Consider the following 144,179-nt stretch of genomic DNA (forward strand, 5'->3'; position numbering starts at 1 on the left):
AGCCTGCTGACCTCTTGCACCTCCAATTGGCTCATCAGTGTTTGTGTTTGCACCATTGATGCTGAATCCAGTCAGTGCCAGGATTTCCTTGAAGTAGACTTTCAGAGTCTCTTTTGCTTTGGAGCTGGCTACTTCCTCTGGGGACTGGTTCTCTTTTTGCAGTTCAGGCATTTCACTGTTCTCTCCAGTTACTGCTGTCGTCTCCTCAGACACTTCAGCTGTATCTGTGTTTTCTGATGAGAAAGAGAAAAAGAACTGATTGAAAGGTTGAGATCATTTTGAAATTGCCAATATGTACAATAAGAACTTAAATTTCAAATTCAACAAAGCCCAAGATGCTAACTACTACTTTATGTAATGGTTCATTGTGCAGGTCTTTTTTTTAGGTCAGCAAGATGAAGATGATGACGAGTGTAAGGGACACTTAAGTGTTTGCTTCTGAGTGAAATGCAAATTTTGAAAATGTGGCTTCATTATTGACCGATGCTCATGAGTGATAGAATCATTCTGTTACTATAGGGATTTTTCAAGAGTGAATTAAATCATTTACTGTACCTTTAGTTTTCTTAACAGAAGTAGCGTCCTCTTCCGACTAGATGGATGAAAATGATAATTACAGGTTTGCATCTCAAGTGTTTTAAGCTCTAATGAAAAATGCTGTGAAGAATAATTTTTAACATTGAGTGAAACACTTACAGGATCTCTGGCTCTTTTCCTGTTGCAGGCTGATTGATTATTCACAGGCGCTGTGAAGTCAAATATTGTTGGAACAGCATCTTCCTTTAAGACACAACTGGAGGCACTCTGGAAAACAAACAGCAGGAGATCACACACTTATGCTTAATTTACTAATTCACAAGTTTATACCATACCATATGATATTTGGATTAGGAAATCTAACATTAAATACTAAAATTAAATACACTAAATAAAATAGGCCTACTTAATAAGCATACAATCAAAATTAATGAAATGTTTTTGCTTTGAAAGGAACTGTGTGTATTTTATTATAAAAACATATTTATAGTCATATACTATTACAACAACATAATGAACAATTTGTGTTAATACAGTACATTGAGTTACGAGTCTAGCTTTGAATGTTCAGTCTTTGCTGACAGCGTATACGAGTGGAGCTGATGCAATTTGGGGATTTTTGCGGTTGTAGTTATTGATGACATTTTCATGGCATTGCGTAACAGTGATTCATAGCCGCCTGCCTTGTGTATGTACATAAGAAAAACTATAAGATTCAATGCATACATTGTTTTTGTGTGCCCAAAAAAACTGATTCTATTTAACTTGGCAGTTGTATAAGGGGCATCACAAGTGTGGTACTCATTACAAGAGTACAGTTTCGATTAGACTTTGGATTTTAAGGTGCAATTCAATGCGATTTTTGATTAATCAACTTTTTTAAGCATTGACCACTATGACAGTGGATACATTCAATTGCACCCTTATATAATAAGGGACAGTGAATATTATTCACAATACTTTAAATATGCCAGGGTACAACAGCTGTACAAGGTACAACAGCTGTAAAGCAATTCAAACATTTGTATAGTTTTAGGGGCAGTCTTTGGACATATATACAGTGCATTTAGAAAATGCAACTCTTTTTTTCCCTGCATTTTACGACATTCAGCCTCTTGCCTGTTTACTGCCAGCTTTGTGTGTTGTAAACAAACCACCAAGCAGACACTTCGCCAGGCTGGGGATTATTGGAGTATGTATGGTAGCATTTCCATGGCCATATAAACAGCGTAGTAGGAATATTGTCTTAATATTTTTTTCTAGTAAATGCATCATTATAACATTACTGTTATACTATCAAATCTCACAGGGAGTAAAAATTCTCATCCAAAAAGTGCAGCTGTGGTTTACCTATTAACTGTGCTGTGTCGTCATGTTATTTTTTTCATCAGCAATCCTGCTTTTGATTTATTGAAATTGAAAGCTTGTAACTGATATTTTTTTTATAATGAATATAAATTGTGACACCTCTAGTCATTATCCTTTAGTAATTGCTTAGTAACAATAAAACCAAGTGTTAGTGTCACAGAATGACAGTTCGTCTTATCATTATACCATCCAAATAAATACAGTGTAATGAACAACAGGATTGCTTCTTACCTGTTGAGAGATCACAGAGGGCTCAAAGTGCTTTGCACAAAGTCTGTACAGTTTATGCAACTGTTCAGGAGGTTCTGATGCCAAATCCTGGCGACGACAGTTGATCAACCATTGTTTGCAGCTGAAAAATACAGGCAGAAAAGACATAGCCTAAATTGTTGGTATAACTTTCAAAGACCTCATAATTATACAAGAACCCCATATTCAACTTAATCTTCTGTACTCTGAATGTATTCAATTATGATTTACACAGACATGAGCTCTCAGAGGATTGTGAATTAGTTTGGATTTCACACATCCACTGACACAATTCTACTTTGATTTGTTGCAAATATAACACAGCCAAGCCCCAGCACTGCTGATGATAAAATGAAAGAACAAAGTTGCAACTGACTGCTGACAAATGCCTCCTTCAACCATTTTACATAAGCTCTTTTGATTTATTCTAATTTTAATTATCTCTTCATGTCAGCCAACTTCATTGATGCATGCACTGAATAGTGAAAGATAGATTTTTCCCAAAGGAAAATTAGTTTTACTTGGCTTAATTTCACACACTATTGAGAGGATAGCCGTTAAAAAACGAGCACATAAAACAAAATGAGTAGAAGAAAAAAACAATAAAAACACAATATTGGATTTTTTTGAAGATATCGGATATGCCGATATTTTCCAACACTTTTTGATGATTTTGATACTGAGAAATTAGGCACGTTTTTTCCACCTAATTGCAGAGAACATCAAGTCTCCCCTGTAGTGGAATTGATATCATGCCTACTCTTATAGTAGTGGTTCATTAGCTATGTACATATTTTTTTAATATACACTTGTTTACTTATTTTACATGGCTTTTATTGTAATGTTGCACTAACTTACTGCTGTAACGCTGTAAGTTTCCCCGTTGTGGGACGAATAAAGGATAATCTTATCTCATTTATTTTCTTTCAAATAAAACTAACACTCATCAAGCTTTTTCAGGGAATCATCGGGCATTTAGGCATAATTAAAGCTTTGTTTTATCGACAGACATATACAAGGATGCATCCCTAAAAATCACACACTGGTTGCAGAAGTAGACATGATACATTTTAGGATTATGTATTTCTATTAGTCTTTCCAATGGCTTGAATGTTTTGTTTTAATGCCTACAGCTACATTAGTGTGATACAGTCAGCTAAAGTACAGCTGCCATTTAATTACAATATGTAAATTAATTCCACTGAACATAACCGTTTACTACAACCGGAATCCCAAACAGCGAAACAGCGGCAGTTAACAGGTAACAGGAAGAAGGGAGGCGCTAAACTGCTGTTTGTTTGTTTACGGGGACTTCAGCTCTGCTAAGTTTAAATCACATTGTTGTTCACAATGACTTGTACTGCAAAATTAATGCTTAATTCGGGTAGATGGGTAACTAGTGTGTATAATAACGCCAAACAGCGCTCTCAACGGGAGGTATTTAAACGTTACTGAGCTAACGTCCATTCTAACGTCCGTTCTAACGATACCACACTAACGGTAGGTGTCGTGTACCGATGGCGATGAAAATTAAAGCAAAAAAGTTACTCACTAAGTTTTTTCTTGGTTATTTAAATGACTGAAGACAAAAGATGAAGTTATAAGGCCACTATCACACGTCAGGGTTGGTCTTTGAGTCTAAATGAGAGAACGGATCTAATTTCACACGGACTTTTCTTTCTAGAGTAACGTTAGTCTGCGCCATTTTCCACAGAGTTGTGTCACTGTTAGCCAACATGATGTTAGGCTAACGCCAATGCTAACAGTGGATAGCTAACACATTCATTTTGCATGCTAAGTGGCTCATTTTTAACCCATTTCTCAATGAAATAAGCGCCCCTCTTACCGCTCCGGATCCAAAGGAAAGCTGAAAAGTGGAGTGGAGTTTTCGGGTTCCCCTCGCTGATAGTCACAGTTCTCTGCGGCGCAGCAGTCAGTCATTTTGAACTGCAATGTAGCTAGCTAGCTAGCTAGCAACTTAGCTAGCTTAGCTGGCGGTTGCAAGCTGGCAAGCCTACTGTGAGCAAACCTGCAAGAGAGTCTACAGAGTCATGCCTTAGGCAAAACCTGCAACTAACGCACTCTAGTTTCAACGTTATCGTCGCTTCTAATTGTGTTTCTGGCACTGAGAACCTACTAATTCCATGCTTCCAAAAGTTGATGTTCCGTGCTGAGCCAAGACTCGCCGAAAGCGTGTTATCCCATCAACCAGGAACTGGACTGTGCAGTACAACGTGTTGCCCAGCAGAGGGCAGAACTACACCGCCAGGCCGGACCAAAGAGTTTCATTGTCAAGATGATTCACATTCTCTTTTATTCTAACGGCACAAAGCAGGCATGTTCCGTAGAATGACAAAAAATCAGTCAACAAAGTCACAAGTGTGGAAGAATATTAAGGCCTGGCTTAAGGGGAAAAAATGAGAGGAAGAAGACTTAAAAATTGGACTTAAACATGCAGAAATAATCAAAAACACTTTATGTTTTTTACTGAAAGTTCAACTTTATTCGTGTTATTTATAATTAATTATTGAAATGCTGAATAATAAATGAAGACCCTTCCCAAAACGGGTATATCCAACCACGAATAATGTTATCTGTATGCATGTGTGTATGAATAATTTTTGGACAATGAAAAATCACTTAACCTGGAATAAATTACAGTTTATTTTTGAAATATTTCTAATGACTAATATACATTTAGGAATCCCGATCGGTATGCATCGGTTATAGCATACCTAATATTACACTAGCATGAAATAGCTTTTATAGTTCCATCATTATTTTAAACTACAGGACTTCTCTTGTTCTGACTTGATATTCTCTGATTTAGTTTTTTAGCTTCCTCGTTTCCACACTTTATAAAGCAGATTTAATTCATATCAAACTTGATATACACTACGTATAACTGACCTTTAAAATCCCGCTGCTCCTAAATCCTCAGTGCCAATTAGCACTTTCTTCTTGTGCAAGCCACAAAGTTAGCCTATAGATGCTACTCTGTGTCTTGGTAGAAAAGAACAATGAGTACTGTACTGGAACCTCCAGTGTAGTGAGGAATTAGAGTGTAATGACGGATGTGTTTTCGAAATAAAATGTACTTGTATAGAATATACAATATATAATAGAATACAGTGGTGACAGTCTTTTTGCTCCTGACATTTTCTTTTGGAGATAAAATGTCCTATAAAAACATGCACTATAAAAATAAGTTTGACTGTCTTAAATTAAAGTGAAAAGCAAACAGAACACGACCTTAAACATGATAAATAGCAACCATCTGGCTATTAATCATATTTGTACTTTTCCTGCCATGATTATTAAACGTGCACACAATACAATGTCAAAGTTCAAATTAGAATTTGAGTCATTTTTATTTATTTATTTTTAAGTAAGAACTATTCTTCCTGGGGTCAATACAAAAGAAAACAAGGCAAACATTTAAGATAACACAAGACAACCTTTAAAATCAGGAAAAAAAAGAAACAAAATAGAACACAATTATATTGTCACCACTAGAGTATATGGTTATTTTAGCTTCAGTTTATGTAAATGATTACCTAATTAATATTACGTTTTATTTACATTCGCATACAAAATGTCATATTTAGATTAAACTGATTTCTTTTTTAATAATTGTGTTTCTTATTCGTAATGTGATTGAAATGTAGTGGTATTTTATTTCACTTTAACAACGCCCTTGCATGAAAATAAACCAACTTTGCATATAGCTCCAGTCCTATGCCAAAAGTCCTGAATGGGCTTTGTAAAACTAATAGCTAATAGCTAACTCATGGTGGTGCTATTGCAACCGTCTAACATAAAAAATAAAAATTCATAATAAATCACTCATAACATTTTTATGTCCATTATTTTTTCTCAAAAACTGTAAAACTAATTGTCCTCCCACATTTTAAGCTCAACACCACCATCTCCAGACTGTCCTCCGCACAGATTGTGATTTATAAATATGGAGCCTACAGTGCATAAGTGCATCAGATGTGTGTTTTCATATGTCTTGTAAGCTACTGGATGCCTAAATTTCCCTCGGGATCAATAAAGTATCTATTTATCTCTCTCTCTCTCTCCTGGTGTCAAAGGTTGTAAGTTCGGTCCAGGGTGATGCAAACTGAATATCTTATTTAAGCACTGTGAAGCATGATATAGAGTCATTTGACTCAAAGGCTCAATGATAAATTTGGTCTTCACAGTCATGCTCAAAATGCCCTGCCCCAACTCGTTTCTGCTCAGCAGAGTTATGTTTATATTTGCATGTCCGTGAACTCCTGCTTCTTTTTTTATTTCCACTTTCATATATGGTAATTTTATGAGTTATTTATAAGTTGTTGTATGTGTGGTCTCTGTATAGAATACAATATGTTTATATGATACAACAAAATTCTGTTGCACTGCCTGAGTGGAGCTCAAGTACAATAGGATAAGCTTAATAAACTAGCTCTCTCACCTAGGGTGAGAGAGCAGCATGCTACGGCTTCCCAGGGAGCGCAATGCAAAACCCCCTGGGTATACAGAGTGGGCAAAAGGCTTACAATGGTACAATTTCATCTAGCAGACGCAAGACACAAGCAAGGATCAAGACAGGCTTCAGACTAGAAAGGACGAGGCTGGGGTGTTGGAGGCAAAGCATTGCCAGCAGCAGCAGCGGTGTGTGTGCAGCATTGTTGTAGCAGAGATGAGTGAGAGGAAGTTGCATTTTAAGGGACCACCTTGTTGTGAGAAGCTGCTGTGATTGGTGTGTTACTGATTAGAAACAATGATTCAATCAGCAGGCTGACAGCTGATTACAGCTGGGGAGTATGACTTTCGTGTCCTGTATGAACTAAAGCGAAGCTTCATTAAACAAAATGTCCGTTAAACATGTCCGCCTTCTTGTTCAGTTATCTGTCCACAAGATATGACACATTTTAATATGGCTTTATTATACAAAAGACAGATGATTCAAACAAATACAACTTTAAACTTTAACTTTAAAACATGTAGTCCACACAATTTTTACATGGTTTCAGATGATTTGATTGGTTCCTTTCGTCACAGCTCATTGAAAGGAAGGAAGCTCCCTTCTCACAGAAAAGGTAGATGAGAGCAATTTATGAGTCAAACATTTTCAATTGGAAGTCAACTCCCTAAATAAGACAGCAACAAGAAACTATTTCTTACTTATTTACAAGTGAATACGGTAGAGTAGGAGACACAACAGAGCATTTTTATATTGTCCACTGCAGGGAAAAGCGTAGGTAGTCCATGCACACGTTGTCCTAACACAACAGTGGAAGTTTTGAGTCTCAGAGAAGCATGGGCTCAGATGCTCACTGAGGTAACAATGGTAGGGTTGTTTCTAAACGTATTCTATACAATCTGACTTCATCTTGCATCTGCATTGGCTTCCCTTTTGAAACCAAGAGGCTACATCCACTTCTTTTACACAGTCTATGCCCGTGGTACATTTTTTTTATAGTGGCATCCCTACTAGATAGCTAAAAAAAAACAGAAGAAACATCACAGTCTGCCCATGAATCATTAAAAAAGCTGTGGATCATCTGTCCTGAGGCTTAACTGCCACATCACAACTGTCTAAGACACCTCCCCTTTCTCAGGGTATGTCTTCATGTAGAGCTCAACCACTGCATCAAGATCAAACCCAACATCATAGTTGATGTTCAAAAGAGCTAGACTTTTTGATTTGAATTTGTCAGGCGTGTTCTCCATGTACATGTGAAAGCGCTTGAACGCCACATTACCGCTGTCCTCCAGAGCCAAGGTAGGCAGGATGCCGATCAGTCTCAGCACAGCCAGCATGTTTGGGAAGAACTTCACATCAGCAAGCTGCAGAGCTTCATGGAGACTGGAGGGCAACGTCTCGCCTTTACCCTTTTTGCTCCATTTAACCCACCAACAGTGCAGCTCTGCAGAGAGGGTCCCTGCATTAGGGATGTCGTTTTTGAACACTTGCACACACTCTTCCTCGGGTTCAGTAGATTTGTGCTGCTCTATGACAGCAGGGACTAGAGACAGACACCTCAGAGCCTTCAGGTGGTCCTCACAGAAGAGGTCATTCAGCTCTTTGACGATGTGGTTCACCACTGGAACAGAAAGGTGCTCCTTGTAGTAACTGTCCGGGCGAACAGCTGCAGATTCCAACTGATGCTTTCTCAAGAATGAGCGAGGAACCTTAACTGGTATCTCCATTGCAGCAGCCAGGTTAACAGCCTCGTCGTTCCAGAACTCGTGATACACATCGATGTTGTCTGACACTTCTTTTAGGGAGTGCAGGACAGCTTTTACACTGGACGCAGCAAAGTGAGCGTCTGTTGCTTTCCCTTGCACATTGTTCCCAAATGCCCGAGTGAGTGCCAGAGTATTTTTCAGCACCATCAACGCCATGACAAACTCGAAATCAGCGAGTCCTTTTGAAATCTCCAAGGCGTCGTGTGTGACTTGATCACTCCACCTCATGTCCTCGTTGTCGTGCACGCTGTCCACACAGAGTAGCAATGCCTCTAGCATTTCCATGGCGACCTCAAATGCATCATTTCTTCCAGTCCACCTGGTTTTGCAGATCTCTTTCAGCTCCTTTGCTTTCTCCTCTTTGTCCGGGTAGAAAATGGCAATGGCGTGCTCCAACTCCAACTGCAGTAAAGGGGACTGACTGAAGAATGAGTCAATCTTCTTTAAGGTGGACATGACAAGCTGAACTCCTGACAAAGCCATACCATTTGCAAGAGACACATTCAATGCACAAGTAGATCTTAGTGTAAGCACCGCCATGGGATATTTCTCCATCAGTTTCGCAGCAAATTTTTGTTTTTTGCTCAAGTGTGCCCCAGAACAGGAGTGGGCTTGCCCTCTACACTGCTCCATATCCAATCCCCATTTGTCGGTCAATTCAGACACCAGTTTCTCTGCCAACACATCTCCGTCTCCTTCAAAGGACAAGAATCCAGCAAACCTCTCCTGCTGGCAGTTGGTCTGGTCCACATAACGGAGAAAGACTGGAAGGTACCATTCACCTGACATTTGTACCAGATCATCAGTAAGTAGAGAGAAAAAGGCGTTTTGTTTAACCTCCTCCACCAGCTTGCTGTGGATGTATTTCTCACACACCTCAATCAACTGATTCAGCTGAGCGGAGGAGCAGCACTCCTTACTCTCATCATACCTCTTCTTCAGGGCTTCATCACCACAATTCATGCGATATTCTAACAGTGCCTGAAAGTTGCTGGACCCAACACTTTCCTGTTTGTTATCACCTGGCCCTGTCGGAGGAATGCTCTGCTCTCCTAACAGCACAAGAACTTCAAATAATGACTTCAGATACTCTTTGTTTTCATCCTTCTCTGGGAGTGTCTGGTCATCTTCCTTAGCTGCCTCTGCTGGAGACTTTTTCATTTCTAGAAAAGGGAAACAAACAGTTGCAAGACCAAAATCAAATACAAAATAACTTATCTTTTTACAAATGTGGGCGTGGGAGTCATTTGTGTCAAATAATAAACATGCATGTTGATTTTTCTACTTACTTTTTCTCCCTTTACTCGCTGTTTCATCATCTTTGGTCTGCAAACATAAATAGTGAAGTTAAAATGTGATTACATGGAAACTAGGGCTGCATCTGACTTATTATTTTCATTGTTGGTTAATCTATAGATTATTTTCTTGATAAATAAATTAGTTGGTTGGTCCATAAAATGTGAAAAAATACAATCAGCGTTTCTCGAAAGCCCAAGATAAAATATCCACAACCTAAAGATTTTCAGTTTACTATCATAAAAGTGTAAGTAATCCAGAAAAAAATTACATATCAGTTTACTGAAATCAGAGAATTTGGACATGGAATTTGGAGAATTTACAACAATCAAGATTTAACTCACCGTCACGTTACTGCGTTTCCCCTGCCCGATTTTAGGTTGGCTTGGTACATCAAAGATGGTTGGTATGGCGTCATCCTTCAAAACTGCACTCTGAGCCTCCTGAAAACAAACACAAGCTGATAAAGTTAGCACTTATGATGAAACCTTCACTACCTACATATTCAGTAGGACCTGTACATAATACAGAATTAAATGCATAACTACTGATATAATACTGACTTAAAGATAGGCAGTAACATTAAAAGTCCAGGTAATAATATCCTCTGCTGCAATCAATCATTTGCATCTTGAATTACTTACTCTGTCAATCAAAGATGATTCAAAATGTTTTCCACAGAGTCTGTAGTATCTGTATAACTGGTCTGGAGATTTATCTGTGAGCTCTTCTCTTTGGCATTTTTCAACCCACTTCTTGGACCTGAAAGGAGAGGTTAACCAAAATTAGAACACATTCAAAATCTATAGAAAGTTTTTGCTTTGAGGATCAGTTTAAGTTCAGTGCTATATACATTCACCAACATATTCATTCCCAAAGTGAAGTCATGTATAACAATGCCTAAGAATCTAAAGTCCTTTACTCCATTTAACCAAACATGCTGCATTTTGTAACACCGGCTTTGTAAGATTATTTAAGCAACCTAAAAATGTTTTATAATTTTCCTGGTTTGTGATGTTTAGTAAACAGAAAGGGCACGTGAATCTGTCAAACTTTTGCGTATAGACAGTACACTTACATATTCATTATTTTTATGCCAAGTTTAAAGGGCGAAATACAGGTAGTAAATGTTGCTTAAGCAAAACTCGAACATTTTCTAAAATTAGACTTATTTTAGACTACATGTTTGAATGAGAAACAAACTGGTCAGATAAGCTTGAGAGCTAACTGTTAGCATTAGCCTCGGTTTTAGCATTAGTTACCTTTCTGGGTCTTGCGGGAACCTGAAGAGTGGCTGGGGGTCGGATTTGCCGGTAGTACAGTTCGGCACAGCGCAGTGATTCTGCATTATACGTTTTTACCATAAACCAGGTTTTTACGGTGAAATCCTTGGAGTATACGGTAGTCAACTATGCTGCTAACGCTGATTAGCTGTCAAGTCAGTCTTCAGAGCAAGACAACTTCCGATTTTTTCTTTCAAAATAAAAGGAAATATGTTAAGTGAATTAAAAATAATGCGTCTCCGTAAAACAACGCTGTCTCTCATAGTATGACATTTTATCATTCGGAGGCCATCTTTTTAGTATACTTGTTCCTTAAGGCCACAGACAAATCAATGCTGTTCTTTTTGTATTTGATTGTAATCTTTATTTTATTTTGAAGATAAATCATGCTTCTTTAAACTAAGTTACGAAGCTTGATGTATATAACAACGTGTACCAAATCGCGCTCTTCAGTTTTTTCCCACAATCCTCTGCAATATTTTCAAAAACCCATAGGTTGAAAACATACACAATATTGTTCGTTTATGTGAACCATAGATATACAGTCTTTTATGTGAACATGTTCGATGAAGATCAGAACATCAGAACATTATTATAACACGAGCATTTGCATATATTTTTCTTGTATAGATAGTACTCATTCAAAATGCAGCTTAAAGACTACATTTTTAAATGATGAAGACTAGTTTGTTTAAAATGTATCATTACCAAAAGCTAAAAAAAAATGTCTGGCCCATCTAGTTTCTGGTGTTGAAGTCTGGCCCAATTGATTTTGTAATTGAATAGCCCTGTCATAGAGTTTGTTTTTTCAGTTTTGACAGAGGCTGTTAGGGCTGTACAGTGACTGTACGGTGCTGCCATGCATTGGGCGTGTAGCAAGGACCGGTACTAATGGAATCTTGTTTGGGTTCAAACATTCAAACTGAAGTTACAAGGAGGGATGAAAACTTGTGGGCGCGAGTCTTTCTCAATTCTCGTTCTTGTTTGAGACACTCCGTTGGTTGGCCGTATAGTCTCGCGATACTTGCCTGACCAATAGCAGCCCAGGAGCGTAAAGTCAAATCGAATGATTTTTCCGCACAGAGGCAAACAGACGTGTGACTGTTTTGCTGAGAAGTTGTTGGAGGGGATTTCTCCTCGTACATAACACTACAAAGGAGGACATCAGGGTAAGTTAATATTTAATGTTTCTACACTTAAATATAGATATAGATACAATCGGGACACTAGAACAGCAATTGCTTTTATACAGCTAACGTCTAACAACGTCCAACTGTCGTTCGCTTTTATCCTTCATGCTAACTAAACATTAACGTTTACTTGGACTAATATGATTGTTTCATTGATTTTGACAAACATAACATGCCTAACCACGTCTAAAACGTTAGAGAAAAATACATTGGAAACTGCCAGCTAAGTTACGTGCAGTAAAATTATGATAAAAACCCTTTAATGTGTATGTTGAAACTATTTGTTTTACGTGCAGCTTATACCAAGTATAGCCTAATCCTAGTACGGATGATGTTAATGTATGACAAAGTTTAACTAAAACAGTCATGCTTATATGTATTATTGTGTTCGCCTTCCAGAAATCTCAATTGATTAACCTGGCTTCACCATGGACAGCGTCGCAGTTTCAAGAAGAAACCACACTAATAAGAAAGTAAGTTTTCGTTCATGAATATCATATAATATACTTCTCCTGTTATGTTGATCTGTTACCTAAGATATAATCACATTTTTAGCCCAAATTCCGCCTAACTAAGGGTCTTTGTGTTGTAATTGTATTAGGAAAACAAGGAAAATGCTCAACCAGCATTTGGAAGCAAGTCTGTTGTCAAAAGAGAAAAAACATCTGCTCCTCCCTTCCAACTGAAGAGCAACAAAAAAGAGGAAACCTTGGCAAAAAATGGTCCTCTTAAAGCCAAAGCCAAACAAGCCGACACGAGATCAGCATCAGGTGAGACTCTGAAAAAGACTGTGCAGAGTGCAAGTGTGAAAGGAGCTGCTGTTACTGATGTCAAACAACGTCAAACACACAGCCAGACCTTCCTCTCTGAACAAGCTGTCAAACACAGAAAGATGGTTGCAGAAGCTCCAAAGCCTCCAGCTGCTGTGAAATCATCAAAACCTGCTCCCGGTACGTACAAAGGCAAGATTGTCCAGTCAAAAATCGGATCAATCTGGAAGTCTGGTACCACCATGGGCGTGGCAGATACCAAACCATCAGCGCCCAAAACAGAGATCCAAAGGACTGGAAATGTTACAAAGAGCAGGTCTAAATCAGTTGCTGACCACCTGGGGAATGGGACACAAAAACCTGCACCTATAAGGTCCAAGTCAGTGTCAGAAAGACCTGCTCAGGTGTCAAAGCCCCCGGTCACCAGTCGCCCTCCTGCTGGATTCCGCTCTGCTCGCCCTCCTGCCAGAACCGTCCCAGCAACACTGACCAGTACCAGCGTCAGAAACACTAAAGTGGCTCCAACCAAAGGAAGTGGGAGTCAAATCTCAAAGCCGAAGGTTCCAGTGACAGACAGGAAGGTCAACAAACCTCCTGTCTCAAGCACCATCAGTCAGTACAGATTAAACACGGAGACTGCTGAGGAAAGAAGGTAACATTTTCTACATACAAACTTGATGCTCTATTCTTTAAAAAAGGAAAAAAAACATTCAAAACTGTTTCTGTGTCTCTTTTGTAGAGCCAAACTGGCCAACTGGCTTGCTTCCAAGGGTAAGACGTTCAAGAGACCCGCCATGACGACAGCAGGAGCCTCAAAAACTAAAGTCTCTGCAAAACCCGAAGCTGATCTCAAACCACAGTCTCGGTCTCATGTTGAGCCTCGGCTGGTTAAACAATGCATCTCTGAACCTGAACCCAGTCTGGAAGCAAAGAATCCAGACTCTGCTGCTGCTAACTGTGCAGAAACCCAGAGAGCAGAGCCGACAGCACAGATCCAAACTCCTGCAGTCGTGAACACGACTCTGGACCTGCTGGAAAACTCTGATGGAGATCTAACTGATGACCTGATGGGAAGAGTTGATGATGTAAGGAAACAGGCAGAGTCTCTGTTGCTGTTTAAGCTGAAAATATAACCTTCCACAGTGATAATGAATTTTCTGTTCTTTGTTTTTATTGTTACAGATTGTTGTGAACCTGTGTGATGCTTTGGAAGCCATGGCGACACCATCTAGATGCAGTGATGGTAAGTTTACATGTCTGTCCTGAGTAGAGTGGAATTTCAGTTAATCCACTTTTATTAAGTCAGTTCTTATAAATAATGTCTGATCTACTCTGGTCAGCTACATTTCTGCTCCTAGAGAGGTTTTTGTGATTACATGTTTATGGAGATTATACACGAACCAAAATAGCACAGTTTCATGTTGAGTGAAGCAACAATGAAATGATAATATACTGAGAACAGAGAGGCAAAACAAAATTACACAAATAATGTTTGCTGTGGTCCCTAACACACAAACACATTCACATCAGCATGCACGCACAAACAACTCTAAATAGCACAAACACAGGGAAATGCACGGTTCTATCGCATCCCTTTGACGGGCATCTTTTGAGGTGAAGGATTCGTTTAAAGTCAGATCTTTCAGCAGAGCACCGATCATTTAAACTAGTCTCACTAGCTGCATTCATTGGACAATTAAAGATAAAGAAATCATCCAGAAATGAGAGGGCCTTGTGTTTGATGGTAAGGGATGTGCTTCCAGCTCACCAAAGTCATCTTTGGAAGCATCTGTCAGGTCAGCTGCTACATGATCTTTTTAAACCTGGTGATATTGAGCTTCAACTGATCATTCAACAAACACTGTCCCATGTCTCTATACTCAATACGTGTTGCAGTTGTTGTTACTGTCGATGTACAAGTATGCTTTTTTTTTTTTTCACAAACACCGTCTTTTCTGTTTCCATCAGAAGTCACACAGGTGACCGATGTGTGCAGTGACTCTGAAAGCGAGGACAGCAAAGCAAAGGATGAATGTAAGGAAGAGGTTATGAAGAATGAGATGCCTGAGGATGTTGGCGAGCACCTGAAGGTTGAGCAAGTGAAGGATGAAGGAGAAGAAAGTGAAGAGGAAGTGGAGACCGATGATGTTGAGGAGGTAGTGAGTGATGACAGTGTGATGGAGGCCATACCACAGACAAAGGGTGCTTCAGTGGTGAAGTACAGTGTGAAGACCACGCCTTACCTGCAGAGGTGAGTCCACTTTCATTTCAATTAACAATTTTAACAGGAAACTCTGAATTAAATGGCCACAAAGTTTATTTTATTGTTGTTTAATAAAGTATTTTCACTTTTAAATCATTTTTAGTGTCAAGAAAACAATTGAAGGTGAAGTCAGCGCGAGCACATCCCGGAGGAAGAGTAACATCAAAGATCTGAAGTTTCTGACACCAGTCCGCCGTTCCTGCCGCATTGAGCGCGAATCGTCCCGTCTGCCGACGATGCTGGTGGATCACGATCCCTGCGTGTCGTCTCTGGCCGAGCTGGTGAAGCTGGACGACGATCCCAACGCCTACATCTACAGGAAAAACCCAGCACTTTTAGAAGAGCTGCCAGACCAGCCCAGACTGTGAGAAGCTCTGTGTGTATGTGCTGTTTAAAAGAATCCTTTATAAATGTATGGGCCTGGAGCTAATGGACACTTTATACTGTTACTTTTAAAGTGCTTTTACTAATCTGTGTATAAGCTAAGAATTTTAATTGTCCTTTTAAAGCGTTTTAACAAACATTATTCTTTTCTGTTCTGAAAGTACTATAAAGACTTTTCCACTAATAACACTATTGTTCATTCTAATATAAAGTTGACGTGTTCCTGGAAGCACAACAATAAAAGAATATTGCCTTATCTTAATTTTGTTATGCGTTTATACTGGATTTAACAAGGTTTTGAATGCATCTTTATACAGCTTACACAATGTACTCATTTACTCTCAGGGTTTTTAAGCAGTATGAAATTTAATTTAAAGTCATTTTCAGGTCTAGGCAAGTATAAAAAAAGGGGGTACGGATTTCCAGATGATTCCTTTTTTCCAAAATATAAAATTCAAAATTCAAAGCATTTTTATTGATCCTACAAGCTGTGTTTTTCATGACCCTTTGAGCAGGCTAAAATGTTTACCAAAAGAGTGAAGTACTTGCAAAAAACATTACATTAAAAAAAGAATATATACATTTTACAACCACTATTTTAATAGAAATTTAAGTGGAGAAAGGTATGGAATTTTAATAGAAAATTGTGTAGCACAGTGATTTATTAATGGAGGAAGTACTCCACTGATAACGTGAGTGAAGGTTAGCAGTACCACAGTGTAGTGACAAATGTATATGTTAACCAGTTTAATCATTATATAAACAGTTTAAGTTACTCTAATGTAGTATGCATACGTTCATGTTACATGCTAGTGATTTAGTGTCTAGTGAATTAGTTGTTTGTTTTGTTTCTTCCCATCCCAGAGATCCAGTCTCCAAACACCTGAGTAAGGTTTACTTGAGTAAATGTTATTAAGCATTGGCACAAAAACTCAAATGACTAGATATTAGGTTCTCATCATGCAGCATGAGTCATTATTGACAGCACTTTAATCTTGCAGCTGACATAAGGTGGTGCCAATAGTAATTATTTTATATAGGCCTAACTGTAGGGTACATCGTGAATATCTCCCAGGGTTCAACAAATTATCCATTGATTATATTTAGTATTATAAGCCTGCAAAATGACTTGAAACATTAATAAATGAATTAAAGACTAAAACAGTTGTATCAGAGGTGTAGTGGAGTCGAAGTATAAAGAAAAAGAAAATGGAAATACTCAAGTACCTTAAAATTGTTCTTTCATTTAGTACTTAAATGTACTTAGTTACTTTCTACCTCTGCATATGAGTAGCATGTTACCTTTTAAACAATTGTTTGCTCACCCAGATTTAACTGCTCTGTATACAATATATATATATTTGCCACATCAACTGTCTCCAACTTTTCTGTGCATTTAGTCTGCAGTTAAAAAAAAAAAAAAGGACAAAATTATTTGATCATATTTTCCCACTTTTATTGACCACATTGTAAAAATCCAAAGCGCTCTGAAATGAACACTGCTTTCTTTTGAACACTTCACAGCGGATTCACTTCCTGACATCAGACCGGACGTTTGACACCCACTCCCTCTGATCCCAGATGAGACGTTTCATTATAACAAAATAAAAAAATGAAAATCATCCACAAAAAAACCCAAAACAAAATCTCTTGGATGCAAATTTCTTCCCCCAAACAAAAGTATAAAAAGTACTCTTTTATCCCCCACTCATCTGCAGACCACAGGGGAAGGTGTTCAGTGCTGTGCGCTAAAAGGCTCTTTTCACTGCAATCTGAAGGTTTTATGTCCTCGAGAGACCCCGGTTGTCCAGATCTTTCACCTAAGAGATGACACACAATATTTAGTTAAAAAGTTGGTGAGCAGAAAAATCAACCTTCATTGTAAAAAAGAATACACCAACCTCGGACAGACTACTCTATCATGAGTCTGATTTTAATTGTATTCCAAGTAGATTTTTAACAGTAAATAGGTTCAAAATTTGGCCTATAAAAAATAATAAAAAAAATTCTATCACATTATTTCATTATTGTGTCTTGATTTGTTAAAATGACCTAAAATATTTAATTTACTCTAAAGAACGCTGAGAAAAATATCAAATTCTCCTTGAGAACCTGGAACCATTAAATGTCTGACATGTTTCCTAAACAATTAAGCAACAAACGGTCAGTCAACTCTTTCAGGTTATTGTTGCAGCCCTAATTTCAGTTTCAAATTTTGTAATTTAACCTCCTGTTTTCCAATTTCCCTCAAACTGTCTTTTCTACGAGGGCCAAAACAAAAGATATACTTAAATTAATAATCTCGAAGATTGCCATTTAAATAAATGTCTGTTAAGTCCCTGTCTATCGCTGAATGAGGTAACACAATGGCGATTGAGCCTATGGCCCACTGACGAAAGCCTTTGCATTTGCAGTATTACAGACTGGCTGTCTGTGGTGACTTCGCGGAATAAAATCTCAAGCGGCGCCCAGTTAGTGACGCGTTTTCCATCAGCCTGCAAAATGTATGTAGCGAAAACACTGATACGGCCCCTTTAAGTATCGAAATATGTTTTTGGATTCTGTGTCGATTCTGAAAAAACCATTAAAAAATTTTTTATCTAATAGTTTACATCCAAAGATTTCTTTTCCTGATTTGGGCAAAATGTTTATTCCTTTGCTTGACTGCCTGTAAACTTGTGCTATGATGTTACAGGGACTAAAAACAAATGCAGATCCTTCTGTTCTGATTGCAAACAAAACATAATTTTTATTTCAGATTTTATGTGGTGTGATATTATTATGACAGTTTCCCAAAAATTTCAATTGCAATGGTGTTGGAATATATTGAATCTTATTCCTTTCATCATGATACGCATCTTATGCCAGTTTGTTGCCAATAAACTGATTCTGATTTCCTACATTTCCATAAAGAAAATGTTTCAGAAGCTCTGATCTTGACCAGCAAAAGAACTAGGGGTTAGGGATAATTCTTACAGACTGACATGAGGAAGATTTGTCAGAAGACGATGTAAGAAAAAAGTGTTCACCTTGTATATCCTAACCAGCCAGTGCTCTGTCGTGTAGGCCTCCTCCAGCACGTCCAGTTCAAAGTCTTTGTTCCCGATCTCAGCATTCCTCACTCTGTCATAACCAGGAGGACGCTCTGCAAAGGACATCATTGAGATCATCAGAATGGTGGATAAAAACGTGAATTACTGATGCTTCTGAGTGAATTTAAATAAAGCCTAAAATTGCTTTAATAGTTTGGTCACAGTAGTTTCCAATGGCTGTTGTCTTGTCTATCTAAGAATCAAATAAAGATAACCATGAAAGTGAAGGAGCTGCATCATTAATCATCCTAAACAGTCAAATAACCAATATATCTGTGGTTGCAGGGTAACAGAGGGCCATGCATGATAATAAGCACATCCATGTTCTGTCGAGTTACTCACTGGCCTCTGTGTAGACCTGTCCGAAGCGGTAGTAGCACATCTTGTACATGAGGCAGTTGAGCAGGACTGGCGAGCCCTCGCGGTCCACTCTGAACTCTCCTGTGGGAGTGTAGTAGTCGTGCTCCTTGATGTGTTTGCCCGTGTCTGTGCTTCCACCGATACGGACCATCCACAGGAACTTGTTGATGTCTGTGTTGCAGGCAGAGGGATAAATCAGAAAGGAGGTGCTGGAAATAACTTCTTAGCTCATCTTATTAGTACATGCACTGAATGTGAGAGCAAGAGATTTCTGAAAGGAACGGCCCAGCGAGAGTCACTGGAGTGAAACACTACAGTTTTCCAGTCAAGGACATTGATCGCTGCAGGCAATGGCTCAAAGCGGTACAGAATCCGAAATACGACGAGAATATACCGGTGGATCATCGAAAAAAATCTTCCGGTCTGCAGTCTACAATTCAAACCTGACGATTTTGAATGAGACATGACATCGACAAGTTTTTCGTAGTCTGGTGGAGGTTTTCCAGAGCCCATTGGAGAAGCGCATAGCGTCCTCCAATCAAATCTAATTACTTTTGAATCAACTGGGCTCAGACTATTAAACCCAAGAAGATTAAATCCAACTCAACAAACTTCTATCGTGGGAATGTGTGTCTGTGGACATACATGTTTAAAGCCACAGTGATTTAATGACTGTCCCGACTTTGATCTAAGACACGTACCATCTGAGGAATATCCCGTCAGTCCTCCAAAGATGACCAGGACATAACTGACGTCCAGCTCCCTCATGATCTCGTAGGCCCGCTCTTCTGTGGACGCCATCGCCTGTAGAACAAACAACAGCTCAGTCAACACAGCAGCTCTTTATTAACATCATTACCTGAAGTGTACTCAGCTCACCTGTCCGACTCTGGAGATGTGCGTGTTGTTCCATGTGTTGTTGTCCACTAAAATGGTTCGATTCGCCATGGCCGTTATCTGATAACCATAATCCCACCACGACATGACTTTGGCATCCTGAAAACACAAAGTAAAACTCAAGTAAATAATTGAAAGCCCTCTAATCAGTGTCTAATAGCTAAAAATTCTAGTTAGAAACTCCATAATTATTAACTTCTTTTTTGAGGGTATGACTGACCTCTGGTGTGTTGTGGCGGAGCCAGTAGTACGCCTCTCTGAAGTCATCAAAGATGATTCGGCTGCCGTCTCCTCCGCGAGCTGACAGGACAATGGATGGTGAGGAGTAAGCTTCACTGGTCACCCAGGTAGAGTGGAAGGTGTATGTGATGAGGAAGAAGGCCATGACCAGGATCATCCCACTGGCAACCTGGTGGGAACATGCAACACAGGTCATCAGGTTTAGTCCATCTTTCCGCGGGACCCTCAATGTGCAGAGTCCAATATTTAAAACATTTTCTTCAGTAAAAGTACAGAAGTATTCAGAAGGTTCTTAACATTAACGACTAACAAACACAGCCTGTATAAAAAGATGGCCGACATGACAGCTCCCTGAAAGTGAAGCCAAACCCGCTCTATCGCCCCCTGCTGACTGGCTGCAGTATAGCTCATAAAGCCTGCCTCCTCCATGTTAACAGATGGGACATGAGTCAAACTATGAAATCAATATACAGCCAAACACATTTTTGTCAAACATGGTTTCTGTCATTATAGTTAGCTCTTATCGTGCTGATTAACATCCAGGTGTTCATTTTTCTGACGGTCCCTACCTCGTTCTTGATGGGGTAGGTGGAGTCCTGCTGCTTCTTGCTCTTCTTGTCCGGCCGGCTGACGTCCAAATTCTTCATGTACGTGGTCAACACCTGAGACACACCGATGCCTGACAGGATGCACATGACAGGAGCCAGAACCAACATCAGACGCACCTAAGGAGGCAGGAAACAGGAAGTTAACATCAATACATGAGAGCAAATACAATCTGTTAAATACAGCCTTTTCAATTTAATTCAGATATGTCTACAGCTAAGAACGGGCCGTACCATGACAGCTGAGAAGTACATGCTGGTGACTCCGTACATGATGATAAAGATCCTGGCGTCCGACAGGTTGTTGAAACAGTAATAAAGACCGACTGCAAGGAAAAAGCATGGTGGTGGTCAGTCAGAAAAGCAGGATGGAGTGATCATAAGGTATTGTAGTTTCTGCGGAGTGAACACTTGCCTGGGAACATGAAGACCAGCAGCTGCAGGTCAAAGTAATACGAGGACCAGGTGGTCGGCTGGTGCTCAGAGACAGAGGCGATGATGGGGATGTTGTTCTTGGCATAGGAGGGGTCCAGCAGGGAGTAGAAACGACCGGTCCACGGAGAGATCTTACCTGAGGGGAAATACCTTTCAGTCAGTCATGGTCCAAAGAAAAACACTTCGTCAAAAAAGGAAAGAAGAAGCTGAAAAACTGGTGCACATTAGGGGCAAAAGAAAATACTGATGTAAGCGCATTTTAATTCCTTTGCTAGGACTGCACAAAAAGTAGTGCCATGGTGTTGGATGTTACAGTGATAAAGACAGATTCAGACCCCAATGATATGATAATAAAAAAGTTAACTTTTAACTAAACTTCATGGAAATATTAGTGTGTCGTTCATACTTGGAAAGTTTTCCTAAATGTACACACGGACTGTTCTCAGTCAGAAAACGGCAAAGAAATATTCTACACGCCCAAAAAAAGGCAAAACGATGGTGGGGGCGGTGGGGGAGTTATGCAATCGGTGGGTGCCTGAACACCGTGGAACACCGACTACCATGGCAAGCCTAGTACAGCAGTCCAAATGTTTCCATTCAGCTGCGTTGGACGATGCAGAATGTAATACAAGCTCAGCTTTTCAGGCTTTCATGATGGTGTTGGTCAATGTGTTTGCTTGAAGATTCCAAATAAAAATGATTCAAGCAAAATGAACTGCCTGAAAACTTTATCTTAAGAGATAAAATACCTGTCAGCATGAGGACGGTGCCCACAGACAGCAGGATGAAGCCCACCAGGGAGATGACGCTCTTGAACAGCACCTCAAACTGCTGGGCGTTGAGTTTGCTGCGCAGGTAGTCCACGAAGGCATGAATCTGGCACAAGCCAAACATACCGAAGGCGGCCATGTGCTCTGAGGACTGCACCGGCTGGTTTATAAGAGAAGAGAGAGACAGTGAGTGAACCGTGTGCTTTAAAACTTTCCCCTGTCATTTGATGTTTGTGTCTTAGGATAAGATGATATTTTGATCTTTAAAATTCAGGAAGAGGTTTTTTTCTTTTCTCAAAACTTTGTCTGAAAATGTTCTGCAAGTCCTGTATCAGAGTAAAGAAAGAATGACTTTTCCAGCTCACCTGGAAGCCGACAAAGGAGATCTGCATGGAGAGGATGGTGCCCAGGCAGTAGACTGTGCAGTAAGCCACGTAGATGCGGTGAGAGAACCGACCTGTGAGCATCAGAACCAGGACGTGGAGGGGGATCAGGTTGATCAGGAACACGTAGCCACCCCAGGAGGAAACCTACAATCACACAAATACCTCATGAGGAATGCTGTAAACTCAACTAATTCAGTAAAACATGCAAAAGATTTCCAAATCTCCTCACCATGTAGAAGTAGGCCAGCGCGCATATGGACGCCCAGTACACTGACCCTGTTTTTACAGCCTTGATCCACATGTAATATGTCAGCAGCATGCAGAAGATGGCAATACCTGAGTAAAAGAGAAGCATCAAGGGAATTTATTAAGAATCATTGAGTGACTTTTTCTTTAAATAACAAGCTTATGCACATTCCGTGTTTATACCTTCATTATCATAGGAGCCAGCAACAGAACGAGAGATATAACCAGGAACCACAGCGATCATGGCAGCAGCCAGGAGCCCCGCACCGGCATCCTACAGAAAAAAATGACTAGTAAGAGGCAGAAGGATGTACACGTTCATATTTGTTGGCATAATATTAATAGAGGCCGATAAAAGCATGATCATTTAACAGGAAATAAAACTTTGTAGCGGGTATTTTGTTCAGAAAGGTTACTAAAGAGGATAATCTGTAGAATCTGTAGGCAGTGACGTGGATTTTTGAGACGGCAAGTGTTCTGGTTTGTACTACACTTGTAGTCCGAGTAATATTGACCAATCACGTATCAGCAGGCTTGCATGTATGCAGGAAACAGTCTGTGTGGAGAGCAAAAGCAGTAAAACGTAATGTCCCGGCTCCCATCAGCATCATCTGACGATGATTTAGCTTCCTATTAATCTCTATAAACAGACAACTGCAGCAAGTTCAGCTAACAATCTGTTCTAGATCTAAAATTCAACTTGAGATAAATTCCCCGCTCTCTGTCACGAAAGCCAGATTTCCATGTTGAAATTTCAGCAAACCTAAGACCCGTTAATTAAAGTCAATCACACGATAAACTGTTTCTCTTTCTGTAAACAATGCAGCACGCAGAAAAGGAAGTCCTGAATGGAAGTCAACTGGAAGAACCGCTGGCTACATGCCCAGGCAGTTCACCGGTGTCCCCAGAGGCTATATCATCGTCAGACTTTAGCCGATGGGATCCGAGATTGCTGAGAGGATTACACTCCACTTTCACTCAAAGATCTGTTTACACTTTACTTTGAAATCATTGTGTAATTTCCTCAGTGGCTCTGAACGGAACATTCTGAAGTTTGAGGAAATGTAAAGCAAATTTGAGATGTGGTTGATGACTTGACTCCAAATATTTAACAGACGTTGCCATGAAGTAGGGATGTCACAGTGAGGAAACTCATGATAACACTGGTGTCACAGAGTAAACCAGGAATTTAACAGTAAAAGATATAATTGGTGATGCTCAATATCTGTAGTGTGCTTGAATTCCTCTATCACTGTCTTAAAGGTTATCTCTCCTTACTCTTGTGATGTATAGTGCTCTTTATTTAAGCATCAAAGTGCACCTACATGACGATTAAGTTGGGGCTCATTTCTAATGTTGTGTAACCACTGTTCATACAGTGGTACGTTAAAGGGGACATATTTTAGCTTTGCAAAGTAATTGTTGATATCAAGACAGTACATTTTGACTACTGAGAACTGAGTTGTAGATATCTATAATTAGAATTGCAACTAGTCAAAATCACATTATAGATATGTTGGCTTGGAATTCAAATGAGTCAAAAAGCAATTCTACAATTGTTATAACTGCTACTGATTAAATGTTAAAAGGGCTTTCCATAGGTGACACAGACTCTGCACGCACAGCGCTCAGTTGACTCTATGCCCTGTGGAAGAGCTGCACTACTGTGATATCAGACAGACTCTTGTATGTTAGTCATGGAAGAGAAAATACTGCCAAGTTTTTTGTTTAGCATCAAGCAACAATAAAGAAGCAGCATGACAAGATTTAGTTAATTTGCTCGAGAACACACATCCTGCGATGTGACTATTGCACATATGCACATGGCAGTTGTGATGGTTAAACGTTACATCGTGAAGCCCTAGGGGACAGCTTTGAAATTTTAAAGGGGACATATTTTAGCTCTGCAATAAATCTAATCATGTTGGTAAAGTTTGTTTTGTTTTAAAAATTGTATACATATTTTAATTTCATTATTTTCTCTAGCCTCTCCTTCCTCCTGAAACGAACGAGCCGTTTTGCCATTCAAAGGTCAGACCTTAGCCACGATTGGCTGATAGTATTTGAGGGGAAGCAGCCGCACTCCAAGGTTGTAGAAAACATGGCTGCTTTAGGATCAGTTATTCGGCCTTATGCATAGGAGCCAGAATGGCCAGGAGGTATCAGAATGGTAAGTTGAAATCTTGACAACGACTTGACTAGGAGCTCGTGCAAGAAGGCAGCCTGAGGTGAATGACGGTGAATCACGATTGGTAGATTTCAGCGAAAGCAAGGTTCTACGTAGAAACCTGCAGCTGTTCTGAACGGCCCATTTCAGAGGTGGAAAAATTCTGGAAAAACACAGAATTATGCAGTTTTCACTTTTTTAATGTGATCAATAAACACCCAAAAATGTGAAACCCATGAAAATATGAGACTATCCATTCAAAAGATACAGCCCCTTGCCTGACTTTATGAACAGCTTTATCATGCTGAGAATATTACGCAGCAGTCAGCCAAACACCCAGTTCAAGCCCTGCAAATTAGGCCACACGCACCTCTGTAGGGAGGAAAAGCTGCAGTGAATAGAGATGTTGTTTTGCTGCCTTTATATGTTTAAACTAAACTACCTTTTGCTTTATTAGCTATAGCATGAGAAAGAAATGCAGAGCATCAACGGTGTACTCTGGCAGCACAGTAACTCCTGCCACTTTATGCTGTGTCTGCTGCAGAACACAGCAGACACATTCATTTCATCAGTGTGCTGTCGGTTGTCACCAACTATTTATAGCACTTTATTGTATTTATATTTTATTTATTTGAGGAACATGAGTGCGTTTTCATAGCTCAATCCAACAAAAAGAAGGGATATCAATCCCTCTGGGGCTTTAATTTTGCACACTCTCTTCTTAAAGTTAAAGTTAATATTTTTTTGAGTGCCCCTTCAAAGAAATAGCGTCATATTTTACGAGGAGTTTATGATCTTAAACAACAGTCTGTTTTGTACGGTCGTTTTTGTCTTACCTTCAGCTCCTTGGTGAAGTGGTAGGTGACGATGGCGGTGAAGGAGGAGAACAAAGGAGCCAGGAAGACGCAGACATTACGGATGTCGATGGTGATGTGGAAAAAATGTAGGACGTGGTACAAGACGGCCGAGGTGATCATCAGTCCTGGCGGATGAAGAGAGGAATAAAAGACAATTTAATACACAAAGCTCAGCAAAAGAGAAGGTCTTTATAATCCTATTTAAACAAGAAGTGTGCAGGTAAAATCTGCATTAGTGCCAAGATAAACAGTCAGTTCACATGAGGCTCACTGACATCTCTCTTCTGAACATAACACCTGAACTGCTCTACTTTGGATATTGACAGAATACATTTTATAAGCCCTCACACTGACTCCTACCTGGATAAATGGTGCCACCAATGATCCTCCCCAGAGGATACCATGCCCTGTCATCAAACCAGTTGTGAAACTTATAAAATCCTTCTTCTGCCAAGAAGCGGGTGGTACGGTAGTTGAAGTAACTGGAGGTGAGATGAAAGTGAATGTGAGACATTACGTAACACACAACATTTATTCATAATCCTTGGAAATGGCTATTACAGAAATAGCACTTACGGATCAAACTCATGGATGACACTCTCAAACCTCAAAACGGAGAAAAGTCTGGTGGAGAATGCTGAAGAGAAGGAAAAGCACATTGATCAATGAGTCACGTTTATTTTGAGTATAAGTTAGACAATTCTGTTGTGTGCAGGAAGAAGAGGACTTACAGAGGACAGCAGCCATAGACAGGATGAGCAGCTTCAGCAGAGTGTCCTGTTTCTCATAGGACAACCGCAGGAAGCCCAGCTTGGTCATTTTGGCGAGGTTAGGGACAGCTCACCGTACTACCTGGTGGGAGGAAAACAGAAAGTGTAAGACTAGAGAGGTACAAAGAGGAGGACTGTGGATAAAAGCTGACATTGTCCATTAAAAAATGTCTATTCAAAGGAAAAATCCTGCTAAATTCCTAAATCTATACAGTCAAAGTCAGGTTTAAAGCAAGCCATGCACTGAAAAAATAAAAATCAAAGTCTCAAGTTTTAAGAGTGAACTTCCATGTCCAGTCCAACCAGATAAGGCCACGCACTAAGATGTGGCGTCAGGAACCAGGAAGCGGCCACAATGGAAAACTTCTGCAGGGATCTTCGCCCATCTCCTTTACATTTTGCACGTTTTTACAAAACCAAAACGCATGCCATCAAGCTGAGCAGAGCTCATATTACTGACAACTTTCAAGGTTCTTACGTACTATCAGAGTGAGCCATGAAAGTAGTGACAGTTAGCCAATCTGTCCAACATCTTAGGGCAAGGATGAACAGCAGCTAGCTAACACATCGTTATTTACACTGCGTGCATATTTTCAATGAATGCAAGCACTGTTATAGATAGGATAGCATCCTACAGCTAGTTAGTATCAACTCGGCTAGTCTTACTGCTGTTTCCATGCAGTTAAAAGTGAAGGAAACGTTAGCTAGCGAGGCTAACCTGCTAGCTGCTGTATAATGAACACCCAAGCCAAGCGCCACTTCTCTCACTTATCATGAAAATACTTGCTACTCCTTCACTAACGTTATGAGGATAACAGGCTGGAATTAAAATTATCCCTCAAAAATTAGCAAAACGGTTTAATATGTAATGTTCAGTAAGACTTACCCGCTCCGCTCCTGTTACTCATACACTGTAATTCACACACTACCTTCACCGTGGACTGATACCGCCCCTTCCACGCCATACTGCGCGTTTATTGGTTAAGCGTCAGGCAACAGTAATTCTACATAACTCTGATTGGTTGTTTGGCTGTCATTCATATTTCGGTCTTTACCTTGCAGTCGGAGTGTAGTGACGTGTCCTTAGTGAGGAAAGGCAGCGTATCGCCCCCTATGATCGCCCCCTACTGTTGCAAAACTTTCAAGACAACATTATCTCAGAGATGCACCCAAAACCAAAAACAGTAAATATTTTTGGATTCAAAGGAGTGCCAAAAAAAAAAAGAATACATCCGTAAAATATATTTAAAAAATACACCCGTAAAATATTTTTAAAAAAATACATAAATTGGAAAAATAAAGATATATAAATGAGAGAATAATTACAAATATGGCAATAGAAAGGAAAATTAATAAATTAATGTTGAAACTTAAAGACACATAACAAAACTACAAATATTTTATTTATTTCTATTTCTATATATACACTATTAAATATATTTTTTATATTAATTTTTATATTTTAATGCTTTGGATAATTTCATTAAAAGCCCAAAGCTTGTTGATAGACAGCTTGGCCTGTCATAACAAAAGCAAATTAAAAAAGAATGATGAAAAATAAAGGGATAAAAATAAAATAAAATAAACATTTTAAAAAAAAACACAGGAAAATTACTTGTTATACTACAGTATTATGTTCATACAAAAATTAAACATGCAATTATAATTATTATAAAAAATGTGATTTTGTTTTACATTTTGTTGTCTTTATATTCCCATAAATTGTTTTATTCTTTCACAGAATCGTTATTTTTATGGCATCCTATCCCTAAACAAATATTGAACATCACAAACTATATTATAGTATGAACTATATAACAATATTAATTTAACTTTGGTAACACATTTAAGATCTAGGGTAGTGTATACTTATTATTATTATTGGACATACAGGATGCACCATGAACATTTTTCCTTTGTTTTGCCTCCTGTCTGAAAACGTGAGAAGCTAAACTAAGTATTTTGCTCAAATAAATAATGAATGGAGATAAAAAATAATGCATTTGAGCTGCAACTTTATTATTAGCAAAAAGAAGTGATGTGCTGCCTGAATCTTCTTGGGGTTAGATCGGATGGACTTTTTCAGTAACCAGGGGAGTGCAGCTTTCTGCAATAGACCTCAAGGAAACTCAATTAATTCATTTCTCACAGTAACACAGACATAATGCTTCCTAACATACTGACATTATTGTATATTATGGATTGCACATCCACAATATCTATTAATCTTAACCCTGCTGCTTAACTTGTGTACCTATTAGCACATTTGGGAAATTGCTTTGTTGGAATGGCTTGCTCTCTCTCTCTTACACCTTAGAATTTATCAACCCTCAGATGCACTTCTTCTCCTTTACTCTGCTAACTGAGCTGTTCGTTTGTTGTTTGGTGCTGTTGCAAGTGTTGTGTCTCTGAGCAGCTCTCTGACAAGGCTCTGTTAATCTATTTTCTTTGAAAACTTTTGATGGTGAGTAACTGAAATAGGTTGAAATCACTTAGTTAGCTTTGTGGGGGTTGTTTGAAATGTACTTTTCTCCCGTTATGTGGCCAGTTAGGTTTAGTAAATGTGAGTTTTTGTTTACTTCTTTGACCCTGATGCCTTTATTTGCTTTCAGTTCTGTAATGTTAATCCGTCTACTTCTTTTAATCCCTTTTCTGTAAAATACTGCTCTAAATGAAAATATTGTTAGTATTTTCACAGCCTTTTCTTGTTTATCGTAAATTTTATCCAAGTTTTAGGCAAACTTGTGATACCGTGTTCCCATAGAAACTCAAAAAGGTTGTGACACATAAACGTAAAACGTAAAACCAAAATTAAGTGTTCTGAAAAATACAAGTATCTCTGCCTCTCTCATCTTCATCCTCATCAAGTCCAGTCTGCATGTCAGCAAAACCCTGAACACAGTGATCAAAATATTTAATACTGACCAATTTTATTGAAATTAGACGTATTACTTTTACAAAAAAACCTCACTCACAAATATCAGTCTGCACAAACACTATGCTCTTCTTTTACAATGATTGCACACTGTTTCAAAATCCCTCCCCCATGACCTCGAGCCGTGACGAGTGGGTGACTGAATGGCTGCACTGTGTGTTGTTGGACATTCAGGATGTATTAACATTATATACAGCACAAAAACCAAACAGCCGATTATCTAAAGGGACCAGTTAGATTTGCTTCAGCTCTCTGCGGGGAAAACTAGAGCAAGCAGGTCAAGGCTGATTAGTTATGATGAAAAGACTCCTTCCTTTCTAACAGAGCTGTAGTGGTTGAGGTGAAATAAACAGAACATAGATGCAGCAGTTTGGCAGTGTCATCTCACCTATTATCTTCTAAATTAAACACTTGGGCAGCTTTTCCTCTGCTGGTGTCATCTTGTGATCTTTAAACATCTCATCAGACAGTGGGGGGAGATTTTTAACACGGGACGACACCAAGAAACGTTTAAGTCGACACAAAAAGAGTGACTTTGTTATTTGGTTTCAGTTACTACCAGCAGCAGCACTTCAACTGAGTTGTGTTTTCTACTAAAAAAAAGCTCTTACAGGAAAAAACCTTTAACAAGGTTATTCCTGGAGCTTCTAGGACACCATCACTTGACCGAGAAACATATCTATGTGCAAGAAGTCGTTCAATCTGTGAAGAACATTAAGAGACTGTGCTTCTTCTTTCTGAATGCAAACCCTTCAACGTTAAAAAATCCTTCTTTAGTTTGCTTAAACATATTAAAACTACATGATGTCTTGTGCTGTAATTTATTAAAAGGAGAGTCACTCAAATGGCACATAATACAAAAAAAAAACAAAGAAAGAAAACTCACAAAAGAAAAGAAGAAGAGCTGAGTATATCACGTGTTTTGAGTGTGAGGCACGGGGCAGTCGATTTCTGTGTCACACTGAAAACGTGTCAGTTGTGGGTGCTGTGAATAAACAAAGGGCCAGAGAGGAGATAAAAACATGTAAACCCTTTGTCCTAAACCGCACATCATCTTCATCACACTGAGTGAAGCCCTTCATCATCCTGTCTCCTTCCAGTGGATCATCACTGGCTGGGCAGGGGTCTCTGGCGTGTGGGGGAGGTGTGGGGGGAGGACAGCCTCTCTGAGGAGGTGGACGACGTCAGGGACGACTGCAGGTGGACCGTCTTGTGGAAAAGTTTGTTGCTGATCATAACGACCAGCGAGAAGAGACGCAGCTGGAAGTGGCTGAAGAGGGGAAGACACAAACGTGATCAGTGAGTCGTGCGTTACAAGAAACTTCATCTTATAAAAGGCGTTTTCTGTATGTCAGACTCACTACAGCTTGGTTGGCGTCTTTGCCTCATTAGCGCTGATGATGAACAGAGGGAAGAGGATGGAGAACAAGCAGCCACTAGGTAGGAGAGAAAGGATAAAAAACATCACATACTGTTAATAAAAAAAGGATAACTCAGCCCACAGAGAAAATAAAGTTTGTTTTTCATAATGCTCGTTTAAAACTCTGCATGTTTTGTGGTATTTTGTAACTATTCTACATTTTCTACAAGTGTTTTCTAATCTTTTATTAACAGATAATAAAACATTTCATTTCTTTTTCAAGATTGTTTTCAGGCAGACAAATCTTTAACTGAAAACAGGATGTAATGGAGGCACTGTTTAGCTCAGTGGGTAAAGCGGGCGCCCTGTGAAAAGAGGCCACAGCCCACTACGCAGCCGCCGCAGGCTCGACTCCCCCCCTCTGCCCTTTGCTGCATGTCATGTGATTGTAGAAGGGAGAAAGGCCCAGATTAATGATAAGGTGGCCTTTATGGTGTATTTTTGATCTGGAATTAATAAAAGAACTTTTGAGACTGGATTGTGCACAAATTTTGCACCAATATGATGATGCTCAGAAGGCTTCTTTCTTAAACAAATAACATTATTAAAGGGCCAGTTCGCCGATTTTCAACCTCAGTCCTATCATGCTATTATGGGGAGCTAATGCCATTATGGTCGGAAAAAACAATTTTGCTCTGTGCCTTTAGAGGACGCTATCCGCTTCTCCAATGGACTGTATAAAACCGCCGCTAAACTACTAATGTAGACTGCAGACCTGAAGATTTTTCAGACAATCCACCGGTATATTCTCATCATATTTCAGATTCTGTACCGCTCTGACACATTGCCTGGAGCGATCAATGTCCATGACAAGAAAACTGTAGTATTTCACTCCAGCATCTCTTGCTGGGCCGTTCGTTCCAGAGGGAGGGGCGCAATGCACGCTGGGTGTTGTAGGAATGTGGAATGGACCAAACCACAAGCTATTTGTACAACTTTCTCCACAGCTATGGCGCCTATTTCAAATATTATTGCTTCTATTGATTACAGAAAACACCAGCTTTGACTGACAGTGGCTTTTTCCAGGGGCGGATTGCTCCTTTAAGGAATATTTAATAATCCTATAAGGACACACACACAAAATACCATCTCACAACATATTGTAATGAGTGAAGATAGTAAAAGTAAAGCAGCAGCTTGCAATTTTTTTTTTTTTTTCCATTATGAATGAACCTGTCTCTAACTTTCACTCTCACTTACCTGATGATATATGAGGAGGGCAGGGCAGTCAGCAGAGCCATGGGCAAACCGAAGCCGAAGTAATAGGGCCAGTTCCTCTCGATGTTGGACAGCCGCTGATGCATCTCAATGCCTTAAAGTAAAATAAACAACCACAGTTTTGTTCTCTGTTAAATCCAGGATGAGATTAGAAACACAGACAGGAAAATTGTTTCGAATGTTATACGAGTATCTCACCGTGGTTGAACCAGCGATACTCAAAGCAGTAGAGGGAGTAGAGCAGAGACATGTGGAGGAGGCTGACCATCTGTCCAATGGCATCGATGGGGAAGAGGCTAACGATCATACCCTGCAGGAGCACGAAAATATAGAACATTGTTATATTCACCGACTGCACCCAGAGCAGGTCATTTTCTTTAGCTTAGAGAGAAGATAAAAGTACTCAAAACAAGCAACAACATGCCTCTTCTCCAGTTTCTGAAACAATTTCAACCAAGTGACACTATTTATTTCTATACTTGTGTTCAGAGTCTAGGAATAAAAATGCATGCATGCCTCAGATGATGCTGATTGCAGCTGTTCTGAAAGAACAACAAGGCATTGCATTTCGATTCTGAACAGAATTTCTTCATGTCTCAGTCAGTAATGAGATATAACTTGCAAACATTTGATGAATCTGGGCCTTAGGTGACAGACCGCAACATCAGCTTTACTGCTACTGTTATTTTACATCCATTGTAAGGGATTCTGGGTATTTAAGTACTACAGTAATTTTGTAGTTCACACAGTGACAGAGGGAAAACAGTCTTTAAATAAAGGACACCAAAGTATCAGACTCTACCTGAATGAGGAAGAGAGCCTGGAGGAGGAGGTTAAAGAGCATGTCTGCGATGATCTTACTGACGCTGGGGAACGGCTGAGCTTTACATCCAGACACTTCGAACGCTAGGTCGGCTATGTCCTGCAACAGAGGATGATAGAGTACAACAAAAAGAACATTTTAATCATTAGGATTGGGAACACAATTGTCTTTAGATTTAAGAAGGCCGTATAGGATGGCAGCAGATGAAACTGTTGACAATGTTTGAATATGCCCTCAGTGCTACTAACATGAGAGAACTCTGTACAGTTTTTGTGACAGCCTGCATGTGAAGCAGCTGGAGTCAAAAGGTGTCAGTGTACATATGTACAGGATATTTCCCACTTTTTGGTGTTTCAGTGATAAAGGATCAGTGTGTCTCAGCCGCTTTGATGATGTAGCCCATTTGTGAAATCAGATGTATTTTACTCAAACTCTGTTACAAAAACTCATATTCCAGTAACATTAAAATGTGGTGTATTATATAGCCTTAGACAGCATGTCACAAATAGAGAGGTTCAGACACCTATGATACCTATTCCGATACCTAAACTTGCATATCAGCAGAATCCGATTCAATTAAAAAAATAAACATTATGTATTTTAACTTGTGTGCTTAAATTGAAGCCTTGCATGCCGTACACAATCATGTTTTACTGGTGAGACTGTAAAATTTCGCCCAATTGTTCACAATTTACTCGCTTCATCTTCTTCACAGCCTGCCAAGTCCTCATCAGGGATTTCAGTGAAATATATCCCGATTAAAAGCCTATATATTAACTTATATTAGTATGTAACGAACTGCAGTACCTCAGAGAGAGAGAAACAGAGAGAGTGCACGCATATGGACAGCGTGGACGCAGCGCAGAAAGTGGTCATTTGAGCATGAGACATGTTGTTCCGCAGTATAAATATCAGTTTAGTGAAGTGTATGAACTGAACTGTAGACAGGAGTTGTTGTTTACAGTGACAGACAGAGCGAAGGCTGTCTCATGCACGACTCCTCCGCAGGTTGAAAGTGCTACATTACGTGCATCATATATTTATTTTTGGACAAAATTATTGGTAGGGACCATTCAGTAATTTCCCTACCCAATTCTACGCCCTTGATATAGCCTGCCTGTCAATTGTTTTAAATCTAAATGAATGCAGATACAATTTGACCATAATTTCACCCATTTGTCCGGAACATTGAAAGCTTCCAGGACACGTGGACCGGCACTTTTTTTTAACGAAAACCCTGCTGTAGGGAACTTGGCTTGGAACCGGAGGGTGGCCGGTTCAAGTCCCGGCACTGACCAACCATGGAATTGGGGCTGGTAGCTGGAGAGGAGCCAGTTCTTTTCCTGGGCACTTTCGAGGTGTCCTTGAGCAAGGCACCAAATCCCCCGACTGCTCGTGGCGCATGTCCATGTGCAGCGCCCTCACTCTGACATATCTCCATTAATGCATGTCCATAGAGTCCTGTCTGTGCATGTGTGTACTTCGGGCCTTTGTGTGTGCAACATGTTTGTAATAACAGAGTGTAAAAATTGAATTCCCCTCTGGGATTAATAAAGTATGTCTTCTTTTTTTCTTCTTCTTAATAAAATGCGGTATTAGACGGGTGCACAAACTTTCCAAACCCATATCACACATTTTAGGCTGTAGGAGGAATTTATCATACTGGTGTTGGTACTGCAACAGCTCTGTTCACAAGACATTTGAGACTCTTAAAGAGGATACAATTTGATAACTTTGTGAATTTGGCATGTTAGACTGTGTCACTGGCCATTTCAGCCTTGTAAAGCAGGGTCTCACCTGGAACCAGATGGCATTGACTATCTTGCTGAGCACAAACAGAGGGAGAACCCAGAGAGCGCTGAAGACGGAGGTGAGGATGAACTCTAACCAGGACCACACACTGCCATGGAGGGAGGGGTCACCTGCAGAAAAGATAAAACACTTGTTTACTGACGGTCGCTACCTCAAACCTGAGAGCATGCTTGAGATTTGAAAGCAGCCATACATACCAATGATTCTTGCTGTAAGAGTCTGCAGCAGAGGGATAAACACCCGGTAGAAGAGAAACAGACTGAGCTGGAGACAAAATGAAAGTTACTTTTTAACTCTTGCAGACACAACAGACAACAGTGATGACAAAATCTGGTGTTTGGCTCAGAAAGATTCACAGACATTTACAGGACACATCAACCTTAACAAAATTTAAATCAAATACACAAGCTTTATGTTTAAGCTTCAAGTTTAAACCACATCACATGGTTGTGCTGAGAGATCAAAGAAATGTGTTCAGTTACAGCAATAACACTTATTCCTATTTCATTATTAAAGTGGTGTGTAACTGCATAGCATCTAAAATATTACTTGTATAACGTGTAAAAATGGCAACCGTATATTCAGTTTGGACTAACGAAAGCGAATGTCTGGTTCCTAGTAGGGCTGCACAATTTATCGTTTTACAATCACAACTGGGATGTGCACATGTGCAATAGTCACATCGCAGGACGTGCAATAGTGAAGCAAATTTAGTGAAACGAGAGATGATCGAGGAAGACTCTCCGTTATGCACGGTGGCTTATAAGTGAGATTATTCCTGTTATCAGCCGCACCTCCCCCTGGTGCTGGTTAACGCTGTGGCCACATAAACGGACCGTTCAGGGAGCGGATGTCCCGCGGAATGTTTACTCTGACTACATCTGCAGCACACACAACCTCATGCTGTGTGTGTGCTGACAGGAAGCAGGTGAATTTTTGTTTCATAAAGTTACTATCAGGGGGCTGATCAAACATATATTTGAACAGCGTTAGAAATTATATGACACGCAATAAATATCGCAGAACAAAACAATATCGCAATGTTAGTTTTTTCCAGTATCGTGCAGCCCTAGTTCCCAGCCTGCTAACCACTTTGAAATTCAGTGTTGAGCCCAGTTTGATGGAGGGGGAGGACAGCCTGATGCCGGACAGCAGCTCGACTCCTGTCTGTCTGCTGCTCAGGTGATGATTGTCAGTGAAGTTGCTTAAACCACTCATGAACCAGACATTTGGAGCTACAACCTGCTCTGCTGTGCATCGCCTGGTAAGCTGACAGCACTGTCAGCAAACAGATGGGAGAGACACTCCTTTGTGACCTGGGATTTTATAAATTGATTTCAGCAGGAAACACACTTTTACTTTCTCTGTGTAAATCTGAAGTTTTCCCATCACAGACAGTGAAATAAGTTGTTAAGTAAGTAATAAGTTAAGTGTTACAGGTAAAACAAGAGATGTATCTAGGCTCATGGAGGAGTTGAGTGTGCGCTGAACTAAAATAAAAAAGGAAATGATTGTATCTTAATATTTAACAGCTAAATGTGATCATACAAACAGTCCTGGGTTGAGTTCAGCTCCAAAGATGTTTAATCTCTTACCCAGAACACTCCTCCATTCCAGGCACAGCACTGAACAATCCTGCTGGCTACTTTGGGTTCACTGAAAGAGATAATAAACAATGATGTCAATAACTGTTGATTTGGTTCCACTTTTATAACTTAACCAAAGTCAGACAAACTCTTGGATCTCTGAATGTATTGGAGCCGTGGATTTTACTCACAGAAACGTGCAGTAACAGTTGGCAGGTCCTTTCAATTGCGCAGTGATTACAATAAAACATTTTGTATTAGCCCATTCATAAAGTTGCATTGCAAGCTTTTTTAGGAGAGCTTCTTATAATTCAGACGAATAAAAATATGATCCATGAGCATATCTGTCTCTGGTTAAGTACAGAGATCTGCAGCTGTTTTTTTAAAGCCTACTTGTCCGGTCTGCGCTCCTCGCTCTGTGCCCGTCTCTGTGCCAGGGCCCCGCTGGCCCTTCTCCTCCGCTGCTCTTCCCTTTTCTGCTGGATGCGGGCATCCAGCTTGGATATCGTCCCGATCCCCAATATGGAGTCCTTGATCCCCTAGAAAACCAGAGCGAGGGAGGGAATACACATAAGGTTATATTTCCTTATTTGTGAAAAACTCTCTCTGTATGTAGCAGTGACATTTCTCAATAGGTGCTTGATGAAGACAAGAATAAAGCTGATACAGATTTTAAATGAATATTTATGGTCTGGCTGTTTTTGTGTAAAAGCTGTGTATAGTCAATGTTTCAGGTCGAAGTTTATCTTTCTGAAAAACTAATCTCATTATCAACATTTTTCTTCTTATCTGGAAAACATGCATGTAGAGAATTTTGACCACATATAGCTGACGCTCTTTTAGAGTCAGGCAGATCTTATGGCTTGTCTGAAGCACTGACAATAGATAAGAAGCGGTCTTAGGCTCTCAGTTTTTGTAAACTGAAACCTCTGCAGTAGTGTCTCAAACCTGCATTTTGTCTAATGGCCAGCAGGAGGCGACTTCACTGGATAAAGAAAAGTATGAGTGTATATAAGCAGGAGAGAAAATTATCCTACCTCCCAGTTGATTTATAGCTTCAGTTAACATTTTCCTAAAGACGCACTCAATCACGAGTTTCAAGTCTTCTTAAAAACGGCATGATGTTCAACATTTATTGTGCAATAGACGATAAAGCTGGGTAGTTTTAGGGTATGTCTAACTTTGACAAGTTTGGTTCCAAATATCCAAGATTGGCTAAAATGCCAAACTGGAACTTTAAAACAGTAGTTCCCAAACCAATGGATGATGTTAAGGTGATTTTGTCTACTTATGTACAGTCCATATAGTCATTCGATTGAGTAAAATGCCACCATCATATTATCTTTCTTCTGTCCAACCTTCTAAAGCTATAACACATTAAAACATCTGTATTATCTATCTAAAGGTAGAAGCCTCCATCAGATCAGAGATGGATTGTGGAGGCTGAACATGACAGGATGTAGTTATAAAATGGTTTTATTCCTTATCTAGCTGGCTGTTGCTGTGAAAGTGTCTATTGTAGACTGTCTAATAGACGATACGGAGCCCAAATGTTGTCAATATTAAAACACATTAAAGGGCCAGTCCGCCAATTTTCAACCTCAGTCCTATCATGATGTTATGTGGAGCTAATTCCATTATGTTAGAAAGAAAATGCAATGTTGCTCTGTGCCTTTGGAGGACGCTATCTGCTTCTCCAATGGGCCCTGGAAAACCTCTGCCAGACTACGTGAAACGTGTCATCTGGCGGAGGCCAGGGAGCTCGCTAAACTACACTTGCTCAATCTAGGACGCCCGCCTCCGAGGTCATGTCTCGTTCAAAATTGTCAGGTTTGAAATGTAGACTGCAGACCTGAAGAGTTTTTAGACGATCCACCGGTATATTCTCGTCATATTTCAGATTCTGTACCACTCTGAGCCGTTCCCTGAGAGGGAGGGCCGCAATGCATGCTGGATGTTGTAGGAATGTAGATTGGGCGAAACCACGAGCTGTTTGTGCAACTTTCTCCACAGATATGGCGCCAATTTCAAATATTATTGCTTCTGTTGATTACAGAGAACATCAGCTTTGACTGACAGTGGCTTTTTCCAGGGGTGAACTGCTATATTGCTAAGTAATGACACTTTTCTTGACAGTGGCCGTCTGCTATTAGAATTAGCCACGTAGCTCCTGTTAGCTAGAGAAATGACAATGCCAAGGTTATTTTAAATAGTTAAAAAATGGTTGTTTTGGTCACATATTTCTCATGGTTTATAGATGTGTTATTTATTATCATGTATATTGAAATATAACTAAACTTAATTTTATATTGACATGTTGGGTTTTAATAGATAACTCCACAAAATCTTTTCAGCTAAAAGAAGATAGCAGAGAGCCAGATTATAAACGGGATAACAAAGGGGGATATCTGGAATTATGCCAAAGATAAACTTTATCTCTTTTGGACTACAGCCAGCTCACTTTCAAACTAATGGTACACAGAGATAAAGGTCAACGAAGTTAGACCGTCCTCATATGTCCTGGAAAGAAGTAGGCCGGACCCCCCTGCATTTGTTACCAGAGAGGATTTGTCTGATAACATTTGCATATCAGTCAGAGAGTACGTTTTTGAAGGGAATTTCGACAATACATGATCTTAAGTCATTATTTCTGTACCAATCACTTGTGAATTAAGGCAACAGTAAATTGTGTTGTTAACCCACTTCCATCTCCTGTTGGCTTTTACTACTATATAAGTTAGGCCATGTCCCTGTTTGCTGTCTGTTTTTTAAGCGCAAGCGTTTTCAGTCTGAAAACGGTGGAAACCTTTTTGCTCTGGTTTCCTGGTTGAACCACATTTTTCTCTGACACACTGTGAAGCAGTGTGCAACTGGCTTTTAGGTTTGTTTTTTCTAGTTTGATGTGTCAGGGGTTTTCCCGTATCAGCAGCGACGTGTATATAAACAATGCGGTATTAAAAAGGTGGTGCATGTGCATAGCAAAACATACGCAACAGGGGTGTTCAATGCACAATGGTTATATAACAGTTTTGCTACATTTTGTTTGGCTGAAACTACCTTGACAAAGACGAAGGCTTAGTTTAATTAGTCCTCTTTGCTTTACAAGATTCCTGACGGAGTGAAAGGACTCGAAAGTCTTTATGTGGCAGCCATGTGGGAGCTGGTCAAGTTCTCTAAAGGACAGGAGCTTTGTTGCTTCCTTTATTATCTTCTTTGGATTGGACACAATGAACCTCCTTTACAAAGGAACAGGACATAACAATATTTGATCCAGTGTTTATAAAGACTTTTTGGATAATATATTTTAAACATAACATATAAATATGTTGTTAAAGACATTTACAAACAGTAGGGTGGCAAAATATTCAAAACCTTTCTATATAGGTGTAGCTAATAAATCGAGCAGTGAGTGTATCCCTCAGCCTTTTCAAAATAAATCTGACTTGATCCATTAGTTTGAATGCCTGGATGCTGTTACAGCATCAATAAACCACACCCTTGTGTCTCGTCTCATAGTTTATGTGCGAGCATAGTGATTGTGTGCGTGTGTGTGCGTGTGTGTGTGTGTGTGTGTGCCCTTACCGTCGCAACATTGCGGAGGAAGGCCCTGACGCTGTCTGTCATCTCTGGACCAGCTGCAGATCCATCAACTGCAGAAGGAGGGGGGGTTGGTGACCTGGTGGTCAGCTCTCATGGCAGGGAGGGGCTCACCCAGTAACCTGCCACAACCCCAAAAAACAAGGAAACGAGGAAGTGAGGACAGAAGTGCTTTTGGGAAATGTACTAAATAATTTAAAATTGAGAAGATGTAAAACAGCGGAACAGTCCCTCTGGTATGCTGGGACTGGAGATACATTTTCTTTGGTGAATTTTCTTGCAAGGTTATATAAGGTCAACTTTGTTTACTTAGTTTTTCCATCCATGTCAGCTCTATAAATTAGCTTTAGTCACACTAAACACATTCATACAATTTGCCGATATTTTCCAACCCTTTTAGCAAATTCCTGGTTTTGATACCTATAAATTAGGCACGTTTTTTTTCCCACCTAAGTGTAGACAACATCAAGTCTCCCCTGTAGTGGAATTGATATCATTCCTATTCTTATTGTTGTGGTCCACTGGCAGATGCAGAAATAACATAATACAGTGCTTATTAAAATGTACACATTCAATGGGCAATATAAGAAAACTACTTAAACTATAGCATGTAACAGTGCATGCACACACTTGCGCCGAGGTAATGTCATAGCATTATGTCAAGCTTTTTTAGGGAATCATCGAGCATTTAGGCATAATCAAAGCGTTGTTTTATCGTCGGAAAAATGTCTGCTGATGCCGATATGTCACTTTTAAGCCATAATCTGTAGATACCGATAATGTGCCGATAATATCGTTGTGCATCCCTAAAATTAAATGATAGTGCTTTTAGAAATAGTGATATTGGCATTTCTAAACTTGGCCCTTAATCCTGTTCACGTATGAGAATCACCTTCAACAATGAAATTGTTATTATACTTTACTTAGAAACATTAACAGTTTCTGTTCATGACAGACAAACTGGTTTTTAGGCACCCTTCTCCATACTCAGGATTTTAGGAGCCATTTTGTGCTGAATCACAGTTCATAACTTTATTAACTCACCACATAGGAATTTAAAAGAAATGTGGTCATGCTAATTTGTGCTTTGTCACTTCTCTCTAACATGGTTCTTTGTTGTTTTAGTCTGAAGCTTTTTCTTTATCTTGGACATGATACTATGAAAACTATGTGGATGTTAAGAATGGATAAAGTTAGGAAACAAACTCGTTGCCAACTTTATGAAAACGGTGCTATGACAGGATCTGGTACTGTTAGCTTATCAAACTGACATTATGAAAGCACAGCTACCGCTAATGTCTGTTCAGTAAATGCTGCCATAGTCTGATTTATTCAATTACCTGCACGCTAACGTTATACAACAGCAACGTGACATCTATAACTCTCAAACTAACTGAATGTCCGTCAATTAAACATCTTTTGTGTGAAATTGAAATACAGCCAATGCCTCTCTGTGACACTGTGTGAGTGAACGTTAGCTAGCTGACTCAGTGTGTTAGCTCAAATGATAGCTAACACTCAGTGTAAGCTAGCTCTGTGTGGCCTACAAAGGGAGTCTTAACACTTCAATATATGATCACCTTCATTATGTGTCCAGTGTGGTCATCATAACGCCTCTGGTTTCATGATATTTGACTTTCGTTGGTTTGTTTAAGGCTCTGCTAGCTTGTCTGTCTGTACTGCTAACTAGACGTTAACGCTTAACAACTATTTTAACTCTTGTGTTTTTCTTCAAGACAACACCTCAAAAAGAGTGTAAAGTCAGAGACAGCGCGCGCACTTTACCGTCATATATTTCTTACCTCATGCGACAGGCTCGGGATTAAAATAACTTCGTCAATTCTTTCTTTAGCCCCCTTAATGTGACAACAACAACAACAACACTAAACACACACGAGCAGCAGCAGCAGCAGCCAGGGCCGTGGAAAACACATTGCGCAAACTCCGACTTCGACATGGGAAATGTAGTCCTTCTCAATGGAAGACGTAAGGCAGATAAAGGGAGCATCTCATTTACCTCGTCAACGTTAAATAGGGAAATAGCGCCTTAAAACAATTATTAAAATGTTTGCTTATGTGTTCATGATTTTAATATACTATTAACATTTTAAAAATGTTTAAACACCTCTTAAAACAATTTTATATAAAACATATTGCATATTATGTTGTCTTTTTGTTTCTTTTAATCTTTAAATTCGTATTTATTTGTATTATTTGGGGATTTCTGTTGTCATAATGATGTCTGATTATTCTGCTTTTGTTTGGTTTCCCACATGACTTTGCAAACTCTGCTTCTTAATAATATAATAATAATGTAATGCTGGCAAAAATTATTATAACACTGGGTTGTTCAGCATTAACTATAAACTTGAAAGATACCTTCAGGTTGTTGGCAAAGCAAGCGCACAGGAAAACGTCTGCTGTGTGTTTCATGAAACACAGTGTGTTTCATGGTACCCCTTTAATGTCCGACCAGACCATAGGACAACTGAACACTCAGCACAACTGTGATACATAACTCCGCCAATCTTAATTATCAGTAACCTTACAGGCAGAGTGCACCATGTCAAATAGTTACCTTACAGAATAAGAGGAACAGAATACCATGTAAATTTAAATGTTGACCCTTAAATTAAATTATGTAAATTATCTTAATTACCTAAGAAAAAGGAAATCTCTAACATAAACTTTTACGAAACAAAACCCATTTTACAATAATAGGATTATTAATAATAATAATGATAATAATGATGGTAATAATAATAATGTTAATAATAATAATGATGATAATAATAATAATAATAATAATAATAATAATAATAATATAATTATTTGTAATATTAGTATGGTAGTAGTAGTAGTAGTAGTAGAACTATTATTCATAATGCAGCAGATTGTGATATATCATTTAGGCTTTTTGTTTCCTTTTCGCCACCGCAAATCCAGAAAAAAAATCACCCACTATAGAGAATACATACTGTTGAAGATAAGAATAGTTGTTATTAAATTAGTTGTTTCATAGGTGTCAATAATTTACTGTTACTTTCCGGATAAAATTTACACTGGGTACAGACATGTTGTCAACCTCAGCTATAGGTCATCAATAACATTGACACAAACACTGCTAATGAGGTGTGTGAGATCTCCATGGCTTTGCATTGGTCACTCCCATGAGGCGGTGCGTTACTAACACCAGCAACATGAACTGAACTCAGATGCTGCTCAAAACAAGACTGCAGCCTGAGTCAGTGAAAGGAAACTCAGTCACGTCTATCGATGGTTGTCCTGAGGATAAGAAATGCGCACAAAAGGAAATATGCACTTATCATCCTGTGCATAGTTGGCTTCATTATGTACAGGTATCTGGGGTAAGTGAACTTTTTGCTATAATTGTTGAATATGTTTCAGTTTTCTGTAAGATGTGTACCTAATGCAGTACTTTATTACAGCTATTTAATGATCTGCTAAATTATCACAACAATGCTGCAAATCTGTTGGATTAAATTAAGTGTGATACTATAAGCTGACACACACACCATGTAAAGTACATTTGTTTCTTGTTGAATATGAATGAATTTGTACAGCATGAAGAATATTATGAGAAAGTGGATAAGTAAATAAAATAATTTAAGATGATAATATGAGGAACAAAACTCCTGCCTTAAAGTCTGTCTTGTCTATAAATTCACGTTTTGGATGTGTATGCAAACACAAGACGACTGCAAATTCTTGTCAGGCCCGTCATGTGGTTTATTCAGGCACAATAGCCAGTGTTGCTGAATTATGCGAGTGTGACACAACTTTTCTCCCAGCATGCCAGCAGGGGGACGCAGACTGAGCAGGAAGGTGGGCCTGAGCGCCAACTCGTCTCAGTTTACCCTGGAGGGAGAGCCCTTCCGCATCCTTGGGGGGTCCGTCCACTATTTCCGTGTGCCGAGGGCCTACTGGAGGGACCGGCTGATGAAGATGAAGGCCTGCGGACTCAACACCCTCACAACGTAGGAACACTTATTATGGATGGGATTTGTGGCTTAAGGCTGGCCACATACAAATGTAACAGAGAATTTCTTTGCAGGTTTGTGCCGTGGAGTCTGCACCAGCCAGAGAGAGGGGTCTTCAACTTCCACACACAGCTGGATTTAGAGTAAGAAGAAGTGCTGTCCCTTAAAATACAAGTGTTTTGAATACAAAACTGGCTGATATCTAATCACCACAGACTTTATTGCTTATTGTAGTGTAGCCTGTGCACTCAATAAACCAGATATGCAACTTAAAGAGGTCCTTAATAAGAATGAAACACCTTGCACCAATCTGCGAAGATTAATCGATCAGAATTCATTAGTTGATCAAAAGAAAATTATTGGCCAACTATTTTGAAAATTGCTTAAAAGTTTCTGTCCCTTTTCAAGCAGAAAAGTCAACATTTGCTGTTTAAATCTGAAGATCTGCTGCTTTTCTGTGGCATTTATGCCAATAAATGAAGAGTCTTTTATACAGAGATCCGGAGTGGCCATAGAAAAATAAAACGAGGCCATGTTTTACTACCTCGTGTGAAATGCTACTTTTTTTTGTTTTCATTCTATGGCCACTCCTGGGCTCCGTACTTATACAAGTGATTTGAACACATGAAAGGAAGTTGTGAAGAGCATTTTTTTAAAAACTTTTTGACCATTTATCGACTCAACAATTAATATTTCTATCATTTATTTATTTATTTATTTATTCATTCCTTCCTTTCATGAAAAATGCACAACATACCACAAAACCGGTACACAAATCCACAATACACATTTCAAATAAAAAATCCATGCCCTTCATGTCTGAAAAGGAAAGGAGCAGAAAGAAGAATATAATTCTTATTATTTATCTGCCCCTTATTAGAACTCAATACATCTTAGATGGTCTGTCATTTCCAATTACCTACACCATTATCTACACCCTTGGTTACAACATCATAAAACAAAATAACCTATAAAGTAAAATTACAGGCACAAAAGAAATAAAGTTAAGTTTCATTTGCATATTGTCTAATTTCTCCCTCTTTGTACATTTTTTTAAACTGAAAGAATGAAACTATTGGTGGATTAATCACTAATGAAAATAATTGTTAATTGTTCAAATTTATATCGAGACAGGTGAAATGATAAAGCAAATAAAAACAATAACAACAATTGAAAGATTAAGATAGGTAACAATCAAAATCAGTAAGATAGTAATGAAACATTGTGTCAGTGGTATTTATGTGGTAAGGGTTCACAGGTCATGCTCCCATTTATTTTTTTATTTATTAGTTTATTTAACGGGGACAGTGCATATTCAGGAACATTGCTGTAAATGTGCCAGAGTTAGCCAAGAGTCTATTTTTCATCTGTAATCCCTGGACAGATGTTTCGAGTCACCTAACACACTTAAAAACATAAAATAAAATTTAAGTTACAAAGTTATTAAAGCAAATTAAAACATGCAACACTGATGCTGGGAATAAAGGATATGCAAAACAACCAGACATTTCACTAAATATGAATTTTATAATGTCAACAATAAGATTAAAAACACCTTGCACCACCGCTCTAGCTGCTCCTACAATAATACCTGCTGTGAGGTGTGTTGGGACTACTTTCCCTTTCCTCTCATCATCTCAGCCCCGGTGCTCAGGGGAGACACAGGAGGCAGAGAGGTCCCACCTGACAACAGCAACATCTCCCAAACAACAGCAACTTAGCGAGCAATTAACAACACAGCAGTGATAAGAGAAGAGGGATGTGATGCCTCAGCTTGATGTTGTTGTTTCTAAGTACATTTCATACTCCTCAAACAACAAGAAATGTGCTGGAAACTTTGTTTTTTCCATATAAATTCTATTTGTCTTCTCTTTCTGGTTTACAGGGCGTACATCAATCTTGCTGCTGAGTTGGGACTCTGGGTGATTTTGCGTCCAGGACCCTACATCTCCTCTGAGCTGGACCTCGGAGGACTGCCGAGGTTGTACAACAATTCTTTGCATGTAACCTTTTGAGGCTTTTAATTTCTGTTTAATAAGTTTGTTAAAGGCCAAACATAACACGCTAAAACACTGAATATAAACAAGCACTCAAAACACGAGATAGAAATCAAAGCACTTCCATCAATGTGTAATTCTAAAAAGATGTTAGCATAGAGAACGAAACAGAAAACTTTGAATCTTTAAGTTTGTGAGTGAATTTTATCTGGCAGCACAAAAACATTTTTATGTAATCTGGGTAAAAAAGTCCCACTTTACTGTAAAGGAAACTTAGCCCTCTACATTAGACTCACTGTGTGTACTTATTGTTGCAGCTCTGTGGCTTTAGTCGTCACTAATCATTTTGTTTTGTGTCTCTTTGCAGCTGGCTGCTCAGAGACGGCAGCATGAGACTGAGGACGACTCACCCGGGCTTTACTCAGGCTGTCAATACTTTCTTTGACAAACTCATACCGAAATTGGTCCAACTGCAGGTCAATTTGTGTCACTAAAGCTGAAAACTATTCCTAAATCATACTGTGACATCTGTACACTTCATGTGACATCTATTTGTTTGTGCTGTTTAGTTCAAGAAAGGAGGTCCCATTATTGCAGTGCAGGTGGAAAACATGTATGGATCCTTCGCAAAGGACGAAGGCTACATGCTTTTTATTAAAGAGGTGATGTGATAGACTTTATTAAAATTCCACCTAAACTACATTAAAACTTGCACTTAGAAAAACACATTTATATAAATGTTCAAATATTTTGTTTTATTTTGAAAGGCCCTACAGTCCAGAGGGATCAGTGAGCTCTTGTTCACTTCAGACAACCACAACACGTTAAAGTCCGGGGGGGTGGATGGAGGTGCAGTATGATATTAACACACACACACACACACACACACACACACACACACTCTCACTTACCTTGTGACCTCCTATCTTGCAGCGATCAGGTCTGTGAAGCTGCAGAAGCTGAATCAGAGAGACATCCAGGATCTGACTGCTCTCCAGGTGTGTATCTTACCTTTTCCTGTTATTTCACTGTCTGTCACTGAACATGTGTGTGTGTGATACTTTGGGTCTTTCCTCCACTGTCTGTCAGCCCAACAGTCCCACCATGGTGATGGACTACTGGACCGGCTGGTTTGATGTGTGGGGTGAGCTCCACCATGTGCTCCCCCCAGAGGGTAAGGAAGGTTCTTGTTATTTATGGCTTTAGAGATGAAATACACACCTCAGTATACGATGTCCTGCCCCTTCCTTTACCAAAACACACCTTGACCTTGTGGCCTTGACGTGTTGGAGCCCTCAGATGGGCTTAATCTGCAGCAGAACAGCTTCTTGTGTTCGTCTGCAGGTGCCCCATTTGTCAACAGAGCTGTCAATCATCCTTTTACAGCATCAAATAACTAATTAAAAATAAACTTGTCAGAAAAATGAACACTTGGACATAAATCAGCATGATAAGAACTAACTATAATGACAGGAACCATGTTTGAGAAAAATGTATTTTTCGTGTAATTTGATTTTATAGCTTGACTCATGTCCCATCTGTTAACATGGAGGAGGCGGGCTTTATGACCTATACTGCAGCCAGTCAGCAGGGGGCGATAGAGAGGGTTTGGCTTCACTTTAAGGGGGCTGTCATGTCATCCATCTTTTTGTAGTGTCTATGGGTAGGACACACCGATCTTTAGGACATTGTTGGCTAATCTTAATTTCACTTTAAATAACAGTACTAACAATAATACAAAAATAACAACTCAAATACATGTGAAATATAAAATATAAAGTGTATATGGGCAGTGGTGTAGTGGTCCCTGGAGAAGTGGGTATACTCTTAATTCATGCCCTGTTTTTGAGCAGCCCATTCAGCAAAGGAGACGCCCTGGTTTATTAACAGTGACTTGTAAGACTACTCGATTAAGTTTACCCAAAAATGGGCCAGTAGTATTTGCACATTGTCACATAATTTCTGCTGCTTGACCTCAGGGAATAAGGATTATGAAATTATGAAATTACTGACCCAATACAGCCCCACATACTAGTGAGAGACAACTACATAATTATGCATTTTGAGTGAACTGTTCCTCATTCCTAACTTCATCCACACCTGAAAATTGGACAACTATTCTCTCACCTTGCCAGTAGTCCATACAGGCCAGTAGTTTCTTTTGGAACGACGGATTTGCAACAGATAGTGTAGGCCAGAGTCTGCCACTATTATAATTACTTGACCAGGAGCAGTTTGCAGATATTACGTCTACAGAAAAACAACAAACGTGATGGACTGACAGGCTATAGCCTAAATGTAACAAGGTAAACAATGACCACAAGCAATTCAAATGTGGAAAGTCATCCTAGTAATCTTGATTTTTAAGCTTCAGCAATAAAAAAGCGCCCACCCACCGTAGTTGACGTTGTACCGGCATCTTTAGCTGTGGGTGAAGAGGCGGTATGGGCATCCTCTGTGACGGGGGTGGGGGACGGACCGAGCGCGTTCCCAGAGTCTGGGCTAACGGAGCTGCTAGCATCGCTAAGATTAGCTGAGCTGCTGGCTGGTGTAGATTCGCGAGGGCATTTGCAATTGAGAAAGGACATTTTTGTTTGAATAGCTCGCTTCATCTTACCTGGCTGTTCATAAACCTTACATAGCGTATTCTAACCGTGAATAGTTTAAAAGTGACCTAACAAATTTACCGTTAGGCAATAATTATTTTCCCAGGTATCACCCGCCCTACTCTGCCTCTGATTTCCATGCCATCTGTTTTTTTATGACATTCCCTGGAAATTATAATGTAGATACTCTCAGTCTAAATGCTGTTTAAGGATTTTGAGTGCCTCAGCTTTTTAAGCAAATTGTGAAACTAAAATCTGCAGATTTACATGGGAAACACTCAAATCAAATACGCACATTGGTGTCTTTTTTATGTATTATATCTTTTTATTAATGTTGCAAACTTTAAATCTCAAGTCACTCTTATATGGAGTCAATTAAAGGACTCAAAAAGATTTTGAGCTCGCAAACTCGTGCTCACAGCCTGCAGCTGTATTTCACGTTTTGTGTGCATGTAAAAAAGATTTGTATGCATGTACCTGAATTTGTGAATACGTAAAAATATTTGCATATCCTCACACATTCAAGTTTGTAAATATTTTGTGCTTACAGAAAAGATTTGCATGTGTAAAAGAGTTTGTGTTTGTGGACTTACTGTGAAATCATTTGTTAACATCATTTTGTGGGATCAAAATCTTTTTGACCTTTATTTGACTCCATACTCCTAACTGCAATAAACAAATCCCTTGTGTCTCACTTCATACATTTTCCTACCCCCCTGTATTTTTTGCATAATGAGTGGCAGCTGCACGCCAACAATGTAAATACAAATGTAAATTTGAACGTCATGTGAGACCTACTTTTGAATGAGTCCCTGCAGGCCCAGACAAAGGGGATCTGTTTGGTCATGATACTGATCCTTTTGGAGGGATCTTTGTGTTTCTAAGAGTCCATTTGTTTACTTTTTACAGACATGGTGTCCACAGTGAGGGAAATCCTGAGGCGAGGCATGTCGGTGAACCTCTATATGTTCCACGGAGGCTCCAGCTTTGGCTTCATGAGCGGCGCGCTCGCTGATCCGTCGTACAGAGCTTTGGTCCCCAGCTACGGTACGCCTCATAAACAAACTAGTTGTGTCTTTGATGCAAATTCACCAAGATATTATTATAATGAAGCACTGCCATGCAGAGCTGGAGGACACTGTGTGATTAGCATTGACTATAACATCCAGCAGGTGGCAGCACATGATCGTTAATCTATGTTACATTTCAGATTATGATGCTCCCCTGTCTGAAGCTGGGGAGTACACTCCAAAGTATCACCTCCTGAGGGATTTACTGTCTCGATACAACAGTAAGTTAACTTTAAATCAGAATAAAGTATTTGATTTGGTACTAAGGCTGACTTTTTTTCTGATCCTGTCTGTGCAGGAGGAGACAGTTTCCCTGACATGCTGGCGCTGCATTACAGGGAGGCTTATGAACCAGCCATCATGTACCAGCACCTGTCTCTATGGGACGCTCTGAGCTTCACAGAGGGAGTATGTTTTATGTAAGATTATTTGTTGCTTATATGTGTAATGAAAATAACTTTTGCCTTTAAATCAAAGAGGTCATTTTAGTGTCTGTTTTCTGCAGCCGTTAAAGTCAGCCAAGCCAGTCAGCATGGAGAATCTGCCAGTGAACAACAGGAACGGTCAGTCGTATGGATACACGCTGTATGAGACCACAATCACCAGCGGGGGATTGTTGAAGTCTGGAGGTAACGTCAGAGATCGAGCCCTGGTGAGTCCTCATTGTTCAGGACGGCATGATCTCCCTCGCTCTGACCTTATGCAGCACTGGTGTGTCTGTCACCTTTTAACTCATCTCATACTTTATCATCCTTGATATGTCTGAAGCTGCTAAAACTATACCCTAAAGTTTACATTACATGGAGCCAGGCCAGCTCTTTCCCCCAGCTTACATTTTTTGGTTAAGCTAACTGTCTCCTGTCTTCAGCTTCAAATTGAATAGATGGACATGAGAGTGCTACCAATCTTCTCATGTAACTCTCAGCAACAATGGGGAATCCGTGTTAAAGAGGGTTAATGCAGAGCGGATGGCCTTTTTGAAGCCACAAGTTTAGTATTATGGATGTCACCATCTTGTTTTTTTGGAGCCAAAAGTGACCATGTTTGGACAAGAGGTTGGAGCTGAAGAGCTTTAGGAGCCAGCCCCAAGTGGCTATTTGAGGAACTGCAGTTTTTGGCACTTCTGCGTTGTCCTTATTTTCAGCACCTGGGCCCGGTTGTTCAAAGGTAATCTGATCGGATAAAAGTTATCAGATCTTGAAAACGGGTTGTTCAAAAGAAAAAACAGATTACGTAATCTGGTGAAATCAGGTAATCCTGTCTTGGCTTTTATCCAGATAAAACCTCCAGTTTGGGTTGTTCAAAACTTTTGAGTAGGATTGGGATAACTTTGATCCAAAAAATCAGGATTACCCTGATCCAAGCATGAGGGTGGATTCTGGCTGGATTAGAGGAAAAAATGTAATACAACTTTTAAGTAGGTCAAACAAACCAACATTTTTACAATGATGTTGTTGATACTTTAGACATGTTTTTTTTTTAATATTTTGCTCTTGGATTGCTGATTTTTGACATAGCATATGAGGGTGACTTCAGGGTTGTGGAAAAGATAGGATTTCATCTCCATAAAATATTTTGCCAAAAAGCTGTTAATATCAAACATAAAATATTCATATAAAAGCAACTGTCAGGATCTTTTGTTTTGTGTGGATTTTGGCCCCCCCTGTGGACAAAGTATGTAGTATGAAGTCCCATTCAGAGCACTGGTAATCTCTGTTTACAGATTCTACATACAATGTACAGACATCTGCATGCCAACAGCTAACAATCTGTTCTAGATCTAAAAATTAACTTGAGATGAATTCCCTTGACGCTGCGTCACGAAAGCCGTTCAGCATTCAGATTTCCCAACTTCCTCGAATGCATCAGATTGAGCCGTTTCTCTTTCTGTAACAATGCAGCACGAGGAAAAGGAAGTCTTGATGGGAAGTCAGTTATCGCTTACCGCCCGGCACATTCACCGGTGTCCCCAGAGGCTATATCGTCTCAGACTATAGCAGATGGGATTTGGTTATCCTTAAAAGGTCAGTATCTGGATAAGCTTAATCCTATCCAGTTTTCTTTGAACAACCGGGATAAAAGTGAGCCGGGTTACCTGATCCTTGATAGAAGAAAAATGGATTTCCAAATCCAGTTAATTCTTATCCTTTTGAACAACCTGGCCCTGGAGACTGCTGCTTGATGAGCTTATTTCCCAAACTCTTTGTTTATTATCAGTCAGAGCTATTAGTGGATGCATCACACTGTTATATTAACCATAGTACATTTCAGGACATACAGCACATGGAAGTTGAGTAAAGCTGATGACTTTGGTGAAAGTTTGCAAAACCAAAGTCACCTTTGAGACCTTTCAATCCAGTGAGGCAGAATTTATATTTTGCACTTTAATATAATTTATTTAACAGCCATATGTCTCTTCATAGGTGTTTGTAGACAGGAGCTACATTGGTCTTTTCAAGCGGAGTAGCGAGGAGCTGGCGGTTCCTGATGGTAAGGTATGGCATCATGTTGAACAATGAAGGCACATGTCCAATAAACCTCCAGTAATTCTCAGTAATCTCAGAAGATGGATGCTGAAGCTGGTGAAACTTGCCAAAGACATAAAAGCGATCACTCTCCACAGGGACGGCGTACTTTAAGTTTATTGGTTGAAAACTGTGGACGAGTTCACCAGGGAAGGGACCTCGACAAACAACATAAAGGTGATTGACAGACAATATGCAGTTCATTGCTATGCCTGCTATTAAACCACTCGAGCACTCAGAGGAACGTGAACAAGCCAATTTTAAATTGTGTTCTTGCAGGCCTTGTGGGAGACATTTTATTAAACAATATCCCCTTGCGGGATTTTACAATATACAGCCTGGATATGAAACCCAGCTTTATTGATAGGTTTGTAGACTTTATTGAATTTAAAGCATTGCATATCACTTCCATCTTGCAGTTATTGTGTTTGAAGTGGATGGTCTTATTTCAGTCTTTATCAGGCACCTTGGAAAACTCTCCCTGAAAATCCGAGCTTCCCTGGGTTCTTCATGGGGAGGCTGTTTACGTACGGATATCCAAGTGACACGTTTGTGAAGCTGCCAGTAGGTTATATAAATGTATTGTTTCATGCTTTGTACGTGTATGTTGATTATATGTGAAATACCTCACAAAGGCATTATGAAGCAATTTAACGTTCTCTGGTTCTGCAGGGCTGGGAGAAAGGCGTTGTGTTTATCAATGGGATCAATCTGGGCCGCTACTGGTCCATTGGCCCCCAGCAGGCTCTCTACCTGCCCGGCCCCTTTCTCAACAGTGGAATCAACCAGGTAGGACTGTGTACAAACCAGCATTGTTTTTTAAGTAGTTGGAAATTAGCTTTCATCCCATGGCTGTACCATGTAGACTGTAACCTCCAGGTTTGAAAAGTAAAGTCAATGTGTAAGTGTCTTAAACCTGCATCCTTTCTAATGACAAGTAGAGGGCAAACCCATGCGTTGCAAAAAGCAGGCAGATAGCACTAGCCTATATGGTCTCAATCACTAGGTTTACCTCATGATGTTCTTTTTGTAAATTATGGTCCCATTCAAAGCAGGGTATGCTACCTGTGATTAACACGTCTCTAGCTTGGTAGCCTTAAAAAATACCTTGATAAGTTTTTTCATTGTGTCAAAAGACCTTCAAAGAAGTAGGCTGTTAGATTTTGCAGTGAGTGTGTTTGTTTTAGAGCCTGTGTGCTAGCCAAAATTAGCATCTCAAAAACATCATTTTCCTGCAACCAAGGCATTGCTAGCATTAGTAAAACATAGCATTTGCTAAACCTTTGCTCCTCTCAAGTAAAACTGTCCTATAAGAAAATTTGAGGCTCGACATTAGCCCACAATGGGTGACATCACAGTGGCTACATCCGCTAAGCTACCAACAGCTAGGCCTAGCATAAAGACTTTGTTAAAAAGCTGGCCTTGCTTTCTCTACAGAATCTACCTACAATAGGAAATAGCACTTCTAAAGTGCCCTAACAAGCAAGTTTAATGTTGTTTATCCCCCTGCCTCCATAACCCTTCCCTTACCCCCAGAAAAACCCAAATTCTGCTTATACACTTTGGATTTTGTACACAAAGAAATAAAATGAAAGGTGTTCGATATTAGTGAGCTTTAGATAGATGGAAGGTAGATTTAGTTTTAGCTGCTTCACCCTCTTCCCAGGCTTTATGCTAAGCTAGGCTAACTGGCCTCTGGCTCTAGCTTATTTTTTAATGTATGAAAGTTGTATCAATCTTCTGAACTGACTCTCAGCAAGAAAATAAATTAGCACGTTTGCTTGAACTTTTTTTTTGTCCTTGCTCTAAATTTGCCTTCAAATGTATATACATTTATAATGTGCGGGGAAAAAAGAGCAAGTCTCAAATGTCTAACTCGCTCTTCTTTGTCCCCACCTTTTCTGTTTAATTCATAAGGTCATCGTGTTCGAGGAGCAGGAGGGTGACTTCAAGGTCCACTTTGAGGATACACCTGACCTTGGCATGGCAGCAGACATCCAGTGACTGTCATCACTGTTTTTATTGGCTTTGCTTGTTGTGTTTTTATTTATTTTAAGTGCTTTTTAACCTTAGGTCAAACTTCAAATTCAGGGATATGTGTTGTTTATATCATAGTCTAATATAAAACCTTAAAATATATAATATAATAATAAATAAGCAAATAAAAGTTTCAAAAGCAGAGAGAAGCATGTTTGTTTGGGAGCATTTTATGGCTATGTACATACAGTACTTACAGTGATTCATTTTACACAAGGAGCAGAAGTACCCAGTTTATCCTCTTCACAATGGATTTCCAGTTAAAGAGTAATAACTTATATTTGTGGACTACAGTAAGAGTTGGTATAGTTGTTACATTTGTATTGCTTGTGTGAATTCTCTGCACAATGCAGGGAAATGAAGTTCAGCGTTTTCACAAAGCGACCATTTTCCTCAGATGTTAAGTTCATGGAAGCTCTTAAAACTTTATAATGTTGTAGCCTATACTGCTGTATTCCAGGTTTACAAATTAAAATAAAGGGAATCTGAAAATTCTTATCAGTTCACAGCTTTTTGATTGATCAGCAACTGAAAAGACAGTAAATAGTTAAATTCCACATTTCATGGTTAAACAACCTAAGGTCAACTAATTCCCAGCTTACATCTCCGTTAGCTAGCTTAAAGTATCATTAGCAACACTGCTGTTAGCTAACTTACATTACTGTTAGCTAGCTTACATTACCTTTAGCTTGGATTTAATGGCTTTCCCAATGTATCTTGTACGACTTTCAAGCGCTAATGTTAGCTAGTGAGTTGTTGAACGTTAACATTAGCTTATGGCTAACAGCAGCTAAAGCAGGGGTGGGCAACCCTGCTCCTGGAGGGCTACCTTCCTGCATGTTTTAGGTTTCTCCGCACTCTAACACACCTGATTTGAATGATCTGCTCATTATCAACCAACTGAAGCGTCTCAGGGGATTGGTAACGAGCGAAACATTCGAATCAGGTGTGTTAGAGAACATGCAGGAAGGTAGCCCTCCAGGAGCAGGGTTGCCCATCCCTGAGCTAAAGAGTTATCAGATATGTTTTGACTTGTAACATCGCCCCTTATACCTCTGACTTTTGACAAAACTCTGCATTGTCAGTTGCTAATGAATTACGAAGTGGTGAACTCATATGTTTTGTCAACTTTTAACCCAGCTTCACACACTGGGCAAGATGTTTGAGAAAAATGGCCGCAGTATGAACACGATGGATGCATATCCTAACATGTAAAACAAGAAGCGGGCAGATGAGGCAGGAGTGATGTAAAAAAACAACTTTCAAATGAAGCACAAGCAGCAGAAAGTTCCTGTTTACTAATAACTTACCAACCAAACTCTTAACACTCACAAAGTCTGAGAACATTAGCATTTTAAGCTGTGCAACTGCAACTCTACAGAAATCATAACCACTCATCCATGGTAGGAATAATTAGATTGTGTAATAGAGCTATTTAAAAGGATACAAATCCAAAGTAATGGCCTCATATTTCAATGACTCACACAAGCAGCGCTCACAACTAAGAAGTGAATGGTACCAGTTACTGTGAAACAATAAATAACTCGGCTCAGAAACCGTCAGTGCTCCCAGTGGGATCTTAATTAGCTTATGAAGAAGCCTGTGAAGTGGACAGGTCCATAGAAATACTGAAACTCCCCTTAAATATGAGCAGACCTCAGTGGTTTTACAGCATATAAGAAATAATCAAGACTGTAAGAGAAGACGGTGCTGTATTAAATCATTGCTCCGTGATTTTAAGTGCATGTGTGTGTGCTCATCATGTGCCACGTGAATGTGTGTCGAGGAGTAACAGGACTCCTAATTAGCGCTGGGTTCATGGTGCTATCTAAATAGCTTAGTGTTGTACAGTACAGAGTGGGAGGGCTCAGATCCCCCCAATGCAGTCTGTCAGTCAGTGCTGACTCACTTTAGACAACGACCCCTTTATTCCTGTGTGCAGCCCTGTGCCCGACAGCCAGCTCGCTACACAACAAAAGGGCCCTATTTAATGCTAATTGGATGGTCGGCTGGTGTAGTCTGCGCTCAGAGGGCTCTTTATTGCTCGCCGTGCCATCTCTTCGTGCTGTTTGAAATCGCGCAACATCCTTTGTCTCATCTCTCCAGGGACACATCAGTCTGCAAGCTCCTTTTGGCACCTCAGAGTCACCAGTGTCTCGCATCAGCCGGTGCTCCGAGCAGAACAGGCCGGCTTGTTTTTGTGCTTTGATACTCTGTGGTCGATCACGCACATGGCTTATGTGTCCTCCTAAGTTGGACTAGTGTGCCTCCGTTTCTAAGCTGTGGTGAAGTACAGCTATTGTGCTGTGATTATATTTGTGACCCACACTACTTCTGTGAGGAGCTCTGAGGATGTGAAACCAGGTAGAATCCAGTAGAGAAAGACCTCCTCTGAAACGACAGACAACAAAACAAGACACGTTACAAGCAGAACTTTTATGAACAAAACTAAGGCCAGACATATTTTTTCATCCACACACAATCTGCTTTGAGTCCACTGAATACAGAGAGACAAAAGTACTATCAGGCTGAAGAAGTTATTTTTCAGAAATCAATTGTCAGTGTTGACATGTTGACAGGTAAAATGATACATATAGGAGTCGATGACATCATCACATCAGTTTGTACAACCCCTTAGTTGCTCTTTGTAATGAGTCTGTGCCTGAAACAACACAGTTTGTTTTATTTGTTTAACACCGCTAGATCGTAGCCCAAGCTGTCAAATAACTATGACTAAAAATAATAGGCTAATTAGTAACATTTGTTTCTGTTTTTAAGGCAAGGCAAGGCAAGTTTCTTTATATAGCACATTTCAGCAACAAGACAATTCAAAGTGCTTTACACAGAACAACAAAAGCAAAGAAACACATCATAAAGCAAGACATTAAAAGCAAAGTGAAGATAAAATAAAAACAGCTAAAATAGAAGCGAAAATATAAAAGAAAAAGAGTAAAAGCTACAGTGCAGATATAAATCATTAGAACAGTTATTAAATTAAATGTATTAAAATAGTTTAATAAAGGGCAGCTGTGAACAGGTGAGTCTTCAGGCTTGATTTAAAAGAAGTGAGTGTTTCAGCAGACCTGCATGCACTGAATGCTGCTTCTCCATGTTTGGTTCTGACCCTGGAGACAGAAAGCAGACCTGTCCCTGACGACCTGAGGGGTCTGGATGGTTCGTACTGTGTCACTAGATCACAAATGTATTTTGTCTACTGTCCTGGTCTTGGTGAGGACTCGAGCAGCAGCGTTCTGAATCAGCTGCAGTTGTCTGATTGATTTTTTAGGGAGACCTGTAAAGACACTGTTACAGTAATCGAGTCGGCTGAAGATAAATGCATGGACAAGTTTTTTTAGATCCTGCTGAGACATAAGTCCTTTAATCCTGGATATATTCTTGAGGTGGTAGTAGGCCGATGTAATTGTTTTAATGTGGCTTTGAAAATTCAGGTCTGAGTCCATGACTACACCCAGTTCCTGGTTCGAAGTACAGCCCCTCCCTGCTGAATGCTAACATGCTCACAATGACAATGCTAACATGCAGATGCAAAACAGGTACATTAAAAAACACATGTAATATTTGCTAACAAGCAGCTAGGGCTTATGGGAATGACATTAGTATTGCTGATAGTTGGTCATAAACCAAAGTATTTGACAGCAGCATTGGAGCATCAAAGTTGTTATAATTCATCCTGAGGGGGACATGAACGTCTGTACCAAATCTCATAGTAATATATCCAACAACCAGCGACTGCTGGGGGTCGCCAAAGTCTTTAGGATTTATTCCCTGCGGACCACGAATGTGTATAAAGATGTAATTATTCCAATAGATAGTCTGATATTTCTCTAAAGACATAAAAAATAAAGATCCAGAGTTATAAGGATCAGCCTCTGGGCATTACAAACTTATGTTTGCACTAGAATCTAATAAACTTTATAATAAGTGTCTGACAACACTGAGGCAGCCATGCTACTTTACCTTATGCTCTCTGTTGTCTGTCTGTAACCAAGTCTTGCTCACTGAGAAGTCTTGCGCTGAAATCTCGTGCGAGATCGTAGTTGTTGCAGAAAGAAGGAGAGAGGAGTGAGAGAAGACGAAGACGAAGAGGGAGAAGTGCCGTTTGTTGGAGTACAGTGTTGTCAGACATTTATTATAACGATCTGAGCCTGTCAGTAGCAAAAACAAGCGCTTTTAGGGGCTGTATATTGATGTATGCGCGGTGCCCCGTTTAGTTACATTGTATCTCATTTAGAGGCTGTCGGCCGTTGCTCCCTCCCTGAATACTGGATCGATTTCAATAATTGTTGTCTCCACTAATCACTTACACACAAACACATGGGAAAATAGGGTCTAGGTTGAAAAATCACGAAGTTATCCTTCAAAGTAATAATGTCAAAGGTTTTAATTTAAATAAATGTCTCTTCAGTCACTATCTATCACAGAATGAGGTAACACAATGGTGACTGAGCCTATGGCCCACTGATGAAAGCCTTTGCATTCACAGTTTTACAGACTGGGTGTCTGGTGCGACATTCTTGAAAAAAAACACCATCAGCGCCCAGTTAGTGACGTGTTTTCCATCAGCCAGCAGTGGTTGGTCTGCCAGAGAGGGTAGGCGGAGCTAAGCGGCTGCTTTTCCGGTCTCTGCAAGTGTTGCGAGTAAACAGTAATCTACTATGGCTGAACAAACAAAGAAAAGATGGATGACTACAGATACAACTTCAACAAGAAGTGAAAATCCAAAGAAAAGGAACAAATTTGACGCTCAGATGAAGCAAACAGTCTAAAAAGGAAAGTGACCGTCAGCCAGGAAAATCAAGAGTTACAACCGGAGCCAACTGTGGACATCTGGTTATGAAGTATGATCCCGCAATTGCCATAAGGTGCCGCCAAAGAGAACGAAACTGAGATGTTCGAGATAATTACTTTAAATACAAAAACCTTTTGGTGCTATTAAATAAAAAGTCATGTGATTACCAAAATCAGTAGGATTCATCCTCTGGGTACCAAGAACAAAAAGACACAGGACATTTCTTTAAACATGTTACCTCAAAGTCTGACATCATTTTAATTCAGTTTATATCTCAAGCTGCACATACGAGCTAAGACGCTCCCTGTTGACCCATCTCTCAAAATAATCACTGTGTGGAAACACACTCATTTGCATGTTTAAACCTCTGCTCTTACCTGTGTCATGTGAAGTACGTCATATCTCCACGTTAGAGTCTGTAAATCCTTTCTTGCCCTCATTTACGAGCACAGGCTTCTCTGTCCGTGTGTGCCATACTAATACCTGCGGGGAAGAAGAAAGGGATGAAGACGAGCAGAAACACAGTCAGTATGATGAAACACTTAAAGAAGACATTTTGGCTCATGATGCTGTGCAGTAGTTTTATATTACATCACACCTGCTACACAGTGTCTTGAGGCAGGAAGTGGCTTCATTCAAATAAGCTATAATCTGACAGGTTACTGAGTTTGAGAACAAATTGTGATGACAGTCAGGGATCGAAAGACTCATCCTCAGCATTTACAGAAGATCACAGGGGTTGCATCACATTTCACACACGCAGAACGCTTCCTGTTCTTACCTTGGTGCAGTTAGCGGCTTTAGGCTCCAAGTCGCTGAGAGTGACTAGCTCCTTTAACAAACTGCTCTCCTGATATCCTCCCTTCACTCCTCTCAGTTTGAAATAAGCCTGAGGTTTAGACAGAATGAGATGCAGGTTCACTGCGAACCCGGCCATATCGATGGCAAACGGCCGGTGGGGGTCGAACACAGTCTTCCAGCCGTACACCTTCCCCAGGGTGTTGATTTTAGGGGATTCATAGCGAAGGCCGCCAACGAAGGCCACGGGCCACACGGACACCTTTTTGGTGGAACGCATCTGGAAAAAAGGAAACCAAGGCAGAGATACACGTCACTCATGTCAAGACACAACCCTGACTCCATCAGTCTGATTAAGTGGCCTCGGTGCCTTATGCTAATGTGAAGTACTGTACAGGAGCACTGTGTGTTCCTCATTTAAGCTTTTCAACAATGTAGCAAAAATGTTGTCCAGTTATGCTTCCTCCAATTATGAACACTTAAATTAGATCAACTCTGAGCGTGCACGATGGAGAGCTTTGTGTCGGTGTCAGTAGTTTTTTGCCTGTGCGCGGCTGGAGCATGAATCTCCCTGAGGTGTAGCAGGTGTGTGTGGAGGCAGCGGTGAGCTTGTCCACGTCTTCCTGCACCTCAGCAGATCGGTAAAAACACGGAAGCAGTATCATGCATTTTCTTATACAAGTGAATGGGAAAGTGTGTCTGAACTTTTGCCTGGTAGTGTGTGTCCATAATGCGCCCTATAAATAGCAGACACAGACTGCGCCATAGACTTTAGACTGTAGACCAGGTTTTTGTTGGTCTATGGCGCAGTCGCTTTCTGTGTCCTCAAGATAGCAACGCGCCACCCGTTTGCCTGATCACACCTCATCACTCGCTGGGCATGAAAATGACGACTGCGTCCAGTGGAAAAGAGCAATGACACTGGCGCTGCGTGCTGCGGCGCTGGGTGTACGATAGGGCCCATGGTCACTTTTAGACTAAGCGCGGGTTCACACCAGCCTTGTTTAGTCTGATTGAACTGAACCCTGGAGTGTTTGTCCCCTCGGTGTGGTTTGTTTATGTTGGTGTGAACGCCGGAATCCAACTCTAGTGCGGACCAAACAACCGGACCATCGTCCGCTAGAAAAGACAGGTCTGTTGTGAACATAAACAGACTTAAAGTAGGACCAAATACAGGAAACAAACCAAAAACACTGCGCATTGTGGGTTGTTAATGGATGCTGACACTGGCAGAGACAGACATGCAGCCAGGCAGCAAGATGAGTAGAGGACAGACGTCGGGGAGCGACGAGGTAACAGAAATATGGGCAGACCAAACAATTTCACAGAACAAGGAGGTGTTCAAACTGTTCAGTGAAAAGCTAAAGGAGAGTGGAACCGATTGAACTGTGGAACACTGTCGGTTAAAAGCAAAAAAAAGTTTACCCATGTGAAAATTCTGACCAATCAGAGAGCAGGTTCCTCTGGAATTAAAACTTGTGGTCCGCTGGTAAAAGCTGCCATGTGAACACAAACCAAACTCGAGGCAAAAGGCAGCATAATAACAGTTTGGTCTTTGATTCCGACCAAACAAACAGACTTAAGGTGTGAATGTGCCCTAAAATTCACAATAAAGCAGGTTTTGTTTAAGGGTGTGGCTACCTGTGATTGAAAACTTGATACAATGACGGTCTTTTAATCAGGAGGTTTAGAAATTCGTCTTCAACCTGTTCAAATATGATCACATCTGGTTCCAAAAAATCAAGATGTCTATGGCCAAAATGCCAAAATCAGGATGGCTACATCCACTTCTTTAATACAGTATATGATTGAGCTGGAAGAAGTCATTCTCAAACTTATCTTTACTACACTTGGCACTGTCACTCCCACTTTTCTGGCACTAACTCTATCTTTAGTGGACCTTTTATGTTGTCCTGCTTTTGTTTGTCCTTACTGTTTGGGATTCTGTTGTTACATCGCCTCTTGAGTTTCTGCTTTTGCTTTGTCTGTCGAAGCATTTTGTAAACTCTCTAGTATTATTATCATTGAATGAGAAGTTTGGTAAAGGATGATGAGGGGAAGGCACTGCACACTTAGATAATGATGTGTGATACAAGACCTTACCTCGTCAAACAGCTCCAGACTGTACGTGTTGTCGTCATCTGCGAAGTAGACGATCCCCGCCTGGCTGCTGTTTAGTCTGAATGTCTCCCTGAGCCACCGCAGAGCCAGATTCCTCTGGAGGGTCCCCCGAGGTATTCTGGGGTCCCTGGTGTCCCCTCTCACTTTATAGTTCCTGGGCGTCTCCACGTTCAGGTGAGTGTAGTTGAGTCCCGTCTCGTGCAAGAGGCGGCTGACCAGCGTGGTCCCCCTCTGGGAGTCCTCCACCAGGATCCAGTGCAGGTTGGGAACATGCAGCAGGGTGTTGGCCAGACGTGTCAGCTCGGCCTTCTGCACCGGCCGGCTGTAGGTGGGGGTGATGACGTGGATGGTGGGCAGGATGTCAGACCAGGGAGGAGGCCGGCTGTAGACGTACTCGGTGCGCACCACCTCCACGATGTCCCGGTTCTGCAGAGAACAGGACTCCTTGAAGGCGAACGTGTTCCTGGAGCCGGAGCGACCATCATGTCTGTCATCTAGAGAGGAAATGATCACAAGAGTAAGAGTAAGAGTCTTCAACGACTACAGAGAAAATAAAAGTGCAGTATAGAGAACATTCAAACAATCAACCCATCATGAAGCAGCTTTCTTTTAATGAAGAACTATTGTCCCAACATGATGCTAAAAAACTTTATAATGTTGTTATTCCATTAGATAAGACTACTGTGATGCTCTTTGGTCTTTTCTAAAACAATCCATTCATATATATCAATAACTCAAACTCTTCTGCAAGGTTTTTAACGAGAACAAGAATGAGAGAGAGAGAGCATGACATCCCAGTTTTAGCTCATCTCAGGTTCCCTGCATCGTTCAGGATTGATAAAGTTTATAGACTCTTAATGGTTTGGAAGCCGCCGACGCAAGTAAATATTTGTCATTCAGCAATCCTTCATGGCCTCTTAGATCCTCTGCAGCTGCTTTTCTAATGACAAACTTCTGCACACATACTGTTTGCTGTTACTGACCTACATCAGACAGAAGAGAACAGGAGCTTACAATCTTTGGTCTCAGGACCTGTTCTTACTGTCCGTCCCAAAGGTCAGAACTGAACTGGGGAAAAAGGCATTTAGGTTTGCTGCTCCCTACAACAGGGACAAACAGGTATGTTGTCCCGGCCCTGGGCTCTATAATGGTAATTCTAATATACAAAAATATATAGGTGAGACATTTATACATCATTTGTGAGACTTATAAAAGGTGGATAATTGTGTGCTTTACAATTTTCCATCAATGCGCTATTATATGATGGTTTGGTCTGACTGGTTACCATAGCAACGCAACTTAAATGTTTTACACCTAAAGACTAGCTATTATATCGCTAATGTTGTGACATTCATTGTAGTTATTCGTTTGTGTGTGCACAGTTAATAGACAGGCTGTTTGGATAGGCTGTTATTTTCATTCATTTTATTTCTGACATTGTGAGAGACGTTTAATGTGTTACATTTAATGCAAAGCAGTATGCATGTATTTTTGACTACAAATGTGATCACAAAGATTGTGATGTTCATTTCAGTTCAAGTGTGGAACCGTTAACAGGCTGTTTGCACGTCTTCTCATTATTAATTGTATTCCTCACGTTGTGATAGCTATCTGTACGGAAACATTACCAACGCACAGGTGTCTGATTTTGCAGCAGAAATGCGCTCATCATTTTGATTGTATTGTGTTGTTGTTGCTGGGCGCATTGGCGCTGTCCGGTGCTGCCGGGTGCTGAAGTCTCTCACCCTGACACGTGAAACTTGTCCTTGCCTTTAGTCAGTTGTTTTAAGCTTTTAGCTATTTTATTAAATAACCATAGAACAAATTCAAATACAAACTACAATAACCAGAGCTGAAAAAAAGCTATTGAAAAAACGAACTTGCATGTAAAGTAACTCTAATGTTATGACAGTTTATTATTTTCTTAGCAGCCCCATGTATTGGTCCCCTTGGCACCGGTAGAGAAAAAGTCCTGGCTTGCCTTTGTCACGTGCAAACGGAGTGCGCTTTGTATGTGCTTTAAGCGTTCTATGCACGGTCAGGACTGGAGATGTGGATAAGATAGAGCTTTATTAATCCCGAAGGAAATTATAGTGCCAGATAGTTAGGATGGGGTTTTGTGTGTGTGTGTGTGTGTGTTTGGGGGGCATGGGGCGAGATACATGGCGGTGCTGCTCCCTACACTTGGAACGAATTACAAACAGACCTAGAACTTGTCTCATTGGATGCTTTTAAGGTGATCCTGAATAACTTGGAGAAAGGCACATCTGACTGTAGATGTTCTGCTTGATATATTTATGACTGTGGTCAAGACAAAGTTTGACTGGTTTCACATGTTATTTCATGTTATTATAGTCATGTATTATGTTTGTATGTATGGCTGCTCATTGTTTGTCTGAAACGTTGTGCTGCAGCCAGGACACTTTTTAAAAACAGCTTTTTTTTCTGGTAAAAGGAAAAATAAAAATGAGGTTAATTTAAAAAAGAAAAAAAGTCCAACCAGTCCACCAAAACTATTGAGCTTCCTTCTTCAGGCTATAAGAGATGCAAACTCTGTGAGCAATTTTTAATTAACAATTGAAAACATTTATTTAACTTTTATTTGCCTTTAAAAAGCTGCCATACTTTTTATCTTTTGCATATTTTATTATTCTTGTATATTTCTTCGTTTTTTATTGTTCCAACATTATACCTGTTCTTTCTATCTGGTGCCTGTTTGTTGTTTGATTGTTAGGCTTTATCACATGGTACTTGTATTTAATTGCCTGTTTTGATGTTTTTTCCAGTCTCTTCACTTGATTGTGAAGCACTTTGACAGACTTCATCTTCTGTGCAGTAAACCCGGCTTCATGGCATTTTATCAACATGTGACACTTCTCTACTTCAGGTCACAGCACGCTGACACAGACGCATGCTGTAAATAACACACGCACCTTTGCTGCTGTGATAAAAACATGTTCAGACTCTTGTTTGTTGCACCCTCACCCTTTCCAGTAGCGAGCAGAGGAGTGATGGCGTTCTGGTGCCAAACAGTGATGAGCAGCGTCCACGGCAACACGATCAACACGATGGCGACGATGTCTCGTCTCTTCGGCATCTCCGGGGTCAGACCTGAGTCATCGCACTACCTGCATGACAGGTCACACGTGATGTGGGTCACAATCATATGAAGAGAGCTGTGATCAGAGCTTTTACAATCAACATCTTTAGATGTCACTGAGGAGAAGAGGCTTTCAAAATAAGAGTCTTGTAGAAATATAGTTTTAAATGTTGTTGCGTAATATCTTTGTATTCTGTTGCATTTCCTGTTTAGATTTTATAACGTTCAGATTTCAGATTTAAAAAATGTAATCTTAAGGAATTTTATTTATCATTTATAAATTATAGGACCCGGTTTCCAATTGGTATTTCTTGTTAAGTGCTGTTTAACATCCTTTAAAACATGTTTAGTTGTTTTTGCTGTCAGAAATAAGAAGTCTCTTTCACCAGACTCCATTTAGATTTCCCACATTTAAAGGAAACGTTCACTGCTTTCAGAGTTATTTTTAGAGTCCTGTCTTTAGCCCATGAATGGATGAACTGGTTGACTGAATGTCTGAAGCTAATGGCCCATCACTTTATGTGAATTGCATTTTGAAGTGATGGTGGCCCTTTATTGGGCATCATCATACTGTAGCTGCAGGGCACAAAAAAGGAGGAAGGAGTCCTTGTGTTAAGAGTCGGCCTGCTGGAGCTGCTGCTCAAATGAAAATAGGTCAGAAAAAGCTCCCAGCTTTCTTCTTCTGTCAATTTCAACAGAGAACATCTGAACATTTGATTTGAAGAGGACGGCAGGGTGGCTGAAGGGGTCCAGACCTTTCCTGACTGTTAACAGTCGACACCAACATGTAAGAGATTCAATATGACCTTCAGTTAAACATAGAGAAGCTCGATACCACTCAGAAGGTCTTAATGTTGTTCACAGTTACATACTAGGGTTGGGACAGAATATTGATATGGCAATATATCGTCATCCTGACTCATGCAATACAATTATCGATCAGCTGGTGCCAAATATTGATATTTAATTCACAATTTGGCTCTCTAAACAGGTTTCGCTGCAATTTAACTTCACTACTTCATGACTCCTCGCGGTGGTGCTTATGACACGAATGAGGGTAACGTGAATGGAAATGAATTGGCCAAAGAAGTTAATCAGATATCGTAATGCATCATGAAATGATTGTCTTGCAGTATATGAATTATCACAGAATCGCTGTATCGTGATATTATTGTTATCGTTGGCCACGTATCGCGTATCGTGAGTTACCCTGCGATTCCCGTCCCTGTTACATGCTGTGTCTCACGTAGAGTTGATTTACTTCAGGGGCAAAGATTTCCAATCATTTCTTGTTTCCCAGTTTATGCAAACTCAAAACATCTGGGAAATTAGTTGTTTTGATAAATTCTCTGAATGAAATTAATTTCAACACTTCTTCTAGGAACTCTTCACATTAAAGAAAAAGTAGAAATAGACTCTGAGAAACACCAGGAAGTGTTTAGTTTTGTTCACAGGAGCTTAACATCGTTCAGAGAACCGCAAAGAAGAAAGCACTGAAATAAATTAGAGAAAACATTGCAGGAAAGTGGTCATGAAGTCATGAAATTATAATAAATACAATCGTGCACATGGACACTAATGCCCCTTTTTTGTGTGTCACTCAGCACAAATTTCAAACTAATGTATTTCAATTGGAAGGAACAGGAAATACTTTACAGAGCAGATGATGGAGTATATAAAGCCTGTAAGTCAGCTGGGGTAAAGGTCCAGAGTTTAATATCCATGACCAAAAGTCAAAATTGAACTATTTTAAATTAAAGATATAATCCTGAAGTTCTCAGTTTAATTCTATTTGGCAGCAACTTTGGCGCTAAAAAGGAATTACAGGTGCATACGTCCCAATTTAACCAGTCGTCCACGGCTGGCTCCCTTTGTCACGGTTGTAACTCTTTGAAAACAAATTTTCACTTATTTTCTAAGGTGTATCTGTAGTCATCCATCTCTCCTTTGTTTGTTCAGCAAAGTTCAGTAGATTACTATTTACACTTACAGCCGCTTAGCTCCGCCTACCCTCTCTGGCAGACCAACCTCTGCTGGCTGATGGAAAATTAACTGGGCGCCACTTGTGATTTTTTCCGCGAACGTCGCCACAGACAGCCAGTCTGTAATACTGCAAATGCAAAGGCTTTCATCAGTGGGCCATAGTGAGCCAATCACCATTGTGTCACTTCATTCTGTGATAGACAGTGACTTCACAGATATTTATTTAAATGAAAATCTTCAAGATTATTACTTTAAATAATCTGCATTGTTTATGTTACGTGAGTTTCCTTCCTTCTTTTATAGTGCCTCCTTGAACATTTGGATCCAGTGTCTCTGCAGTAGAGATCGACTGGTGGAGCCGCGGTATTGATGTCCCGCCCCCTCCTCTACCCACATCACACATTTAACTTGTGGATGTGTTGGAGCCCTCAGGTGGGCTCAGTCTGCAGCAGAACAGCTTCTTGTGTCGGTCTGAAGCAGATATTCACGCTTATGTAAAGTTCAGTGACTGTAGTGTTTGCGTAAGTTACGTCTCCTCTCGCTGTTCCTCCTCTACTCTGCTACTCGGGAACAGAATGCTGCAGGAGCCCCATTTGTCAACAGAGCTGTCAATCATGAGGTCACACCCCCTTTTTACAGCGTCAAATAACTAATTAAAAATAAACTTGTCAGAAAAATTAACACTTGGACATAAATCAGCATGATGAGAACTAACTGTAATGACAGAAACCATGTTTGAGAAAAATGTATTTGACGTGTATTTAGATTTTATAGTTTGACTCATGTCCCATCTGTTAACATGGAGGAGGCGGGCTTTATGACCTATACTGCGGCCAGTCAGCAGGGGGCGATAGAGAGGGTTTGGCTTCACTTTTAGGGAGCCATCATGTCGTCTTTCTTTGTATACAGTCTATGGGTTATCTGTTAATACATATTATATATTTTTGTTTTTGTTTGTGGCCCCTCCTGTTCACATGTCTAAATGTGCACAATGTGTAAACAAGCCACTGATATAAAAATCTTTCCCAGTTAGTTTGGTTACTGCTTTGCACGCTCACTGCCATCAGTGGGTGTGTGGATCTATGAGAGTCAAACTTTAAAAATAATCTTACCTTTGTTTATATCCAACACACATGGTCACTTCAAGAGCTGAGGCCTGGAGAAGAGGAGGCTGTGTGTCAGTCAAACATCGATGCAGAGAGAAACACACGTTGTATCCAACTGTTATCAGCATCTCTGTGTTTATTTAAGGTGTTGGATGGCTAACTGGCTTAGTCTTAATTTAGGTTGGTTGGAAAGCTTAATAAAGTATGAACACTGATGATTGGGTCCCTCTGGACGCGCAGAATATGTAGGCCAATGTTTTATATTCAACATGGAAATAAAAACGACTCTTTCATCTACGTTATTTGGGTGCTTCCGGTTTGATTCATAAACAAAGGTCATTCATGTTACAGTGTGTTTCAGGCCGTTAAAAAGACCTGGTTTGGCCTATATTTGTTCAAACGTACAGCCTTTTGTGTGGATAAAAGTTGGCTAGACATATCCAATAGTGTACATGTGTGTTGATTTCACACTTCACTCTCTGATTGTTGTTTTCCTGCAGTCCAGAAGCTGTACACCCTTTAATATCTGAGCACAGACATCACAATCACAACAGGCTCCAACCTGCTTCTGTTTCCGCTCTCCTCACGAGCCGGATCATCCGCCGGTTAATCACAAGTCTTTAAACATAATTAATCCGTGATTAAAAAAGGATCAACCCCAGTCTGAGATCAGAGGTTGTGTTAGCTAATTAACACATCAGGTTCAGTTAAATGGGGTCATTTTTAAACAGCGTGTCATTTATATAGACAGGCTCATCATTTATGCACATCGTGAAATGTAATGACTCACTCTTTTACTCTTGATTTTGTGTCCTCGTTTTAGTGTGAATTTAAGGTACATACAGCATTTTAGTTTTAACGTACTCTCACCTACAAACACACAGCTGCAGATGAAACAACTTTTTAAGCTTATGTGGCTAAAAAAGCCGGATTAGAATTATAAAACACACGGTGGTGAACAATCATACAGATTTTTAGGAATGCCTGCATGCTGATAATGTTTGTGCACAAGGTGACCTGTTCACAAAATCTATAATTCTATCAAATTTAGCAGCTTTGCCTCTCTGGTTGGTTCTACTTGCACAACTATTATTGTAATTTTTGACAAAAGTGTAAATGTATTTATGCTAAAGCCACATTTTCTAACTCCCAATTTGTGAAATACAGCTTGGTCAGTGGCCTTAGGCTTCACAATATGACGACCTAGGTACCACTGAAGAATCAGTTCTGCGCGTGCAGGACTCGGCAGTCAAGTTAGCAAGAATATTTTCATGCAATGTCCAATTAGACTTTAAAATAAAGCAAACAGGTTGTAATAAATAAACAATGTGGTCAGACTTTTAAAATTATTCTTGCCAAGAAGCATTTCATTCATTTCGTCAAAATGACGTGAAAAGCAGTTCAGCCGCTGGTTTTGTCTATCATGATAGAGACGATATAGAAAAACACATATGATAAACGTTTTCATATTGTTCTAACGGTATATATCGTCATATTGTGCGGCCTTAGACTTGTATATGTGCAACCACACTTAACACTTGGTTCACATTGTGAAACTAATAATAGTATAAATATTTTACTTGTACAGCACTTTGTTTTTTTAATCAAAGTGCTTAAAAAAACGGCTAAAATATTTCACAAGATCAGAATAAAGGGAACTAAAACACGATGAACATAAAAGCTACTTTATAATGTTTTGAGAAGAGATAAAAGATGAATCTGATTTCTTACACAGTTCAGCTGTAGAAGAAGACACAGTCACCTGCCTGAGGTCACCTGCCTGAGCCTGGACTGTGCAACAAAGAAATGGGCCTGACTGGAGATGCTTTAATCTAAGGCTGCGAGTCGGCTCATGAAAAGTTCAAAGGTCAGCAATATAGTCAGGGGTCAGAGCTTTCTGTGTGTGATCATGGTTTGGGTTGAAATAAGTACAAATGTGCGTCCTTATGTTATTTAGGCTACTGATGTTACTCATGCTCATAACTGGGGAGTAATGGAATACAAGTAACGGTGTTAAGTTAGGATACAAAAGGCAACTGTATTCTGTTACAGTTACAGAAGAAGAGGTAATTACATTACAGATACATTTATTAAAAATGGGGATTACTAGGATTACAATTTTAAAATGAATTTTAAAATGAAGACGATATAATACCAAAGATGCTCTGTAACATCTGGTGTCTCATTTATAAACTGTCCGTCTGACCGTCTCTGATAACACCATGCACCTGCACGCACACGTTACGACACTTCATGACACACAAGTCTCACAACACCGCTCCTCAAAGCTCAGTCTCTGGTTGCCCTGGCCTGTGGTGAAAACAATCGCTGTGTCTGAAATGCTGTACTGTACCAGCAGTACGTACTGATTTGGCTAAAGTGTAGTATGCAGTATGCAAACAAAAGCAAAATGTGCAGTATGCTAAAAATACCCAGATGTCGTACTGATTCTGAGAAAATCTTCAGTATGCATCGGACCAGTCTACCTCGCCTACTGTATCCCACAATGCAAAGCACTGGAACGTCACAGCGGCAGTTGAAATGACGGACAGCAGCAGCATTCAGAAAGGGGCGCTATAGCTAAAGAAGCGGCAGTTATTGTTTACTTCCGCCTGGCGTAGCATACTGCAAAATGAATTTTAAAAGCTCCTCCATACTACATACTACTGCCGAACGCAGTATGCAGTATATAGCACGCAGTATGCAGTATATATAGTATATATACTGGGGTGAAATTTCACCATCATTTGGTCTTCAAAGGAGAAAATGGCAGCAACAATGCAGTACAGTGCAGGTTAAAATGCCGGCTGTGAAAATGCCGTCATCATCCAAGGACTCGACATCTAATTTAAAGACACATTTACAGGTAAGACCAACTGCTAACGTTAGCTGCACAGAATTCCAGTTAAAAATGTTAGCTAACCTGTCGTCTTCTTCTTCTACTACTGAAAAACAGTTTGTGACTCTGGTGACGGCCACGGCTGGGGTGGTGTGGGTAACAACACAAGCTCCAGACTGGTTAATGGCAGTTTATAAGAGGTCAACATTGATGCTGGTTTAACATGGAAACCAAACTGTGGTCTCCTGATGTCACCTGCACTCTATTAAGTGATTCTGCGTATGAATGCCCAATCTGTGTGTGAGGGAGATGTTCTTTGGTGTTAGAAGCGTTCTGGCTTCTGTTTGTAGTCGGTTTGCAGAGGAAGAAACAGGCTGAATGTACCGGCAGTATTCAAATCGTCGGCTGTCGTCTGATGAAGATTTAGCATTTTATCAGTCTCTATAAAACAAAACTGAGCTACAGGACAGCCTCCAGAAATAACATATAGGGGTGCCCCCTTGTCCACTGTCCAAGCTGTTGCACATGAGAATGTCTGGCTGAAACGCATGATCTGCATGATCCGTATGATCCGTATGAATGTGGAGGTGTTGAACCAAGGAATCAAGGGAAAACAAAATGTGTCCACACTCCCCAGATCAAAATGTGAAGTTCTCTCAGCGTAAAAAAACATCTTCCAAATGACATCTGTAAAGAAGTAGTATCAATCTGCTTTACTTTAATGTTTTCCTGCTTCTAAGATACAAACAGACAAGTGAGAAGAAAAACAAAACCCTCTTGGCGGGTGTAATTAATGATGAAAAGAAAACCACACACCAAACTGTCTTCCTGACGGATGCTCTGCAGTAAAACACAATTATCCCTGTCAATCAAACTCTGGAGCTTCCTGTCCTGGAGGAGCGTGATCTCAGCCTGCGCGCTGATTGGATCACACATTTCCTCTGTGCTCGTACCACCAGCAGCAGCAGCTGTCTGAATGTCTGGTGGGCAGCCGTGACACGACATCATTCAGTCACTTGTGCTTTGCTTGATACTTTATGAAGCCGAGCCAAAAGTCCTGAAACTGTTTGTGTCATCACGAAGGGAGACGTCTGATGGTTAAGATCACCGTACTCCAGATTTAGGGTGTTTTGTTACACTGTCCACGGGCAAATCTTTGGTGCACTTTCATCTTTACAAGCAGACAGCACCGCAATCAGCCAAACATTCAAAGACTAAAAGATACAAACACAATTCATTAATGGCAGGCAAGAATACTGGGTTTCAGGCGTTCCCTCCAAAATATGACTGATTTAAACAAATAAGGGAAAAGCTGCACGTGATCTAATTTATCCAAATGAGCTCCAAGATAAAGATGCTCGAGCTAATTTCATGTTTTCATCATTGTTACAAAAAGAGGACAGAGAGGGAAATGTAGGACGTGATCGTTATGCTCCATTTTGGATCGATGACAGAGCTGAGTCCATTTGCAGTTGCAGAATGTAGTTCATGTAAGTGTAAGCATTTGTTCAAAAATTATAAGTAATTTAGATTTTTAAAAACTTTTACATAAAACAATCGAACATCTTGGATTGTGTATGTATTGATACGACGAGATGTACGTTTGTTTTTAAGATGAACAATCCACCTCATGTGATATCTCTGTTACAGCTGTAGATCAGGCCTGATCAGCTGACATCATCGGCTGCTACAGGTGAACTATCGGTGCTCAGGGGGAATAGAAAAGAGGACAAAGTTTCACATTCAAATCATCACTTCACGCATTGCTGGAAGTTTTAATTTCTCTATTTTAGTTTATGTACATTTGCACCTGCTCACTGTGACTTATGTTTAAAGCAGACTAAAGTACTGAGGATGGCTGCACCTTGACCAACACTTTTCTAATATGTTAGAAGCTATGGGCCAATATTCCTGCTTCTGAACACTGAAATTTAACCCTGATTCTAGATTTCCAGGACAGAACTTCCTTTTCCATGCGCTGCTCAGTCCAACTTGAGTTGAAGTAAAGAGACTATAGCTGTGTCTCAGTACAGGGGCTGCACCCTTCAAAGGACGCTGTCTATGGAGGATTTCCTGTTTGTGTCACCAACTGTTCCCGCCCTTACCCTTGCGTCAACGTCAACGCAGCTCACAGGTAGCTAGCTGGCTGACTATCGTAACTATGATTATAACTAATGCCACATAACTTAACCTATTATTTTAAAGATAATTTTCAAGTTTCAAGGCCCCTTTCGTGTTTTAACATTTGTATCTCTAGCCATGCGATTGACTTGAAACCAAAAATGTTATTCCTCGGCCGCTTGAGAGTCCGCCATCTCATTTAAATTGGTGAAGGATGCACCCTTGGATCCTGTGTGGCCTGGGAAAAGGAGGATGTATTTGTCGGCCACATCTGAGGGAGCCTTCGAAATGGGACAGCCTTCGATGCGCCGCTGTGACGCAAATGCGTTCAAAGGATGCAGCCCCTGAACTGGGACACAGCTGATATCTATATGACCAGATTGTTATCTGTAGTCACGGGTAGATATTTGTTTTTAGGGATTAATAAAGAGCTTAATAATTGTCTGTTAATAGCTAACAGTTTCCCTGATTCCTTCCTCTTCTGCTCTCCATAAAGACCTGCATACCTTCAAAGCACGCTCCAACGTGATTTGTCACTCCAACTCTAAAAGCAGAAGCCAGATCACTTCCTAAATCAAAATCTTTCCCATCTCTGTTATTCTTATCAGATGCAAATCTATGTTCAGATAGAGATTCTATGTCACTTACATGCAACAAGAATACTGGGCAAAATGATGCTTGATGTAGGAAAGTTTTAAAGATTTTAATCAATTCGGATAAGCACAGAAAGCAAACATAGAAAGCATTCTGGACTGCAACCATCAGAAATATTATTTTTCAGACTAAAATAGCCGACAAAGTGAAAACTGAAACACCTTAATCCCCTATAGAGCACAGCGGAGGGGACAACAATTCATGACTGTCCACTGACTTTGTTGTATGAAGGATCTATCCGATCACTGTGAGATGCACCAACAGGGTGAAGAACCAGGAAGTACGTTTTTATCATCATCAGGTCAGATAAACTTGGACATAAGACGTGAGGAATCAAGGACAAATGTGAAACTGTGACATTATGACACTCAGACAAATGTAGAGTTGAAGCTAAACTATGCAAGACCTGGTTTTGATCGTTGTTTGGTCAGATGTTGATCTTACCGGTCGATTAATCAAATGGTCATAAATATCAAATTATTGAAAGTCTGGTTATTCAGTGGGATTGTTTTTTTTGTAGATAAACAACGTAAGCAGGAGGACAGATCTGTCAAACTGAAAGACAAAAGGCACAAAAACAATCATTTGAGATGCTTAAATTAAAGCCTCTTTGCTAGTTACAGGCATTTTGATTGATTGAACGTTTCAGCACTTGGCTGCATATTGTAGCACCAATTTTCTCCCCTACAGCGGTAGTGGTTTACAGGGAATGATTCAGTATACTCTGTATTTAAAGGGTGTTTTGTTTGCTTGGTGATATTGATGTTTGTTTTTTTCAGACTGAAAACTGAAATCAGAACAAGACTGTGTCCATACCAAACACAGAAAGCCTGACAGCTAGTAATGGCCTCATGTAGACAGGATCTTTGAGACTGATGCAAAATTTTTGAGCCAAAAAAAACTAATTACATTTTTAACAGTGTTGAGACGGTTTTAATTACAAAGTCGGAGGCCCACTTCGTCCAAACCAGGAGCCGAACCAACTTAGTTATTTATAATCTCGAAGATCTCAGTTAAGTTCTCTTTTGCGGCACCTATAGCATTAAACGGTAATTGCACACTTCCCAGATATCCAGACAGCGCTGCATGTGTGACGTCCACGGTTGGCTCCGGTTGTAACTCTTGATTTTCCTGGCTGACGGTCGCTTTCCTTTTCAGACTGTTTGCTTCATCTGAGCGTCGAGTTTGTTTCTGTTTCTTTGGATTTTCACTTATTGTTGAAGTTGTATCTGTAGTCATCCATCTTTTCTTTGTTTGTTCAGCCATAGTAGATTACTGTTTACTCGCAACACTTGCAGAGAGCGGAAAAGCAGCCGCTTAGCTCCGCCTACCCTCTCTGGCAGACCAACCACTGCTGGCTGATGGAAAATGCGTCACTAACTGGGCGCCGCTTGAGATTTTTTCTGTGAAAGTTGCCACAGACACCCAGTCTGTAATACTGCAGATGAAAAGGCTTTCATACTGCTGAATACTATGTGAAATGTGATGACACACTTTCTAAACCATCTTAAGCATTGTTTTCTGCATTATATGTCCTGTGTATAACAGAAAACATATACGCTAACACAGATATATCGGCCTGATTACATCAGTCAGGCTTTAAACTACATGCACTAAATAATGAGATTTTCACAATGTTATTATAAAAGAATGTACTGTTAGTTCATTTTGATGCATCTGCATTATAAAGCATCGTTTTCTTCTGCTGTGGAATCTCAACCGTGTGTATGCTCTGAAACGTGAAGCTAATAATAGTGTTACATGTTAAAACACCAATCAACAACCTCAAGACTTTGACGGAGGAATAATTCCCTCCTTCGACACAAAATGACCTCCACAACTTTAATTGGCGTCGCTGATTTAACCCTGACCGCACAGTGAACTCCTGTTTGTGCACAACGCTGTGATCGTCCTCTCCACAGGGTGCCTCCATGTTTTCTACGGCTTCATAGAAAAGGACCAAACGTCGATAAATAACGAGTCATCACAGGTGCTCGTGTGGAGTTAAGGCTGAAGTGCAGGAGACAAGACTCAGGTCGACATCAAACACCTAATGATTGCACTCCGGCGCTCCCAGATGACAGAGCCTGACTGGATCAAAGAGTGAGGAGAGGAGGGAGGGCGAGGGGAAGATGGAGCCAGCCTCACTCAGCACTTAAAAAGCTTCTTACCGTGTGTTTGAAATGTTCGGCACAGCTCAGGAAAACTATAAATAGGTCTCTGTGGATATCAAACGTGTCTTTTAAATCCTATCTCAGCTGGGAAATCCATGCTAATGTTGTCTGAGCTAATGACAGTCAAATGGCAGGGGCTGCTGGGGGCTACGAGGCAGACACACAGAAGGCAGCTCAGTTTAAAGGGTAACAATCCTAAGGAGCCGTGTGCAGGAAAAAAGACAGATACAGCTGTAATATGGCAGATAAATAGCTTTGATGATGCACACCAGCATCACTAATGAGCTCACCTTTGTATTTTTATATTGCACAGCTCGAAGATCATTTACAGTCCAAAGCATCTCGGCTTAAGAACTCATGTCTTACACTTGTAATGTAAGAAAACTGTCCGTCTGCTTTCTTCCAGGGCTCAGTCCTCAATATAAACTAAAGAGTTAAATCTAAACATTAATGAGCAAAGTCTTTAAAAGGTTTCAGCAGTAAAATATCTCGTCCTTATATCAGAGTCGCTCCTAAGATTTGAAGGCAGGTAAAAACGGAGAGCCAACTTCCACACATTCAGACGCCCTACGATTTTATGCTGCAAATAGTTTCACACACACAATGATTTTCCCCTTTAAGTTACCATCCACTATCTATACCTCTTATCCTGCTCAGGGTCGCGGGGGGCTGGAGCCTATCCCAGCTGTCATTGGGTGAGAGTTGGGGTACACTCTGGACTGATCACCAGTCAATCACAGAACTGACACACAGAGACAGACAACCTTTCACGCTCACATGCACACCTACAGGCAATTTTACTACCCTCTTTCAGACCAACCACTGCTGGCTGATGGAAAACGCGTCACTAACTGGGCGCCGCTTGTGATTTTTTCCACGAATGTCGCCACAGACACCCAGTCTGTGATACTGCAACTGCAAAGGCTTTCATCAGTGGGCCAAAGGCTCAATCACCATTGTGTTACCTCATTCAGCGATAGATAGAGACTTAACAGACATTTATTTAAATGCAAAACAAAGAGATTATCACTTTAACTATATGTTCTGCCAGTTAAGAACCAGAGCACAGGACCTACAACTAGCTAGCAGGTTAGCACACCATACCTGCTAACCCCTTTAATGTTCCAGCCCCTGTCCCTGCTGCTCTTCTGGAGTTTTAATTCTTCCAACATCATTTCCGCCCACATGACAGAAGGTCACACACAAGCAGACAGACGCACAGACACGGTGAGGAGGGAAAAGATCAGCTTTCCGTGGTATTGGAGAAGAGCAGAGAAGCAGACTTTCTTGTTTACTGCACATTTCTGCAGGATTCAACAAGCGAGCAGTAACGTTAGCCAGGTGCGTCGAGGATTATCTACCTCCTGGAGCATCACCGTGTTTTTATTATGGCCCGAGCTACAACTGTGTGGAGACCCTATTGTTCTTGCTTGGAAAATTACCGTACCAAATGAATCAAATGAGTGTGCAAACTCATGAAACTTTTTACACACATCAGAAGTGGTGAAAAGTTACATGTGATTTGGTTTAGGCAAATTGGTGTTGCCAGCCTGTTACAGCCCAACAGCTCTGTGCACATCGTCCAGTCCTGCAGGCAGGCGGCTGTCAGAGCCATGGACAATAACACAATCACATTGTCACGCTCCCTTTGCAGTACATTTACACATTTTCCCAGTTGCTTCGATTTTGATTATCAAAGCCAATAGGCGTGTTTAAACCAAAACATTCTGTTACTCTTGCACAACCAAAAGACCCTTACTTGTTACCATTTGCAAATGTTTGAATACAACTGTCGACAGGACAGGAAAGGAGACAGGTACGGACAGGACAGGAGACAGGACAGGTTACAGGACAGGAGAAAGGACAGGACACAGGACAAGAGACAGGACAGGATACAGGACAGGAGACAGGACAGGATACAGGACAGGAGACAGGAGAGGAGACAGGACATGAGACAGGACAGGATACAGGAGAGGAGACAGGGCAGGATACAGGACAGGAGACAGGAGAGGAGAGAGGACAGGACTGGATAAAGGAATGGACAGGCGACAGGAATCAGGAGCGACAGGAGACAAGACACAGGACAGGAGACATGACAGGATACAGGACATGATACAGGAGAGGAGACAGATCAGGAGACAGGAGAGGAGATGGGTGACAGGACAGGAGAGAGAAGACAGGAGAGGACAGGATAGGGGACAGGACAAGACAGGAGATAGGTCAGGAAAGGAAAGGAGACCAGACAGAACAGACAGGAGCGACATGCCCAGTGACTCCCAGCGCTTTCACTTTATTTGCTTTTGTGGTATAGGTTACTTCTGCATAAAGTAGGCCTATGTTTTGTGTCTACAGTCGGGCTGTTTGTATTAATATGCTTCAGCTTTTTCTTCTGCACAGTGCTGAGTAAATAATTCGTTTATTTCTTTACTTTAAATTAGACGACTGTGTTGTGTTGCAGGAAAAATATATTTTTCCTCACTATGAATTTAAATCTAGGCGCTCCTTTGCTCGGTGGACTATTAAAAGAGTTTTCTCTTTGATACACACCAGCAGTCATGTAGCTTCAGTCTGGTAAAGTAGGTAATGAATGTCAGTAAAAACGTATAGCGTGTTGGAAATTCCTCCTCCATCAGAAACTTGGGGAGCTGTAGACTTCCTTAAAACCCTTCTAACCACCATCTAAATTAATCAAACTGTATGAATTAATCCCTTAAATCCTAATATTGACCCGTGCATGTGCTGCATACGCTGCCACAGCTGCAGGTAATCTGATGTGAGCAGTATCTGCTGTTTGATGTTCTGCTGTTTGCACTTTCTCTCTCAGCCTGTGTGAGATGTGAGAGCCGAGCCCGGTGGAGCCTCGGCGTACAGCTGGTTTTGAATTCTGATGTTCGGGTGCTGTGGGATTTTAGAGACGAGTCTCTGAAATCTTCAGACTAAAGTTACGCAAACTTTCAGAAGCTTTTGTCTCAGCTTCGCTCCTGCAGGTGCTGCTCCACTTTTTATTCTGCTGTCATTTTTAAAGTTGATGGAAAGGTATTTCTCTCCCCTGGAATGAGCGCAGACTCTCAATTGGATTAACCACAAATACAGTGGCTGTTCAATAATATAATACACATGATAAAGATGTAAAAACAGGTGTATGTAAATTTAATATGTGCCTTCTTTATTCATATTTATTTGATTGGTTTACTTACATGTTTTAATTTACTCTTCTTTTTATTGTTTTTGTATTTATGTCTTTCTAATGTATCATTTTCATTATTATTATTATTATTTTTTACTTTATAATTAGTGAATCAGTTAATGTTTTCTTTAATTAACGCTGCATTATCATAATAATGATTATTATTATTATTTTGAGATATAAAGTTGAGTTGATGGATCATTTTTATGTCAATATCTTTCTATTTATAGTACATTTGCATGTTTTTGTATAAATATATTTCATTGAAAACCCTCAAAACAACCCATTGATCTTTCCACACAAAAACCAATAAAATAGAAAATGTCTACTTACAGAAATGAGTGATGATGCACTTCGGTCACTTATCCTGCTGTGCTTCCTGATAATGATGCTGCTCCTGATAAACTTGCAGGCCCTTGATGTGTCAGCTGAGATGAGCAGACCGATCCATCAGGTTCTCGTGTTCGGCGCACATATGAACAGCAGAGTTTGGGCTGACAACTGGTGGGTTTGGTTGTCAGCGTCCGCTGGGTGCTGCTATCCAATCCCGGGGTCGTGTCGCGCCCTCAGTGCCGGCCCCTGCGGAGACAGAGGAGGTCATCCCTCTGGAAGAATGCTGCTTCTCTTTGCAAAAACAAAGGCCGGGATTGTCAGAGCTGATGGCGAGGGGACGGGGCGGAGGGGCCGGAGGACTCGAGACAATAGAATAAATCACATGAAAAATGTCACAGCCACACAAATGGGATTCTGACTCTGGGATGAAGCGAGATTGGAGGAATTGAGGGAGCCATGCAGAACGTGGGGGTTGTTTATCAGAAGCATAAACAGCCAGAGTCACATGGTCCAGTAGTCAGACAGTAAGGACGTTTCTATTCAGTTTGCTTTCATTTCCTGACAGGCATATGAAAGGAGGGCTCTCTGAATAGACTCCTGTGCTTGAAAAGTGTAATAAAGGGAGCGGGTAAAAATATGCCTGCAGTCTGAAGAGCTGCACAGATGGAGAGGAGGCAGCAGTGTGAAAGACAGCAGCCCATATCTGTAATTAGGGAGGACGGGGAGAGTTTGGCGTGTGACAGAAAGTGCAGCGGCGGCTCTAAGTGATGCTTTCTGGAGCAGGTGGTTTGGATGATCAACCTTTTAAGCTTGTGGAAGATTGGGTCTGCTGAAATCACACCTTCTGTGTTACAGTCTAAGAAATGTTTATTTCTTCACAAGCATGACGGCTTTCTAATGGTAGCTAAGGATGTTACAGACATTTACTTATCTTTGTAGGTAAATGCCAAGTGCAAGGCTGCGTTCACATCTATCATATACAGTATATCCTTTCATTCCTCTTGCACAGTCCAACTTGCAATTCAAAATCAGAGATATTTCGAATTTATTCCAGCAATATGTTTTAGATTAACTTTAAGTGGGCGAAAAGAACTACAGAAATGTCAAAAACCACAACAAAACACACAGCTGACTGTATAATATAATATAATATAATATGATATAACAACATGTTTGAGGGTGGTACTGGATGTGAAATTTTAAAGAGGTCTCTCAAAATGATGAACCCAGCAAGAACTATTTCCCTATTCTGCAGTTCTACTAAGTTTAATGTATTCATTGTCTGTGTTATATCGTCCAAATGTGCTGTTTGTTTTATTCTTACATCTCTTATCAACCCAATTTCCAGCATCCACAGGCAGCTATTCTCTGAAAAACTGCTCTAATAAACCCATGAGCTGCTAAGCACCAAACCGGACAAAGCTAATGGCTAACATTTGCTAGTTTCATAGAAAGATACCATGGGTGAATGGTAATTCCTAAAGCAAGTAAAATATTCGACAAACATTCAATAACCATATTCACACAGCGGCCACTTCCTTTTGAAGTCACGCTCAGGATGGGAAGCTCAAATGTTGTTTTCCAAAGGATAAGGTCATACAGCTGTGTTAGCTATTGGGCATCTGACACATCTATGTCACTTCACCACCAATTGATCAGCAACTGAAAAGGTAATGATAGGGAAAATATGAAGGGAGTTTGGGCTTGTTTTAAGTTGAAAAAACAAATTCGATAACCCATTAGCTCCTGTAAGACGCAGCTAACATTAGCATTTATCCACTTCCTAGCTAACGTGCCATACAACTTTAAGTGTATGTATGGCAGAATTTTTCAATTAAGGTATGCATTCAATTAGGAAGTGGTGAGTGCTATTTCTAGCTTCTGTGTAACAGAAACCTAAAGGGTTATCAAATATGTTGTTTTGTCTCTAAATATGGCCGATATCCCTCCAGATTTTCACTGTTTGTGTCTTTTCAGTAGCTTTTCAATCAGGAAGCAATGATAATGATTTGTGAGATTCAATATGACTTTCAACCTTGACAGCAGTTTGTAAGAGTAAGAGTGATGTACAGTAAGCAGGTTGTTATAGAGGAATGATTATATTTCTTCAGTTTAAAAATAGTCCGTTACACTCACAGTGAGAGCTGTGCAACGGTTAACTCTGTCGCCTTCTTTAAATGAGCCAACCTAGCTAATGTTACTCACATTAAAATGAGCTAACCTAGCTGCAATTGGTCACATTAAATGGAAACATTTCCTCTGATGGTGAAGTAAGACACCGTGAACAGGACCGCAGGAATCAGTGCAGCACCTGATTGAGGTTTTCTGTCTCATCACTGTCTGAGTCAGTGAAAATTTCCTTTCCATTCATCTTCTTTAAACACCACCGTATCCCATACTGTGTTCTGTTTAATGTTTACTTCATGTGCCGTCTTCAGTTTTGTAGATCTCTCTGTCGTAGCCTTCAGTTTTTTTTATCTTTTAACCTTTGCTTTCTCTTTGCTGTTTTCATTGATTTTCTTTTTTCCCTCTGTAAACAAACCACCGTCAAATGTACATCTTTTTTCAGCAGACTGGTATGATTACAGTTAGTCCTTCGGATTGTATGATTAGAGTCGCATCCCTAGCAACAGCCTGTTCTTCATAGCAACGGTGTGCTATCGAGAAATAGCAGACCTCGGAACTATTTAATACAGCTGTGTAATAAGAAATTATAAAAACATTTGACTTTCTCAACTTGAGCATGACATCAGGGAAAAATGGCTGCCATGAGAACATGGTTCTATAAGGCGGCAAGAAACGTGATAATGTAATGATAGATAATGTTATCTGGAAGATCTGTGTTTGCTAACGTTAACATGCTAATGTTAGCCATTATGAAAGCTGTGTCCTCTGTGTTCTTTTTGTCCATGTCTAGTCATTAGACAGTGTCAGCAGCCCTCTAGCTAACCAACAGCATCATCAATGTCCTGAAATATCACATATTATAGAAGTGAATAGTTTTTGCCTCTTTTTAAAGGCATCAGGTCGAGGGCTGCCAGATGTGACACAGTATTCATGCTTTTACCTCCCTTTGCCTCCTCTGTTTACTTCTCTGTTCTTGCTTCCTCCTGATCTTAATTTCCCTTTTTTTTGTTACTTCAACCAAAAGAGCCACGATGTATTTTCATTATCTCAGCATCCAATAATCCAAATCAGTCATCTTCAATATTTCCTCCTTATTAAAAAGTCCATTTGGTTATGTATGATACTGATCACCAGTTTGGGTTTTCATTGTCTGACTCACTGTTATTTTCCTCAGGAAATAATCTGTTTATTCATGCATGGTTCAACGTTATTAAGAAGCAGAATAAGAATGTGCTCATAAACATCCTTTGAAGACCAGCAGTATAAGTGGTATTAAGATCTGCAGCGCTGTTTGAAATAATGTGTGCACGTAAACAGATTCATTGTGAGGGAATAACGGCTCTCGGCGCGACACCTCCTCTACGCCTGGTGTCTTTGTACCCGGCAGAAAAGCAACACCTCCGATCGACCCGAGAGGAATCATCTCTAAACAACCTGTCATCATGCCACCTTGTCCTCACATGACACTACAGAGAGTAAAATGTAGGAAGATAGACCTCAAGAAGGAGATAATCCAGATGTTTGGAGTCAAAATGAAACAAACGCTGCATTTTACTGTAAAAGAATCTCAAATGATCCACTTTTATTTCTCCGTGTCTCTTCCTGTTGATGACTCACTTCCATCAGTATTCTGTCTGCATCTGTTTGTGTGCTGACGCTCAGACTAATGCCGACAGATGGGACATTAATGAGATGATGATGCAGTTTAAAAGGTGTCACATACTGAAGAAAAAGTGTAGGTGTGCTATTAAAATGCAAATCATTAAATCCAACTAATTGCTTCTTAAGATGGCTGTGGGAATATCGATGTGTACATGGTGAAAACAGCGTGAGGCGTCGGGTCTGTCGACAATCATCTCGGTGATAATTAATGGCTTTTCACTGCAACAGCTCTATCTCTGCAAGTGTCGCATTTACTTTGTATTTTGTAGATACACATCTTGGTTTATACAGAATATGAAACATGTTCTGACTCCAGACTCGTCAAACACAGCAGCCTGCTCAGTGGCCCTTTGCCTAATATATAATCCAGGAAGTGTAATTTTGGCATAGGCAAAGTCAAATGACCAAAAATATGCAACATCCTGTTAGTCTTTCAAAATAAAGCAGTCAAGTAAGCTATACTAACTAATGAACATCTTTTGGAACACTAACAAAGACCTGGTTTGTGTTTTGGTTTGGTTTCAGCACCAAACTGACTTGGTTATGTTCAGGAAAAATTATGTGGTTTGGGTTTGAATAGGTACTGACATATGTACACTAGTTACGTAACACACTGTTCTTGATTTAACCAAGACGCTGTACGAATGTGCATGACTAATGCATGTAAATTAACTTGATAATCAACTAAAAAAAATAAACATTTACTATAGTTCCACTCAGTGATCGAGCCCTGGTCTAAATAATCAACGTCCTCCTGCGTTTGTTTGAGGGATCTATCACCTGAATACTGCTCCATGTGCACTTTCCTAGTCTTTGTACTACGTTACCTGACTTTAAATTCCCATCAAAACAATAATCAATAATAAGAGGATATCATACAGATTGTGTTTTATTAGTGTTGGCTTTCTTGGACCCATTATGGGCTGCACTATGGTGCAGTGGTTAGCGCTGTGACATGCTCGTTAGGTTCGTTGGTAAGTCTAAAATTGAGTAAATGTGAGCATGAAAGGTTGTCTGTCTCTATGTGTCAGCCCTGTGATTGACTGGCGACCTGTCCAGGGTGTAACCAGCCTCTCATCCAATGAGAGCTGGGATAGGCTCCAGCCCCCCTGCCACCCTGAGCAGGATAAGTGGTTTAGAAAATCGATGGATGGTCCCATTCAGAAGCTAAACTATTCTTATTTGTGATCTTTGGTTGTATCTGCAGTTCTAAACAAAATCAAAACTAAAACCCCAACACGGCTTCAAGATGACCCTGCAGAGTTTGACCTCTACATGTAACATCGTCAAATTTATGTAACAATGTAAATGAACTAAGAAGAGCCCAAATTTTAAAAAGTTAGACGACATGCCTTTGCTAAAAAATAAAAAACACATTGTCCTCATGCGAAAGACACAACAAACACTCCATGGTTAATCGCATAGGCTCAGGGGTTTGTGTTATGGGCTGACTAGTAGCTTCCATATTTGGTAACCCTTCCATCTTTTGAGTCTTCACTGTTTAGGCTGGCACAAAAAGATTTAAAAAATCTTGACAGATGTTGAAAATGTGAGAGACTCCACATTACGACAAATAATGGTAGTTTTAACAGTTTTGTTCCTGAAGTGTGTGGATAGCAACGATGTGACCCAAACAGCATACCACACACTAACAGATTCATTCGCCAACAACCAGAGTCTGGCTCTCAACACTGGAAATCTCTCGCAGTCAAACACGACTTTAGAGTAAACAAACATGGCAGACGATGGGCAGGAAGAATTGCTTCTTTGGTCAGTTCGCTTCCCAATTGGCTATCATTTCGTTCCTCATAACAATCCACAGAGTGCGTGTTTGTCTGTCCTCTGGGTTTCCCCCACACAACAGGATAACGGACCGTATTAAACATGTTTAATATGTACAATTTGAAATCGGTGTGGCCACGTCATTCAACAGATGGGGGGAAGTAAAATCGCTCTTTAAATGCCTCACACCACAGGAACATCTGTCCAGATAATCTTAAAAAGCATAAAAACACTGAGCAGTTGATGATCTATTTACACAGCTGATGGAAACAAGACTGCTAATCTCACACTAATGAAAGATTTGGTATTGATTACAAACATTCTCATGTTCAGAAATCTTGCACAAGAAACCTTAAACTGATCTGATGGAGCGGCATCACGCTGATTTCAGTCTGACTGTGATGATGATTGTATATTACAGACCTGCATTAGGCCGCCCAGCTCTCTCCCGCTCACACTAACGAATACATTGGCTGCATTAGTGTACCCTGTATACATTCCAGGCATGTTCCCATTTGTTGAGAGGATGCTTCATAACGGATCTATTTTAATGTTTTATCAGCAGTCATCATACTAATCAGCTGTGGTCTGATAATATAAGATTACTAAAGCTAAACCTAAATCAAGAAACGCTCTCATTTCGTCCTCAGAAAAATACTGAATAAAATAGATAAAGTTATTAAACAAAAGTAAAGTGAGAGAGGGAGGGGTGAATAACTTGATATGTGGGTGTGTGAAATTACAGCTTTCTAAAGTGAAGATGTTTACAAGTACAGACGGTGTGAAGTCTAACATTTCAGTGAAGGTGTTAATGAGGACAGAAAGCACTGAGCCAACAGATCACTTCACAGCTTCACAGGAAAATGTTCCCACTTACAGCACAGTTTGCATTTCAAACATGGATCCACGTCATTATATATCATGGCTTTGTTTAAAACACTGGAATCATATAATCAGTCCCTACAGGAAGTTGTGATATTACGTTCCAGCGAATTCACGCAAATTTAACCAATTAGAACAACTCTTACATTTTTGTCACCAAACTCACTTCTTTGATGTTCAGGGGATCAACCTGAAGTTTGAGGGTTGTAAAACATCAGAGAACATCTTCTACTGTATCACTTTCTGATAACTGATATTTGTCATTGCTGATTTCAAAGAGTGTTTTATACAGTGAAATAGTGATCTCCGTCTCTTATCAATGCTTTAATATCAAATCAATCATCAATCAAATTTTATTTGTATAGCGCCAAATCCTAACCAGAGTTATCTCGAGACACTTTACAAAAAGAGCTGGTCTAGACCGACTCTCTGTTATATTATTTAAATAGAGGCCCAACATGAATCCACCATGAGTAGCACTTAGCAATATTCAGCACATTGGCAGAAAAACTTCCTTTTAACAGGCAGAAACCTCGAGCAGAACCAGACTCATGTTGAACAGCCGTCTGCCTCGACTGGATGGGCCGACAATGGGATAGAAGGAGATGCAGGATAGAGACAGGCAAAGAGAGCAACAACAACATATGTTCTTGTTACCACAACAACATATGTCCTTGTTACATGAACAACAACAGACACATACTTATGGTTACAATGCCAATAATAGTGGTAGACTAGGGTGAAGATTGGCTAAATGAATAAATAAATAAATAAATTAGCGAGAGAAGCAGAGTAATCGTTATTGTAACAGTTGAAGTCAACAGGTCTACTATTAGCATTAGCAGCAACAATAATGATACTATGGGGAAGGCTGATGTTAGTAGTTGTTGCAGTCGAGCAGGTCCACAGCAGCAGGTGGTCTGCAGCAACGATCCTCAGGAACCTTCAAGACAAGGGAGCACGAGAACTCCCGGGAAGATATGTGGTTAGTAATGTTAATGGGACCAGAAGATACAGAGTTAATGAGCTGCATTAATATGACTGAAAGAGAGAGAGAGAGAGAGACAGAGAGACAGAGAGGGAGAGAGAGAGAGAGAGAGACACAATAACTTCAGTTTTGTCTGAATTAAGTAGCAGAAAGTTTCTAGTCATCCAGATCTTTATGTCCTTAAGGCATGCTTCTAGTTTAGATAGCTGATTGGTTTCGTCTGGCTTCATAGATAAGTATAATTGAGTATCATCTGCATAACAATGAAAATTAATGGAGTGTTTCCTCATGATATTACCCAGAGGAAGCATATATAAGGTAAAAAGAATCGGTCCGAGCACAGAACCTTGTGGAACTCCATGACTAACTTTGGTTTGCATAGAGGACACATCATGAACATTAACAAACTGAGATCGATCTGATAAATAAGATTTAAACCAACTTAATGCAGATCCTGTAATGCCAATTAAATGTTCTAATCTCTGTAACAGGATGTGATGGTCTATCGTGTCGAAAGCGGCACTAAGATCTAACAGGACGAGTACAGAGAGAAGTCCTCTGTCTGAAGCAGTAAGTAGATCATTTGAAACTCGCACAAGGGCTGTCTCAGTGCTATGGTGGACTCTAAATCCTGACTGAAAGTCCTCAAATAAACTGTTGTTATGAAGAAAGTCACATAATTGATTAGCCACTGCTTTCTCAAGGATCTTTGAGATAAAAGGAAGGTTAGATATAGGTCTATAGTTAGCTAAGGTGCCTGAATCTAGGGTAGGCTTTTTAAGAAGTGGCTTAATTACAGCTAGTTTAAAAGACTGGGGTACATAGCCAGTCCATAAAGACATATTGATCATATCCAGTAAAGAAGTGCTGATTGAGGGAAAGACTTCCTTAAGCAGCTTGGTTGGAATCGGGTCTAAAAGACAGGTTGATGGTTTAGACGAAGATATCAGAGAATTTAGCTCAGGAAGGTCAACTGGAGAAAAACAGTCAAGGTAAACATCAGGTTTTTGAGCAGTTTCCAAAGATACATCTGCACCAGTTAACGGCAGGAGGTTACAAATTTTGTCTCTAATCTTTAGGATTTTGTCATTAAAGAAGCTCATGAAATCGTCACTGCTAAGGCCTATAGGAATACATTGCTCAGTGGAGCTGTGACTCTCTGTCAGCCTGGCTACAGTGCTGAAAAGGTACCTGGGATTGTTTTTATGTTCTTCTATGAGGGAGGAGTAGTAGACACCTCGAGCATGCCGTAGGGCCTTCCTGTATTTATTAAGACTATTTTGCCAGAGTAAACGAGACTCTTCTGTTTTGGTGGATCGCCACACTCTTTCAAATTTACGCGACATTTGCTTCAAGTTACGAGTTTCTGAGTCATACCATGGATGATAATCTTCTTTTTTAAGGGGGCAATCGAGTCTAGAGTACTTCTCAGCAAACCTGCAGTACTATCAACAAACTGATCAAGCTGAGAGGGACTAACATTAGCATAAGAGCTTTCTGTAGTAAACAGATGTGGTAAAGAATTAAAAGCAGCTGGAATTGTTTCCTTAAATTTAGCTACAGCCCTATCAGACAAACATCTTGTGAGTACATTTTTGTTAACTGGAGAGTAGTCGGTTAATAGGACATCGAATGTTACTAAATAGTGATCTGATAGAAGAGGATTTTGTGGGAAGACAATTAAGTTTTCGGTTTCAAGGCCATAAGCTAGAACAAGGTCGAGGGTGTGGTTAAAGCGGTGAGTAGGCTGGTTTACACTTTGAGTGAAACCAATAGAGTCCAAAAGGGACATAAATGCCATGCTAAGACTATCATTATCAACATCTACATGAATATTGAAGTCCCCTACAATAATTATTTGATCTGAACTCAGGACTAAATCTGATAAAAACTCTGAGAATTCAGTTAGAAAATCAGAGTATGCGCCAGGAGGGCGGTATACTATCACAAATAAAACTGGGTGTGAAAAACTCAGAACAAGGCTTTCAAAAGAGCTGAAACTAAGTTTTGGTCTAGGGTTGATTAGAAGACTAGAACTGAAGATAGCTGCCACTCCACCACCTCGACCAGTGTCTCGGGGAATATGAGTATTAATACTGCCGCAGCAGCCAAAAAAACGAGCAGAGCAGCATAAATGTAATAAATAATGTATAGATTCTCCTTAGCACGTATGGATAGCATTCAATGTGCACATGTAGTGAGAAATTAGCATTTCATGGCAATTGACTTTAGTGTCATTCAGTTTGTACACATTGTATTTGGAGTCCTGACACTGAAATCAGAAGTGATGTCTGAAGACAAACAGCTCTTTCGCGCAAAAGATGGTTTTATTGGAGCGTTTTCCCCGTCTCTCATAGTGGATGTGTTATGTGTTAAACAGGAAAGAAAATCCTCAAAATACAACAACTTTGCAATTGCAATTTTTTGAAAATCTGACGCGAAATTAGGCATTTTTGGCCGCAACACTCCGATGACCGTGAAATCCTGGAGGGACTGTGTAATGAATAAACTGCAGTTCCTCGAGTGGCCACTTGAGGCTGGCTCCAGAAAACAAGAAATAACATTACAGCAGGTGGGAAAATGCCCATTTTTACAGCGGAAATAAACATATAAACACACAACCACAGCCTGGTACAAAAACGGTTTTGTTATAAATAGCTGATTTTATTTAAGATAACTGTACGGGGGATGAATTTTTCTATAACACACCTGTTTGAATTATATTAAGCCTTAAATTATAGGGGCCGGATCATTTGATTGACAGGTGGATCCTGCTGGCTGTCTGCTAGACGTCAACACAGACACACAGACACTGAGCTTAACTTCACCTGTTTGTGTTGTTGGAGACTTTTGGGGATTTTTTCATTCAATGTTTGGACAAATAATCTCTCTGTGGGATTTATGGAACTTTAGTGCTGTGCTTTCAGTGAGTTAAGTGTACTGAAATAATTTTTGCACTAAGTAGCAGGTATACTGTGCTCACTTAATCTGCTTGTTAGCCTGTTCAGTGTTTATCAAACATTTATTTAATCATCGGCCAGAGATTACAGCAGACTGCAGTGTTGAACAGATCGGTTCTTTTAAGTTTCCCATTATGTGTCGGGGCACCGCTCTCTCACCGGGCGAGCAAGCAGCGAGTCTGCTACTTCTTTAGTCTGATAACTAAACACCTGCAGTCAGTCATCGACAGAATCTCCTCCTGGCAAAGTCAAACTAGCTCATTCATTATTTATACAGTCTATGGCTAATAACTGCTAGCTACGCTGAGGAGCATATAGCCTAGCTTCATAGCCATAGCTGGCTGATTCATTCGGCCCGCCCATAGAGCTCAGCCATAGGCTGTAGCTTGGTCGCGCTCCGCCTCTTTGCCCGTCTCTGGACATGCCAAAATATGATACACAGAACATGAAGGCAGACTTTGGTCCTCTCGGTTGGTTAAAAGTTTGAACAAGAAATACTTAAATACCTTATGAATATTCAAATTCAGGGACAAGTGGTTTGGGACGGATTTACTTTTTGTCATGTATTTGCATTCTTGTAGTAATGTGTGGATGTATTCCAACGCAAACAGGACAGACTTGCGTGTTACATCTCAGAGGAGAGAAAACAACATAAAATGTGTTTGTAGGATGACAATACAAAACCTTTACATCTAATCGCTCTTATAGCTGCATGATGTGACTGTCAGGAAATGCAGTCCAAATAAAACAACGTTATAGTGATTTATTCTGTGATTTCATTACATGTGCATGTTTGTTGTGGTCTGGTTTGCTATCAGATCTGCCTTGTTGTGCTGGGCAGTAAAATCATGAGACCGAATCAAATCCAGCTCATTGACATTTACAGTAAGCAGGCGAGTAGTAAAACGTGCCACACTGAACTGCACCGACTCTCTTTCATGCATGAGGAGTCCCATCTTAGAAAAATGAAATCCACTTTCATTACCGAAGCTATTTCACGCTTAAATTTACCATTTGTGGTTGTTTTTTTTCACTGTTTTCCATGTTGTGCTCCCAGGTCAATGTGTTTTTGAAATGTCCTTTAACGTTTAGCTAAATGTAAAAGTCTGTGCTTGGTGTCAGCCTAACATAATTTATTTCAAACTTTAATAACTGTGCACAAAAAGATATTACTAAATCATCATGCGTACTGTTTGCAGCCATAATAATCACTGTCTTTGGTTATGAGCACATTTTAATCTAATTACTGCGTGTACTTGGGAGTTGGAAAATAATATAATCAAGCTGTTCCCTGACTTAATATTCACATTTTCTCACTGCTTTGCATACTGTGTTTGTTGGCGGGGTAAATAATGATGTGCTTGTTTCCCTCGAGGCGATCAACATTCATCAAGGCTTATCACAATATCAATTCATAAAAAAATATGACCATAATCAAAGTAATAATGATGTTAAGATGCTTATATGACCATGTTGTAATGGAAGCAGCCGCAGGCACACGACAATCAGACATCACAGTGTGCACACTGTCACTGAGCACGAGTGTGATGTTCTGCTGGGCATGTAATGAGCTTAATCCAATTATTCTCATGATCAAAGCCACAAACAACAACTCTGTGTAGCTCGTCACAGTTAATGGAGACGCTTCTCATTTGGCCTTAAACAAACATCACAATATTTTTGTTCCTATTTCAGTGATATGGTCATGTTCAATTGCAAATTTAAACAGACTTCTTTGGGGTTAAAACGTTCATAAAGTGGGGGAAAATATTGCACAGTATTCTACAATGTTACAATTTAATTTAGACTCTTTTGTCCAAAGCGACGTTCATCTAAGAGTTAATACAACTCCATTCTCTATTTACAGATTCTACATAGAAATGTAGAATCTGAAGGCAGTGGCGTGGATTTTATGTACGGCAAGTCTTCTGGTTTCTGTTTGTACTACGCTTGTAGTCCGAGTAATATTGATCAATCACCTATCAGCAGGCTGCAACGTATGCAGGAAAAACAGTCCGTGTGGAGAGCAAAAGCAGGCTGAACGTAATGCGCCGTGATGACATCCCGGCTCCCATCACGTCATCTGACAACGATTTGATAATCATGCTAATCTTGAAGATTTCAGTTTCATTCTCTTTGGCAGCACCTATGGCGATAGACGGTAATTGCAGTAGCACACTTCTCAGATATCCAGACAGTGTTGCATGTGTGACGTCCACGGTTGGCTCCGGTTGTAACTCTCGCTTTCATTTTCAGACTGTTTGCTTCATCTGAGCATCGAGTTTGTTTCTTTTTCTTTGGATTTTCACTTCTTTTTGAAGTTGTATCTGTAGTCATCCATCTTTTCTTTGTTTGTTCAGCCATAGTAGATTACTGTTTACTCGCAACACTTGCAGAGAGCGGAAAAGCAGCCGCTTAGCTCCGCCTACCCTCTCTGGCAGACCAACCACTGCTGGGTGATGGAAAACGCATCACTAACTGGGCGCCGCTTGTGATTTTTTCAGTGAAAGTCGTCACAGACACCCAGTCTGTAATACTGCAAATGCAAAGGCTTTCATCAGTGGGCCATAGGCTCAATCACCATTGTGATACCTCATTCAGTGATAGAGACTGAACAGACATTTATTGTGACACTTATTACGAACGAAAACGAAAACCGTTCTGTTAAGATTCGCCAGTTCCTTGTGTTTTCCCTGTGTTTGTGTGTTGTCTGTCTTGTCCTTGTTTTCAGGCTGGGTGTGGTTGTCCTACTTTCACTTTCCTGTTGCTCCACTCTCACACCTGCAGATCATTCTCATCAAGCCATTCTCCACCTGCTGCAGGACTTAAGCCTGGTCAAGCTCTCTACTCTTCGCCAGTTCGTTCCGTCTTCTCCAAGTGGTAACTCGACACAGCTGACGCGGTTTATAAGTGTTACTACTGACTCTGTAAACCTGTTTTTTGACCTTGTTTTTTCCTCACCACAGATACCTGTTACACCCAGCCCAGCCACACCTGTTCTCCGTCCTGAGCCCAAGGAGTTTTTTTGTGCCACAGTTATTCTGCTGCTTGTTACCTAAGTTTTAATTAAACCGGATTACCTGTATTCTGCCTCCTGTGAGTGTGTCTGCTTTTGGGATCCAGTTCTACTATTAAGCTTAACACGTTCAGCGTTCAGATTTCCCGACTTCCTGGAATGCATCAGAAATGATCGAAGAACATGTTAACCATTGTCCAAGATTGATACAACACAAGCAAGGATCGAGACAGGAGGGAACAAAGTCACTACGTGCCAACAAACAACTTCAAGTTCTAAATTATGTACCAAAAAAAAATATGTAAAGCTTTAATCATTTTGCTGTGGAAACCTCTCACATAGATCCAACAGATGTGTGCTTTTTGGGCTGCTTAATCAGATGTCAAAAAGCCCAAATAGTTGGATTTAAATTCCAGGTTGCAGCTCTGTAAGAGGTGAGAGTTTACATTTGCAAGCCACTGTAAAAAAAAAAAAAAAAAAGGGGGGATTAGCAGTAATTTAGTTGATTGGAAGCATAATAATTAAGAGCATTTTTGGTAGGATTTAAGGGAGTATTCGCTTCATTTCTTAAGATATGTTGCATCAACTTAAAGTTAGCCTATAGCTTTTCATGCAGACTAAGTAAAACTACAGCAGAATGTATGCATTTATATGCACACAACTTGCTTTTGCATTGAAATAAATTAGCATTCAATCCCATTTCACTGATTGAAACTATTGTGCACCCCCCATGGAGAGAAATTTTATCTTCCAACAGGAGTAAAAATATATTCATAAGTATCACAGCCTCATATACAATCAGCTGCCACAATCAGGAAGGAAGTGAATGCATCGCCTCGACTCAATTATAGTACACACAGGCAAAGCAGCTTCTGTTATACAATCATATACATATGCCCCATGCTGTGATTACAAACACAGGCATTAAGTTTACTCGTTTCTCAGTCGCTTGGAGAGTTTGTCTCGGGGGGGGGGGGTGGGGGGTGGGGGAGTACAAGAAGTTTGAAGTCGTCCAGTCACAGTCAGAAAGGCTCATTTAGTTGTAGAAACACACTGATGCTCTCTCTCTTTCCTCCACAGTTTTGAAGCTCCAGACACTGACGCTGATGGAATAAGCGGAAGGGGCTTCATCCCTGCTTTTGTTCTTGTACAAAATTAAGTCCTGAAAATGTTGTTGTTTGTTCCTCCCAAGCAGATTGACGTCCAATATGTCCCCTACCCAACCAAGGCGTGAAAACGTCATGTTAAGGTCTTTAAGATCTTTCTTCTTTAGCAACTGACCATGGTTAAGCGAGATAATGCCCTTTGAGTTGTCCATTATTAGCTTTTGATGGAGCTCGCTGATCTTGCCTCCATATTGTGCATAATGGACACTTCGTTGGGCATAAAAAGGTTATCAGGTTCTGGTTCTTTCCTGGGAGTTGAACAAGAGTCTGAGACCACTGAGGAGCACCGCAGAACGCCACAGGAGGTGTTTTTTTTTTAACCTCAGGCCATCAAACTATAGAACTCCTTTACCTTCAGCAGCAGGAAAAATGGAGCATGAAGGGTCTCTTCATTTCATGTGCAATTAATCTCTTATAGCTACTATACGACTTTTGTTATCAGGTACAATAACACTTAAAAATCAGGCTGTATTGTGTTCAATACAATGTCCAATATTACTCTCATATATCCGGCTACATTATGTTCACTACTGTGTCCATTATTAGTTCCAAATCAGGCACTATATTTATAATGTGCATTATCATGTGCAATACTACAGCTTATTAGTGCCATGTGCAGTATGACTCTAACTTTATGTTATTGCTGCTGCACATTTCATCATTTTAATTGATTTTCATAAATCAATGCTACCAGTCATACTTTATATCTGTAGATGTAATGAAGCACACACATGTAACTGACTTTAAAGGCAGGGACAATACCAACTGTGACAATGCATGGTTTTAAAGGTTACAGTTTTTTTTATTACATTAATACTCAATCATGTCTTAAATGGCTGTGGAAAAGGTTAATCCTTGATTTCATATTATTTACAAACAGAAGGTCAAAAAGCTGCTAAAAGCTGTTTTTGTTTTTCAACATGGCGTCATATTACGTAACAAGAGGGACTCACGGTGTCCCACTCTGCCTTAGCTCAACGTGCAGAAGCAGGTGGTAGTTAGTCTGAGCGGTCGTATCGTATCGTGTAGATATTATTTCAGTAGTCTAACTCTGCATTTCACCAGTTCTTATGATGGTTCCTTTTTGTATTTGTGCCAGTTGCACAAATTCTAGCTTGACAGGACATCGAGCCCACCGTTCTCCAGACAGGAAGAGGAATGAAGCTAGCTTTCGTGCCTGGGTGCGTTTTGTGCTGGTGAAGAGACGGGACTTCGGGACGGGACAGACAAGCACCTCGTCGCTGTCTCTCACACACTGCTGTGGCGTATGGATTTACCGTTAGAAGGCAATATGAAACACAACTGATACAAGCTGACACTAACTATAATAGCTCAGTATTAATGCTCCCACTTGCTACTACTCATGATGTGTTATAGCCTTTGCTATGTGATGAACTTTACAGTGTTGTGATGCGAGCTCATCGTTAGATATTGCTAGCTAACACCGGTCACTCATCACGACACCTGCCCAGTTCTCCACTGGTTCTCGTCGCACTACAGCTCAATGTCTCTCCTGTGGCTGTTATTTCTCCTCACCCTGGCCTGTTCCTGGTCTCTGTGACGCCTAACAGGCTCATACTTATAAGCCTGTGGTCGGTCGTATGCATATGAATCAATGACTGTATATATAGATGGACAACGCGTCTCCATCTGCTCCCATTGTAAGAAATTGATGCCAAAATAGCCTTCGTGACAGGTGCTGCCATCTTGCAATATGCAATAATATGGAGCCAGAGTCTGCGCAGCAGAGATCGGGGGGTGGTGCCGTCATAGCACTTTCGCTAACCCAAACACACACTTAATTTACCGAAAAAACAGCAAGGATCCCGCACCCAGCGTGTTTAACAGCAGAACAGCTTCTTGTGTTGGTCTGAGGTTAACGTTCACAGGTGTTGAAACTTCAATGACTGTAGTGATTGTTTTAGTTACGTCTCCTCTCACCGTTCCTCCTCCACTCTGCTAATCCGGAACAGATCGGCAGCAGGAGCCGGATTTGTCAACAGAGCTGTCAATCATCATTTTGACAGCATCACATAACTAGTTAAAAGTAAACTTGTCAGATAATGATAATCATGATAATAAATAGCTATAATGACAGAAACCATGTTTGAGAAGAAATTATCGGGCGTGTATTTTGATTTTATAGTTTGACTCATGTCCCATCTGTTAACATGGAGGAGGCGGGCTTTATGACCTATACTGCAGCCAGTCAGCAGGGGGCACTCGAAATGTTTTGGCTTCACTTTTAGGTTGCTGTCATGTCGTCCATCTATACAGTCTATGATATGAAGTAACAATTTCTTCTTATTTTGCATTTAACCCATATACACTTTATATTTTATAATTCACTTATATCTGAGTTATTTTTCTGTTACACTGATTTTGTACTGAGCAATGTGACACACATATTTCCTTCAGTAGAGTTTTATCATATCTTACTATCACTTACTTTTAAATATGCATACTCAAATACACTCTGCCAATATAATAGTTTACCAGTAACTACAAACAGCTCCATCTTTGATTCAATGCAGACTTATAACAGCAGATCGCTGTGTTTCACAGACAGTGTGAGGCTTTCATTTTGGACATTACTACCTGCCTTTATCATGCTAACATGCTCTCAGTGACAGTACTGATGTTAGGTGAGTAAATCTTAAAATGCATTTATTACCATGTTCACCGTCTCAGTTTTGCATGAAAGCAATGAAACATCTGCTTATGAGCCCACAGTCTTCATCAGTGTGAGGTGGACAGCAATTTAAACAGAGTTAAGTTGTGTGGGAGTCTGCAGCGTGTTTGCATAAACGCATTAAAAGTGTGAAGGCTCTCATGTTTTAATATGATATCCCTGTGAAACGTGATGCTACGTGTGTGAACACATTAGCCATGATGAGCCAATCAAAATACATGCTGATTGTTTAGTGAGACCACACCAACACACGGCAGACACAAACTGAACCAACACATTCATCACCTCCTGCGAGAAAACGAACACTACATTGTCATTAGGGAAAATAAGACCGGAAGATTTTATTTTGTTTACTTTTAAGCTGATCAAAGTTTGAATTTTTAACAGTTTGTCTCGGGTCCTGGTATCAGTGAACATCTACTTTCCACTTGTCTATTCGAACATGTCCTCCGTCGTCACCTGCTGTGTGCTCTCAGTGCAATAACCTGATATTACTCGCTAGTGCCTCTGTGAGTAACAAACGGCCTCCTCACTCATGTTGTTTGCGTAAGACACAGAACTCGCTCACGCTCATGCAGACGTTCTGGTCTTTCTCACTTTAAGACGAGTGTGAACCTCATCAATAATTTGCTGTGGGACGGACTGTGTCTGTATCTCGTTGGCATTTGGCAGAGCTGAGTCACAGCCAGGCTGGACAGACCTGTTTCCTTATGGATGAAAAATGCAGCATAAATACCAGCTTAATGTATGAGACATAAGGAATAAAATGGGAGTTATATGAGGAGAGCAAACAGCTGCTAACATACAGCATGCATTCGTGTAAGCTCCAGGTAATTCCCACTCAGGACGAACTGTAAAGATTTGCAGATTAAGTTGAATTTATACTTTCAGCTTCCTCGAACTATGAATTACTTTCACACCGAACACGAGTAATTTAAATAAAAAGGAACTAGTGCTTTGCCTGACTGTGTAGTTTCAGCCCAGTGTGTAAGACCCTGGATGTATTATTAAGACCTGGATATCAGACCCAATCAGACATCTACTCAGTCCAATAAGAATTGCTCGCCTGGTTCATAGAAGCCAAAAAGTTTTCAAGCTTATTCAATTATTTTATTGGTAGGCTGGTAGGTTGGTTTGTGCACCCATTAAACCTCCATGGATTAAAATTCATATAGAAGGAGTCATGGTTTGTCCTGGGCTGCATGGTGGTGCAGTGGTTAGCGCTGTCGCCTCACAGCTAGAAGGTTCCAGCTTCCTCCCACAGTCCAAAGACGCTCATTAAGTTCATTGGTGTCTCTAAAACTGCCCGTAGGTGTGAGTGTGAGCGTTAAAGGTTGTCTGTCTCTATGCCTCAGCCCTGTGATTGACTGGCGATTAGTACAGATGTATACCCCGCCTCTCACCCAATGACAGCTGGGATAGGCTCCAGCTCTGCGGACCCTGAACAGGATAAGCGGTGTAGATTATTTGTTTAAGCTGCAATACCATGAGTGGCCACAGGGAAGATTTCAAAGCAAGGTTGAGCAGTGACGTGTGAGTATTGAGGCCTTAATTACAAATAAATGAGAAAAACACTGCCCTCTCATTCATGAGTGAGCCCCCATTTTAGCCTTGTTTAACTCATACTCTTGGCCTTAATGCTTACATTAGCATGCTCAGATACTCACACTCACAATGATAACATGTTGAGATGTAGCTGATATGTTTACCATGTTAACTGTCTTATAAATCCTGTTAGGATGCTAACATTAGCTAATTATCAGTAAAACATGAAAGCCCCCCTCCTGTGAAAATCCAGTGTTTACCCTGTAAACATCTCCATGTGGTGTTCTTCATGTGCTACGAGACACATCAGGGACAACATCAGCATCATCTCCATTGCTGGGCCTGTCTGCTTTTAAACTGCAGTGTACCAAGGACAGGCTGAACAACACGTGTTCAGATTGGCAGGTTTGAGACGTCACAAACCTAAGGAGCCAATCCTGTTAATGGAAGGGCTGACGCTATGCATATCATTATGTATAACCTATGGCAACCACTTCGGCGATGCGCGAGCCAGCTGTAACCATCATCGTAATTTTTGCAAACTCACTACTAACGTTAACGTTACTACTACTAATTACTACATTTCAAGCTAACTAAGTTTCAACAAGTTGCCACGAAACGATGGCAGAGACATGTTTTGTTTTCAGCAGAGGGGGTGGTTGGAAATGTACATAGTGGGCGGGGGTCTATGCAGATTGTGGAATTTTTAATGAGGGAGAAGGAGGAGGATTTGGGAGGATTTTTACAAGGTAATTAAACGTATTTTGCAGAAAAAACATAGACACAATTTATTATTTCAAGCAGAGCATTTTCTACGTCTTAAAACAAGACTGGAGCTGAGCTTCAAGGAAAGCTGATGGGAGTGACTTTAGATTTGCAGGTATTTGGTTCTGAATTAAAGTATTATGATGCAGGAGGGGAACATGAATGTCTGTGCAAAATTTCTTGGCAATCCATCCAAAGTTGTTGAGACTGTTAGCTCAACATCAACATGCATTTTTAAACTGCAGGCGCCCTTAAAGGAGCACCGTGTGAAGCACGAACACGTTGTAAAACAGAAAAAACACCTCAAAACAGCAAACAACAATGTAACCAAACATCTCTTTCTTCTCTGCGGACTGAGTGCTACAAACACAATCTATCAGTCATTACGTACCCAACAAGCCTGAAGATAGCAATAATAATGGTACTTGTCCTTTTGTAGTCTCCTGGCATGAAGGATTACAGTGTGAACTTCAGAGGAGTCAGCATCATGCTCCGTAGGATGAGAGTGCTGGTTTTTCTCTGTATTGATCTGCTCATGCAGCATTCCCTCCTCTTCAAGTGAGGATCTGCCTCTGATCTGAACCAGCTTTCAAGTGAGCAAAAACAACCTCAAACAATCTGACTCAAAGGCACTTTTCAGCACCGTACATCAAGAGCAGAGCCGAGCGTGCAGATTAAAATATAGCAGGCCTGCAGAGCTGGTTCAAAGCCTAATGATTTTCTCTTCTTGAATTTCCATCTGAGCTGCTCTTAATTCTGCTGAGATGCGTTCGATACAGATGACACAGTCAGGGCCTGATGCAGAATATAATTGCTGGGGAGGATTTTAAACGCTCCATGAACGAGCCCTCTGATGAATTTCCGAGCAGATCTACATTTTCATCAAGAACTATTTAAGAGACATTTGTTAATATACACAGGAATAAATGTGGAGCATATTTGAAGACTCCCATTACATCATTCTGAAGAGATAATGTGGCACTTATTAAACCACGGTGCAGTCATGGAGCAGAGTACTGCAGCACAGGTTCATCTCCAGCATGAAGGAATTATTTCATTGTATGAATCGGTTTGTCTGAAAGTATGAAAAACATCTGCACTAAATGTTAAACTAGCAATAAACTCATTTTTAATTGAAAGAAAAACACATCCCATCATCACTCTTTGGTACAGTCTGGGGATAGTTAATGAAGTAGTAAATGAAGTGAGCTTTTGCCCTGCATCACTCTGGCATTTTAAGCGAATCGTGTGTATTTGTGTTGGTTAAAAACAAATCTCAGGAATATTCGAGCTTCTAGGTGCGTCTGGATGTCACGGCTGGGTGAATAGCATCACCCAGAGGTGCACACAGCTCAGTTAATTTCACCTCATTCTCCAGGAACTGTGACTGCATTAACTTTTCAGCTTCTTAAAGCTACTTGCGGCTGACCATTGCCCAGTTTGATGACCTGTTAGCTCGATCAGGCTCGACTCGGATCAGCACCAGGATTTCTCCTTATAATTCTGATCAGCGGCAGTTTCCCTGAAGCTAGCAGTCTGAACCTGAAATAAACCAAGTTTGCTGTTATTTCATTTAAAGTAATGGCCTCGAAGGTTTTCATACGAATAAATGTCTGTTTAGTCGCTATCTATCACTGAATCAGGTAACACAATGGTGATTGAGCCTATGGCCCGCTGATGAAAGCCTTTGCGTTTGCAGTATTACAAAGAAAAGATGGATGACTACAGATACAACTTCAACAAGAAGTGAAAATCCAAAGAAAAAGAAACAAACTCGACGCTCAGATGAAGCAAACAGTCTGAAAAGGAAAGCGACCGTCAGCCAGGAAAATCAAGAGTTACAACCGGAGCCAACCGTGGACGTCACACATGCAGCGCTGTCTGGATATCTGGGAGGTGTGCTCCCGCAGTTACCGTTTATCGCTACAGTAAACATACACTAAAGAGAACGAAACTGACATCTTCGAGATCACCACTAAACAGGTGAATTAGCTTAAAGCCAAACCTCGGATTTCCGCGTGCTGTATCGTTTACAGAAAAATAAACCGTTTATCTTGTGATTGACTTTTATTAACGGGTCTTACCTTTGGTGAAATTTCAACATCATTATGCAGATTAGTAAAAAGTCAACATGAAGCTTTGTCAGGTCTGTCCTCAAGAGGAGAAGAAAACTACTTTAAAATGCTCGTTTGTTGAACGGAGGTCGGATCGATCGTTTCTGATGCATTTGAGGAAGTGGGGAAATTTTGAATGCTGCATGGCTTCCGTGACACTGTTCCGCCTGCTTTTGCTCTCCACAGACTGTTTTTTCTACATACGCCGCAGCCTGTTGATACGTGATAGGTCAATATTACTACTGACTACAATCAAGTGCTAATGGAAACCAGAACACTTCCAGTACTGAAATCCGTGTCTATCTATCTATCTATCTATCTATGACAGGATGAGTAACCAACTTTTTCAGATTCTTGTTTATTGAATGGACGATTGGATCGACCATTTCTGATGCATCTCAGGACATCAGGAGAATTTCGACGCTCACAGACGTTTTTAACACTGTGTTGTTTCTTGTACGAGATGTATTTTTTTTAACTTGCACGAATAGAGCTGTGATCATCCATCTTCCTCTTGGTCACATTCAGGAGGTTTTCAATGGTTCAGATCTGGACTGGGCTGACCATGACATGTAGAGAGAGATGCTGATTCAAGGAGCATTTGAAGTGGTCTCTTAATTTTTTCTGGATTCGAGTCCAATGACCTTAAAATCCGGAATATAATAATCTATGATAAAAAAAATTATTAAAAGTGCGTCATACACTGAATTTTACGTTATTCCCAAAGCAAGGCGTCAATTTACGTCTTTGCATTGACTTTCTATGTCACCTCAACAGTGCACTTATAGCTCTTACAGCTTTGTTTCTCTTTTAATCCCCTCAGTTTATTTGGGTTAAAAAAGACCCTCTCCTTCTCTGCATCCTCACCCTGGAACACCTCGCAGCACAAACTGAAGCTGTCTGGCTTCGTTCGCCGCGGGGATTTTAAGGTACTTTCACAAAAACCGGAGAGAGAACCTGCCCGGCTTGTTCCTGTATGTTGTGGTGTATTTATTACCACTTGGCACTTTTGCCCTTCTTTTATGATTTATGTTCCACTTTGTTTTTCTTGTCATGCCTGTCTGTAACTTTGTGTTGCTGAGTCTCTGAGAGCACAATGTGGAACCTTTCAAAATAAAGGTTCTGTAAAGAGCCGTGCAATCTCTCCGTGCTGAACATTTAGAGCAACAAGGCTTGACACTGGATTCATCTTAATTAGGATGCAGTTAAAACAGCTACTAATGCTGCTGTTCAGGTCTGAATCAGCCGCCAGGATACAAAAGTCAGTTATCAAACTGAACAAAAGTGTGTGATGCATCAATCAGGACACATTTCAGCTGTATTCTTAATTGTGTGTATCAGAGTCACTGTGTGTGCACGGTGGGAGCAGCATCACTTGAGCGTCCATCATTAAGTTATATCAAGTTTTACTTCTAGATTGGTGCACTGCTGACAATTAATGATAATTATATTATATGTTTTCTTTTAACGTTGAGACGAAGACACATTAGCTGCTGGTGTGACAATCATATTATTATTCTGAGCATTCAGAAAAAAGATAATGAAACAAAAAGCAATGCAAAAGAGCAAATATATGTCATACATTCAGCTGCGTCTTCAGCGCTTTGAGAGATAATCCTCCAGACAGTTTGGCAGCAAGATGCCAGAAAATCATCCAAAGTCTAATTGAAAGATTTACATTCATTAGAGCTGAGCGGAGCCGAGACCGACAGCCTCCATCTCACGACCTGAAAGTTTGACAGTGACGACATAAAACACACACATCATGATGAGGTGAGGCTTTTCGTGCAGATGTTTCATTTCACTTTGATTTCACTATTTCTAGGAGGCGTCATGCTGTGACGAGGTGTGCATTTTAGGTGCTCAACAAATCTGCACTCTACATGAAAGTTCTCTGTGATTCAGCCGATAGACAGCAGAAGATTGAACTCATCTCTGCTGCAGCTCGCCTTGTTCAACATGCACGATGACAGCAGACCCAGCAAAGCAGAGAAAAAAACCTTAAACAGACAGTTTGCACATCCTGTCTGTCCATGCTGCACATTTAAAGAGAGAGAGAAACGTTTCAGACCTTCTCTGCAGACTGGAGCAGCTCAGCATCCTCGTCCCTGCAAGTCGTCCTCTCCTCCTCTGCTGCCTCTTCCTCCAAGCTCAAACGCTCTCATCAACACAGATTTACGTGAACACCGCGTCCCTGTGTGAATGATCAGGGCTTACAGGTGTAGCTGCATGTCGGGGATGCACTCCAGAGCTGTGCCGTGCTCCGCTGCTCTCAGACTGAGATGTGGGAGAAGAAGAGAGGGCAGCTTATTTGGTACTCCCTCCCTCTTTTTTTACTCTCCTCCTCCCGCTGCTCTTCCTCTCTCTGCCACTCTGTCTCTTGTCTTATTCACCTTCTTGCTGCTCCTGTTCAGTCTTTTACAACACCCTCTTCTCCTCGGTATTAATGCCAGTGATTGTCTGATTCGTGCAGGAGAAGAAGAGGCAGACTCGGCTCGAGGCGATGCATCTGTGAGTGTATTTATGTGAGACTGAGGGAGTCTCTGCTTTGAAGGGAAGACCAACCCCCATCCTCTGTGAAACAAGCAGCTACTGGCATCTACCAGAGAGGGATCAACAGCCTACAAAAGGATGAGAGAGAAAGATGGGAAGAAAAGCATCTTATTTTCAGCTTCGGTGAGAGATGAAGAGATGTGAAAGGAGGCTGGAGATCTTAACTCTGAATGTAACCTGCACACTGATTTAAACAGGAGCACAACCACCTCCAGAACGTGGGACGCAATTACATTTTGTGACATTGAAAGATCGCCCCCGAGGAGCCATTAAGTGCTACTTTTCCTCTTTTTGAAAGGTGTGACATTTAGAAGAGATGCTGTGCTACAGAGGGTAATCCACCAAACTCCAGCCTAACCTTTTATAAGTAATGCTTTGCGGCCACGCATCATGTGACACGTCTGTAATTGGAAAATAATATTAAAATGTCTCAGTGGTAAAGTGGTAAACCAGAGTAGTGTGAACATTAGTGGACTCTACAAGGAACTGTTGTGATTAATGGCGAGAAAACAGTGTTGCAAGTCATTTGTGCTCCTCAGTCGAGATGTGATGAAGTGAAATCACATGGTTTCTGTCATTATAGTTAGTTCTCATCATGCTGATTTACTTCCAAGTGTTCATTTTTCTGCTGTTAAACACGCCCACGTGCGGGGTCCTTCCTTCTGTGTGTGTTTTGGTTAGCAGAACTCTCTACTGCTCAGACTCTGGCTCCAAATGACGTCACCAACGCATGATGGCAGCGCTTGTCACGGGGGCTATTTTGGCATCAATTCCGTACAATGAGAGCAGACGGAGACATGTCATCCATCTATATATAAAGTCATTGGCTTTTGCGCTTGACAAAAGGGACTTGAATCCTGAAAAAAACATACAAGATATACAAGTGTATGGATTTATAACATGTTCTTAATCTTTACAGAGAATATATATCGGAAGAAAAGATCCATCACAGATGCTTGAAATGATATGATTTCTCTAACTGTAACTAATCTCTTATAATAACAGATTCATTTATCTCAAAGATCACAGATCTGGCAAATGGCTTCACTGCATTTTAAGAGAGATACAAAGATGTATGAATATATCATTGTCACTGATCTGTTATACTAAGCAGGCTCTTAGCTGAACAGATGAGTATCAGATGCATATTTAACTCATCTGTTGCAAATTTAAGAATGCAAGTTTACGTATAGAGTCCTATTGGTTATTACAGACCTGTGAACCTTTCTGCAAACATCATAGATGCACATCAAAGATGCTCTTCATATAAATGAAAAGATCGAGAAAAAAAAAGATCTAAAGTGGATAAAATTTTAGGATATTATATTTCACAGATGAGTGTCCAGATATCTTCAGAATCTCTCAAATATCTTGTGTGTGATCTGCTGGATGTTGTCCCTGCCTTTGATGAATACAAACCTATCACCACCTTGGATAACAATGTATGCTGTTTTATTCCAGTGTTTTGTCTTGATAACACAGGCCCCACTCCAGCCTGGCTGTAACATGAAGCATTTTCCCTCCAAGCTTCATCAGAATGAGACCCGAAGGTGCAGCAGCTGTGGCCTTTCAGAGTTAACAACAACCTTTACGTTTTGTCCCTGATCACAGCGATGTGTGAGTGAGGCTTGAAGTGAGCAGGTTGGTTGTTGTTCCTTGAAGTGTTACAAAAAGTGTGAAGACGCTGTTCTTATATAGACGGCACATGAAGTACATTAAAACAGAACAGTGGATATGGTGTTTGTATATTTGTGTTTTTCAAAAAGTCTTCACCTGTACTTATAATGTATTTATTTGTTATTTGAGTTATTTTTCTTGATATTTTATTTCTACAATTCCACGTTGTTGATGTATTATTATCCCTCTTGTTCTTCTGGTTACATGGCGTGGGTAGGGAGCAATAAGGAAGTATATAATGTATATTTGTACATGCATTGCATAATGAAAATTAAAAATTGCAAGTCATGAAAAAAACATTAAACAGAACACAGTGTTGGGAAAATGTCAACCGACTGACAGGGATGAGACAGATCCATTTCAAGTGAGTAATAACAGCTAGGTTAGCTCGTTGTAATGTGAATTATAACAGCTAGGTTAGCTCATTTTAATGTGAGTAATAACAGTTAAGTTAGATCATTTTAATGCAAGTGATAACAGCTAGGTTAGCTCATTTTAATGTGAGTGATAACAGCTTTTAATGCGAGTAAAAACAGCTAGCTTAGCTCATTTTAATGTGAGTAATAACAGCTAGCTTAGCTCATTTTAATGTGAGTAATAACAGCTAGCTTAGCTCATTTTAATCTGAGTAATAACAGCTAGGTTAGCTCATTTTAATCTGAGTAATAACAGCTAGTTTAGCTCATTTTAATCTGCGTAATAACAGATATCTTAGCTCATTTTAATCTGAGTAATAACAGCTAGTTTAGCTCATTTTAATCTGCGTAATAACAGCTAGTTTAGCTCATTTTAATCTGCGTAATAACAGCTAGTTTAGCTCATTTTAATCTGCGTAATAACAGCTAGTTTAGCTCATTTTAATCTGAGTAATAACAGCTAGCTTAGCTCATTTTAATCTGCGTAATAACAGCTATTTTAGCTCATTTTAATCTGCGTAATAACAGCTATTTTAGCTCATTTTAATCTGCGTAATAACAGCTAGGTTAGCTCATTTTAATCTGAGTAATAACAGCTAGTTTAGCTCATTTTAATCTGAGTAATAACAGCTAGCTTAGCTCATTTTAATCTGCGTAATAACAGCTATCTTAGCTCATTTTAATCTGCGTAATAACAGCTATTTTAGCTCATTTTAATCTGCGTAATAACAGCTATTTTAGCTCATTTTAATCTGCGTAATAACAGCTATTTTAGCTCATTTTAATTTGCGTAATAACAGCTAGTTTAGCTCATTTTAATCTGAGTAATAACAGCTAGTTTAGCTCATTTTAATCTGCGTAATAACAGCTAGGTTAGCTCATTTTAATGTGAGTAAAAATAGCAAGGTTCATTTTAATATAAGTAATAACAATTAAGTTAGATAATTTTAATCTGAGTAATAACAGCTAGGTTAGCTCATTGTAATGTGAGTACAAACGGCTAGATTAGCTTATTTCAAGAAGGCTAGAGTTAACCGTTGCTATGGACGCAGCTCTCACTGTGAGTGTTAGAATATCTTCAAATGGAAAACAAGAATATAATCATTTTTAAATTAATAATATCATTTTCAAATCAATATTTTGTGTAAAAGAAATTGATTTTGTAAGTAGGCTACTTGTTAGTAAGTCCTGCTCACCCTGTCGCAATTCCATTCACCATACATTATCTCATACTTATTGTCTTGGTGTTATTCTGAATGGTGCATGAATGTGTCAAATAATCTTAAAAATAGACAGACGCCTTAATTTTTTTTGGGTAAAACATGCTATTTTTAATATTTTTATACACCTGAAGTACTTTTCTGTGTCTGTATGTCTCCACAGTTTTTTCTAGCGGGAGGGACAAGTAGGTCAAAGCGCCGGGGGACCCTGAGAGCATTTTGACAGACTTCCAGATCTCCTGGAAGTTTGTCTCCAGAGGGGTGAAGGCAATATTTAGGCCAAAGCCTTTTCACAGTAGTCTCCTACCTGCAGTGAGTATAAGAGAGCTGGAAACAGGAAATATATATATATATATGAAAATATGGTAAAGCTAGGGGAGGTTGAAGAAAACTCATGCAAAGATGGATCCATGATTCAGGCAGTCAGCTGCAGTGTTGCTTTAGTTCAGCTTGTATATTATTTTATGTACAGTTGAGTTATTTCACTGCTGAAGAGAGTCCCTTATGGGAAGCATCATCCACCTCGTCACTGCCGCTGTTACCAGACAACAGCTCGAACCAACTGTAGCAATGGTGGTAAAAGAGGCCGAGAGAGAGAGAGAGGATGGGGAGAGAGAGAGAGAGAGAGAGAGAGAGAGAGAGAGAGAACAAGGGAAAGGAAGTTGGAGAGAAAAAAGGGGGCTCAGTCCGGCTGAATGGTTTGGTATTTTGTCTCCGGGTGTCTCAATGGGCAGCCTACAATGTGTGTTAATTCATCCTTCACAAAGAGCCTTGAGGCGAGCCGTTCCCAAACCAGAAAACAAATCACTTCCTTGGCTCACTTGGTATTCTGGGGCGGATTCTCCGTTCTTTGTGTTTCGAAATCAACGCTGGAATAACAAACAGGTTCGTGTTAAAGGTGTGGTTCAATTACAGAGGTAGCTTTGAGTGTCTTCCATCCACTTTTTCAAACTCTTTACAGCATTATCTCTCCATTCATTAGGTTGTAAAGTGATGTTTTTTGAGTATTTGAGTTTAAAACAAAGATCTGATTTTTCAACTATACTAGCAGTTGAACTAGCTGTGTGAAGCTAATGCATGCATTATGAAGGGAACATTAAAGTGGACATTAACATTCTATAACAAATACTTTTATGTAGTGATGAACACATAATGAATGGGAATTATCCCCACACTCTGTAGTTCCCTTCAGCTCTGCGTATCATTTCAGTATCTTTCAGCTTTTTGTTTTGGTTTTCAACCTCCAACTTTAGTGTTTAATTCTCTCTTCAGTACAAACAAACTGTAAGAAGCCATTGAACACAACCTTCTCAGCACCACGCAGCAGACAGAAAAAAAGAAGTGGAGGTACACAGTGCATTAGTAAATGAGCAGCTACAGCCTATTAACCCACTTCCACACAACTGTCTGTACACTGTGTTCACTTTGTCTTTGCTGGAGTAAAACCTGGCACCAGGTTTAATGTGTGCAGTGTCGCCAGATCAGAATGGAAGATTAAAAACTACCTAATTTAATAAGTAAGCCTTTGTGCAGTTTGGGGTGCATTAAACCCTTTGTGGGTTTAGGGGGCGCAAAAGTCGCGCAATCCTTTGTCTTTGATAGCTAACCCTGTTTAAACATCACCCGTCCAGTTTGTAGAACACAAAGCTCATCATCAGATGTTTTTTAATGAATTCTGACAAAAACGGCACAGTTACACAGAATATAAATTAAGGATTCGGGGTATTTAAATGAGTCATTACAGTTTAACATAAGGTATGATTTCACCTGAAAATCCAACATATTTGACACAAAATGGAAAATGCAAATCCAAGTTTCAGCGCCATTGTTTAATTTTATATATAGCTTTGCACCTTCAAATCAAAGCTAAACAGTCTACACTAATTTCTAATTCATTAGCCTGCTAGAAAGTTTGTCTAACCTAGCTGACTCACCGTTCGCTCACCCAATACTAGCAGGAGAACAACACGTACCAGGTAAGTTAAAATAACCAGTCTTCTCATCACTAAGTTCCAGTGTTATCTCTCTGGGGAACAGCAAATGGGACTCCTATCCACAGGCCACCCACTGAATGAAATTATGCTAAACGCTGAACAAGCCAATAAGCCAGCTATGGCAAGCACAGCGTACCTGGGTGCTAACACATCATTAAAATTATACTATATTTATTTTTACTAAAAACAGCTGGAGCACATACTAATTGGAGAGCCTGTTAGCACAATAAAACAAGCATTAAGCCAGATTATTTGTCTGGTTTTTGCATGGGAAAATCTTCAAACGGCCCCAAAAACACAAAGGTCACAGATCAGTGACTAAAATTAGCTGAGGTGACACCTAGCAGACAGCTAGCAGCACCCACCTGCCACTCAAAGTGACCAGGCCCTTATCACTTTATAGTTTAATTGATTAAAACAGGTGAGTTGCATAAAAAATCTCCCCGTACAGCACTTTTAATTTCGTTAACAAAGATAATGACGAAAAATGTTGCCAACTATCTGTTTTTCATGACAAAGACGAGACACTGACGAGCTAAATATACATAGATCTTTGATAATAAAAATTATACCACGTATGTTTGTTTTCGTTAACGAGATGGGACTAAAATGTTAGTGGTGGGCTTTCAGACCAGGCTGTAAACACGTTTAATTCTACTTTAAATTTGGGCATTTCAATATGGGGCTTAATGGGGACTGACTCACTTTTGGAGCCAGCCTCAAGTGGCCACTTAAGGAACTGCAGTTTTTAGAACGTCCTCACTGGCTTCGTTTCTCAGTCCCAGAGGTTGTTGCTTGGTTTGCATGCACACGAGTATCCTGTGTTTGATCATATTTGAGATCTGCCTGCACTCGTGTCTCAATTTCTCACCATCTCAGCCACTTTGTTCTGGACCAATAAAGACCTCTCAGACAGCAGAGTTTCTCACAGCTAGGTTAAGGTTTATCCCAGGTTCTGAAACCAGGATATTATGTTACAGCAGATAAAAGAGGTATTAATTAAAACAGGTCATAACCAGGATACTATTGTGTAGAGGTTGACCGATAGTGAATTTTTAAAGGCCGATATAGTAACGATAGTTTATAGCAGGAAAAAGCCAATAGCCGATTAATTGGCTGATATCTCCCTCCCCCACAAAAACCTGATGAAACCGATGTAAATGAACAATCTTTATCTTTATTACATATTCTTAAACATAACTGTTGAACTGACAGTCTTTGTCAAATAAATAACAAAATAAAAAACATGAATCTCAAAGAGTAATGAATACCTAAATAAATAAAGTCAGTAGTAAAGAAAGTATAATCTGGTAATGAACGTCAAACTCAAATTGTTGTGCCCACATTGTGCCTTTCCTGGAGCTATCTCAGGAAAATAGTTCCATACAGGGACTCTGTTTCCTCCAGCTGCCATCTAACAAGAAACATGTAAATCAATTCAATAGAGCTATGAACTAAATAGACTTTCAAATAGATAATGTATATAAATATATATATATATTATTATTTACTTTTATATCTTTAATATTTATTTAAATCTACATGAATGATTTAATTTGCACTTTATTAATCATTTTAAATTGAAATGATTCTGCAGTTGTTTTATCTTCATATATTTGGGAGAAAAAAACACTACATAATTCAGCAGACACAACTCAAGTAGCATCAAAGAAGTAAGCATAAGAATCTTATTTAAAAGGTGAATTGCCCCTTTATCGCCCCTATGGCGCAGGGAAAAGGACAAAATTAAGACAATTGAGAGGCCAAAGGAGGCTATATCCTTACTGAAGCCAGCTACTGATCTGGCCAATGATAAGCCAGCGCAGGTAACTGAGAGGTCGGCGGTGGTAAATAAGAAGCCGCTTATTCATTCGACCAGCAAGTCATGTGTCTAACGTAGCAACCTATTGGATCGGCTACTGGCTAGGCTGGTCATTAGCTTCCGAGGCTGGTGACTAGCACACCGAAGCTAGCCAGACCAGCCTAGTCAGTAGCCGATCCAGTGGATTGCTAGCTTCGGCGTGCTAGTCGCCAGCCTTGGAAGTTCAACACGTAAACTTATATTTTCAGCAAAAGTACCCCTCAAATGATCAGATATGATCCCATTAGATGTGCTGGGCTTGCACTCAATGCTTGCCAAATTATAGCCAAATCAGAGTTTAGTTTGTAGTAAGTCCTATCGGGGCTGATTAATCGGCCAAAACGATAAAATGGTCGACCTCTACTGTTGTGAGTGTAAAAGGAGCTCTAAATGACAATTATAAGTTATATAATGTATTTGGTTCAACAGGATTAGAAATAGATTCCTGATAGAAATAGCACCTCTGACTGTTTCGTGTGCTCCACATTAAAACTAAAAGGATTTTCTGTCTGGAGTCGTTTCTTGGCACTCTTGTGCCTCAATGAAAAGAAAACCATCCTTTGCTTCAAACTAGAACCACAAAAAAAGTGATGAATCCCAAATTTGACGGGTTATTACCCACAAACAAAAGGTGCTGACGTAAAACATGGAAACTGTGACCTGCAGGGATTATTATTATTATAGTTCAGTGCAGTAAAAGCACAATCAAGCTGACATTCAGATGTTCCTGTGCTTTCATCTCTTGAGCCAAGGCTTGGCCCAAGGTTATTTTATATGGCACTATGAATTATTAATGAACCACATGGCCTTGCTTCATTATTCAATAACAAGCGGTGCAAGACAACAGTCTGGTCGGGGTTGATGTGTCGGGGGTTTGAGGGTCCTGTAAGACTCCTGTAAGAGCCAAACCATGAATATTTAACCAAAGGAGGAAATACAGTTACATAAATGATGTTTTCTTTATGCGAGATATTACTGTTTTATCTGATCTGTAAACTCGTTGTTGTATTTCCATCCTTTCTCTTGTTATTTTTATCATACAAAATTACTGCCCTGCTGTTTGTGTTCTTTACGTTTGATGTGACTTCTTTCAGTGCAGGTCGTCCTGTTCAAAGTGTGACATTGAAAGCTCCCCCTGGTGTCATTTCTGGATGCTGTCCACTTGCTTATTGTCTTTATGTGGGTTTAAGTCAGGTGACATGGTCTGGTACTGTTTTTGGGACGATGGATGGGTGAAACAAACATGAGACTTCCCTTCAGGAGTGTTAACTTTTGTTTTATTGTTTACAAAATTTCTCCTACTTCCAAAATCCAAATATCCATTCCAAATGTTCTCCTTTTGATTTTTTATTTGCAGAAAATGTTGACTGGTTAATAAAACCTAAAGATGCACGTTAACACTTTACATTAATGGTACAATTAATATACTTAAGTAATGCTTAACTAATGGATGAGTCATGATGATTTAATGCATGAATTAATGCAGGATGTGTCATGAACTCCTGTTGCTCACCATAAAGAAATGATTAAGTCACTGTGACTTTATGTGATTAGTTAACACTTATCAATTAAGGGATGTTAATTCACAGTTACTTCATACATTGATTGATTGGGACCATTTACAAATGAGTATTACAACGTCGCTTTACTTGGTGGGAACACAAGTCAAGGAAGTAATGTGGGCCTCATGTGAAGTGATGATTTAGTAATGATGAACTCCCTTTTAGTGATGTTCATTAAGTAATCATTTACAGATGAGTATTACGACGTGAGCAATGCAGCAGCATCCACCACAGACAGAACTCGGTAAGTTTGTTTTCTAACTTGCACGTTTTCTAACACGCTATCCAATGTTAGCATGTAAAGCTAGCTAACGTTAACCCACTATAAGCTTTGATGGGTTAGCCTATGTATTGTGTCATTTGTGTCATATTTGCGGTAGAACAAGTTTGAGTTTATTTGTCATATGCTTCCCGACACAACAAGTGTCCACCGCAAATACTGGGCTGGCCATGACATGCAGAGAGGGATGCTGATTTAAGGAACATTTCAAGTGGTCTCTCATTTTTTTTCCGAAGCTGTATGTACCTTAATAATTAGTGTACATATTTTGATGCTTTTAATCTTTGTCCTAAGTCTAAATAAGTCGTTTCGGTTTCTAATCTTAACCAAACTTTTTTTTCTTTTTGTTTTGCAACATTTACCGCATGTTAATGATTTTGGAGCGTCAAAAACGTGCTCCTTTTGTTGGCAAGCTATGTTTTGAAAATTTTGCCTGATTTTGCCTTTTTACTATCCCAAATTTTACTGCTTTATTTTGAAAGTCAAACAGGACCTTGCATATTTATTACAGTTAACTTGACTGTTGAGCCCTGCATGTAAAAACCTGACCCTCAAATTCCACAGGATCCATCTTTGGCGCATTCCGTGTGCGCCGCGACCTCTGGCGTTGATCGTGCCCATTCAAGTCAATGCTTGTGATTCCACAGCACACGCTGCAGTCTGTCTCAACCCAGAAGCATCTCTCTGCTCTGCTCCGCCAAAGATATGCGCCGGGTCTATTTTTGACGGAGGACGCTTCAAGCACGTGTCAAGCTGAACAGAGCAGATCGTTCCAAACAGGAAGTCAACACACAAAAACAGCATTCAGCATCCGGTCATTTCAAAATAAAACACCTTGTACAGACTCCCGTTTTTAATTAAGTAGTGTACTCAGCCATGGTAGAAGCAGAAACGATCACTAAATGATCTCCAAATGAGCAGAAAATCAACTTGGAGGTGCAAACTGAACTGTTGTTTGTGTGTTGCTCTGTTTAACATTGATGTTATCACGCGATTTTGCAATTATCGCGCGATAATGTAGTTCTCCCGCTATCTTGTGATCTTGCGAATCCAGCTGCTTGGGCCAGTGCTCCGCTGCGCTGCGGACCGCACACGCTCCGTTGACGGACCAGAACCGCGCCAGTGACGGAACTCGCCGGATCCAAGCATGACCCTGGAGTGGTTCCTGAATAGTTTTGACCAAGCTGCCATTTTTTATGAGTTGGGGGTGAGAGCATGTTGGTGTGGTTTGATAAACTAAAGTTTAGATTTAGATTTCCCAATCATATTTAAAATAAAAGGGAAACCCTCCACATCCTCACTAGAGACGCAACATTTTTCAGACAGTTGAGCTGCTAACATGCTGTCAACTGTTCCTGAATCCCATCATGAAGTCTTCAGAGTATTCCTCTCAAGACAGATTTATGTCTACAACTTTGAGTCCCTGAACACTCCTGCACTCTGGCAGAGGCGTGTGTGGGCAGACTGTTCTTTCTTTTTTGCAGATTTTTTTTTTTTTGCTGTAAATGTGAAACTCCACTTTCCATCCAATAATAATGAACCACACTTTATGTTAGGGAGAAACTAAACCCCCGAACATTGTGTAGACGAAAGTCTTGATTTCTCACTTTCATCATGTCTGTCTCTAAAACAAGGAAAAGTCACAAAAGCTGTGATGAAGGATCTCATCTGTTTCCTGAGCTGGTGTAAATCAAACCAAACAAGTCGCATGTTTGTTCAGACCAGTGACTGTATATAGATGGACGACGTGTCTCCGTCTACGCTCATTGTACAAAACTGAAGCCAAAATAGCCCCTGTGATAGGCGCTGCCATCTTGCGATGGTGAGGTCTCTGGAGCCAGAGTCTGCGCAGTACAGATTGATGGGTGGAGCTGGCGTAGCCACTTCCGCTCGTAAAAACGCACACTTAACTTAGCGAAAAAACTGCAAGAAGCAAGTTTAAAAGTAAACTTGTCAGAAAAATGAACACTTAAATCAGCATGATGAGAACAAACTATAATGACAGAAACCATGTTTGAGAAAAATGTATTTGACGTGTATTTTAATTTCATAATTTGACTCATATCCCGTCTGTTAACATGGAGGAGGCGGGCTTTATGACCTATACTGCAGCCAGTCAGCAGGGGGCGATAGAGAGCTGACATGTCTACAGTCTATGTTTCCAACTACTTGTTAGCGCATTGCTTTAAAGCCATTGTTGGTAAACTTTAATTCAGACTCATATATCAGGAAACTTCAAATAAAGGTTAAATAAAAACTTTGTGAAAAAAGTGGCAAGGATAAAATCAGCTATCAGATCCCAACCTTAAAGTTAAGACAGACCATCTCTGCATCCCTCTGAACAAAAGCAGAAACACAAAGGTGAACATGATTGAATTAAATACAGCTTTGGTCCTGGTCACATGGATCCTCTCTGCCAGGCACTTTGCCTGAAGGTGTCGGAAGGAGGAAGGAGGAAGGCACGTCATCCTTGCCCACATGGGTTTCCAGCGGCTGTGATGTCCTTTGTTTCCTGGCCTTGGCTAATACCTCCATCAGTTTCCAGAGGAAGTCAGGAGCTTTGATTTCCTTTGTTTTGCCAAAACTTTGCTGTATCCTGGAGTGGCGGAAGGCTGTGTTCAGCTGAGTGACTCTTTTTTTATGTGCACAGATCCCACAGAACAGAGGACTCTGCTCATGGTTGCAAGGCTTTAAACTGCTCACACAACGCATAGCCTGATGTGGTGTTCATTGTTTTGAGTGCATAAATTAAAGAAACTGACATTAATAGTTACTTCTAAATGTATAGTGTATCCATGCGTTTCAGTGCACGCTGAGTTTGCATCATCTCGTTTACCTCGGTTAAGGTTTAACCAAGCGGCGCCCTCCGGTGTTGAAGAATGAAGTCAATGTGGAAGTGCAAAAAACTGCAGTTTCTCGAGTGTCCACTTGAGGCTCCAGAAAACTATAACATTACAGCAGGTGGGAAAATGCCCATTTTTACTGCAGAAATATACAAGTTTACAGTCTGGTACCAAAAACAGTTTTGTTATAAATACCTAATTATATTGTTCAAGATAACTGTACGGGGGGTGATTTTTTTTTATAACACACCCATTTTAATCATATTAAGCCTTAAATCATAGGGGCCGGATCACTTTATCGACAGGTGGCTCCTGCTGGCTGTCTGCTAGACGTCAACACAGACACTGAGCTTAACTTCACCTGTTTGTGTTGTTGGAGCCTTTTGGGGATTTTCTCATTCAAAGTTTGGACAAATAATCTCTCTGTGGGATTTATGGAACTTTCTTGCCGTGCAAGAAGTCTGAGCTCCAGCTTTTCGGTGAGTTAAATGCTATTGTTATTGTATTGATATATTTTAGCACTAAGTAGCAAGTATACTGTGCTCGTTTTAGCTGCTTGTTAGCCTGTTCAGTGTTTATCAAACATTTATTTAATCATCGGCCAGTAAACAGGTGTCAGGAGTTGTTGGCTTTTCCCCGGAGAGATGACAGCAGACCGTAGTGATGAGAAGATCAGTTATTTTAAGTTTCCCATTACGTGTCGGCTCGCCGCTCTCTCAGGTGAGCAAGCAGCGAGTCCGCTACTTCTGTACTCTGATAACTAAACACCTGCAGTCAGTCACCGTTACAAACAGAAACTCCTCCTGGCAAAGTTAAACTAGCTCATTCATTATTTATACAGTCTATGGCTAATAACAGCTTGCTATGCTGAGGAGCATATAGCCTAGCTTCATAGCCGTAGCTGGCCGATTCATGCGGCCGCCCATAGAGCTCAGCCGTAGGCTTTAGCTCGCTCGCCCTCCGCCTCTTTGCCTGCCTCTGGCATGGTGCAATTCGGGCTTCAAAACTCTTACGGAACCAATGGGTGATGTCACTGAGACTACGTCCATTATTTATACAGTATATATATATATACTCACCGATTTTCTCTCATAAAAAGAAAACTTTGAAAATGATCATACCATAGAAACCTGTTTTCTAAGTATGTTTCCAACCAGTGTTGCAAAGCGTTTCTTTTAAAACTAACTCGTTACATTTCTGCATTACCTCCTGAGAAAAGTAATGCATTACATTACTTTTGCGTTACCAAAAATTTAACCCCCTTTGCGACTCACATTACACGTCTGTTATATTGTCAGGATGGCGTGTAGCCTGCTGTACTTCTACCTTTCAATATATTGACTCTACCGTCATTGCAGAGCCTCGTTTACAGCCCATAATCTGTAACTCTGCAGCCTAATAACAGGAATGACAGACGCAGTATAACCTTTACAGTTCTTTATTATGCTAACAGTCTGATAGCGAACTTGGCAGAGGCATACAGTATTTGGCACAGCTGTTTCCATGACAACAATACAACACAGGGTCTTAGTCCCACCAGTGTTGTGGAGCTGTGTTTAGCTGCAGATGCTTCTTCACATTTGAAGTCGAGCTCTTCACAGCTGACGAGCACTTATCCTCCAGACACAGCTTACATTTCACCGTCATGTTGTTCTCGTCTCTTTCACCCAAACATTCAAAAGGATGTGAATATTTCCACAAAGTAAACACTGTCCTCTCTGACATCTCACTAGTTCAATTAGCTAGCTACACATGCTAACTGACCCAGCTGTGTTAACATTCTGCTAGTACGCAGCTAGAAGCCCACCAAGCCAACCAAGAAGAAGTATAGAAACAGAAACAGAGCTTCAGGGATTTTCTGTTTTTGTGGCGACAAACAGAACAGGGAAATAAAGCATTTTTTCTTTCCAGTAACAGATTACTCTATATGAAAAAGTAACTAAATAACAGATTACTTTACTTGCAGAACTAACGCATTATGTTACTCTTTAAAAAGTAATCTGAGTACTCTAATGGATTACTTAGTAACGCGTTACCCTCAACACTGCTTCCAATATATATTTGCATTTCTGTTTAGCAGAGGGGACGTTTTAATGAGTGATTATTAGAAAGTATTACACTTTTAGCTATTAAAATTTGTATTTTTCCATCATAAAAAGTGTTCTCTCGCATGCTTTGCATTTCAGTAGAATTCAAACCCACCTGATATGAATTATACAATAAAACACGTTCAATAAAACATGCAGAACGGAGCGGCTTTAATGTAAAGAATATTTAAGAGAAGTGTTGTCACTGCTTCGCTCAGAGGTCATAAATACTTGATGTTTTGCAGCTTCTTTATACTGCTTCAATGTCTTCCCGGTAACATCCAAGCTTTTCAAAGTGCTTTAATAAAACTCTCACTGTGATTGTTTTTGTCTGTTTCAGCAAAATGCTTTAAAATCAACACAACCTGAGATTATGCAGCACTGTTCTGTTAAATAAAGCTGCTTCTGTCACTGCAGAGAAACTTTAAATTGAATTATACAGAATTGTCCTTAAAGAGAAGCGACCCAGCACATACATATACTGAGTCTGCCTTAAATAATTCATTTTAATAAAACATAACATTGCAGTTTTCACATCCTGATGCAGCCCTGACAGTTTGAGTGTGCCTGCAGACGTAACGTAACTCCACAGTGACCACAAACTTATTTTCCTTTCCTGTGGACACAGGAACTTTAGTAAATGTAACTTTTACAAACTCATTAATAAAACATCTCTTAATGGCTCCTGTTTGCTGCTGGATTCAGGAAATTTAATCTCATACATGAGCAGGCAAAGCTTTCAAGCAAACTAAACCTGATAATGCTGGATTATAGTGGGTGACATTTAATGAAGAAAATATTGCAGGGAGGAGAGATATCACAGAGAACGATTACACACAACTTTATTGCTTTAAGAATTACGTTCCATGTTTATTATAGAAACCATAATGAACATGCAATTGAACACTGCATTTGGTGGGCTCTTTTTCCAATGTTATAAATCACACACTGTATACACACATCAAATTATATTTGTCTGAAATATGCTGTTAACAAACTTGCAGTGCAAACATGCAGTGTTGATTTTAAAAAATGTTTAATGGAAATTGTACTTGGTTTTTATCGGCAAGTTCAGTCTGTGTCAAAAAAGAGTAAATGGGTGATAAACAAAGACTTATATGAAAGTGCACGCAGCCACCATGAAATCATCAACCCTTCGCTAAGCGCCTCCCTTGAACGCCACTGTCCAATCCTACGTTAGCAACTGTAACAAGGTGCGGGAGGCCTGTCAAGCTTTCAGAGCAAGGAGAAATGCAGAAAAGGTGTGCATATGGAATCTGCAAGTCCGACAGCAGATATCCTTTGTTGGGCTTTCCTGTTGTGCCTTTAGGAGATCCAGTGTTTGGATCAAGCCCATGATATGCAAGCAACATCCTGACGCGCTTTTAACTAAATGAAAAAGTGGGATCATTTAGTTTTGCTAGCAATGGGCTAACACATATTAGATAATGAAAGTTATGGGGAGTCTAACTAAACATCAGCTCAAAATAAAATAATATATTGACTTAGCCTGCTGTGAAAGAACATTGTTGTTACTGTATGATTGTCCTTAACATGAATTGTCAGGATGTGGGGTGCCTGACGCTTCATTGGGGCTGGTGAGCTTCTGACTCGATGTTTACGTCCACTTTTCTCACCACTCCTACAGATGTAGCTTTGCAATGCGAGTTGGCGTCCTTTCTGTCGACTTCTCTTTGATATTTAGGAACTATTTTTCCAGAAATTTGCTTTACGTTACTTCCCTTGGAACATCTGTCACTGTTATAGTTGAAAATGCTATAATCTTTACATGCCGGTGCGAAAGGCGTAGCAACAGTAACCAAGGGGGGCGGGAGTTAGTGAAGGGTCAATTGATTCCTGAAGTATAATTTTGAACATTTTGACCATCTTTTTTTTTGGGACCAGAAGTTTCCATATTTGGAGTGAAGTAAAGCCAAACACTCTCTGTCGCCCCCTGCTGACTGGCTGCAGTACAGCTCATAAAGCCCACCTCCTCCATGTTAACAGACGGGACATGAGTCAAAATATAAAATCAAAATGCACATCAAATACATTTTTCTCAAACATGGTTTCTGTCATTATAGTTAGTTCTTATCATGCTGATTTACATCCAAGTGTTCATTTTTCTGCTGTTAAATACGCCCACGTGCGGGGTCCTTCCTTAAGTGTTCATTTTTCTCGTTACAGACCAACACAAGAAGCTGTTCTGCTGTTAAACACGCCGGTGTGCGGGATCCTTGCTGGTTTTTTTTGGTAAGTTAAAGGTATAACAGGATTTTCCTAGAAAAATAAAATAAAGACTTTTATAAATATAATGTAATATAAATCATCACTAATGGGCCTCTTTACATGTGTGTTGATGAGTGTGTGTGCAGACCCTTGTGAGACCCTTCCTTCTGCATCTATTCTGTTGTTTTGCTTTGCAGGGGACGTTTTCAGGAGGGGCGCTGTCGTGGTTCCCTGAGCCAATCACAGCGTACAGGTGAGTGTGGGCGTGGTTCACATTAGCAACTAGGCCCCATTCAGACTGGCGAACATGGTGAAAGAGCGATGCAGAGTTGGCCTTCTTTCTGTTGGACAGGTAGGCGCCTCAAACCGGGTAGGATAAGCTAACCAGCGGTTAGCATGCTAGCGCAAAGGTAACTGGCGGTTTGCATGCTAGTGCGAAGATAACCGTGATGCTGTCGGTGTTAGCTCAGCGGGGTGGGCGTGTTCTCGCACAAGAGAGTGACAGTGAGCTTCTGGTGATGAGGAGCCCAGGAGGAGGGGCCCAGTTTGAATGTTGAAAAAATGCAAGGAAAACTCCTACTTGTTATATTTTTAAGTGTGTTTTGGTTAGCAGAAGTGGCTACAGCAGCTCCACCTGCCAATCTCTACTGCGCAGCTCTGGCTCCATATGACGTCCCCATCGCAAGATGGCAGTGACCGTCATGGAGGTATTTTGGCTTAATTTTCATACAATGAGAGCAGATGGAGACGTGTTGTCCTTCTATTCACTGAGCAAGACACAGAAACAACTGCTCGTCCGTGTGCAGCCCCCTCACTCTAACAACTCTCCATTAATGCATCTCCATAGGGTCCTGTTTGTGCATGAGTGTATTTCAGGCCTTTGTGTGTGTAGCATGTTTCTAATAACAGAGTGAAACAGTTAGATTTCCCCTCAGAATTAACTAAGTATATGTTCTTCTTCTAAAGCAGACAGCGTAAACAAAGGGAGTGATGGTGGCAGGGTCTGTAGGAGGGCCTCAGTTGTCTTCATCAGTCTTATTTGTTTACAGTACTCACTCCATATAATCACAGTTAATTTGCCAGTCTTTCCCTGGAGTTAAAACTGCTTGCAGAGCATCTTTAAAAGCCGCTGCAGCAGACTCCTGCTGCTCTTTATTACCTGACAACTAAAACATACAAACCCTGCAGCGCCGCTCTGCAGCCATCCCGCTTCTTAACTGTCTCAAGTTATGCACATGCCCAAACTGAAGAAGCGCCACATTAAATCCCAACCTCAGCCTTTATGTCCTCGTCCTCCCACAACATAAGGAGACAAACAACCTCGTGTTTAATAATGAGAGACGGAGCAAGAAGACCTTTATCTCAGGAGGAGACTGGGGAAATAATGGCAGTAATTAACTGAGCGTTACTCCTCTGCTAGACCTCCTGAGGACCCCCACAGTCATCCAGTCCTCGTGGTGGCACCTCCTCCTCTGCCTAAATTGACACTGCCGACTAGTTTGTCATGCTTCAGCACAACTGGCTGTTTTCAAAGCTGTGAAGGAAACTATGTTAGCTCTGGATCAGCGCTAAAGCTACATGTCAGTATTTTCTTTGAGGCCATTTTAATTTAATTAACGATCTGTCTCAGTCTCATAAATACTGACTGCTTTTGTCAACCCTGGAGATTAAGATTTTGGCCAGAGCCATGTTGGTTTTCTGGAGTTAGAAGTTACCACATTTGGACGTGAGGCTGGAGCGAGATGTTGTGTGTGTTGTGTTGGTAGCTAACTGGAGTTGTTGAGACTTAAGAAGCTAAGAAGGCTTGCCTACATCAACGTACAACGTACAGGGTAACGTAAAATAACCGATCTCCATCACTAGGTCCACTGTCCTCTCTGCGGGGAAAAGCCAACAACAATCCTCCATATACAAACATTGAACGAGCTAACAAGCAAGTAGGGTGAAAACAGACACACTTGCTACTTAGTGCTAACATCTCTGTTTACAGATTTTACATGAAAATATTGAACGAAACCTATTCTGCCATAATGACAACACGGCTCCCATCAGAGGTCCTCTGACAACGATATTAGCTTCTTATTCATCTCTATAAACCAGGGGTCTCCAACCCTGCTCCTGGAGAGCTACCTTCCTGCATGTTTTCGGTTTCTCCGTACTCTAACACATCTGATTCGGAAGATCTGCTCGTTATCAACCAACTGAAGCTTGTCAGGGGATTAAACAACGCAGCCCACGGAAAAGAACTTCGCTAACCGTGGGCTAAACCAGACATGCCCGACATGTTCACCGTTGCTCCCAGAGGCTATATCGTTGTCAGACTAAAGCCAATGGGTTCAGAGATTGGTGCTAACATAAATAAAATAAACCTAGAATATTTTCATAAATAAACCCCTAATTATGCATAACTTTAAGCTGTAATAAAATGTAAATGTGTGGGTTATTTAAACATTAAACTCGTTTCAGCTATAGAGACTAAAATCGTTTCTTTTACCAGGCTGTAAACATGTTTATTCCTGATGTTGTGTCTTAATATGGGGCCTGATGGGGAGTGACTCACTTTTGGAGCCAGCTTCTAGTGGCCACACGAGGAACTGCAGTTTTTGGGACTTCCATATTGGCTTCATTTCTCAGCCCTGGAGGTTTCGCCCTCGTCTGTATCCAACATTCAGCTGCTCTAAGACCAGAAAAGAGACAAAGAGAAGAAGAGCTGCATTTATTTTCAGGTTTTGTTTCACTGTAATCATTCCACAGTTATAAAAGGAGATAAATGAGTCATCACCTCTCTCATTACTGTTCAGTTACTGCTCCAACACTGTAAGATGTTAATCTGCATGGAGAGCATGTGTTCCAGCGGGCGCTGTAGCACACTTTGCGGCGCTGTGACAGCCTGCAATAAATCACCACGCCTCGATAATTTATGAATACGAGCCAAAAGGGAGGCGTGATCATTGTGCTTCGACAGCTCACACGGCTACTAGCCACAGCACATATATTAGAGCAGCCAGGTTAACACCATCATCGCGGCCCTTTGCCATGACAAACTGCAGAGCACAGCTGCAGGGGGTTCAATAGGGTGGAGCGGATTGTATTCCTCATAAACAGCACATGATCGTTGCATTAGGACGTCGTATTCATTGCTTGTTTGTCTTCTGAGCTCTTGGTTTCTCGCAGTCAGTCAGGAAATTGAACTCTTGTTTTCTTGTGCAAAGAGCAGCTTGAAACCTCCTTAAATTACCTTCAAGGTTTGTTTGAAATCATCTTTTGAGTCGCAGGTTATTTCTGACGGGACAAACAGCCGCTGCTGTTGCGTAAATAGCTCCACTATCAGTGGTGAAAACAGGCTCAGAAATCAACTTGACATTTCCTCCTACTGCGTGCTGCTGTCTGCTCAAACACATGTTCGCATCCACTATTCGGCATTATCATCGCCTGGCTGTCTCTTGTTGGGCTTCCTGGAAATTATGCTGCTGTTGAGTCTGACAGCTCGCAGTGTTATTGTGATTTCAATTGCATCCATTGACTCATCAATTAGCATGATTCAGCCTTAGTGTTTCTGTTATGATGATATGAATGCTGCTCTCATACTGTCAGCCTCTTTTAATATGGAGAGATACATCCTTTAAAGCAGCTCAGATTCTGTATATCAGGCCTCATTAAAGGCTTTCATGCTGTGACAGAAGAAGTCCTCCTGACTTTAAAGAGTAATCAGTCAGAGAAGAAGAAGATCTCACCAGACGAGCTCTCCTGACAGGCCTCACCTCAGGCGGATGCAGCAGGTCTGAGGTGTGGGTTTCACACCTTTTCCTCAGGAAATCACACAGGAGGAAATCGAGTTATTACTTTGCTCTACAAGAGGCGAAATAAGAATCAGACAGAATTCATCTTCCTATTGAGACCGCATTGTACACACAATGATAGACTAGAGATGTGGAGTTAGAGCAAGATCGTATAGCTTTCCTTTCCAAGTTCAAAGGAGCAGCTCATTCTTTTTTTGTGCGTGCAGAGTTAACTTTGAGCTGAGGGACTTACAGGTATAAACTTTAACCTTAATAAATGTCTTTTAACAGTGCTTTGACAGCTTTGGTCCAGACTTTACTTTTTCTTTACTTTTGATATGGACCTGTGTGTCTGAAATAATGAAAGTAAAGTTGTTAGGGTCCGGTGCTTTTTCTCCCTTTGTTCCCTTCCCTCGTGTGGATGTGTCTATGGCTGCTTCTCATGTCTCTTAAATTGCATCTATGCTTCCTTCACTTGCGTCTTTCACTTGCGTCTTAGTCCCTCCCACTAGAGATGCATGGAGAGACGTGAGGAAACCAAGAGAGGAGAGAGGAAACGAGGGAATGTTTTTTAAGAGACATGAGACGTCCTTTCCTCTGAAGCGTCACCTGCAGCGACGTCGGTTTGTGACGCCTGCGTCAGCTGATCACCGCTGGATCAGCTGTCAGTCAGCTTTAACAGCTGTTTGTGTCTGCACACATGTGAACTGTATCCTGTTACCTGTTTGACAAACACCTGCACATGAAGAACAGGCTGCAGTCTGTGTTCCTGCTGCAGAGCCATACGGACATTTCTTACCAGCACTATGTCTTTTTCGATCACAGGGAAATAACTGATCATGACAAGAGGTGTTTTTTTTTTTAGAATGAATCTGTTTTTTGCTACTTTTGATTTTTAGACTTATTTTTACTCAGATGTTGACTCAGAAAACAAATCAAATCTGCAGTTATTCACTGCATTTTATACATTTTACGACAAGTTATGATCAATATTTCGTTCTAAACGATCACAGGTTGTCAAATACCGTCTCATTATACCAACGTTGTTTATAGTCGGTTTCAAGGCGCACTGTAAAGTCTGTTTTAAGGACCGCTTCTTCCTCTCTGCAGTATGAAACTCCTCGGAACTCCCTCCTCTCTCCTCGCTCCTCGCTCCTCCGTGCAGCGCTAAGAGCTTTGAGACGATCCTCAATATGGCGGCTCCAGAACTACTTCCGGTTCGAGCGAGGAGCGAGGAAATATCAAATAAGAGACATGAGCAGCAGCCCATGTTCCCATTGTCTGTGTTCATGTTGTTTGATTTCTGTCTACACTGATCAGTCTGCACACCTGCTGTCATCAAGCACCTGTTCCTGATCATGCAATCAAGCCACCTAAGACCAGCTCAGTCATCCACTCCTCTCCAGATCATCCGTTACCCTACTGTGGTATCCTGTCAGGCTCCTGTGTTCTGCTAGTTTGTTTATGCTTTTTGGCTCTCTGTTTGTCTCCGTGTTTAGACCTCCTGGGTCAGTCGCCGGCTCCACCTGCCTTTTGCACTCCGTCGTCTCCACTCCTGCTCTGCTCTGCTCAGCTCTCAAGAACATTCAATCTTCCTGGATGCCACTGCGACAACTCCTGAGCTACCCGTGCCCTGCAAACACTCCTTCTCCCTGGGTAACTCACCCGCTGCTCGTCTTGGAAACCTGTCCACTCCTAGGCTCCTCGTCAGCTCCCTGCTTACCTTTAAGAGACAATTCTGAAAGAGCTCAAACTCACTCTCTGGTTTGCCTTTTTCATTAAATTCCACATTATTGATTCAAGCTAGTCTCCGACCTGTGTCTGCATTCTGAGGTCCAGTCATTCAGTGTTCTTAACAAAAGTATTTACTCCGGTTAGTTTGGACAGGTGAGAACACACATTCAAACTCTAGTGCGGACCAAACAACCAGACCAAGGTCTACCAGAAAAGCCAGGACTTGGTCCGTTTCCAAATTAACCACGGTCGGGTACGATTCAGGTGAGAACAAAAAGGGACTCAAAGTCGGACCGAATATCGGAAGCAAACCAGGATGCTGCCACTTGCAGAGACAGATGCGCAGCCAGGCAGCAAGATGAAGAGGACAGACGTGTGGGAGTGACGAGGAAATAGAAATCTGTGACTGCTGACCTCTCTCTTTAGCCCCTTAAACACTGCCAGTTCAAGGTGGGATTATTACGCCTCTGTTACATTTTGTCTTCTGTGTAGAATGCACGGAGGCGTAATGGTGTGGCAAAGTCGTTCCGCCTCTGAGCCGGCATCGTGGGGAAGCAACAGAGGCGAAATGGCGCAGTGTGTGTGTATTTGCGTTTGTTTACACCTCGCGCACGTTTTCACGCCGGCATTGCTTGGTCCAATGTAAAATGACAAAGGTGGCATGAGGACGGAGCTTCGTTACATCACTGAGGCGGAACCGCAGTGTAAAAAGGGCGAATACAACTTGCCCCCTGCTGGCTGTTAGAGAGAATGCAGCTTTAAGACACTTTTCAAACAAAGAGCCTCTGACTGGCTGGCTCTCACTGTAAATGTAACAAAAGGACCAAAATGCCGAACTCAAGGCTTCAAATCAGTCGTCCACAAACAAATGTGTGACTGTCTCTGCGTACACTTCCTGTAGACAGTCTATGATTACAACAGTGTGTCTATCTTCCAGAGGATTAGTCTAACACTGTGCACTGTTCTCCCCAAATATAAACAACTTTCTTATCACTATGCACCTTGAGAGTGCAATAAGTTCACATCATGTGAACGACTGCACATATGCAAACCCAAGCTTTTACTCGGATGGAAACAAAGGGCTTTAATTACAATTTGAACATTTCCCTAATGGTACATTTATTTTTTATACATGTCCTGACTGATAAATATATAAATAAAGCCGCTTTAATTCCAAGAAGGTAAACAGTTTATTTGCATCTGCAGCATTCAGCAGAACTGGGACTTGCTGATACAGAGGCATTATCACCCTGCAGTATTGAGGAGCGGCTGTGGAAAAAACAAAACATACACTATCAATACATTATTTAGAGACACAATAATATACCAAATATCCATTTTGCATTTGTTGTGGGAGCCCTGTTGTTCCACGTCCTGTAAGGAGCACTGCAGAGGGACATGAATGAACGTTCTGTTTGTTTGCGATGGGAGCTGAATTGTTTTATGCTAATGCAGAGACTCCATCACCGCAGGCTGATTCGCAGCAGTACACAGTAATGTGACTAAATTGACAGGAAGTGACATTTTACTCTGAAAATACTTGAAAACAAAATAGGTTGCACCATGAAAGCTTTCAGCCCTGACAGGCGAGCAGGAAATAATCTGTGATTACAGATGGTCTGATAATATTTGGCCTCCTCTGCTGTCAGTCAGTCCTGTCCTTTCACTGTGAGGCTTTTATCCTGTGTGGATCAGCTGTGTGCAGAAATACTGAATGTCCTTTAATCTCTATCAAAACATTCATGAAAAATCATCTCTTCTTAAAGATATACAACTTTCTGATTTTGACTGTGCTTACAGACAGTGGTGCAAAAAGGGGGTATGCAAAATATGCAGCGCATATGGACACTGCGCAAAGAGGGGCGCCAAACAATGGTGAAAATGTACGTGCAACAAGATATGAAAATTAGTCTTCGTTGTCACACTGTAAAAAGCAACCTGTAGAATCTACTCAATAAAACTGAGGTAACAATTTGCATGCACGGGGAGAACATGCAAACTCCACACAGAAAGGCCCACTTCGTCTGAACCGGGGTTTGAACCAAGAACCTTCTAGCTGTGAGGCGACAGCGCTAGCCACTGCACCACCATGCAGCCTATTAGGGATTTAAGATGCTCAAATAACAAAAAAGATTAAATTCAACAACATTAGCCTGCTCGTGTTCATTTACAGACTAATATTCAGGAAAGTCGGCGTGTGTAATCGCCAAGAGAGGGCTACTAATTTAAAGTTCTAGTCATATACAGACACGCCGAACACAAATTGTCTGGTATGTCCAACTAATAAATAAATAAAAACTTTCATTCATTCTATGATACACAGTAAACAGGAATGTTAACTTTAACCCTGATGACACACTGACACAGACGCCTGCAGCCAAGATCAGTTGACGCGTGCACACTCTGCAGCACAGGCCCGATATCTTTGGGCTTTATGATGTTATTTTGGGTTGCAATTGTTACTGTTGAAAATTAGGTAATGCAGGTAAACTTTTCAATTAATTCACTTGCAGACTGATATACTTTTAGAATAATTTACACAATTTGCATGGATTTTACTTACTACCCTCAAAAATCCCTTTTTACAGTGCAGTTATCTTTGTCATGTAATTTAAAATAGGTCAGCTCCGACGTACCTTAAGTGTAGTCTCTTCAAACACGTAGCCCATACGTTACGGTTGTGGTCCCCACCCCCTCCCCCTTCCCCTCTGAACAGGGTTGGTGTCAACTCGTCAGGAGTCAGGACGAGTGGTTGACACGGAGAAACAGAAAATGTTGTCAGGGGGGCAATGTTGATGTTCCATCCCCCCCAAACAATGGGTATTTGCGGCCCTGCTTACAGGTGTGCTCATAATACCGGGGTTGCTGTGCGGTAGGCGTCAGAAACAGCCTCAGAGAGGGTTTGTAACACCTGACTTGTACACTTGTCTGAGCAGATGGTCGAGCTCTGAAATTGTTTCAAAAGATACTTTTAATTATTAAAACCAGTAAAAATCACGTAAAATCAAAATGTGTGAGATTCAGCATGCAATCGTATATTTAAATAATACAAATCATCGAATATGACTTTCCTATGAGTCTCAAGAGTTGTGAAATGCATACACTCACTTCACCAACCTTTAACTTCCTCTCAGAGTGTTTCTCATGCATATTCAACCAGCAGCCATCTGTGTGGGTGTCAGCTTCTTATTAGTTCTCAACTTCTCACATCCACGACGAGAAAGAGGAGCTAGAATTAAAGTGAAAGCTCAGTTAAACAGAACAAGGACACATTTCCACATCCGACTCATGTTTGTATGTATGCGTGTGTATGGATGGACTGAGGATTACTCAGAGACATTATTTCATTGTAAATGACATCTACATGTCAATCAAGACGCAGCTTCTCAGTCTGCTGTTTTCACATGACATGCGACAGTTGTTTGAGCGCTCTCTTGGGACTACTAGCAAATAAGGACGAGGAAAATAAATTAAAACGTGCCCATTGTTCCTAATGATTAAACCTTATTTCTGTCGTTGATCTTCTACACGAAACAGAAGACGAAATGATGATTAAATAAAAAGTAAGTGAATAAAAACAGTCAATATTTCATTCTGTCTCTTGTCTTTGACCAATAAAGAGATGGTACTGTTCCTAGAGCTTTTACTAATGGCCTGTGATGTAATACTGTCTTTAAAATGGGATAAAATGGGTATGAATAGCCTGTTATACTCAAAGCTTGATACATAAGAGCCCCGTTAATACTCATAAGAGTTTACTCTGTGAGATTAGCTGAGATAGTCTTGGATCATTTCATTATTCTGACACAACAACTGAAAACATCTCACTCAAACTGTGTGTTCACTTTTCTTCAAAGACATGAGGTCATGAGGCAAACAAGTCTCATCAGGGAAGAGGCCCTAATGTTGAAACACGTCATTGTAGTGGCATGCATTGACTTGTAGAGCTAAAAATGTAACGCACAGCCCTACCGCAGCTTTAGGTACACCTAATCTTAGTTTAGATTAGATTAGATGTACTGTATGTGCCAGAGGGGAAATTTGCCTTGGGCTAATGTGCAAAAATACAGCACAGTGCAACTTGTTAGGTTGTTGGCTCATTTGACTTTTGAGGCCCACATTAAACATCTGTGCAAAAACTCCTTCTTCCACCTCAGGAACATTGCAAAACTCTGTCCTTCACTCAGCCTCCCTGATGTGGAAATTCGTCTATGCCTTTGTCTCCTCAAGGCTGGACTACAGCAACACACTCCTCATCGGGATCCGAGAGCCTCCAGGGGCTTCTATACGTTCAAAACAGCGCTGCGAGGGGCCCGGTGAGAGTGCGTGGGTTTTATTACTTGTTGTTCTATGCTCATGTCTTTATCCTGTAGCACTTTGAGATTTGCTTCAAATGTAAAGTGAGTTAGACAAGCAGCCATACAAACACATCAAGTACACCATAAAATACAGTAAGCATAAAAAAGATCCAATAAATAAGATTGTTAAATTCACACTAGGGGCAGGAAGCGCAGCGCAGCTCACGATACGATACGGTACAATACGCGATACTTGACCCACGATAACGACACGAAACAGAGATTCTGCGATAATTGATATATTGTAAGACAATCATATAACCATACATCACGATATCTGATTAACTGAAGAATATAAAATGCCTCTAAAAAGGTCAAGTGCAGGATTAATGTTATTCACTGCACTTGCGAGTCAGTTTCACAGATTTTGACACAAACTGAGATAAAACGATGCGGTGACACAAACTGTCCGGGACATCTGTTTAGAGCGCTGTATTTTTTTTTTATTAAATAAAAACAGCGATATTTGGCGCCAGCGATACGATAATTTAATCACAGGACGACGATATATTGTCATATCGTTATTTTGTCCCACCCCTAATCAATGACTGTATATATAGATGGACGACGCATCGCCATCTGCTCCCATTGTACGAAAGTGAAGCCAAAATAGTCCCCGTTGTCAGGAGTTATTCTAGTTTAGTTATGTTTTTGATTTGTATTTCGGGGTTCAGATATTGTTTTCACCTGCCCCTTGGTTGTCTCACCTGTGTCCGATTAGCCTCGCCTGTCTTGAGCTGGTTCATTGTTGTGTAACCTGTGGAACTGTTGTCATCCTGTCCTGTGAAACTGTTGTTCTTTCCTGTGATACTCTGGATTTACTCGTTTCCTCGTTGCTCTTTTACCTGGACTTTTTGTTCTACCATTCGGTTTTCTGTTTTGTTGAGATTTAGATTTCTGATATGCATTTTGGAGTTTTTGTGTCAAATAAATCAGAGTCTGCACCTGGGTCCTCTCCCTTTTTTTTAAAAACTTAAACCGTGACACCCGTGATAGGCGCTGCCATCTTGCGATGGTGATGTCATATGGAGCCAGAGTCTGCACAGTAGAGATCGGCGGGTGGCGCCACCGCCACTTCCGCTAAGCAGAACACACACTTAACTTACAGAAAGAACAGCAAGGATCCACGGAGCACGGCGGCGTGTTTAACAGCAGAACAGCTTATCTGTGTTGGTCTGAGGTTAACGATCACAGGTATGTAAACTTCATTGACTGTGGTGATTGTTTTTGTTACGTCTCCTCTCACCGTTCCTCCTCTACTCTGCTAATCCGGAACAGATCGGCTGCAGGAGCTGTATTTGCCAACAGAGCTGTCAATCATCATTTTACAGCATCAAATAACTAATTAAAAATAAACTTGTCAGAAAAATGAACACTTGGACGTAAATCAGCATGATAAGAACTAACTATAATGACAGAAACCATGTTTGAGAAAAAATTATTTATAGTTTGACTCATGTCCCATCTGCTAACATGGAGGAGGCGGGCTTTATGACCTATACTGCAGCCAGTCAGCAGGGGGCAATAGAGAGGGTTTGGCTTCACTTTTAGGGAGCTGTCATGTCGTCCATCTTATCATACAGTCTGTGCCCCTAATGCATGTATGTAAAAACATGTAAACCCTCAGGAGACTAAACTAAACTAAAAACAACTACAAGCCGAGACACTGACATAACATTCAGTGTGCATGTGACTGGATGAGCAGGGGTCATGTGTGTCTGGTTGTTTGTAGAGTGACTGAGGTTTGGAGGAAAGAAAGCTTAAACCGGCCGCTCTTCCAGACTCTGTAACGTCCGCCTGAAGGAAACAGTTCATGTTCAGGGGAAAGCATGTGTGACGGGTCCTTTGTGATTTAATGTGCCTGTCTGAGGACTGAGCCTGCTTAAGTGGCCTGTGGGGACGGCTGCTCCTTCCTCCCAATCACTTTCATGGCTGTTTAAAGCAAACTGTTGAGTTTTGTTTCAACTGTACTGTTAGGGTGCCGTACCAAGCCGCCATACCATACCTGATAATACTCTCCAGTGCAGCATTATAGAATGAAATCATGACCTCAGCATTCACACCAAACAGTCTCAGCATGGGCAGACCAGTTCAGTTTATTAATGAAGTGCCCAGATACTCGGAGGAGCACACCTGCCCGACGGCACAGGGTCGTGGTTCCTCACCTCTCTGGGGTTGAGTATGATTTCCTTTGTCTTGTCAACATTAAAAATAAAGTGTTGGTTGTCATAACATTCCTTAAAAGTGGTAATCTCATTGTAGCACACTGAAGGACTGTAAGGACAATATAACAAGCTTAAAATGACGGTGTCATCAGAGCGCTTTACATCTCTTATCTGAGTCAAACGCTTTAATCAGGTTAAAGCAGGGGTCTCCAACCTTTTTTCATCTGAGAGCTCCTTTGAAAAAATGAAAGTGGCCAAGAGCTTCTTGCATTACATGGCTGTAATTGCTGGTGGCGCCCTGTGTTGATTCTTTAGTCGACTGAAACGTTACCACAGATGAGGCTCACACACTCGTCCTTCACATTCGTGAATAAACACTTGCTTTCCCACTCCCTGTGGAAATTGTATGTTTTCAGCTTTTTCTTGGCGTGGCCACCTTCACTGTTCATCATAAATCTGGATAAACAGGCTAACAGCACCGAACCCCTCACTTTAGCTCAGCTAGCGTACAGCATAACTGACCCGACCTGTCGATGGAGGTAGCTGCAACATTGCTATGATTGGTTAGGTTCAGACGTTGACAAACTTGCCAAATAAACAAAAAAAAATCTAAAAAAATGTTTGGCCTTTAATGCCATTATTGACAGAGAGCAGTGGATAGTGTCAGAAACAGTGGGGATGACACGCAGCAATGGTCTGAGGGCAGGAGTTGAACCCAGGGTCGCTGCATCTGTACAATGACAATAAAGGCTTTCTGATTCTGAGGAGCATCACCGTTTTTTTTTGACAGCTGATTGGCCTATCCTATTATTTTGTATTGGAGCGGGTGGGACATCTGTGTACTTAAATGAACTGAAGTGTGAAAAGGCTTTCAAGGTGCATTTATTGTCGTCTGATTTTTTGTGCAGAGTCTGTGAACCTCTTGGCGAGCTACTAAAATCCGAGCTACCTGTTGGAGACCCCTGGCTTAAAGAACTAATTAGTCATTTGGGTGGACTCATTTATTTGCTTGCTAAGAGTCAGATAAGAAGATATGTCCCACTCTCATATCTGCCTGTTAAATATGAAGCTGAAACCAGGAGACACTTAGCTTAGCTTAGCTTAGCCGACAGTCGAGAGTGACTCTGTACAAAGAAAACTTCCAACCAGAACATTTAAAGTTTAGAGCTTATATTTGGCTTTTTGATGGATCATGCTAACTGTTGTCCCATTGTTAAAGTGACGTGTGACAGGTCTAAATGTTGTTGTCTATAGTGGTAGCTTTAGTGATTAGCTGTAATTTTAAGTGTTTTAGGACCACACGATTTGCTTGTTTTTCTTCATCTTAACATCAAATGTGTTTCTTTTTCTTAGTTTTTTACTTGTTTTCACAGTAAAGGTTAATTGTCTGAATTAATCGATCGTTTCCTTGGTTGCTCGGCCATAGTAACTGTTTACCCATAAAGCACACAGCTTTTTTCCTGCGGACATCGACTTTAAACCAGAGACTTCATGCCAAATACATCAGCTTTCATCAGAGGGCCAAATGAATAATTGTGTCATCTCATTTGTCAAAGTATAGTGACTTAAAAGCCAATTATTGAGCAGAAAATTTGACAATAAATATGATTTATTCATCCAAATAATATGTCTTTTAATAAACTTTCCTGCTAGTTTGGCTCCTACTGATACAAAACATACATGAAAAACACGATAAGAAGTTTTTGTCCATTTAAAACCAAGGACGGACAAAGTGCTGATATAAATAATACATCAAATCAAGTCCCCAACTCCATCTTATTGCCGACATGCTCGCGTGATAAGAAGGTCCTTTTCACAAATCCTGCAGGCGATCCTTTTCTTTGCAGTGTTGAGGGTGAAATGCTCCCAGACTTTAAAAGTTTTAGGACGCGAGGACGTTGCATCGGCCGCCATTCTGCTATGTTTTGTTTACCTTTCACTTCCTGGTCATTGTTTAGCATGCGCAACTTTCAGCAGAGAGAGTAAGGATGAGAGAAGGCTCACCCCTCAGCAAACTCAGCTCTGGAAAACGATGTTATGTCCGCGCACAGCATGAAAAACACTTTATCAGTAAAATTACTATTTTAAATGTGAGAAAAGTTGGGACATTATGTAGTGAAAGTTCAAATCTGGGACATCTTAGTGTTCATAGATATTTGTCGGAACAGGAAACCAGGACAATCCCACACAGACCTGGATTTCCTGTCACTGTATGCTAGTAAAGTTAGCATGTACCTCAGAGCACCAATGTGCCTATAAATACTGTATAGCATCACAGAGCTGCTTGTGTGGCTGTAGACTCTTCTTGTTCATAGAGACACCGTGCCTGGTTTGAATATAAATTTTATATCTAACCTACTTTTCAGATACATTTTTCAGAGTGTGACACAGGAGGAGGGAAATCTTTTCCTCGTGTGTCACAGCTTCTATAAATACCGGCTGTCCGCTGCCGCTGCAGAGCGACAGGTTGGATTTGTTAGCCTAAAAAAGAAGGAGTTTGTGTGACATTCAATCTCAACTCTGCTAACACACTCGCTGTGTGTGTGTTCAACACTGCCCGCTCTGCACCCTGACATTTACACTGACCTCGTGTTTGATCGGTGTTATGGGGACACGCTCTGACTTTATGGTGATTATATGACTCTATAATTTCTCTCTCCACAGTGATTCAGGATTGATGTGTGTTACACTGGCACCGAGCTCCTCTTATACACATTTCACTGAGATTGATTGCTTCATAAATGGTGAGTACATCCTGGCAGCCTGAAATTATGTGAGCAGTGATAATAGATGATGCTTTGTGAGTGTGTGAAAATGTGGGTCTGTTGCTGGAGACGACTAGAAGCTGCTGCTCTCTGAAGCATTCCTCTTCAGTGATATAATTCACTCTGATTAACTTTATCATTCATTAATTCCCTTAAAATCTAAATCATACCTGTGACAGATGATTCTGCATTACTAACAATGTTTGGCTTTTTAATGATGGTGCAACTATCCAGTGATTGCAGGCTAATCATTATTGCCCTCCCTGTTTATCTTCGAGAGATTAACATTATGGGAAGTCCAACACATGTTTAATGACGGCAGCTTTGATTGTGACTGAAGAGCTGGGAAATAAAACGATCATGTTACAGGATCATGATCAAATTTAAGTCGATAAAGATGATTGAATAAAATAATAAGTCTGAAATTGTCAGCATGCAAGTCGGACATAAAAACATTTCCAGTCGACGACTTTGCTTCATTTTCAAGTGAAGTATGTTAATTATATCTTTCAACATTGTTAAAATAAAGACATAGTTACTTATCATATCTTTTAAATCGATGAAGGATTTTATTCATCGGACATCCACAAGTTAAGAAAGAAAAAAAGGTTAGGATAAAGTTCGCTGCAGCTCAGCGAGCAGCACATGGAAGAGCATCAGAGAGACACTGATTTTTAACGTGAAGCTGCCTCATGCAGTGATTTTACATGTTTAAATGACTGGGTCTTTGTTCAGCTTGTATTGGAGAGGAGGGGACCTCTGCTGATAAGTGGCTCCCTGTAGAAACCTTGTGAGCCATAAACACTAAAGGAATTCGAACATATGACTGAGCTAATGTCGTTAGCAGCGGCTCAGTTCACAGCCCCTCCTGACAACCAGAACACCGACAAGATTTCTGACATTAAAGAGATACTCTTGAAGATTTTCATGTAAATAAATGTCTGTTCAGTCTCTATCACTGAATGAGGTAACACAATGGTGATTGAGCCTATGGCCCACTGATGAAAGCCTTTGCATTTGCAGTATTACAGACTGAGTGTCTTTGGAGACTTTCTCAGAAAAACTCACAAGCAGCGCCCAGTTAGTGACGCGTTTTCCATCACCCAGCAGTGGTTGGTCTGCCAGAGAGGGTAGGCGGAGCTAAGCGGCTGCTTTTCCGCTCTCTGCACGTGTTGAGTAAACAGTAATCTACTATGGCTGAACAAACAAAGAAAAGATGGATGACTACAGATACAACTTCAACAAGAAGTGAAAATCCAAAGAAAAAGAAACAAACTCGACGCTCAGATGAAGCAAACAGTCTGAAAAGGAAAGCGACCGTCAGCCAGGAAAATCAAGAGCTACAACCGGAGCCAACCGTGGACGTCACACAAAACTGAGATCTTCCAGATTACCACTTTAAACTACTATAATTCAGTGTTTTACCTTGTTGATCAAAGAGTCTTTTTTGGGAGAGGAGGCGACCTCTGTGAATATTTAGGCCCCTGAAAATCTTGTGAACAATAAACACTAAAGGAATTCTATTCCTAACCATAAACCTGAGCTAATGTTAGCAGCTAATAGACACAGCCTTTCAGGAATCAGCCTTTCAGTGTGTAAACAATAGAATCGGCCTTTAAAATGATATTTTTTCATATGGCCCAGCCTACATCTGACATCTGACATCTTTAAGACATCCTCTCTCTGAATGTGAACATATTCACAGTGAACACACAAGGTTGAATATAACTGAGGAAGCTATAACACTAAGACCTGCAGCCTCCATCAATAAACAATCAGCAGAGCCCATCAGCCTGCTTCATACCGTCCAATTATCCTCACGTTCCCCTGCACATCTGCAAATTGCCTCTGATAACTCTTGAGAGAAATTTACATTTTTATTAAATTTCCATCTTCATGTGTGTATTTTTTTCTTTTTGAACCTGTGATCTGCTCTCTCACCTCGGCCTGCTTGCCATAGGTGCGAAAGTGAAGGAGGTGCTTTTGATTGCATTTTGAGTTCATCTCCCTTTGACGCAGGAGCTATTGCATGGTTACAGATTTTATTTTGGTATATTTTACAAAAATACTCCCCTCAACCAAAAATGAGCACCCTGGACAAACACTACGAGAGCATCTGGAATGTATCCCTGTTTAATTAATGGGAGGTCTCACTGACTCCCATTTCCCCAAAACAGGATTAAAAAATAAAATGTGTTGAATATAAGAAAGATAGGTGAAAGCCAGTGACATTTTCTCGACAGCATGCTGCACACAGGGGGAATTGGATCTCCAGGATATAAGTGTAACCCCAGGGGGGCAGCTCCTCAGCCACAGCAGGGAGAGAGGAGGACGGGGATGACGAGGAGTAGTAATGGCCCTGCCAGGTCTCCAGCAGCAGGAGCTGAGTTCGATGCATTAATTGGGGTGTGAAGTTAATTCCTGCGCTGTGGTCCGCCTCTCCTGCTGTGAAACCCTCATCTATGCCAGGAAGAGTCGACTGTCAATAGAACAAGCTGGACACCTTTACCCTTTGTAGCTCATGTAAAGAGGTGCTTTGATCCGAGACTCATTATTTCAATGCTTTTATGCTGGTGTGTTATTTAAATTATCCATGCAGCTGAGGGAGTTTACACAGAACAGACAGTCAGATAGTTACTGTTTTAAGCTTTATTTAACCAGTAAGCCTCGTTAAGATCTCATTCTGTCACACACACTTACACACATTCAAGATTCAAGACGATATTGTCGAGTTATTTGGAGCTTTATGTTTCAATGCCAGCCTAAACTCGACTCAGCATAGAGGACCACAGAGGACGCTGGACAACTCCACACTTTTCCTTCTTTATTTTTGACTTTCAAAAGAAGAATCAGTCAGCAATAGAATTAGGTTGAAAACCTTAAAAAAAAAGGAAACATAAAATCATGTTGAGGCCAAAATTCATTTAACAATCACTTTTATGTGATCGTAAATATTACATGTAGACATTACAATTCTGATCATATTAATGCCAATTGTAAATCATACAATTTATACTGTTTTTAAATACTATTTATTCATTTTAAATCAAGTTTAACCTAACTTTTTATTGCTGATCCAAAGTAACCAAAGTGACAATGAATTCATGAATTAATTAATCAAACACATCGCCTCCACAACATAACAACACATCAAACTTTTCTTGCGCTTAAACTTAAACAGATCATAACCTCTACAATCAATCAAACATACATAGCATCTCTGCAGTCATCTAAGCATTGATGTCACAAACTTTTCAACGGCTCCTTTCTCCTTGAAAAGAGCTTGCCATGCTGAGCAAACAAAGAACAAAAACCCGGACCTGCACAGGTGAACCTTCTAATCAAACCTTTCTCTCTCTACCTGCACACCTGGAGCCAGAGCTGCCACCCCTCTCAATCAGCTCAACGCTGACCTCTTATTTACAGGATTTTAACTAGGATCCTAAATTTACCAAACCAAGAAAAGAAAAGAAAAGAAAAACCACAGTCTATTGACACATGACTTAACAATTATTGTCACTCCGGTGATACAAGTACAATCGTGTGAAATACTTATGCTAGAACGCTCTGATTAGAAGGGGTAAAATATTAAATATCCCAAATATTGTTAAAAAATCCATTGAGTACAACTTAAAAAAAAAACAGAAAACAGAATAAGTGTAAAAGAAAATAAATGTCGAAACATTAGTATTATAAGCATATTTCATTATTTATTTATATATCTCAAATATATATTTCTTTATTTTATGCATAGAGGTTTATTTTTTGTTTTAATTAATAAATGTATTAATTTTTTATTATTATTCTTTAAACGTTTGCTGAAGGGCAGAGCTATCCATCAGTTGGCTGCAGGCTTGACAGTAAATTGATAAAAACATACATAAATGAATTAACAAATAACTAGAAATTCCACAAAATTCTTGTAGTTATTCTGCAACAGTAGGAGTCTGGGACCCAAGAGAAAAAATATTCTGGGAATTCAAAAACCTTAGTAAGAGTGGGACACCGGGGTCTCGGGCCCAAGAGAATTCTAAAAAAAAAAAAGAAAAAAGAAAACTGTTAAAAAAAGAAAAATATGTTCTTTTTCTTTTAACGATATCTTTTTGGGGGGGTCTTTGTGCCTTTAATTGGTTAGACAGCTAAAGATAGACAGGAAATGTTGGGAGGAGAGAGTGGGGGAAGACATGGACCAAATGATCGGCAGACCAGGAGTTGAACCTGCGATCAGTGCAACAAGGAATGTAGCCTCAGTGGGGCACCTGCTCTACCAACTGTGCTAAACCAGCACACATTAAAGATATCTTTACAGCACATCTATGACTCTTTAATGAGGCGTTGCTGTTAACTTTGAACTTCACTACAAGGTTCAGGCGCTTTGCTTTATAAATATATACATGTGGGAAAAAGTTATTAAATAGAAAGGGGCCTAGTTATGATCCATGTGGGACACCTTAATCAACAATCTTAGGGCTTGATTTTAAACCGATAGCGTAACAGTCTCAAACTCTATCAGAGAGAGACCCAAAATCCCCCAAACCAATGTATGGATAGATAGTAATAATATATTGCATGTATTATTATGGAGAAAATACAATAATTGGACACTTGAGTAGGCTAATGTCTCCCATAAGCAACTTAACAGCACAAGATAGAGTCATACATGTCTCTACATTTAAAGCATGGTTCAGTTAAGATGCTAGTTAGACAAGCCTAGCACAACACACACACACACGTCTCTCTGTCATTTTGGACTAAATTAATCTTTCATTCATTCCACAACACAGCCATGAAACATCTTCTTAAATAAATCAAAGCCAGGTTGAGGTGTGTGCAGTGCGTCAGTTGCGTCATATGAATAGTTCTCAAACACTGTTGTCTCCCTACAGGCCAGCCAATAGATCGTGTTTGTGCTGTGTTTTCTAAAGAACAATGTTTATTTGATGCAGTGCAGTAAACTCTGCAGGCTTTTACTCCCACCAATAATCAATGCTTCCAGTCTGCAGGTTACAGAGAACAGAGACTAATAAAAAGAGATTGCACGGTGTATTTTACAGAAGTCTAAATGGTGCCATCTTTATTTCAATACTTTCATAGGACAATGTAGCTAAAAACATCTGCTGTTGACAATATGCATCCTACCCCAAATGAAGTAGTAAAGATGTAACTTTATGTTTATTAGCAGGTCATGTCAAAAGATTATTCTTACATTAAAAGATGTTTATTTCCCTACAAACATACTTGGAGCAAAACAATATTCACCATAAAGAGGTGGTGATCATTTGAAAGGAAGTTTTGACAGTTTAAGTTTAAAGTTTAAAAACAGATTGAGTGATTTAAAACTAAACTTAAGATGTCTGTGTTAAACACTGCCCACAAGTCTTCTCTTTCAGCGTTGCATGCTGTGATTTTTTGTGGAAGGAAATGTGTTTTGCAAACCAGGCTGTTTGTGTTATAATGTATGGTCAGTCATATGCTCAGTCATGTGTTCAACAACATCATATCTGTACATACAGCTTTGCCTTTGTAAGCACACGGCAGTCATGTGCATGTCTATTTCTAAATTAGGGATTTTCTTAAAAGCTACAAATCATTATGACAGTTTTTAGCCTCTCAGCTTTGGTCTCAGTTACAAAAATAAGCAAAACATTTATGAATAAACCCTTTTTAGATGGACAAAGTTGCTTCCTGTGTGCTGTTTTATCAGTGAATGGGTAAAATCAACATGTTTTTATTGCCCATCACTGCTCCACTTATAAGCTAATATCAGATAAAGGGTGTTCTAAGAAAGGAAATAAGAATAGCTCTTTGTTGAATAATTTATCATACTGACCAAAGGGTTAAATCTTATGAATCATTGCACCCTACCTCTGCTGAGATATAGGATGATATTAACATCTTGATCTGGTGGAACAAGATATTACTTTCGTACACTTAATCAAACCTTATTTTTAGGTAAAATGTTACCTTTATGTGAAGTTCTGATATGCTACAGACATCTGATCTCCGCCCCTTTTCCGGCGCGATGCTACGCTCCGTAACTTCTGTGACTTCTTGTCGTCTCAGCTAAAAATTCAAACCTAACCATCGTAACATCTTCACTGTATACTAACCCTGTCTCTGGCGGGTTTGTGATGTCAGACGGTGACGCAGAAGAAAAAAGACAGACAGGAGTATACTTCACTGGCAATGGGAAAAGAGACAACCGGCATCTATAAGCGGGTCTTCCCAGGTCTGAAAAACCCGTCTGAAGGCGCTTATTCCGGCCCTGTCGTCAGCCCTGTAATTGAGTGGCGATCAGTCCAGGTTGTACCCCACTCTTGCCCAATCATGGCTGGGATGGGCTCCAGCCCCCCAGGGTCGCTCCTGAACAGGATATATGGATAATATATGGATAATGAAATGTACAATATCTGTGTGGTTTGACAGAGCTCCTGATCAACACCAAAGCAGTCAAAAAGTCATTTATGCAGAATCTTTGCACCTTAATTAGCAACAGTAGCTTATGAATTAATCTTCATTGATTATGGCAACGTCATATATAGGTCTGCATGCAAAAGCACAGAAGCACAGAAGCTCGATGTTCTTACCATTCTGCTATTCATTTTGCTACCAATGCTCCCTTTAAAACCCACCACTGTACTCTTCACTCCTCAACTGGCCGTCTTTACACACCCGCCTTCAAATTCATTGGTTCATGCTTATCGAGAAAACCCTCCTTGGTCTGTCCCCTCCCTACCTGTGCCAGTTACTGCAAACTACATCTGCTGCTCACAACACCAGCTCTGCTCACAATATTCTGTTGAAAGTTCCTAAAACAAACACGGCAGTCGGTCTGTCGGCGTCCCCGGCTGCTGCAGACTGGAAAGATCTACAAAAAACACTTGAACTGGACAATTTTATCTCAAAGGCAGCTTTCATGGCCTCTGTTATGGACATTCTCACTGAAACATGCTGCTGTTTCTCCACCTAAAACAATAATCAACTAACCTCTGTCTGTTTGTTGCTTACTGTTGTCCTATGCATATTCGTGTCATTTTGCTGCTGCCTGTTTGTCGTACTGCATGTGTATGATTGGCTTTGTCTTGTTGTATTGCCTGTCACTGTTTGCTTGATAGCTACCTGCCCAATGCTTGTGTGCTAGACTGCATGCCCTGTATGTACTGCATGTTGTAAATGTTTGGACGTGTGCTGCTGCCCTTTAAACTTTCCTTTTTAGCCCTTCCCATTCCCTCAAGAGGCTTTGCCTTTTGCCAGGCTGCCATTGTAAATAAGAATTGTTCTTAATGACTTGCCTGGTTAAATAAAGATAAATGAAAATAAATAGTTAATATCCATCCAGCTAAAACAACAAAGTTTCTAGAAAGAACAATTTCCCCAAACTGTTTTAACAATGTTTTAAAAGTACATCATGTAAGCACTATGAGACATCACACTGAAAGAACTTAAAAAGAAAAAAATGTCATGATTTTGGATGACAGCAGATTTTTGAACAATTACTAAACTGATCAGTGTCAATAAACTCTGCCTGGCCTCCTGGATTATGATCTACTTAATTTAGTTCATTTTTTGGATGCCGATACACAAACGCTTCTTTTAAATGACGCATGAAACATAAACGCAGACAGACATGCCAGTTTGTAACTGCAGAATATATCTACTGCAAAAAACACATGACTATAGCTCCATCTGTTGGTGTACTTTGTACCTGCACATAATCAGAATCCGGGTTTATTGCCAAGTAGGTTTGCACATACAAGGAATTTGTTCTGGTGATTTTGATGCAGAACAATTAACACAGAACTAGAATAAAAATCCCTGTAGTAGAAATCCTAAAGAGAAGAAACAGAAGTCATAAAGAGTTCATTCAACAATATGGCTGCCCTACTCTATATATATCGGTTTTGAGGCCACACTGAAGGACTTTCCATTCATGAAATCTTTGGACATGCTTTTACTCAAAGGTATAACTGGATTTTCCTAGAAAATAAAATATAGACTTTTAGAAATATAAGATAATATAAATCATCACTTCTGGGCCTCTATACATGTGTGTTGGTGAGTGTGTGTGCAGACCCATGGGAGACCCTTCCCTCTGCATCTATTCTGTTGTTTTGCTTTGCACGGGACGTTTTCAGGGGGGGCGCTGTTGTGGTTCCCTGAGCCAATCACAGCGTAGAGGTGAGTGCGGGCGTGGTTCAAATAAGCAACTGGGCCCCATTCATGGCGAAAGAGCGATGCAGAGTTGGCCTTCTTTCTGTTGAACAGGTAAGCGCCTCAAACCGGGTAGGAGAAGCTAACCGGCACTTAGCATGCTAGCGAAAGGTAACCGTGATGCTGTCGGTGTTAGCTCGGCGGTATGGGCGTGTTCTCGCACGAGAGTGTGAGAGTGAGCTTCTGGTGACAAAGAGCCCAGGAGGAGGGGCCCAGTTTGAATGTGTTGTTGACAAAAGGCCCCATTCAGACCTGGTATCAACATGTGGTTTCTGTGATCGGATCACAAGTGGACCGCCTTAAGTACAGGTGTAAATACACTCAGGACAGATTGAGGACGCACTGAGATCTCATCACTCAGGCCACATTGGGAGATGACTCCATTATGGATAATAACACAGTGACAGTCATGTTTCACAAAGACATGCCAACAACATAAGAGGCCGCAAATATCTGTTTGCTCTTAAGAAAGTAACACTGCAAAGAACAGATGGAGCAGGTGAAAGTGTAGATCACAGAAGCTATTCTTGTCACGTCAGTGGGAAAAGCACAGGTGTAAATAATAAAAGTTGTTCTTGTTAAATTCCATTTAGCTGCTCTGGTTTCAGGGTCCTGACCCGAGTCTGAAATAACTCCATGTACACTACATGGTGCTCTGCAGTTCACCTCCACCAGTCTGTCTCTAAAGTCTTTATACTGTATACTGCATGTAATATACTGCATTATTATCTGAGCTACATGATAACAGCGCTTTCTACTATGTTGTAGAGGACGATAGGTCAATGTGCCTAAGACTGTGGCCTTTAATCTTACATTTAAAGTCATTTAAAGAGAATACGATAAAAATGTAGTAATAATAATAATAATAACAGATGAAAAATGGGAGGAGTCATTTAAAGCAGGACATAAATTAACAAACAGTCCGATGTGAAGGGAGTTCGACTGGAAGGTGAAAACATGTTACTTTACTTCAAATTGGTCGGGGACTTCACACGTATATTTTGGGACTGCCCAAAGCTTTTGGAAATTAGACAGATATTGGGCATCAATTTGCATTAGATCCATCTCTTTTTATATTGGTTATACTGCCCAATACTATAAATGATAACGATTTGATTTCCTTATTGAGCAAAGAAAACAATAACAGCATCCTCTATAATGCAAAGGAGAGACAGAGAAAAACATCTTCATCATAGAAGGACTACACACAGCAAGACTACAGCACAAAGCAATCAGGTTATTAAAAGCTACCTTTACCCTTAGTGATTTATTTTTCATTTTCTTGTCTTATTTTATTGTTTTTTTTTTATTTGTATTTTTACTCTGAATGCACTTCTTTTCTAATGTTTAATCTAAAGTAAACTACAAAGTATGTATGCTGTTATTGTTGAGTCAGTGATGGTATAAAGACTGTGTATTAGATATGTGAAGATTGTGTATAACAACTATTATTTCTTTTAGATAACATTTAAAAAATATATTTTA

General features: G+C 40.3%; 7 protein-coding genes and 1 long non-coding RNA gene across 10 annotated transcripts in view; 3 read left to right on the forward strand and 5 right to left on the reverse strand.

Annotated features, from left to right (window-relative positions):
• The window catches only part of LOC138603290 (uncharacterized), a 13,119-nt gene extending 9,024 nt beyond the window's left edge, over positions 1–4,095 (reverse strand). Inside the window, exons 1-5 of the mRNA XM_069674973.1 lie at positions 4,001–4,095; positions 2,137–2,257; positions 697–804; positions 556–592; positions 1–233 (exon numbers count right to left, since the gene is read on the reverse strand). The exon at positions 1–233 is cut by the window's left edge and continues 1,569 nt beyond it. Of these exons, the coding sequence (XP_069531074.1) occupies positions 1–233; positions 556–592; positions 697–804; positions 2,137–2,257; positions 4,001–4,095 (594 nt within the window). The remainder of the gene's footprint in view (positions 234–555; positions 593–696; positions 805–2,136; positions 2,258–4,000) is intronic.
• A 3,499-nt stretch (positions 4,096–7,594) lies between these two features.
• On the reverse strand, positions 7,595–11,113 carry thap12a (THAP domain containing 12a). Its single transcript, XM_069674080.1, has 5 exons — positions 10,956–11,113; positions 10,338–10,455; positions 10,038–10,136; positions 9,687–9,723; positions 7,595–9,560 (listed from the first exon to the last, which is right to left on the reverse strand). The coding sequence occupies exons 1-5, from the start codon at positions 11,039–11,041 to the stop codon at positions 7,744–7,746; spliced, it is 2,157 nt and encodes a 718-aa protein (XP_069530181.1). The 5' UTR covers positions 11,042–11,113; the 3' UTR covers positions 7,595–7,743.
• Positions 11,114–12,073: 960 nt separating this feature from the next.
• LOC138603649 (cytoskeleton-associated protein 2) lies at positions 12,074–15,757 on the forward strand. Its single transcript, XM_069675528.1, has 7 exons — positions 12,074–12,145; positions 12,566–12,639; positions 12,768–13,588; positions 13,676–14,021; positions 14,119–14,179; positions 14,905–15,187; positions 15,303–15,757. The coding sequence occupies exons 2-7, from the start codon at positions 12,595–12,597 to the stop codon at positions 15,565–15,567; spliced, it is 1,821 nt and encodes a 606-aa protein (XP_069531629.1). The 5' UTR covers positions 12,074–12,145; positions 12,566–12,594; the 3' UTR covers positions 15,568–15,757.
• Positions 15,758–17,022: 1,265 nt separating this feature from the next.
• On the reverse strand, positions 17,023–27,339 carry stt3a (STT3 oligosaccharyltransferase complex catalytic subunit A). The gene is made up of 18 exons (XM_069672973.1): positions 27,295–27,339; positions 26,370–26,490; positions 26,215–26,275; positions 25,999–26,120; positions 25,618–25,763; positions 22,798–22,888; positions 22,598–22,704; positions 22,348–22,512; positions 21,962–22,142; positions 21,193–21,348; positions 21,012–21,103; positions 20,742–20,897; positions 20,153–20,341; positions 19,915–20,031; positions 19,737–19,839; positions 19,018–19,206; positions 18,613–18,728; positions 17,023–17,403 (listed from the first exon to the last, which is right to left on the reverse strand). The coding sequence occupies exons 2-18, from the start codon at positions 26,455–26,457 to the stop codon at positions 17,365–17,367; spliced, it is 2,118 nt and encodes a 705-aa protein (XP_069529074.1). The 5' UTR covers positions 26,458–26,490; positions 27,295–27,339; the 3' UTR covers positions 17,023–17,364.
• A 2,811-nt stretch (positions 27,340–30,150) lies between these two features.
• On the reverse strand, positions 30,151–41,693 carry ei24 (EI24 autophagy associated transmembrane protein). Of its 2 annotated transcripts, none has more exons than XM_069670877.1 (11): positions 41,602–41,693; positions 39,785–39,921; positions 36,596–36,741; positions 36,212–36,272; positions 34,814–34,880; positions 34,602–34,726; positions 32,784–32,903; positions 32,180–32,291; positions 31,964–32,075; positions 30,705–30,779; positions 30,151–30,613 (listed from the first exon to the last, which is right to left on the reverse strand). In XM_069670877.1, the coding sequence occupies exons 2-11, from the start codon at positions 39,824–39,826 to the stop codon at positions 30,451–30,453; spliced, it is 1,023 nt and encodes a 340-aa protein (XP_069526978.1). In that variant the 5' UTR covers positions 39,827–39,921; positions 41,602–41,693; the 3' UTR covers positions 30,151–30,450. The 2 variants fall into 2 exon arrangements, with proteins under 2 accessions (XP_069526978.1, XP_069526986.1); XM_069670885.1 differs by lacking the exon at positions 41,602–41,693 and adding an exon at positions 41,380–41,468.
• Positions 41,694–43,049: 1,356 nt separating this feature from the next.
• On the forward strand, positions 43,050–54,083 carry LOC138596975 (beta-galactosidase-1-like protein 2). The gene is made up of 19 exons (XM_069668474.1): positions 43,050–43,167; positions 43,612–43,797; positions 43,875–43,943; positions 45,686–45,781; positions 46,165–46,273; positions 46,367–46,459; positions 46,565–46,646; positions 46,731–46,795; positions 46,887–46,971; positions 49,313–49,450; positions 49,614–49,694; positions 49,772–49,881; positions 49,979–50,125; positions 51,897–51,968; positions 52,097–52,175; positions 52,278–52,365; positions 52,451–52,562; positions 52,671–52,787; positions 53,916–54,083. The coding sequence occupies exons 1-19, from the start codon at positions 43,076–43,078 to the stop codon at positions 54,000–54,002; spliced, it is 1,908 nt and encodes a 635-aa protein (XP_069524575.1). The 5' UTR covers positions 43,050–43,075; the 3' UTR covers positions 54,003–54,083.
• Positions 54,084–54,189: 106 nt separating this feature from the next.
• b3gat1b (beta-1,3-glucuronyltransferase 1 (glucuronosyltransferase P) b) lies at positions 54,190–103,472 on the reverse strand. 2 transcript variants are annotated; one of them, XM_069668453.1, is made up of 8 exons: positions 103,032–103,472; positions 79,262–79,507; positions 67,960–68,003; positions 64,750–64,892; positions 61,747–62,258; positions 59,627–59,923; positions 59,223–59,328; positions 54,190–56,426 (listed from the first exon to the last, which is right to left on the reverse strand). In XM_069668453.1, exons 4-7 carry the CDS (start codon positions 64,859–64,861, stop codon positions 59,242–59,244), a joined length of 1,008 nt encoding a protein of 335 aa, XP_069524554.1. In that variant the 5' UTR covers positions 64,862–64,892; positions 67,960–68,003; positions 79,262–79,507; positions 103,032–103,472; the 3' UTR covers positions 54,190–56,426; positions 59,223–59,241. The 2 variants fall into 2 exon arrangements, with proteins under 2 accessions (XP_069524554.1, XP_069524562.1); XM_069668461.1 differs by lacking the exon at positions 67,960–68,003.
• On the forward strand, positions 90,538–92,747 carry LOC138602448 (uncharacterized). Its single transcript, XR_011309189.1, has 2 exons — positions 90,538–92,542; positions 92,629–92,747. It is a non-coding gene; the product is annotated as an uncharacterized lncRNA (long non-coding RNA).
• Positions 103,473–144,179: the final 40,707 nt, after the last annotated feature.

The sequence above is a fragment of the Semicossyphus pulcher genome, unplaced genomic scaffold, assembly GCF_022749685.1.
Source record: "Semicossyphus pulcher isolate SPU_LCO1_2020_fin unplaced genomic scaffold, fSemPul1.0.p SCAF_10, whole genome shotgun sequence".
Taxonomy (NCBI): Eukaryota; Metazoa; Chordata; class Actinopteri; order Labriformes; family Labridae; genus Semicossyphus; species Semicossyphus pulcher.

Bases quoted from the DNA above. Each gene is read 5' to 3' on its own strand.
- thap12a (XM_069674080.1), bottom strand. From the start codon at position 11,041: ATGCAGAATCACTGCGCTGTGCCGAACTGTACTACCGGCAAATCCGAC. The intron at 10,137-10,337 runs GTAAGTAATTCA...GTTTGTTTTCAG, and splicing joins AATCATCTTTGATTGACAGA to GAGGCTCAGAGTGCAGTTTT. The intron at 9,561-9,686 runs GTAAGTAGAAAA...TCCCTTTTCTAG, and splicing joins AGCGAGTAAAGGGAGAAAAA to AAATGAAAAAGTCTCCAGCA.
- LOC138603649 (XM_069675528.1), top strand. From the start codon at position 12,595: ATGGACAGCGTCGCAGTTTCAAGAAGAAACCACACTAATAAGAAA. The intron at 14,022-14,118 runs GTAAGGAAACAG...TTATTGTTACAG, and splicing joins TGATGGGAAGAGTTGATGAT to ATTGTTGTGAACCTGTGTGA. The intron at 15,188-15,302 runs GTGAGTCCACTT...AATCATTTTTAG, and splicing joins ACCACGCCTTACCTGCAGAG to TGTCAAGAAAACAATTGAAG.
- stt3a (XM_069672973.1), bottom strand. From the start codon at position 26,457: ATGACCAAGCTGGGCTTCCTGCGGTTGTCCTATGAGAAACAGGACACT. The intron at 26,276-26,369 runs GTAAGTCCTCTT...CCTTCTCTTCAG, and splicing joins GTCTATGGCTGCTGTCCTCT to CATTCTCCACCAGACTTTTC. The intron at 22,143-22,347 runs GTGAGCTGGAAA...CTTATAAACCAG, and splicing joins TCTCCTTTGTCGGCTTCCAG to CCGGTGCAGTCCTCAGAGCA.
- ei24 (XM_069670877.1), bottom strand. From the start codon at position 39,826: ATGACAGACAGCGTCAGGGCCTTCCTCCGCAATGTTGCGACG. The intron at 34,727-34,813 runs GTATGTATGGCT...TCTTTTCTGCAG, and splicing joins TCTTACAGCAAGAATCATTG to GTGACCCCTCCCTCCATGGC. The intron at 30,780-31,963 runs GTAAGTGAGAGT...TCTCCTACCTAG, and splicing joins CCCTCCTCATATATCATCAG to TGGCTGCTTGTTCTCCATCC.
- b3gat1b (XM_069668461.1), bottom strand. From the start codon at position 64,861: ATGCCGAAGAGACGAGACATCGTCGCCATCGTGTTGATCGTGTTGCCG. The intron at 59,924-61,746 runs GTAAGGTCTTGT...CCTTTTTTCCAG, and splicing joins GTCTGGAGCTGTTTGACGAG to ATGCGTTCCACCAAAAAGGT. The intron at 59,329-59,626 runs GTAAGAACAGGA...TCTTCCCCGCAG, and splicing joins AAGCCGCTAACTGCACCAAG to GTATTAGTATGGCACACACG.
- LOC138596975 (XM_069668474.1), top strand. From the start codon at position 43,076: ATGGTTGTCCTGAGGATAAGAAATGCGCACAAAAGGAAATATGCACTT. The intron at 52,563-52,670 runs GTAGGTTATATA...CTGGTTCTGCAG, and splicing joins ACACGTTTGTGAAGCTGCCA to GGCTGGGAGAAAGGCGTTGT. The intron at 52,788-53,915 runs GTAGGACTGTGT...TTAATTCATAAG, and splicing joins TCAACAGTGGAATCAACCAG to GTCATCGTGTTCGAGGAGCA.